The sequence below is a fragment of the Ochotona curzoniae genome, unplaced genomic scaffold (genome assembly GCF_017591425.1).
Source record: "Ochotona curzoniae isolate NIBS_2020 unplaced genomic scaffold, NIBS_Ocur_1.0 contig_3819, whole genome shotgun sequence".
NCBI classification, from domain to species: Eukaryota; Metazoa; Chordata; class Mammalia; order Lagomorpha; family Ochotonidae; genus Ochotona; species Ochotona curzoniae.
In genome coordinates this window covers 54,712,510-54,856,688 of record NW_024466004.1, presented here as the reverse complement: position 1 = coordinate 54,856,688, position 144,179 = coordinate 54,712,510, and the positions used below count along the sequence as shown (strand labels likewise).

At 42.9% G+C, this 144,179-nt stretch overlaps 2 protein-coding genes across 2 annotated transcripts; one reads left to right on the top strand and one right to left on the bottom strand.

Annotated features, from left to right (window-relative positions):
- Positions 1-69,271: 69,271 nt before the first annotated feature.
- On the bottom strand, positions 69,272-95,706 carry QRSL1 (glutaminyl-tRNA amidotransferase subunit QRSL1). Its single transcript, XM_040983843.1, has 11 exons — positions 95,575-95,706; positions 89,763-89,922; positions 89,314-89,412; positions 88,320-88,416; positions 84,722-84,898; positions 80,614-80,789; positions 80,418-80,530; positions 79,101-79,293; positions 77,941-78,058; positions 74,518-74,723; positions 69,272-70,667 (listed from the first exon to the last, which is right to left on the bottom strand). Exons 1-11 carry the CDS (start codon positions 95,596-95,598, stop codon positions 70,465-70,467), a joined length of 1,566 nt encoding a protein of 521 aa, XP_040839777.1. The 5' UTR covers positions 95,599-95,706; the 3' UTR covers positions 69,272-70,464.
- A 93-nt stretch (positions 95,707-95,799) lies between these two features.
- Positions 95,800-142,846, top strand: RTN4IP1 (reticulon 4 interacting protein 1). Its single transcript, XM_040983842.1, has 10 exons — positions 95,800-95,999; positions 96,031-96,518; positions 102,173-102,324; positions 103,696-103,764; positions 104,635-104,759; positions 116,369-116,417; positions 126,626-126,762; positions 130,078-130,261; positions 135,146-135,238; positions 142,715-142,846. Exons 2-10 carry the CDS (start codon positions 96,254-96,256, stop codon positions 142,820-142,822), a joined length of 1,182 nt encoding a protein of 393 aa, XP_040839776.1. The 5' UTR covers positions 95,800-95,999; positions 96,031-96,253; the 3' UTR covers positions 142,823-142,846.
- The last annotated feature ends 1,333 nt before the right edge of the window (positions 142,847-144,179 follow it).

Below are 144,179 nucleotides of genomic sequence, written 5' to 3'. Positions count from 1 at the left end.
TGTCCCGTGGGACTGAGTCCTTAGCCAGTGAGATCTGGGACAGTCACCAAGTAGACACCACCCAGCCAGTGCCTGCTTAAGAGCTAATCTGTGTGTTGGGGAGACAACCCCTACATCTGTGGTCCAAAAAATTCCACTGGGTTGCGCAGGTAAATACGTGGGAGAAAAAGAACTTGTTTTCCTGTCTCAGATCTGTAGGGGAAGGAACACAGACAATGGGTTCAGCATTGGACTGGGAGCTTTCAGGGTGCTTGTGCAAAGGAGTGGCTGCCCAACTTCAACTTCAGTTTTGTCAGCCCTTTGGGGATTTGTGTCTGTGCCTAGGGAAGTTTCCTGTAATTTGAGTGCATGGTGGAGAATTAGGCACTTATACTCTTGGGAGCAGATAATGGCTGATATTGCTGCAACCCTCCTTAAACTAATAAGACATCCACCTAAACTTATATTTATAATTATTTTTATTTTTGATGATTTTTATATAGTTATTAGGGTAATAAGAGTCAAGGGCTACAGGGAGGTGGATGAGACCATTATTTCCACATTCTTTTTTTTTTTTCTGTGGGGAAGAAGGCAGGTAAGGGGAGAAGGCACACCCAGCCTCCCAACCAGCCCAGGATCACTGACATGGGACATGCTCCAAGGGTCCTGCTCAAGTGATTTTGATAGTTCAAAGATTCTGCATTAACTGCTGATCTCTCCACTCCAAGCACAGTGAAATTTCTCCAGAATCCACTGGTTTCCTTAGAGTCTCCATTTGCCCAAATAGTCACTGCCAACACTTGGCTGGGTGGTTGATCATTTTATTCTGTCCTCCATACTCTGTTATGGTACCAGGTGTCTTCTGCAGACTCCAATGTACTGCCATATCCTCCATGTGCATCCGTATATGCTTTCCACTGCTCCATCTAAGCCATTGAAGAGGCCCAGCTCTGACACATGCACTCCATGGTCAGACCATAGAACCTACAATTTCTTCCATGGTTGGAGTTCTGAGTCCAGCAATTTAGTTGAGAGGATTCCCAAAGAAACTTCATCTGAGGTGATCCCAGACCTGATTCTTGTGTTTGCTTACCAATACAGGGTTCAGCGCAGTCTGTTACCCAAATTCACCTTCATGTACACTGCTCATTGCAATTGCTGGGTCAGTTCTGTCTTCAGCCCTGTCTTCTACACAAACCAATGGGTGTTGCAGTCCAGCCCAATCCTACCCACTGCACACTAGGCCCCCACACAAACCAGTGGGAATTGTAGCCTAGTCAGAGCAACCCACAATAACTCCCACCAGGCCTGTCTTTTGCCTTGTTTCCTGTGCTTGCCAGTATACAGCGGACTGGTCCTGTCTGTCTCACATCACATTCAGCTCTCATACATGTCAATGGGCATTGAAACCTAGTTCATCCCAACCAGCCCCACTATCCAGTCTACAGATGTGCCAGTGGGTGTCACTCTGTCTAGCCATGCCTGCCCCAGTCCTGGTTCTCATGCTTACCAGTCAGAGTGGCAGCCCAAGAGGGAGCATCCACCTAAACTTTTAAGACATGGGCTCCTGGACCCAGCACAATGGCTCACTGGTTAAATCCTCACCTTGCAAGTGTTGGGATGCCATAAGGGCATCAGTTTGTGTCTTGGCTGTTCTACTTCCCCTCCAGCTCCCTGCTTATGGCCTGGGAAAGCAGCAAAGGATGGCTCAAAGCCTTGGAACTCTGAACTTGAATGAGAGAGCCAAAGGAGGCTCCTGGTTCTTAGCTTTGAATCAGCTCAGCTCAGCTCAAGCTGTTGCAGCTACTTAGGGAATGAACCAGTGGATGGAAGATCTTTTTCTTTGTATCTTCTTCTCTCTGTAAGTCTTCCTTTTCCATTAAAAAAAATCTTAAATAAAAAAAAAAGACAAGCACTCCTCCTTCACAGGGATACATTAGCTCAAGTGATTTGCCATGGCTAGGGCCCAGGACTGCAGGTAGAACTATGCCCACACACCTTACAGAACCAGTCAGGAAGTCCCCTTGCCTCCGGCACAGTACGTGAGAGGGAATATTTTGCAATACCTGCCGGTTGTTTGTCTGTTTCTATGTCTGTAGCCCTGCCTGTCTGTTCTGGGGAGCAGGTGAAATTAAGAGGCTACATAAGATCTGTTGGGGGTGTGCTGGGACTTGCACCACAGTGGGCCAAAGGTCAGGATGTGCCCCAAATGCACCTGCCCCGGCTGGTTTTATGGAAGGGGGATCTCCAAACCATTGCCTATGCCAGGCCAGGAAAGTTGGCAACTTAGACTCCCTGTGAAGTAAGGTGCCAAGGGGGAAGGCAGAAGCTGGAGAGGCACCACTGTCCCTCCTAAGCATAGAGTTGCACAGGCGAGGCTGCCACAGGGGATCTGAACACACCACTTCAACGCATAGGCTGCTTTGAGCTGAAGATAATCAAAAGCAGCGAGATCACAAACAACTCTCTCTGCCTCCCCACTCCGGTTATTTGCCTGATTGCAGTGTGGAGCCTTCCAGGTACCATGCTTATCAGGGCAGGGACAACAGAAGAGTAATCTGCCATGCAGATTACTCACCAGAGCAGCCCTGCCATTGGTTCCTCCATGTGTTTGCCCTCCTACAGTTTACTGTCCATGGAAGCCTGAAGCCCTTTTTCTGTACCTGTTACTTTCCTGTGTCCTGATCCTACTCTTCAAATGCATTGTTCTTGGGAAGAAATTCTATCAACCTAGCTCCTAACCAACCCCTTCGTGCTACTCCTTGCCGAATTACACATATATGCATGTGTCCTACACATGCTAAAATGTGTTTGTTCTTTGGCTTCTTAGGCTGTCTCCTTCAGTTCAGCTGGAGAACCTGCACTATGTGTCCACTAATCCAGAGTATGGAAGAGGCAGAAGAGGTGTGTGACTGCCTCCAGCCACAGAACACAGTCAGCCGCAATGAGATGCCGCATCTCGGGAGCTACGGTTGGTGTGCACTTGGCTTCTTTCATACTCAGGTCCATTTTTATCAGCCTTCGTTATGTTACTAAATTATCTTCAATAATAATCATCGAATGAAATGGATAACAATCAGGTCTAGAAAAGAAACAAAATCTCTTCTTTTTCAGTTGAACCTCATATATATTGTGCCAGTAAAATAAATAAATAAATAAAATTAAATGGAATACATATTATAACGAAATAAAAAGGAAAAAAGCAGATAATACATATTTTTGTATGTATGTAGATATATATATTTAATTTTTATTTGAAAGGCAGAGAAAAGTAGGCGGGATCTGTCTAGATCCTCCATCTGCTGATTCACCCCCCTGGATGCCTGTGATAGCTGGTGTTGGAGCCCAGAATTCCACCCAGTTCCAAGTACTCAGCTATCATCTGTTGCCTCCCAACAGTGTGCATTAGCAGGAAACTAGGACCGGAAGGACATGTGGGACTTAAACCAGGCACTCCATTAGGGGTGGCAGGTTTTAATAATAACTAAAGAAAGGTACATTCCAGTTTTTAAAATATTATTTTAAAAATGATAATGTATTTCACATATAAGCTAAAATTTGTGGGGCTGTCATCGTGGTGTGTTAGGTTAAGCCTCCACTTGCAGTGCCAGCTTTCCCAATAGGTGCCAGTTCCAGTTTTGACAATTACAACTTCAATCCAGCTCCCTGCCAATGCACCTGGGAAAAGCAGCTGAAAATGGCCCAAATCCGTGGGCCTCAGCACCCATGTGGAAGACCCAAAAGAAGCTTCAGACTTCTGTCTTTGGTTTGGCTTAGCTCCAGCTGTTGTGGCCATTTGCAGAGCAGATCTATAATCTGCCTTCCAGATAAAAATAAAAATTCTAAAAATAAATAAATAAACTAACTAACATTTGTAATCATCAATCAAAAATAAGGGGGAATAAGGAATGACTGCTTGATGGCTGTGGAACCTCCTTTGGGGATGATGGATACATTTTGGAGCTGGATAGCGAGGAGGGTGCATAACACTGTGAATGTGCTAAATGCTGCTGAAGACACACCTTAAAATGGCTTATTCTACATTTTGTAGAGTTTACCTCAACTCTGAAAAGACCTTAAAAAGGCTAAACCTTGCAGTTCATGCTGTTTCATTGCTACATTTTTTTAATACAAATGGAAATTCCAAGTGATCACCTGGAATGAAAATGTTGATGTACCTGAAGTGGTTTTTATTTCTTTGTCCTTACAGATATTTCTGTTCTTGTGCATTTCAGTTCTATTGATAACCCCAGGTCTGTGTGGCATCCTGGGGCTGGACAAACAATGGCCTCCAAGGAAGCCTAGCCAGGTTCTGACTTTTCTGGATGTGTCCTGGAGCAGCTAGACTGTACAGGTGCTTTTTGAGTCAGTGGACAGTGCACCTGGGAGCGCTCCAGAACTGACTTTCAGTTGAGGACAATGTATATCCAATGAGAAGTAATATACTTTGCTAAATTTGAAGCTTATACATATATAGTTAAAAGCAGCCACAGGAATTGTTTAGAAATTAAACCCAAAAATCATTTCCTGAGGGTAGAGTATTTAATCACTGACATGATGTAGAACTGCCTATTCATGGTGATAATAAAAAGCAAATCACTTTTTTTTTTCTGGTTTTGCAATTGCTTTTAAGTTCTCAATGGACAATGTGTTCCTTTATTGCCTGCACCCTGTAATAGAATGCCCCCAGACTCTCCTTCTATCCATAACCCCAACTGGGGAGCACCACCACCTACAAACATCTACCTGATGCGAGGGACACCACTGACCGGGACAGGATACATTTTAAGGGCAGATCCCACACTGTCCTTCCAGCCTGTTCTTCCTTAAGCCTTGGAAAGGTGTACCTCCAGAAACTGTGCTGGAAGGAGAGGACTAAATTAACAGACCCCACTTATCCATGGCTTCATTTTCCTGGGTTTCTATTACCTGAGGACAGCATGATCTGAAAATATTAATGGAAAGTTCCAAAGTCCATCATTTATATGGTTTTAATTGCATGTGCTTCTGAGTGGCATGAGAAAAATCTCTCTTTGTTGCAGTTTCTGCCACCTGGAATGTTAATCACCCCTTTGTGCCATGTATTCATGCTGTATATGCTACTTGCCCATTGTTACTCTGCAATCATTTCCATTAGCAGATCAACTGGCATGGGACTGAAATGCTTATGTTCAAGTGACCCTTCTTTTTCTTAACAATGGCTCATAAACACAAGAATAGTGAGCTGGTAATTTATATATGCCAGAAAAAAAATGTTATTCAATGTGTTCTTTAAGAGAGATTTTCAATCTCAGGAAAGAAAAACAATTGTATTTTGAAGTTGGTAATATCTACATTATGAAGCTTATCTATCAGATTGTGAAAAAGACAAAAAGAAACTTGTGTTTGCTTTTCACCTCAAATTGACTGCGAAAATGACCATCACAATGTGTGATATATGCTTGGTTTAGATGGAAATATAATAAATCTGTGCATGTTTGTGTGGGAAAAAGACCAGTAGATCTGGGGTCTGGTACTTTCAGATCTGCACAGGGCTCCCTGAGAAAACAGTGACCCAGACATCATAAAGAGTTAGGGAGAAGACAGATGGCAGATTCTTAGAATTCATTATCATCCTCTTCAGAAAGAATTAAGTAGATCCCACTGTGGAAAGGAGCATGGAGGAAGCCTGCCTACAGCAGACCCAGTGGACATTCGCACCCTGGCTTTGCGATAGATAAGACTGTAAGAACACCAAGGAGGTGTTGTGCACCTAGCTGTATTGAATAGGACTTGGGACAAAGCCTAGTGATGATGACAAATGTGTTTCTGGCTGGGGAGGTCCGCCTTGTTAGAAGGCCATCATGGAGTGTTGTGAATCCATGTTGTGTGTGCATGTGTGTTAATAAGGAACGTATTTGAGGTGGTGAGCATTCCTACTTGGGCTCCCTGAGCTCACCTCAGACTTAGAGCACAAGATCAAAGGTAGTTTATGAAATTCCACCTGTGTGGGAGAAACCTGGATTGAATTTCTTGCTCTTAATCCTTTGCAGACATTGGAGCAACAACCAATAGCTGACTCCAACCTCTTCTAGCCTCTTTCTGTCCCAAATGGATGAACTAATTAATTTAAAATTTAGGGGAAAAATGGTTGAGGCCAGTGTTTGACCTAGAGATTAGATACCTGTGTACTGGAGTCAGCATTGTGGCATAGCAAGCTAAGCCTCTGCCTGCAACATCAACATCCCATATGAGTGCTGGTTCAAGTCCCAACTGCTTCACTTCCATAGCTGTAGGAGCTATTTGGGGAGTGAAGCATTAGATGGAAGATTTTCTCATTCTCTCTAACTCTGTGCCTTTCAAGTAAGTTCTAAAAATATGTACCTGTTTACCATATTAGGGAGTGGGGTTTAATATTCAGCTCTGGCTTCTGACTCCAACATCTTGAGAATGCAAACCCTGATAGCTCTCGGCTCTCTACTTTGGCTCAGGCCAGCCTCAGCAGCTTTGGCATTTGGTGAGGAAACAAGGGGATGAAAGTTTGGATGGTGTCTATCTTTCTCTCATAATAACATGTATATAAAAATTCTGCCATCACCTTTCGGAATGGGTGAGTCTTTTCCCCACGAACTTAGCATACAGCAGAGAGCAAGGAACAGCTGAGCTGAACTGGGCTGGGTTACTCAGGCCATAAAGAAGTAAAGTTGTCCCTCAAAGTCCAAGGGGAGGAATTGAATTTCTAGGACTTGCTTGGTTCCAGGACTTGCTTTGGATATCATAATCTGTCAATACTTAGATTTGTTCTATAAAATGGGATAGTATTTGCATACCTCTAGATTACTAATAATGCCTTATGGAATGTTAATGTGACATAAATAGTCATTGTGTTGCTAAGGGAATAGAAATAAGAATGAGAAAAGTCTGTCCATATTTGGTTCAGACACATTCTTCTGAATATCTTCTATCTGTGGTTGGTTGAATCCAGGGATGCGCGGCTTGAGATGCAGAGGGCCAACTGCAATGAATTCACTTAGGGGTTGAGTTCATTCACTTCTTGGAATTGGAATTTGGACATTGTCCTGAAGAAGAAGGAACTCCATGAGCTGAAGTGGGGGGGAGAGATTTTGTGGCCTCCTTGAAGAACTCTTGACTGCAGGAATGTGGCTTGAGATAAGGGATGAAGATGAAGGGAGAAACTTGGGGTCAGATTGGCAAAGGGGCTAAATGCTTGGGGCCACAGAGGCAGGCTAATGGGGAAGAGTGGAAGATTATTTTTTAAGGAGAAGAAACGAAGAATGAAATGTTTTCCAGGTCTAATTATGGAGGCACTAAAGAGGGAACATTAGAGAAGGGAAGTTTGGGAACAACAAGACCTATTTTGAAAAGTTCTGCAGAAGTTTCTGGAAGAGACTCTGAGGGTTTGAGCTGGAGAGCAAGGGTGAGAGACCCAGATCCTAATCATCTGGGTGTGGAGAAGAGGAGGGTAAAATCAGCCAGGTGGAGCCATTGGCACTGTGGCGAAGCCCAGCCAAGCACCTCTCCAGGCACAACGATCAGGTAAATCATAAAATAGTGATAAGCTGAGCCGCTTTTTGAAGAATGAACCAGCAGTTAGAGGACTAGAAGGTACCAGGCAGAGGAAACTTCATATGCGGAGGAACAAAGGGTCCCAAGATAGCACAGGGCCTTCAGGGAACTTGCTCTGTGTGGTTGCTGCAGGGGGTGGGGCTGCTTCACAGAGGGTTGTGTCACCATGTTGACAGGCTTACTGAGGCAAGAAGCATGCTGACTGCAGGGTGCATGTAGAACCAGCAAATTCAAGTGGGGCAGAAGATCTAGATGGGAGGGCTGTTGTGAGCAGACATTGGTGTAAAGTGGCTGGTGGAAATTTTCCAGGTTTCTTCTCTTTGTGCTTTATTCTTTGAGTTAAACTTTATGCAACATTTGGCTTGCTAGAGCTCCCCCTCCCCCACCTTCCAGTCTGGATAATGATAAAATGTATGGATCTTGCCACATGAAATGAATCTGCTCTGTGGAACAAACAACTTGAGGAGACAAACCTTCACAAACTTGCCTTCTGCCTTGGAGCTCTTCCTTGCCCCAAGGGTTGCAGGATATGCCAAAATTATCCCTAGGCTCAGTCTTCCTGGGCAAAGGAGACCCAAGCGAAGATTGAGACAGGAGGTGGCTCCCATCCTGCAGTTCTGAGAAAAGGCACTGGAAAACCAGTTGAAAGGTGAGAGCAATGAAAATGGGTGAGGCATATGTCCTGCTGCTTCAACAGAGAGATGGCTTGGAAACTTAAATTAATTGCTTTAGCAAAAATTCAGATAGACTCTACATTCCACTGGAGCAATCTAGAATGAATGTGTTAGTTTCTTCTATTTTGTGTGTTTCATTCTCCAGCAGGCCAGTCTCCCTTGGCAATAACACATTCAAAGAGAAACTGCTTCATCTTCATGTTCTGTGCCCTCGGCTTGCTGAAAAGAGGAATATACTTAAAACAGGATTTCAAGAAGTGGGGAAGGAGAAGGGGAAGAATAGGGGAGGAGGGGGAAGCTGACCAGTGCCTGTACTTTGCCACTCCCTCCAGGGCTTGGCAGAGACTGGGTGCACGTGCTCAAGGAACTCTGCCTGGTGATTGCCTGTCCTGGTCCAGGAAAGGTTCAATAAAGAGGAAAAGAGGCCAGGCACATTATTGTCTATCATGTCAGCACGGGACCAGGAGAGTAGATGACTGACTGCTGCTTTTCAGATCAATGCCATGAGAGAACACAAAGAATCAATCTAGCGCCAGTTGTTTCTGCTTTGATTTTGCCTCTCGGCGTTCTGGAACTTTTGACAACATGCCCAAGGAGCTGTGGTAAGAGCTTCAAGTCCCCAGTTCTGAAATCTCAGAGTGATCCTCAGACTCCTGGGTTCAAAATTGCTCCGACTGGAGCTTCATTTCAGTTTCTTTGTTCATGCTCAAGTGTAATTGCCTAGAAATATTTTTGAGTGTCATTCCTAGGAAGATCGCTATATTGGTGTTTTGCCAGGTTTTACAGCTTCAAATTTCTTGCACCTGTCAGATGTGGAAAATATATGGGTCTGTGGATCTCCTGTATAAGTCATTTATTTATTTTACAATTTTTGAGGCCTGTTATACAAAAATCTCAGGGGAGTAAGTGACATACCTAAAAACAAACAGGAAAAAGTTCACACATATGGAGAAAGGGTGACGTACAGCATTGAATATCTTGCCTAAGATTACCAAATAAAGTTCTGGCAATGGGTTCTTAAATCACTGCGATGTTTGTTAGTTCAAGGTGTGCCCTTCGCTATAAGGAGAGCTGTGGAAATACTGGAGAGAGAGGAACTCAGGCTCTGAACTGAATTGACAGTCTAGTTTGGGTAGCAATGGCAATGGCATTGTGCATGAACAGAGGTGCTGCTGTATCTGTTTCTCACCCTTGTGTCAAAGGGAGCATGTGAGCTCTGTGGCAGCTGCCTGGGAGCCTCCAGGAATGACACAGGACTGAATCCTGTCTCCCTGGCATCTTGAACTTGGCCTTGCCAGCCTCAGAACTGTGAGTAACCAAAGTCTGTTGGTTAAGCCACCTTGTCTATGACATTCTGTTAAAGCAACCTGATTCGAGGGGCAAGAAAGAAAAATAATCACCGATAAACATTGAATTGGGTAGCATTAGATAGGGAATTTCATAGAAGGGAAAACTAGGCCTCAGACTGAGCATCAACAGACTACACGTTAGCTTGTTTCTGTTGCTGCAGGCAAGGTCAGAGTATTTTAGTATCGGCTAAAAGTAGATACGCTAATGTTACACATTGCTCATGTTACTAATTTTTCCATTGGTTTCCTAGGTAAGCTTCATAAAAAGAGAACAGTCTCCTAGATAAAGTTGTTGCTCTTGTGCTCCACTCTGCATCCCTGCCCCAAAGGGGCACCTTCCCCAGCATGGCACTACTGGGATTCTGCCATGTTACACAAGGCTGTGGCTTGTTCACCTTTGCTGCTGAATCACATTCCCGGTGTGTCTGTACCAACCTAGGTTATCTATTCTTTCCCTGATGGACAAGGAAGATGGATTCCATATTTACGCTCTTACAAATAATCCTGCCAAGACTTTTTTTTTTAGCAAGTCTTTTGGCTTTTGCCTCACAGATAGGTGTCATGGCAGGAAATTATGTATGACAATGTTTGTATATATTTAGCTTTAGTAGATATGGACACTTTTCTGAAGTCCTTGTACCGTTGGCGCTACAGCTTTGCCAATTCTCAGCATTAGACACCTTTTCAACTTTTGTCTTTAGATTATTTGTATGGGAAGATCTTATGGTTTTAATTTTCACTTGATGTTGACTAAAAATATTAAGACCTAATTGCACATTAGTAATCATTTAAATTTTCTTTTGTAAGGTGCCTGTTGGGTCTTTTGCCCAATTTTCTTTTGTGTCAGTTTTAACCTACTGATTGGTAGGTCTTTCCACAGCTTAGATGCAAGATTTTTGTTATACATATTTGTCATCAAGTATTTATTATTTTTTCCTATTAATGATGTCTTTGTAGTTTTCTAATTTTAGGTTTTGTTCAGTTTATCAACCTTTTCTTTAATAATGCTTTATAATACATGATGAGCAAATCTTTGATATACTGCCAAAGATATGAAATTATTCTCTTACATTATTGTCTAGAATCTTTTTTGTCTTTCCAATCTATGTATACAACCTCCCTAGAATTGAGTTTCGTGTATAGTATAAAGTAGAGGTTGAGTTGTATGTTTTCCCATTGGAGTATCTTATTGGCCTAATATCATTTACTGAAATGAGCTCTCTTTCTCTATAACTCTTTGGTGCCTCCTTGGTCAGAATCAAGTGTCTGCTCAAGTATGTGTCTGCTTCTGGATTCTCTCCCTTCTCTGTCCCTGTGTCCTTGGCTCTTGTTATGGTTTGAATATGATTTGGACCCCAAATTCCTGCAGATGTTTTGACCTTAAAATAGAACATTGATGATGCTAAGAGGGTGGAAACCTAATCAAATATGATGTGTAAGTTGGAGGTTGTTAGGCCATTGCGGATGTATCCTCAGAAGTTAACTGCTGTAAGAAGCTTGTCCTAAAAATCTGAATTGGGCTCTCTCGTTCTCTTTCTCTCTCTTTCTCTCCCTCCCTCCCTCTCTTCTTCCCTCTCCCTCTCTCTCCCCTCCTCCTTCCCTTTCTCTTCCCTCCTGATTTTGCACTCACATGATTGCTGGCAGCATCTAGTTTCTTATGGTTATAGGAACAAGAACATCAGTTTTTAGTTAGTCATTACCCAGAGAGTATCCTCAGCTCTTGGAGGATGCCTGGAGCTGTCTCTTGGAGCTGCCCATCATGACCACAGGAAGCATGACCCATCACGCTTCCTCACAGACAGCAAAGGGAAGAAACACGAACAAAATGGGTACTATGATTTAAAAAAAAAAGGTTTATTTAAAAAGTGAAATGACACAGAAGTTTTCCATCTACTGGTTCGCTCCCCACAGGGGCACAATGGCTGGGACTGGATTAGGTAGGTGGAAGCCAGAAGCCTGGAGCTGCTTCTGAGTCTCCCATGTGGGTGAAGGGGCCAAGTATTTGGTCTATCTTTCCCAGGCACATTAGCAAGGGAACTGGATTCTAAGTGGAGCATTGGGGACTTGAATCAGTACCCATATGGGATGACGGCACTGCAGACTGTGTCTTAATGTGCTTCGCCACAGCACCAGCACCCAAGGCCACTACAATTTGTGGAGCACAATCACATAACCAGAAACATGTACCCCACATGTCTTGCCACCTTCAGGCTTGGCATGTTATAGTTCCATGTTTATAAGCAAAGCATCCTACAAGAGTGAAAACACAAAGAGAATGAGTCTGTCTATCACTGTCTGCCTGCTGAAGTGGACTGCCGAGATGCGCCACATGGATATTGGCAAAACCACATCCAGACCTGCTCTATGTCTCCTTCCAAAATCTCTTAACATTCAGATTTATATATACAATGGTCTGCTAAACATCTCTTGGAATGCTAACATGTCATCTCACTTTTAATATGTCCCCAAAGCTAAACTCAAATAGAAAATCTCCATTATTCCACTTAAAAAAAAAAACAACTCCTGTACCTTCTCTCATAATTCTCTATGTTCTGTGCTCAAGATGTAGCCAGAAATCGACAATTTTTTAATCACTTCTGTGGCTACCAAGCTGGCCTGAGCCATCATCATTCAGGGCCTGTTTCTGTACTTGAAGCCTTTTCAGCAGCAGCCAGAGAGATTCTGTTTCAATATGACTCACAGCATAGCAGGACTCGGGTCAGAAATCCTCCAGGGGCCTCTCAAATTTCTCAGAGTTCAACTCCGAGAACGTTCTCTGCTATGAGCCCCCCGTGTGCCCAGCCGCAAGCCCCTGGGCCCCTTCCCCGGTACCTTCTCCCCCTTCTTCCCCAGTCACACCAGCTGCCTCCCTGTGCGCTGAGCTTCAGAGCACACTCCTATCTCAGAGTCTTGCTCTTGTTGCTTCAATGTCCCCTTATTGATGAGGCCCCTTCTTTTAAACATCCAAAGTGAGATAATACCCCAATCTGCTTGCTAAGCTTCATGTCACATGGTATGGTGTGACATACCGTGTGTCTTGCTTCTTACTTATTTTTCTTCCCCCTCAGAATGTAGGCTTGATAAGGTTAAGGACTTCAGCTCCTTTTTTTTTTTTTTCCTCTGACAGATAACTGCACATTTCTAAGGAAAGCCGTATGATGTTCAGGTGCATTTGTAGACTGTGTATCGATCAATTCAGGACACTTGGCTTATATCCCATCTCAAACAGCTCTCATCTCTGTGATCAGAACACATAAAATCCTTTCTTGTAAGCTATCTCCACCCTGTGTGTAATAGAACACCAAACACTTTTGCTCCTGTCTGGCTATTACCCGGTATCCATTAAGCAACATCAACCACCACTCCCACCTGCTGTCTTTGTTCTTTTCAACCCATAGTAATCACTGTTCTGCTTTCCAATCATATAGTCTCAGCCTTGTCAGTTGCCACGCAGGGATGAAATCAAGTAGTAGCTGTCTTTCTGTGTCTGACTTTTCCGCTTAACATCATCTCTGGGTCTAAAACGATAGCTTGGTGGCTAAATCCTCACCTCGTATGTACTAGGATCTCATATGGATGCCGGTTCATGTCCCAGCTGTTCCACTTCCCAGCTAGCTCCCTGCATGTGGCCAGGGAAAGCAGTAGAGAATGGCCCAAAGCCTTGGGACCCTGCATCTGCTTGGAAGGCCTGGAAGAAGCTGCTGGTTCTGAGCTTTCGATTGGCTTAACTTGGACCGTTGCAGCCACTAGTGGAGTGAACCGGCGGCTGGAAGGTCTTTCTCCCACCTCTCTTTCTCTCTGTACATCTGCTTTTCCAATTAAAAAAAAATCTGCAAGTCCATCCATGTTAGTTCAAGTGATAGGCTTTGTCTTTTTAATGACAGAGTCGTATTCCATTGGCTATACATACAACACATTTTGTCTACCCTCCTTGGATTCCATGCCTTAGATGTTGTAAAAAGTGATGAGTAAACATGGGATTATGCTATCTCTTGGCTGTACTTGCTTCACTTCATCTGGATAAATTCCAAGTAGTGGGCTGGTTGGATCACATGGTAGTTCTGTTTTTAAATGCTTTTGAGGAATATTCATATTATGCTTGATCTTAGTCAAAAGGCCGAGAGTGATGAGGAATATTCATATTAAATTCCAGAATTATTATACTAGTTTTCATTTCTGCCTAAAATACAAAATTCCTCTTCATATTCTTGCTAGCATTTTTTTTTTGTCCTTAAACCATTCTAACTGGGATAAGATGATATCTCATTGTGGATTTGATTTGTGTTTTTCTGATGTTTCGTGATGTTGAATGATTTTTTTTTAATATACTTGCTGACCATTTATGTACCTTTTTTTGAGTAACATCTATCAGATATTTTGCCCTTTCTAAACTGAATTGTTTTATCTACTGTTGGATGTTATATAGTTTGGGTTGTTAGATAGTTTGTAAATTTTTTCTGCCATTCTGTATATTGTTTCTTCACTCTGGATTATTTTCTTTGCTGTGCAAAAGCTTTTTAGTTTGATATAATCCTGTTTTTCCTTTGTTGTGGATTTTTCCATGTTCATGTTCAGTGAATCTTGACCCATATCAATGTCAAGAAATGTTTCTATTATGTATTTTTCCAGAGTTACCATAGCTCCATGCTTTACATTTAAATCTTTCATCCATTTTTCTGTTGAATTTTTGTATAAGCTGAGAAGTGGGCATGGATTTGGATGTAACCTCAATCTTCTACATGTAGATATTCAGTTTTCCCATCACCGTTTATTGAAGAGACTATTTTTGTCTCTCTCCTTTTTCAGATTAAATTTGTTTTAAAAGACATATATCTATTTTTCTAAAAGAGTTAAAGGAAGAGGAATAAAGACAAGAGGGAAATTCTCCATCTGCTGCTTTATTCCCCAGAAGCTGCAACAGCCAGGACTAAGCCATGAGCTGCATCTGGATTTCCCCTGTGAGAGATGCCACGGTGGGCCTTCTGCTGCCGCCTTTCCAGGCCGTAATTCAGGGAGATGGGTTTTAAGTGGAGAAGCTAGGATATGAGGTGGTATCCACACAAGATGTCAACATCTTAGGTATATCTGCTGTGCTGCAATACCAACCCCACAGTAAAAGGGTTTTGTTGTTGTGTGTTTTTTCTGAGAGAAGGAGAGCCAATACATCCAATTCATTGACTCACTCTTCAAATATCTACAATAGCTGGGGCCGGGCCAGTCCAAGCCCTCACAACTAAGAAACCAAAGGATGTGACTCTTAGCTGAAACCCAAAAGCCTTGGTGACAGCAGGGGAGCCAGTGGTATAAGTCCTGCAGTTCCACTGTTGATAACTGATGCTCAAGGCAGGAGTTGAAAGCAGCCCAAGTCTTGGCATGAGAGATCAGCTCTCCTTTTGCATGCAATCTGTCCAGACTGAATGCTGCCACCCACCTACCCTGAAGCCAGGTCTTTTCACCCAGTGCGCTCTGATGCATGTGTCAATCTCATTTGGAAGCACCCTTTCAGCCATACCCCCAAAGAACACTTTTCCAAGTTTCTTTAATCCAGTCAACACCTAAAATTAGCCATCAGAGGTGTCATTCTAGCCAGTGGTCCTCCAAGCAGTGCCCACCCTCAGTGAAGTGCTTTGGGAAGCCTCCAACAGCAATGGTTTGTACTGACCGTGGATCATGCTATGGATCAATCCAAATTCAGAAACCGCTGAAAAAAGGGGACTTTATGTATTCAGGGAGCATGGGAATCTCAATTCCAGAGCAATGGGCTCAAGAGGCAGTAAAAGTGGGACTGGCATGGGCTGCTGAATGTTCAGAAGGGAGCAGGGACTATGTGGAGGCAGGCCATTAGCACTGTTTGAACAGAATAGAAATGTCCATAAAGTGAGAATCCAGTAAGCTCGTGATAAGCATCTTGAGAGCCTTGGGGCACAGTGGGAATGTCCAATCATTCAGGTCCTCCCAGACGCCTTTGGTCAAGGGGCACAGTTGACTAAACGTCACATTCCAGGCAGCGGCTGAGATCCCATTTAGCTCCTACTTACATCGTGGGCTCCTGACTCCATTTTGAGAAAACTCTTCCATTGTTGCTCTCATCCTGACTTTTTCCCAGGTCCCAGAAAATAAGTGACAATTCAGCAGATGATGTCAGATTTGTAAGGGCCAGAAGTGGGAGCACACCCTCAGGGATGACACTGAGGGAGACGGTGCACATACAGATTGGTGCAAAGACTGTATCACGGAGTCAGACAGTTACACAGCACAGAAATGGGTTATCTGGGTCCTTAATGCCGGTGGTATGACAGTAGAAAGATAGGGATGCATACTCAGAGCACATTGGACAGTGAGTCCCTGCAATTCCATCCAGGGAGGAAACTAGAGGCAGCCATTATCGTTCTCTTTTCCAGTCTGAAACACTTGGAGGCACTTGAGTTGGCATGCAGCAAACATAATTACACCTTAACTGCAAATATGGAAACCACCGTGTTCCTTAAATTCCATAACCTCCCATAAAAGGTATCGCTTGTGTTGATCTAATTTTATTTCTGATCTGCCTGCCATTTAAAAATGGTTGGCTGGGTGTCAAGGAAGGGAGCAAGCCAATGTAAGCAAGACAAATTTGTGGGTCTCGTGGAGGCTGCTGTCTGAGGATATGAAGGACACAAAGTCCTTAAGGTGGGACACATACTCCCAGGTGTGACCGCAGCCTGCACTGGGAGGTTCTTGGTCATGGAGCAGGGAGTAGTAGTAGACCAGGAGGACCCTGCTGAGGAAGTTAGAGAAAAGAAACTAGACAAGAAGGGATTGGCCTTCCGTTGGAGAAGGACCCTGTGTGGACTGATGGGGGCCCTGGCATTGTCCTTCAGATGCCACATAGTTGGGTGATTGACCAATGTCAGGATTTCTCTGTTTTGGGTAGTTGACTATGTGAAAGTGTGTTGAGTAAAAATTATATTAGGTTATTACTTTGGAATAGGCTCCTGAACAGGCACAGTTCCTCCATTAACAGAGTCACTTATCCTCAAGTTCCACATCACCAAGATGAAATGAATGCTAATGAGAGATTAAGATTTGAAAGGCAACAGCCGAAATTACTCAGCAGATCAGCCTCCCCTGGTGTGGTAATGGTGCCACCTCAAGAACCCTGAAATACCAGAAGTTAGCCAATGAGTCATTCTCCAAGTCTCCTAACTCCCTATCCAGCCTTTACTAAGCAAGTCAACCGAACAGCTTCCAGCCTGCTTTTTGGTTTCTTTCTTTAGCCCTTTTTCCATCTGGAACACCAACCTCTTCCGCCCAGCCTCTCTGTCAGAACTCTCATTGTATCTGATGGAAATGAACTGCTGCTCAATTCTAGGTTGGAAAACAAAGCCAAGAGGGATTTTTACGTTGTTCTCATTGTGTTGCTGGACAGAAATGACATAGACAATGTGGGCATGTTATCAACTTTGCTATTTTTGCTCTTCTGTTTAGACCCTAGCCTATCCTACCTGCCCTGAGCATTCCCACTGTGGATGGACACCATCCCATGGGCATCTGTCTCAGTGGGGTGAAATGGGCAGAAAGCATTGCTGGAGTAGAATTGCCATTGCTGTGGCACTCCATCCCCTTTGCTCAGGCCAACTAACTTCTATACTCTGCCTTATATGATAAAGTGTTGACTTTGGTTTCATACAAATCCCAACTCTAATCATTACTATGTCCTAGATGAGAACAAAGTTTCCTTAACGCCCCTAAATTTCAATTTTCTGTTTCGAAAATGACAATTATAGGGGTTTGCATTGTAGCACATTAAGTTAAGCTGCCTATTGCAACATTGTCTTCCCATATTGGAGTGCCAGTGTGTATCCTGGCTACCCAATTTCCAATCCAGCTCCCTGCTGATGCATGTGGGGAGCCATGGATGATGACCTTAAGCCCTTAAGCCTCCTGCCACCTGTGTAGCAGAGCAGGATGGAGTTCTTGGCTTTGACCTGGTCTATAATTAGCTATTATAGCCATTTGTGAAGTGAACCGGTACATGGGGGTTTCTCTCTCTTCCTGCTTTTCCCTCTTGCGCTGTCACTCTGCCTTATAAATAAACAAATCTATCAACAATCAAATGACAGCAATAAAACTGTGCTTTTTAGGATTGCTGTAAAAGTTAAGTACCATAAGTAACACCCTGGGATAGTTCTTAGTACACATTGTCAGTGTGACCATTATTTTCCGGCAACTGCAAAGCTGAAGAGAGAAGGGAGGAAAATGCATGTCTGGAGGAACTTAGTTTCTTTGCCTTTGAATGTAGAAGGGTTGGGGGTGGGTAGCAATGTCTGGGAAGAATTATAAGTTGGCCAAGATGAGGGGGATGGAGAGAAGGAGAGAAGGAGAGAAGGAGAGAAGGATAAAGAACAGAAATCAGGTCAGGTAGCTCAGAGAGAAGGATTGGCCTGGGCAGAGGTATGTGTTAGTTCTACTGCCTGTACTCCACCTCCTCTGCCATCCCCTTGAACGCATGCTCCCCAGTCCAGCAACATGGACATCACCCAAGAACATATTACAGAGGCAGTAACTTTGGTCCTTCCCTGGCACTTCTGATCAAAATTTACGTTTGGAGCAAGATTCCTGGGTTATTCCTCATCAGTGACCTCTGCAGACTAGCTGGTGTTTTTATCTGTTGTTGTTGAGTTAGTGGAGTTACAACAGCAGAATGCTCCCCCACTACACTACACTACACACACAACTTGGTGTTCTCTAAATTTATCAGTAATATTCCTCAACTAAGTGGGTGGGATCTAACTAAGGATCCAGGATGTGTCAGCTGCCTTGGTGTTGTGACACGGACAGAGGTTTTCCAAGCCATAGACACCCTGTTGGGCATCTTAGAATTTCTCAACTGGATTCAAAGTGACAGGTGTGAAGGACCCAAGAAGTAAAGCAGTTGGTATTGTCTACTGAGGAAACAGGAAGAGAAATCAGATTGTCCTAGTAGATATATCCGGTTGGTGAGCCAGGAACCCTGGTCCCTGACCCTTCAGCTTGTGGTGCCTGGCCTTGCCTCAGAAATGCAGAGGTGTTTGGCATCTGTGCCCTGCCCACAGGCTCTCAATAAGAGCTATGTTGGAAAGAACACCAGGTGAAGATTTTGGATAAGCCACTGGCATCTGCAATCTGATACCTAACAAAGACTGAAAATGGTGATGTTGAGTGCCCAGCGTCTCCCAGCACCATGGGGACAGGACTGGACCCTTCTACTGACTTCCTCTAGCAGATTGCACTCCTAACTCAGCAGCCAGACAGATATTTGAAAATGAGATAAGTCCAGATGCTTTTGTGCCAAATTCCTTTACATGTAAGGACAAAGGAGGAATTTATTAAAACACAACAGTCAAAAATCATCTATTGGTCACAAAAAACAGAGCTGAGACCCAAGGTGGTGTGTGACTTCGTTTCTCAAGCCTTTTCATGGAGGAGAGCTGAAGTTTTCAGCAGACTGGATTGAGGCCTGCTGCTTACCCAGTGTGACAGGCCCCAATGATGCCGCCACCCCAAGGGAGATAACACTGAGGTATACACTCTGAGTGGAGGGAGAACTCAACAGGCTCATGGAGGAAGAAATTTTTAAAAACTGAGTTTCTGTTGGCATCCAAAACTCCTTTCCATGCCTAGGTTTTTTTATAATACACATTATCCAGGAACTTTTGAAGACTCTTTTATGCTGTGGTCACATTCTTCCCACTGCCTATTGGAATTCAAAAAGCACTCAACCCATCCCATAGGAAGGCCTGTCCTAATCAGTTGATTAATCATTGTCAGCTCTTGGCTGTGTGTGCTGACAAGTGATGAGGTGTGTTGAAGAGTTTGGATGGATTCCCTGCTAGGATTCCTTGGGGGCCTGAAGGACACCTGACGACAGAGGTCTACCTCAAGTTACTGCTGTTTGCAAAGTGAGAACAGGGTACTCTGCCGGGTGTAACTCAAGTATATCTTCCTACAGGCCGTGGGCGGTTACTGCTGCACAGACTGGGACAGGATTGTTTTCAGCCTTAATGGGAATCTTTATTGAAACAGAAACCCAATTCCATCTAGGTTCATAATAGGCCCACTCAATCTTCCTTTCCTGAACCGCCTGATCTTTGCACTTTTACAGGGTTGGTCTGTTGTGACTCCTCACTGCAAGTGGATGTCTTCAGATAAAGGAAATCTGGTAGACTTAGATATGTTTCCCCTGTAAGCCATGTGGGTGGTGTTTTTTTTTTTTTTCCCCCTCCACAGTGTAAATGCAAGAACTCTGTCTTATCTCTGTTTGCAGTGGTGCTGAAAATGTGGTTGGCATTTATCTGCCAGTTGGACTAATCTGATTTTTGGGAGTGGAGAGAGCTGATATGCAGGTGTTGAGTCGGGCCTATAGCTGTGTATTCTAACTCTACTCTTGCCACCCAGGTTTCCCTGCAGGATTATTGGAAATCATGGATGGGAACCCAAAGCAGGTTCTGGGATATATGACTGCCTGGACATAAGTTCCAGCTTTCCCCCTCACCCTCCTCTCTGGAATCGTAACAGCTACTGGGTGTGAGTGAGGCCTTGGATGTCAGTGGGTTCCAAGCAGAGAGAATTGTGAAGCTCTTTTCTCCCAGAGGCCAAGCAAGTGACAACAAAGCTATGTTAAGGGAGAAAGTACGGAAAGCAGCAAGACCAGCAGAAGGTTAGGCTGTTGGAGCTGAAGTCGACACAGGCCTGATGGGTTGTTCTCCCTGCAAAAGGCCAGGCCAGCAAGGAATTGGATCATGGAGCTGGACCCTATCCTGAAGTTGAAACAAGATGTGAGAAGTATGGTGGGCAGGGGTTTCCTGCAGGTGCCCAGCATGATGCTTATAGCTCCTGTCTCCTACAACTCAGCTGGTGAGGGCAGAGATAGGAACCTGCAGATACCATGCCCTGAGGCCTAATGAGCACTCAAAGAAAAAATAACATCCCATTTAAAAAGGGCCAGCGGCCAGAGGAGCCTAATCAGTTCTAACGTGCAAATCATATCTCCAGCAAAACAGGGCCTAGGGGGTTCCAGGAAAAAGTAGCAACTGTTGGTGGGTGGAGGGACTAGGAGAAGTAAACAAGATGCCAGGAGTAGAAGGGGAGGGGAGGGGCGAAGGCAAAATGAGAATGCAAAATGAGTCCCAAGCTCGCCTCCTGTTGGAGGGAACTAGCAGCAGCATCTCCTTGGGGACAGGGGAGCAGGGCACCTTGGCGAGGCTACTCCCTGCCAACTGTCCCTTCTCTGAAACTCCTGGGACGAGAAGTGCTTCAGATTTGGGACTTTTTCAGATATTGTAGTATCTCCACACAGAGAATAAGAGACCTTAGAAGCGGATCCCAAGTCCAAGTACAAATTCATTTGTTTCACTTATACCTCAGCCATACAGCCTGAAGGTGATTGTATACAGTGTTGTTACAGTGCCCCTGCATTTTGAGTGTGATTTGCCATATACCAACAGGTGTGGGATTTTCCACTTGTGATGTCATATTGGTGTGGGCATGGGTGTGTTCATTTTATTCCAGATTCTTGTCTCATGAAAAGATGAGATTTTCTAAGTATAGACATTTAGGAGGTAACACAAATAGGAATGGAATTTATTCAACAGAGGGAGAGAATGGCATGCATTCGTGCTCAAGTATGCGCTACTCCTCATAGAGAAATATTCGCTGTGAGTGGCCCAGAGGATTACCCAACAGGATAAGGGGTTGGGGAGGAAGAGAGAAGAGGGAGAGGGACAGAGAGGGTACCTGAATAGCTGTCTCCAACCATGACCAGTGATGTGTGTGCATGTGTGAGAGAGAGCCTACACGCATTCAAGTGAGAGCTCCTTCAGTTTCTGTCTTCTTTCATGAACTGGGAGTGATTCCTCTACATGAGTGAAGCCATCTGGGAATTTTATGGTACTTTCACAAGTTCCACATGGAGCTGAATATGCACATTTTCATGACTTGCTCCTTAGATCCCGGATGAAACAGGTGCATCCCAGAAAAGGGGATATCTTGATTGACAGGTAAGGACTTAGTATTCCCATGGGGCCTTGCAGCAACGTCTAGCCTCACTTAGACCTAAACTAGTCATTGAGTTAGTTATACCATGTCAACATCAGCTTTCAAAAAGTTTCTGATCTTGAAACCTTGGCGATTTCAGACTTATGAGTAGGGATGTCCAACCTGTAGTTAGTATCTTGGTTCCAAATGCTACTGCAGAAGTGCGTGCCTAAATGGAGCAAGAAAGGAACGATTGTTCAACCCAGGTAAAACAAGGGAAAGAAAAATTAACAAGAAAAATAAAAGTAGAAAGAAAAACGAAACTAAGTATATCACTCACATAAAAAAAGTGGTAACTGAATTTCTTTCTTTTAAAAATAAACTGCTGGGGGTGGGTATTATGGCTCAAAGGGCTAAGTCGCTACTTGGATGCCACATTTCCTATCAGAGGGTCTAGACTCACATCCTGCCTCTGCTTCTGGTCTGTTCCCAGCCTCAGCTTCCTCCTGATTCAACTGGGAGGCAGCAGAGGATGGGCCACAGTATTTTGGCTCCTGACTTAGTCTGGCCCAGCCCCAACCGATGCAGGTGCTTGTGGAGTGAACCAGCAGATAAATCTCTATATCTCTCTTTCCCCCACCTGCTTCCTTCCTTCCCTCACTCCCCCTGCCTTCCTCTCTCTTCCCACTCTCAGCTCGGTCCCTCTCAGTTACTTCCAAATAAATATTTTCTTTAACAAAAATCAGATTGAGTTTTAAAAATACAATGTATCATTGAAAATACAACTAAAATGTGGAGGGTGAACCAGTATATGAGATTTTTTCTTTCAAGTAAAATGAAAATGAACACTAACATAGTGACAAAACAGAAACAGTGTCCTTACGGAAAAAAAAAAAATGAGGAAATAACTAAAAAGGAAATTAACGAAGATAAAGATTCATGCAAAAAATGACAAAGATAAATCAAAATGTGAATTTTCAAAAAGACTAATAAAATAGAAGAACCCCTCAAGAGCCTATTAAGAAGAATAAGAGATAAAAAGTGTGTGATTGCTAGGATGAGAAATGAGATATAACACAAAAATAAAATAATTATAAGAGAATACTGTAAGAAACTTGAAAGTGGATGATTTTCTAGTCAAATATAAATTAATAAAAAAGGATCCAGGGAGAAGAAGAAAACATAAGCATTTATTACCACAGGAAAGATTAGATGTGCAATTTTGAAAAGCCACCATTGAAATTAGAATCAAACCTGAATGTCATGGTTGTGCTTTATCTAAGCTCTAACACAGATAAATTCTATGTTATTTAAACCACTAGGCCATAGAAGACAATGAAAAGGCAAACCATTTTGTGAACCATCAAAACTGTTAAGACCTGAAAAAAGCTATTATGAGAATAGAGAAAAGCAAAGCGATCTTATGAGTGAGCACAAATTTCTAAATAAAATATCAGCTCCTTCTGGTTAAATTTCACAAAATGAACACAAATGTTTACTACTGTTCTCAGCCAAAATGTTGGTAAAATGAGGGTAAGATTTATTAAAGTGGCATTGACTTGTAGAACAAAAGGAACAGAAGAGACGTAGGCAATACCATTTTAGAAGTTTCAAAGCAGATGTATGAGTGGAAGCTGACTTGGCAGGTCATGGGATGCAAAATCCTAAGCTGGGAGTGATGTGTTCAGAACCTGGAAGAGTCAAGGAACTCTGCTAATAGGGAAATCCATGGGGATGGAACAATATGATTATGAAAATGAATGCAAGGAGCAGTTGGCTCCCAGGTTCTGTTCCCCCATCTCATGGCAGAAAGTTTTCTGGGGAGGGTGAACCACAGGGATCCTGGATTTCAGGGGTATGACACACACCAAGACAAAGATACAACACTGAAAATGGGATTTAGAGGGAGACCAGTTGCCAATTAGCCATCCCCTAAGGCCTTGTTTGGTTTCTATGCCTCACTTCCCAAGAGATGAGCAGTCAAGCAGTCACATTTATCCCTGGAAATAGAAGGAAGTAGAAGAATTTCCATATGAACAGGAACAATGAGAAAAGCGAGATTTATTAGAAGTAAGAAGCTTCCTATTACAGCAAGCAGGAGTGGATTCCAAGGGAGGAGTTGCTAACGAAGCTTACCAGGATCTGCCCTTTATGTACAAAGAGGCTCTGTCTGATTGGCCCTTTTCTGAAAATCAAACAGGAAAGAAAACTTTTTAAAAGCCTCAGTCTCTCTCTCTAGAGAAACATGAAATTGTTGTGTTGAAAAAAAAAAAAACAAGATGCAATTAAAATGGAACATTTAGAGATCAACTAAAAGACATATTAGAGATGAAAAACACTTAGCATAGGGGTCAGATGTTGTGGCACAGTATATTAAGCCACCTTCTGGGATACTAGCATTCCATACAAGCACCAGTTTGAATCTCAGCTGCTCCACTTTAGATCCAGCTTCTTGCTGGTGTGCCTTGGAAGGCAGCAAAAGATGGCCCAAGGACTGGGTGCCTGCCACTCACATAGGCGACCCAGGTGGAATACCATGCTTGTGGTTTTGGCTTGGCCCAACCCTGGTCTTTGTAACTATTTAGGGATTGAATCAGAGTATGGAAAATTTCAATCCTTCCCTCCCTCCCTCTATTTCTTTTTCTCCCTGTAACTCTAACTTTCAAATAAATAAATAAGCCTTTAGAAAAAAAATGCTGAGGAAAGCATGAAGAAACATTTCAGTAGAAGAGTTGGAGGAAGTGTGGTTACAGTTAGTCAGTAAAAGCTTAAGACTGTCAGTTGATCTCAATTTCATATACAAAACAAATAGCTGTTTATAAGTAAATCCCATGCAAGCTTTAGCTTGTCTGAAACTCAGATTTGTGTGTGCACCCTGTATTTTATTTCATAACCCTAGTTGGAAAATGAAGCTCAGATTCATGAAATCTCAGGCAACCTAACCAGAGGATGAGGCAGAGACAAAGAAAAGATCAGTTAAGAATAGCTGAGGAATTACCTATAAAACTGTGTCACATGATACAATGTAATCAATTAAAAAACAAGAATAGCTGAGGAAGTTCAATATCTGAATGCTAAGGAATTCCTGGAAGGGAGAGCAGAGGGAGTTGTTAAGGAAATTTCAGAGAACAGAGAGCTAAGCCCAAAGCATAAAGAAAATCTCCAACATCAAAGCACATCATCGTGAAGTTGTAGAGTTCTCATGACAGAACAAGAAAGATCAAACTGCACACAGGATCAGGTATGAAAATGCCATCTTTCTCTAAACATCAATGGTGTGGTGCCATCTGAATTCTCAGAGAAAATCATTTCCACTCTAGAATTCTATATTCAACCCAAACTAAGCATCAAAGGGTCAGAATAAATATTTTTTCCATTCATCAAGATCTCTAAAACAAAAAACCTGAAATATTGACAGATGATTTTCTGTCATTTAGCAACAGCAGAGCTAAACCAGAAGAGATAGATGTAAAAATTATAAGCCCATGTCTCCTAGGGAGGGGAATTGAGGGAAAGGTCGAGCTAAGATAAGGACATCAATTTTTATAAGAAATGTTATGAAACTTAGATTTTAAAAATCTGCTTTAGGAAGGAAAAATACAGGGACCAGCATTGTGATGCAATGGGTTGAACCACTGCTTGTGATTCTGGCATCTCATGTGGGTGTGCCAGTCCAGTCCTGGATGTTCTGTTTCTGATCGATGTGCCCAGGGAAGGCAGTGAAGATGGCTGGGAGGTCTGAGTGGAGTTCCAGGCTCATGGCTCCTGCCTGGCTGGATGGAGATGTTGCAGTCACTTGGGGGAGTGAATCAGCAGATGGAAGATCTCTCTCTCAGTTTCTTCCTCTTTCTCTTTCACTCTACTTTCAAATAACATCTTTAGGTATATGTATACAACTCTAAAGCAGAGCAAACTGCAACACAGAATATAGCGGTCTATCCAAAGAAGAGTATCCTTGATCATAAAGGATTTTTCTCCCAAGAATTTCATGGCACAGATCTAACACAATAATTCAATTGGTTAATCCTCCCTCTCAAATGCTGGGATCCCATATGGGTGCTGGTTCATATCTTGGGTGCTCAAATTCCCATCCAGCTCACTTCCTGAGAAAGCAGTAGAGAATGGTCAAAAGCCTTGGGATCCTGCACCTGCATGGGATATCCAAAGGAAGCTTCCGACCTTGGATTGGCTTAGCTTTAGCTGTTGTGGTCACTTGGGGAGTGAACCAGTGGATGGAAGATCCTACTCTCAGTCCTCCTCTCCTTAAATCTGTCTTTCCCATAAAAATAAATACACATTTTAAAGAAAGAATTTCAGGGCAAGCCAGTGCCAGGGAAGCTATTTATTTACTTTATCAATAAGGTAATGTTTTAAAAGATATGTTTATTTGACAGAAAAAGTGTCAGGGAAAAAGGAAGAGAGAGAGAGAGATTGAGAGAGATCTTCCCAGATGGCTGTGACAGCTGAGGCTGGGTCATGCCAAAGCCAGGAGCCAGGAGCTTTTTCCAGGTTTCCAATGTGGGTGGCAGGGCTACAACACTTGGCCCATCCCTTGCTGCTTTTCTTTAGTTCATTAGAAAGGAGCTGGACCAAAGAGGAGCCGCCAGGATACCAACTGGCATCCATAGGTGATGCCAGTGTTGTACATTGGTGGCTTACCCTCTACACAACAATTCCAGTCCCCAGAAACGAAATTTTAAAAATATTATCAGTACCAAAAACATGTTTTGTAGATTTCAACTGATCTTGCTGATGCATTTTCAGTGTAAATTAGGAATAGAGGAAAACTTGGTAAGGCCATTTTAAACAGTTTCTAGGAAAGAGGGATAAAAGCATGAGTTTAGGAGTAGGCATTTGGTCTAATGTGTAAGGCACTGGTGAGGACACTCACGTTCCACACTGGAGTGAGCCACGGTTCATTCTCTAGCTCTGGCTCCTGACTCCAGCTTCCTTCTAATGCAGACTCTTGGGGGTGGAGGCAGTGGCTCATCCAGTGATTGGTCTCTCCCACTGGGAGACCTGGACTGAGCTCCAGCTCCAGGCTAGCTTCCCAGCCCTGTGGGCAGTTGGAGGAGTGAAACAATAGATGTAAGTGCTTCTCTTGCTCGCGCTCTCTCTCCTTCTCTCTGTTTCTCTCCCTCCCCCCATTCTCTCTCTCTCCCTCCCCATCTCAACACCCCAACGCCCTGCCTAGCTTTCTTGTCTCTGATGGTTTTTATTTTATTCTATTTTATTTTTTAAATTTTACTTCTTTTTATTATTATCAATTTATGATACAGTTCCATAGACCCTGGGATTTCCCTTATCCCCTCCTCAATTCCTTCCCCCTCACTGAGTTCCCCTATATAATTACTAGTATAGTTCTTCTTGAACAATTATATGTCCATCATTGTGAGCATGGACAATGGTAGAGTCTAGCATCCTATTGTTAAGATATAGTAAACAGTTTCATTGTAAGTCCATCTTTGTCTGGAAGTAGAGATGCATGCTGCATAGTATCCTCTGATAGTTTTGAAAGTATAAGTTTATTGTGGCACAAAAAAACTTTTGAAATCCATGCTTTTTTTAAAAAAAATACACATTTCCTATGACTTTTTAAAAAGATTTATTTTTAAATTGGAAAATCAGTTCTAAAGGGAGAAGGAGACACAGAAAGAAAGGTCTTCCATCTACTGTTTTACTCCCTCAAGTAGCCACAACGGCCAGAGCTAAGCCGATCCAAAGCCAAGAGTCAGGGGCTTCTTCTGGGTCTCCCATGCAGGTATAGTGTCCCAGGATTTTGGGTCATCCTCTATGCTTTCTCAGGCCACAAGCAGTAAGATGGACAGGAAGTGGGGCAGCTGGAATATAAACTGGTGCCCTTATGGGATCCTGGTGAATGCAAGGTAAGGACTTTGCACACTAGGCTACCACACGGGGCCCTCCTATGACTTAAAACATATATATATATATTTTTTTTCTTTTGAAAGGCGGGTTTTACAGAGAGGAGAGACAGAGAAAATCTTCAACTTGCTGGTTCACTCCCCTCCAAATGCTATAATGGCTGGAGCTAAGTTCATCTAAACCCAGAACCCAAGAGCCAGGAGATTCTTCCAGGTTGCCCAGATGGGTACAGGGACCCAAGGACTTGAGCCATGCTCTATTGTTTTCCTAGTCCATAGATAGGGAGCTAGATCGGAAATGGAACAGCTGAGACTAGAACCTGTGACCATATGGGATGCTGGTGCTGCAGGCCGATGATTAGGCTGTTAAGCCACCACGGTCCCTTCCGATACTTTTTTTTTAAAAGACCCTTGTGGGTCAATGACCCTTAAAAATAAGAACAAATATTCCAGGAGATAAAAGGAGAACATGAGAGATTGTTTCTGAGAAGTAGCCCCTCCAGCGTCAAAAGAAATTTGTGTATGCATGTGTGATGAGCAGTAAATTTTGGCTGCATCGTTGCTGCAATTCTAAAACCATGAAGGAACACCTGTATTAAAAGTCATGGTTCTAAGCCCGGCGGTGTGGCCCTGCGGCTAAAGTCCTTGTCTTGAACACACAGGGATCCCATATGAGCGCCAGTTCTAATCCCGGCAGCTCCACTTCCCATCCTGCTCCCTGCTTGTGGCCCGGGAAAGCAGTCGATAATGACCCAAGGCCTTGGGACCCTGCACCTGCGTGGGATACCCGGAAGAGGTTTCTGATTCCCGGTTTCGGATCCGCACAGCACCAACCGTTGCGCTCACTTGGGGAGTGAATCATCGGACGCAAGATCTTCCTCTCTGTCTCTCCTCCTCTCTGTATATCTGACTTTCCAATAAATAAATAAATCTTAAAAAAAAAAAAAAGTCATGGTTCTAGAATGCCAGCAATCCAGAAGTGAGGCAGGAGCAGGTAGTACTGTTTCAGCTTGACTCTGAGAAAGGCTACCAAGCCAATGGAAATTATCAGAATTGGAACTGATTACGAACAAAAATCAGAGTTCCAAAGCCCTCCTACCTCTCCTCCCCTGAGCCCAGCTGGCCGTGGGTGGTCATGGGGCGGACTGACAGAGTTGCTTCTATAAGGCAACCACAGCATCTCCTATGGAAACAGGTCACCAAGCCACTCCGTGTTAGCCACGTGACTGGAACGGGCCCTGGCTCCCCGAACTTCACATTCTATCTGATTTCCCAGTAAACAGTGAGATAACATCTTCAGAGGCAGCTCAAGGAAGAAATGCCTTGTGCTGTCTGAAAATCTGAAGCAGCTCTTGTCTCGGTTGGGAAAGTTAGCTATTTTCTTTCTCAATTTTGTAATAACAAAATTTAAAATAGCCCTCACAGGCCGTTAGTGTCATTTGCTTTTCCAAATTCTGGAGGAAGTGACCAGGGTAAAGGAAGTTGACCGGGTGGGTCCCAGAGCCTGGCTGGAGCCGTTTTCGTTGAGAAGTGGGTGACATCAGTGCAGGGAGACCAGATGGACAGGCTCCAGAAAGCCTGGGGGACAGCAGCCCAGGGAAGCTGCAGCACAAGGCAGGAAACTTCCAACAACAAACATCCCACAGTGTCCTGCTGGGAGCTGCTGCTGTAGAGAACAGTGACCTAGTGCAGTCTCCCCCGACCCTGGAGACAGAGAACACAAGCCCTGGGCAGGGGTTCTTCAAGTTTAACCCACAGCAGCATCACCTGGTGGGCTTATTAAAGCCCAGGAACAGGAGTAGGCCTTTGGTATAGCAGTTAGAGGGCCTGGGTTCAAGTCCTGGTTCTTCTTCCCCAGGGTTGCTTCCTATTAAGGTGCACCAACAATTCACATCTCACCTTCATTGCTTTATTTGCTCTCCTGAGATCCTGTGTTTTACTTGTTTTGTTTGCTAGAATTCCCTGATTATTACCATAAGAACACGAAGGCAAGGATCATATCATTATTAAGACTCAGCCCCAGTATATAGTGTCTAGAACTTTTTGGTACATTCTTAGAGTCAGTGCTTATTGACAAAATGAGCAAATGATATCTTTAGATTGAATCTGACATTATGGCGGTGTGCAGAATGTGGTAACATAATGCTTAGGGAAAAAATGCACAAAAAGCATTATTGGACATTATTATTTCATTGACTAGAGCTGTTCAAAGAGCAAGGGAAAACTAGGAAAAATTAAAACATGAAGTGGACATTTAGCTTAGCAATGAAAATTTTGGTTAAGATGCCTATGGCCCTTATTGGTGCCTGCTCCAGTCTCCTGCTCATGTAGACCTTTGGAGCCAGCAGTGATGGCTTAAGCAATTGAGTTCCCCAGTGTTGGAACACTGGATTGGCTTCCTGGCTTCAGGCTTTGGCCTGGCCTAGTCCCAACCACTGTGGGCCTTTGGAGGAAAGAACCACTGGATGGGAACTCTCCCTGTCATCTCTCAAATAAATAAAAATAAATTTTTAAAAAGCACAGTTTTTGGTGCAGAAATTCAGACCCCACTCTGCATGTCCACATCTCAGCACCAAGAGCATAGGTTCAAGTCCTGGCTTGGCCCCCTATTCCAGCTAATGTGCGCCATGGGAGGCAGCAGGTGATGGCCCAATGTGTTGGGTCCTTGCCACCCAAATGAAAGACCTAGATTGAGTTTCAGGTTCCTGGGTTTGACCTGACCCAGCCCATGTCCTCTCGGATATTAACGGAAAATCAATGGATGAAAGATCTTTGTCTTTATGTCTCTCTCCCCTCAAATGAATAGAAGCTAAGATATTAAAGCAGAATATAAGAACTGGGACAGTGGTGGTGAGGACACACGCTGAGCTGAGAAGAAACATGAACCGTAGAAAGACTTACTCTGTTCCTGGGAGAGTTTTTGCCTTGCATTTCTATCAAAGATGACTGAGTGAGTGAACCGCCTTTGAGTCCTCTTGGCGTCAAATGGGGAAGGAGGAGAAATCAGCTTCCATGAGAGCCCTATGCAGCCCGGTTGCTGGAAGAGGGATTTGCTTCTGAAATGACAAAAAAAAAAAACAGCGTTCATAGAAAAAAGCAGTTTTCAAATTGCCAGATCGGCAGACTCTGGAGAGAATTAGGACTAGGTTGTGTTTCCCAGTCTTAAGAAGCAACAGCTGGCACAACCGCTTGGTGACACAGAGAATGCAGAGTCAAAGACAGGAGGCTGTGCAGGAACCAGCCACTAAACAGACTGCTCAGATCATGGAAGAAATGTAGACTTATGATTTCACTTTGTCAACACATGCAGTGTGGTTGGAAAGACCGTCCATCCAGCCGAGGCTATGCCACGTGAAGATAGTAAATATTTCCTGTTTGCACCTGTTTCCAACAGACAGACTAGAGTGTTGACTCTTTTACAATGCTATATAAAGTTTAGTTCGTTAATGAACTCTAGAGAGACTCCACGTGTACTGGCCAGCATGGCTGATCTCTTATGTGAACATTAAAAAAAAAAGTGTGAAAATGGTTGAGTTCACAGTATAGAGCAGAGGCAGGTGCTGTGGTCACGCTCAGTAGCCCAGCCACCACATGAACAAACAGGAAAAGGAATATAAAACCATTTATAAAACTGATACGCACACTTGACCCGTAGGGACCAGCTGAGGAATCACCCAATGAAACTCAACTCCTTTCTACAAGTAGCTGCTGTAGAAATCAACTTAGATAAGAAGTCCTTCCTACGTAAAAGCCGGAACACCGGAATACATGATAAACTCTTCAGTGTCAAAAAAAAAATCCTCAAACTGTGGGAGTCGGGAGCTTGGCCAACCCTACTTCCTGTTTCCATCAGGTAACCACCAGGAGTTGCAGAGTAGAGACTTTGGGTGTTGTGACAGCAGTTGCCATGCTTGAGGTGCAGCCGAGCAAGTCCAGCCAAAGAGAGGAGGTGTCGGGCTCAGAGTTGAGGGCTGTGGAACTGTTAGTAGCAGTTGTTTAATAAAGGGCTTCATGATCAAATAGGTTTGGCATGTACTGGGTTAAACATAGGTAATATCTTGACTGTGTTCTTTTTATAAGCTAATGTGCACTAGGAATTCACAAGAGCCTTGCTCAAATATTTGTTTCTCAAACAAAACAGCCTTTTATTGGAGAACCTGCATTAAAAAGAAAACTGCTTTAAACTCATTTATCCCTCTGCCATCCATGTAGGGGAGGAATACTGTGGTCAAAGTGGGATTATTTAGAAGCATTTTCCATTAGACTGGTCAGGGAAAGCTTCGGTCACAGCTGAACCAGTGAGTACTTGAAGTGAAAATTTAATTTCCTTGAGCCCCTCCCCATGACTGTGACTCACCGTGACCTGCAGGCAGTGCACCTACAGAGAGAAATTCAAGGTGGATGCTGACTGCATGCCTCATGCTACAAAACTCCCAGCCAAACCTGACGGCAGTGTTTTATCTATCGTCAAAATGCTGCTGGCAACCCACTGAATTGATTTGACTAACCTTTAAAGGGTTGCAATCTGCAGTTTGCAAAATACTATACCTCAACTGAAGCATATTAAAACTGTTATCCTCCCCTTTTTTAAGATTTATTTTTTTTTATTGGAAAGTCGGATATACAGAAAGGTGGAGAGACAGAGAGAAACATCTTCATACAATGATTCACTCCTTAAGTGGCTGCAATGGCCAGAACTGAGCCAATCAAAGCCAGGAGCCTGACGCTTCTTTCAGGTCTCCCACGTAGGTGCAGGGTCCCAAGGCTTTGGGCCATCCTCGACTGCTTTCCCAGGCCACAAGCAGGAAGCTGGATGGGAAGCGGAGCTGCCAGGATTAGAATTGGCGCCCATATAGCAAGGCAAGGACTTTGGCCAGTAGGTTACTGTCAGGCTCTCTTATGCCCTTTTACTCCAAGAATGCTATGCTTCTTATTTTACAGGGTCAGAGACAAGCAAAGGAGGGCTGAGAGATCCTCAGGGCACATTTCCTTTCTAGAAAAGGTCGTCCCTAGTCCTGTACCTTCTTTCATACATACAGAATCTTAACTAGACTCCTTGGCTTTGGAAAAAGAACAGGGAGAATTGTTAACAGTTTGTTAACATGCTGCTCTCCAACTGTAATTGTGACCTCAAGTTCTGACCTTATTCTATAAATAATTCACATCTGGGTCTCATACTCTAGCTGAGATCTCAGGTGAACTTCCAGATAGTATGACTTGCTAGAGTTTTGTTCTGCAGTGTGTCGTGAGGTCCCCAAGTGTACGAGAGAGCAAGTTCCTTCCTTCCTTATCTTGGGTTCACAACTGAGTCCTCTGTAAGAGAGAAACATAGGATCCAGCACAATGGCTCAATGACTAAATCTTCACCTTGCAAATGCTGGAATCCCACATGGGTGCTGGTTCATGTCCTGGTTACTCCACTGCCGATCCAGCTTCCTGCTTGAGGCCTGGGAAAGCAGCTGAGGATGGTCCAAGGCCTTGGGACCCTGCACTCAAGTGGGAGACCCCAAAGGAAGCTCCTGGCTTTGAATCAGCTCAGCTCTGGAGGTTGTGGTCTTTTGGGGAGTGAATCAGCTGATGAAGGATCTTATTCTCTGCCTCTCCTTCTCTCCATAAATCTTTTTTTTAAAATTGATTACATTGTATTATATGACACAGTTTTATAGGCACTGGGATTCCCTCCACCCCTCCCAACCACCCCACCCCCATGGTGGATTTCTCCACCTTGTTGCATTACCACAGTTCAAATTCAGTTGAGATTTTTTCATTGCAAGCATCTACCAAGTATAAAGTCCAGCATCTTATTATCCAGATAAATTCAACGGTTTCTTGGGGAGACCATCTCTGGTCTGAAGATAGAACTGGCACAGTATTATTCCGATCAATTAAAAGCCCAACATTACATCAGTAACAATTTATAACGTAATAGAATTAGTTGACATGGTATTGAGTAACCAATGTGTTAAAAGAGAGAAAAAAAAAAAGAATGCAAGTTCTGAACCACATCCTGTGACTTCTACATTAACATTTCAATTATTAGTTTATATACAACCAGTTCTATACACCTTAAAATGGCTACAGATTACTATTCAGCTGTCTCATGTCTATTTTAATTTTAGCATTTAGCAGTTTATAGCATTGAAGCATGATTTTGCTGAACCTGGCTGTTTTTCAGGTAGTCTAACTCTATGACTCTAACAAGACATATGTCAACAGTTTAGGTGAACAGTTTTAGGAGGGGTGTGCAGAGAAAACTTCAATACCCTAGTGAGGAGTAACTAATCTGTATGTCCCACCCAGTGAGTTATAAGTGCATCACCGCTGACTGTTTCCTGTCTGTTTCTACCCTTTCCTTGTTGTTCTCTGTCTATCTATTCTAGTTTTTTTGTTTATTTGTTTGTTTTGAGGGGTTTCTGGAGCTATCCTGATGGTCATTACGAGAGGGGCCGGGGACCCAAAGTCGGAACCAGGCAAGCACCAGAGAAAGCTCCTCTCCCTAGATCCAAAGGAAGTTTACTGTTCTGTTCTGCGGACTGCTCAGGGCTCCTGGTTGTCGTTCTGAGGACCTTGGATCCTGCAAGGCAGGGTTTGGGCTTCTTGCATCCAATGTGGTAGATCCAAATGGGGGTGGGTGACCTCAGAGTTCTTGGCCTCCGAAGGCACTGCATTTCCCTGTGGATTCCTTGGCGGTTGGGATGTAGTTCTCGATGCTCATGCTGATAGTCCTTGGTGAGGATCCGGGAGTCTTCAGGGTTGGGATACAAGCCTCCTCCTGTCCGCCTGCTGCACTCTGGGGTCCCCCCCTGCTCTGTGCATATGACCTCCTGTTAAGAGGTTGTTAGGATTGCTCCTGATTCCCCCTGCCCATATGCCTTTGTAGTTTTGCTATTGTCTAATGCAAATTCGAGTCTGTTGTCTATGACTTACCGGTTATGATCCTGATTAAGTTATACTTCCTGTCTTCCTCACACCTTCTCGGGTGATGTAAGATTTCTCTGCTCTCCATAAATCTAATCAGCCTTGCCAATAAAAATAGATAAATTTTTTTTAAAAAAAAGAGAAACATACATAATGTGTCTGTTTTCGTGCTTTGGTATAGTCAAGTGAGTGTCTGTGGGCAAGCATGATTGGTTAAAGTGCGCAAGCTCTACCAGTGGCAAACTGGCCTGTTGTCAGATTTTTTATGTCCTTGTGTCTTCTGGGAGAAGGATGTCTCTTTCTTCTGGGCATTGGAAGGACGCCTCTCGATGGAAGGTTTCCTGGCCTGTTTCAGGGAGATGGTAAGAGTGACCACCTGCTGCTTCTGCTTTTGCAAATGCCAGGGTATCCTAGAGGAAAGAGGCTCACCCACACATGCTGTCCCTTCACCTGACAGGTAACATTTCAGTGTCAGTTCCTTGACATTGCCCCCAGGCTCAGGTTCTGCAGTAGGAAAAGATGTCCAGGTCAGTAGCTGCTGTGGTCTCCTGCAACATGGGAAAAGATGAGAAAGGTGAATAGGAGCCACAGAACATTGCAATCCTTGTTTTATTTTTCTACCCTATCAGAAGGGTCTGAGCTTGAGGTCCCTTCCCTCAAACCCCCTGCTAACCCCAACAACCTTTGTGGTTTTCAAGTCCAGCCACAGCAGTTTCTTCACCCTCACATTCATCAAGGGCACTTCCAAAGCTCACTATGACGTTTTTATATTATCAGCATTTCTAAGCCAGCGGGTGAATGTGGTCTGTGGCAAAGCGGTGTGGTTTTTCAAACCTTCATCTCAAGGGGTCCAGAAAAGATTTGTATTTTCAGTTCTCCTTTTCCATTCCCTTCTCAATTCTCTTGGTTTCTTCGTGAGCGTTTTAGCTGTGGAATTCCTTGTTATTGTTCCTGGGAGTCATATCTAAAGTACAAAATGCAATCTTGTCAGGGACATTAAAAGGAAAACAGAAGTGTGGCTAAGCTGCTTGAGCAGCAGCAGTGAGGGGCACACAGGCGGGGTAGGGCTGCTGGGGGCTATCCCTTTAGGATGGCAGATGGGTTTGATGTAATTTGCAGACTGAAAAAAGGTCTAAATCTATCAGCCTAAATCAATTTAACTGTTCACATGCTATTGCTCCCTTGGTGTTTATAAAAACATATGAAAAGAAAGGAGACAAACTCCTTCAGACTTGAGAGTTTTTACAAAACCATGGAACACAGGGTTGGCTTGGGATGTTTCTCAGTGTCTTGAATCCTAATCTTCCTGTTTGTGCTCTTCTGAAAGGCCAGTCTGGATTCACACAAATATACCAAGTTGTGTGTGTGTGTGTGTGTGTGTGTGTTGTTCTCTAGAATCTGCACTAATAAGACCCAAAGGCTTTCTGTATTCCACTTGACAATAGCCCCCAAAAGGGAATTAGATCTTTAAGTCTTTTGTTTTCCAAGTACTTTTTTTTCAATCAACATGTAACACTTGCACGTTTTTATGGAGTATTGTGAACTATTTTATCACATGTATACAGCACAAACTGATCAAGATGAATAATTAGCCCATTTTCCATTTGGAAGTTCTTTGTAGAGTGTGTAATATTTTATTGTCACCCCACTGGGCTGAAGGATACTTAAATTCTATTCCTTCTGTCTGTGCTTTGTGTTGTACAACTTTGTCCCCTATCTTTCCCAAGCATCTCTTAATTCCTATTCTCAGTTTGAATACATTTTCTTAAACGTCACATATGAGACAAACTAGGCAGTATTTATCTTTTTGTGTTTGCCTTATTTCACATAATGACCTCCACCTCCACCCATTTTCCACAAATATTAAAATTGTGTTCTTCATTGTAACTAAAACATGCCATTGTGGGTATATATGAATGCATTATGTGTGTATCTCCATCCATCAATGGGCACCTAGCTTGAACCTGCATCTCGGCTGTTGTGAATAATGCTGAAGGGAACATAGGAGCACAGGTATCTTCTTTTATATGCTTTATATACTTATGTATCGATTTCATTTCCTTCTGATAGGTGTCCCAAAGTGGAAAACTGAGTCCTGTGCTAGATCTGTTTCTAGTTTTTGAGAGCCCTTCATACTGTTCTCTGACTTTACTAACTTGAATTCCCACCAGTAGTATGCAAGAGTTCACGTTTCCCCACATCCTTGCTATTGTTGTTAACTCTTCATTAACCACATTCTCACTGGAGTAAAAGGTTAGATTTGTATGGAGTAACACACAGTGACAGAGAAAACTTTGGGCCAGGAACCTACAGAACAAGCTGACTTCTCCGAGGTTGCTGGTGTCATCCCATCGGTAAGATAAGGATACATCCTGGCACCTGTTCTTAGTCCCCACCAAGCTGTGAACACATGAGAAAGTTTCAAGAGCCGTTGACTCGACAACCCATGTCTTACTGTTCTTGTCAAAAAGTAATGAGTGTTAGAATCTAATTGTATCCTATTAAGGAAATATGTTTATAACCAAATGACTTCCTGAGAGTTTCATATTTCCTGGCATGGTCTTTCATTTCTCTCCTAATATAAAATCGGTCAGGAAACTTGTGTTTCTCTGAGCATAAAATTGCAAGGCCAGTAAATATATTTTAAAACCATTTTATTTTATGACCCTCTCCCTTGGTCATCTAGATATGATCTCTTGGAAAAGATTTCGGAGATTTGTTTTTCTAATTACAAGGGATAGAAATGCATGCAGGTTAATACAAATAAGAGACAGCTTGTTACAGAAACAAACAAGACAAAAAGCAGCAGATTGTGTCACAACAATCCCAGAATTCTGCTACCCTTCATGTAAACTTCATCCCAAGCCACAAAACTAGTCTGGTCCAATACCTTAAGTTTATAGGATCCCATGTGCCCAGGGCTCATCAGTGCTTCCCACCATTTTAGGATCCATTGAATGTCTTTCCTCCTTGCCCTGAATGCAGGTGCAATGCTGTTTTTTTCCACGTAGCTTCCTTTCTAGCATTGGCTGCTCAGGGTACTTGTCACTGAAGCAATAGAGAAACAAGCCATGTGGAAGTGTACTTACACAGAATCACCTTGACACTGTTTGTTTAACCTCATTGAACCCCAGTGGCCTTCTTTGTAAAATATTTGGGGAAAATATCATTTCCAATGTTAGTGCCTGCTGTCTGATACTCAATGTCAGTCATTGTCATGATTCAATTTAGGGAGAAGTTACTTAATGAGCCTGAACTAAAGCAGGTATAAGCCTGCTTAATCCACATTCTGTATCAAGTTCTAAAAACATGTGGACTGTGCTGAATTTGTCATGTACGTTTCTGAAAGTGATACCCCACAGGTTTGGAAGGAAAGGATTAAAGTGACAAACCATCCCCAAACTTAATGAGCTTAAAATAACATACTTATAGGTCTGCAGTTGGAGTGGGGCTTCACAGGGATGGCTCATCTCTGCTTCACATGACCTCTGCTGGCCGAATCACCCCAGATGGCCTCTTGGCTTAGAGCGATGACATCACTCTTTGCATAAGGTTAGCTTGGGTGTCCCGTCCTCATCATGGTCTTTTGAGGGTCAGGTTTCTAACAGTACGGCCATCCTACTCCAAATACAAAAGCAAAAGTTCCTTGTGGAACTTAATATCTGGACTCAAAAATCCCAAGATGTCATTCCCATCATGTTGTATTACTCAAAGTGGTCAAAGGGTCAGTTTGGCTTCAAAAGAAGGGGACTGCACAAGAGCCTGAATGTTCACAGGTGTGGGTTCACCAGGGCCCATCCATGAGAGAGGCAGGAACTTAACATAGAAGCTTAACTGCTGGGGATAGTAAAGGCAGTTTACTAAGTAGAAAACAAAGCAATTCAAACAAACCAAGAAGAATGGAGATGAGAATAAAGATAATGAAAGCAGAGTGGCATGTTTGTTGTTTTAGACAAGTCAAAGAAAACCCTCTAGGGGCTGGCATTGGAGCAAAGTAGTTTAGCCACTGTTTTCTGGTTTGGGTTCCTACTGCTCTACTTCCAATCTAGTTCCCTGCTAATGTTTCATGAGGAAGCAGCAGAAGATGGCCCAAGTATTTGGTCCCCTGACACCTACATAGGAGATCCTGATCCACCTCTGGCTATTCTGGACATTTGGCGAGCAAACCAGCAGATGGAAGATATCTTTCTCTCTGATTTTACCTGTCTCTGCAACCCTGTCTTTCAAATATATAAAAATTTAAAGAGGAAGAAAGAACTTTGTCCTAAGTTCCCTTGGAAACTGTTGTCTTCTCAGAATTGGAACAATCTTGTCTTTCACCTTCAGGTCAAACCCCTTAATTGAGCTCTGGTTAACCCTGCATGCTGACAGATGGCAGCAGTGACAAATGTTCCAGATGGCACCTCAAGAGGAAATGTATCCCCATGGTCGCCCTTTTCTTCTTAAGCTTCTTCCTCTTCATGTTCCCTCTAATTGTTTCGTGGAACAGTAAAACCCTTACTTTTCCATGAGTGGCTTAGTTTTCCATGTGAATAGATCTGGAAGATTTCCCAAAGAAACCATTTTGGATTTGGTTGATGTTGGATATTTAGCTGAGTCCTATTTTCTGTGACTATAATAAAATACCCGAGACTACATCATTCAGAGTAGAGGTTTATTTGACTTACACTTCTGGGGTCTTGGGAGTGCAGTAGTGTGGCCTCTTCTTGGCATCTGGTTAGCCTTTTTGCTGTGACATGAGAGGGCAGAGGGTGCCACTTGGCTCAATAGCTACCATGTAAATGCAGGTCTCTTCCTCCTCTTAAAGCCACAGATGCCACCATGAGGACCCCACCCTCCCGACCTCATGTCATTTCCACTTCCAAGTCCATTAACTTATGAATGGGGATTATGTTCCTAACACAGGAGCTTTTGGGAGCACATTTAAATCATGCAGAACTCTCTGGAAAGATGCTTTCTGATCCACAGCTGAGGGGGATAGGTAGAAGATGATGTAGACAGACATCTGAGGTTGGCATGGGACGGGTGGAGTGGTACTCAATGTGGTTGCCTAGCTGACATTTACAGTTCTTGCATCAGTGCTTCTCTCCCCTGGCCCAGGAGCCCAGGCCTCCTTCCTGTAGGACTTGGAAGAGCCCCCAGAAGGGTACCCCATGCCCATCCCCACCTCCAGTGTCACAGTTATGTTCATTAACCACAGGGACAAAGACCTGCTTCACATTTCATTGTCAGAAACTGCTCCACTGGAGGAAGAAAACAGCAGGTGCCCACAGCATGTGTGCTGGGGCCTGCTCTGAGAATAGAGAGAGAAATCCAAGGCCTCTTCCATTCAGCCAGGCAGCCTCTTCCTTCACTCCCATTACCATGTCTGCCGTTGTCTGTGCCCCAGGGCAGTAACTATCTCCAAATCCCCTTGCCTTCTTCCCTTTTCTGTTCTCATTGCCAACATTCACAAGGGGTGATTTTTGGGAAAAACAATGTGATTGTGTCTTACAGCAGCATTAGACTCAGGGTTTGTTAATTGAGACATTTGCACTTAACTATAATGTTAACTCATTTGTGTCTAAGTCCTCAGTGGCTGGTATAGAGAAGGCCATCCATGGCTGTGGGATGAGGAATGAAACCAGCCCATGAGAAATCACACCCTGTTTGCTATTTTTTATTTTGTTCCCTAAGTTTGTGCCTTAGGACTCACCCCACCTCATTCCTACCCACACCCCATCACAGACCGTATGTATCAAGGGAAAACAAGAAACAAGTTTCTTAGAAACAGCTTCTGCCCTCTCTCTCTGCCTTCCTTCCTCTGCCAAACAGCAGTGAGGCTGTAAACAGCTTTTATCAGAAAAGTGGCACTTGGAAAATGCAAAGCCAATTAGGGAGCTGTAAAATGACTCCTGAGAGCATTATCTGAGAGCTGCCAGGGAAAACACATGAGGACAGGACAAGAGCCTTTAAAGCTGTAACCTTTCGGAAGACAGCATTGGTTGTTAATGGGCAGGTTCTGAGTGTAAACATTGTGCAACCACCAAGCTTCCATAGAGCGCCTTTTTTGTGTTTTGCTAGCATGGTGGACCAAGGAGATTCAGCCAAGCGGCAAGCCCAGCATCTTCTCCAAGGCAGCATTCTGTATGAAATGCAATTGCCAGGTGGATACGTCAGCTCAGGCTGCCATACTACGCAGTGGTCGCAACAGTGTAAAGGCATTTGTAACAGAGCTGGAGACTGGCAGCCAAGATCAAAGTGTCAGCAGGGTTGGGCGCCTCTGAGGCCTCTTTCCTTGGTTTGTGCCAACTGCCCTTCTGTGGCCTCTTCACCTGAGTTTCAACCCTGTGCTCTCATCCTCTCCTTATACTAAGATCTTGGCTGCATCAGATGAAGTCCCACCTGCACGACCTCATGTAACCCTGATTACCTCCTTAGAGGCCCCTCAATGTGTGACTTTTGGGGGTGGTACCATTCAGTTGCCTAACCTCTTGCTTGTGTTAGATGAAGAATGGGATGCTCACTGCCACGTGCCCACCCTTTCTGCCCATTGTAGGGTCACAGGAATACAGGTGGGCAGCCCGGAAGCAGGTGTGGGTACTGCAGGGAGGGCTGCGAGAGGGAGCACCTGGATGTGGATGGATCCAAGGGCCTTGGCTCAATCTGCTTCACATCTGCTTCTCTCCCCCTTCATTCTCTCCCCTTACTGTTTCTCAGAAGGCAAAGAAATTAGATTTCCAAGCCATGTGACAGGGGCGGGCAGAGCAATTACTTAATTATTAGCTCTCTTTTCAGAAACCTTGTAGGTTTAGCACTGCAGGAAGGCTGGAGGAGGTCACACGGCAGGAGGAACTGGCTTGCCAGCTGCTCTTTCTTCCCTGGGTCCAGGGCTGTGTACCATCTTTAGTCTTTTTGTATTTTTTTTAAATTTTACTTATTTATTTGAAAGGTAGAGTTACACAGGAGAGGGAGACACATAGAGATCTTCTGTTCTCTGATTCACTCTGCAGATGTGCACAGTGGCCAGTGCTAGGCTAGGGCAAAGTCTGGAGAATGGAATTCTACCAGATCTACATGGTTGGCAGGGTCCCAAGTACTTGGGCCCATTCTCCGCTGTTGTCCCAGTTGCATGAACTGGGAAAGAAGTAGAACAGAACTGGATTAGAAGTAGAACAAATAGGATGAGAATTGGTACTCCCTCTAGGATACGGGTGCCCAGATAGCAGTTTAACCCACGGTGCCACAAGTCGGCCCTAAGTCTTTTGTCTTGAGAAGTGTCTCCTGTGGTGTGTGAGTTCAAAGCCATGGACACAGGAGATGCTGGAGCAAACTGTCCAGTAACGTTGCCTCCCTGCTAGGTGAGAATGACTTGCTGTCATGGCCCAGGGGTTCCCTCCCTCCCTCCCAGGATGCCTGCAGCAGGAAGATTAGCCATTGCTGACCCACATAAACCAGATGGCACACTTAGCTTTTCAAAGAAAAGAGACCATAGCAGATGGTAAGGGGCCCGGTTGGCATGAGTGCAGCCATCTTGCTGAAAAGCCTCAGTCTCCTAGTGACTAAGCTTCATTCCTCTGAAATTGTTGATAATGTTGCTGCCCCCTTCGCCTTGCATGCCAAAGTTTGTGTGGTTTCTCTACTCATCATATTGCCTGCACACTAAAGATAAGTTTGTAGCTTCCCACCTCAAGTTTGTAATTTCCCGCCAAGGCTGTATGGCCAATGAGAGCATGACAAAGCATGTTCATTAAATACTTGCCAATTATTCCAGGGCTTGTGGAAACAAACAAACTAACTAACTAACTGAGCTGAGATATTCTATAAAAGCTAATGGAAAATGTGGATCAAGACTTCCATCTGCTCGTGCTGTGAAAGTGATGGATGGTAAGACCTGGCTTGAGCTTTTGCATCAGGTGCAGGCCTAAGCGTGATCTCTGGGGAAGAAATGACTTGGCCATAACATGGCTGGAATGAAACCTCAGTTATTTAAAAAGACTATAATATTCTTTTTGTAACACATGTTTCCCCCAAACTGTTTTCATTCCTTCCCTACCCCACCCCAGGGTACATGGCTATAGAGAGCCTAGAGGAACGTATGCTGCAGAACCAAATTGCCGGGGTTTTCTCTGATGGTGGGATTACAGATTTCTTGTTTCAGTTCACCGGTATCTTCTGATACAGTTTTATGAGGAGATGAAATTATTAAAAAGAACAGTTATTGGGCCCGGCGCGATGGCACAGTGGTTAAGGTCCTCGCCTTGCACACCCGGGATCCCATATGGGCGCCGGTTCTAATCCCGGCAGCCACGCTTCCCACCCAGCTCCCTGCCTGTGGCCTGGGAAAGCAGTCGAGGACGGTCCAAAGCTTTGGGACCCTGCACCCTCATGGGAGACCTGGAGGAAGTTCCTGGATCTTGCCTTCAGATCGGCATAGCATCGGCCGTTGCGCTCACTTGGGGAGTGAATCATCAGACGGAAGATCTTCCTCTCTGTCTCTCCTCTCTGTATATCCGCCTTTCCAATAAAAATAAAATAAGTCTTAAAAAAAATTTAAAAAAAAACAGTTCTTTTTTATTCAAGGTTGGGAACTTTTTGAAGTTATTAGTTTTATTTACACTACTAGTGCTTGATGACAGAAAAAAATTTAAAATATTTACATATCTATTTTAAAGAGTTAAAAGAAAAAAGAGGGTGGGGTGGAGAGAGAGTTTGTGAGAGAGAGAGAGAGATCTTACATCTGCTGGCTAACTTCCAAGATGGCTACCATGGCCAGGGCTGGACTAGGCCAAGGTCAGGAGCCAGAAGCTTCATTATGCTATGTGGCCATCTTCAGCTGCTTTTTCCAGCCATTTGCATGGAGCAGGATCAGAAGTAGAACATTTGGGACAGGAATCAGCACCCATTAGAGATATTGTCATTATGGGTGATTGCTTTACCTGCTCTGCCACAATGCTGAACTGTAGGATAGAAATAATTGCTCCTATTCAATTTGTTCAACAATGTTATAGAGTAAAATTAGAAGAACTCTCTATGGGGAATGACTTTAGCTTAGCTCTAGATGACAGTTTCTATGTCACTACAGATATGGGAGCTGTAGATGTTGCTCTCACATCACAGTAGACTGTCCATTAAATATGTATATAAATAATTTTTATTATATTTTATACAATTTATATTAATATATTGTTATATGGATGTATTATTCATTAAATAATATATAAAAATGTATTTATTTAAGAGCTAGAGAGAGCTCATATCCAGTGGTTCCCACCCCAAATGCCTGCAATGGTCAGGGCTGGCCCAGACTAAAGCCAGGAACTTGCTTTTTAATCCTGGTCTCCCATGTAGGAGAAGCAGCGACCCAAGTACTTCAGCCATTACTTGTTTCATCCCAGGGTCTACACTAGCAGGAAACAGGAATTAACAGCCAGGACTAGGAATCAGATGCAACTACCTTGGTATGGGTTGTGGATATTTCAGCTGAAATCTTAATCAGATGCCCAGCCCAGCCTCCTTGTGGCAGTGTTGTAGTACAGTGTGCCTTTGCCATTGCCAATCCACTTCCATCCCAGCTCCCTGCTAATGCACCTCAGAAAGCAGCAGAAGATGGCCCTAGTGCTTGGTCTCTGACACCCATGTGGGAGAACTGGATGGAGTTCCAGGCTCGTGGCTTCTATCCCGACTCTTCCAGTCATCTGGGGAGTAAACCAGCAAACAGAAGATCTCTCCCTCTCTCTGCCTTTCAAATAACTATCTTTTAAGATTTATTTATTTTTATTGGAAAGGCAGAGATACAGAAAGATCTGTCATCCACTGGTTCACTCTCCAAGTGGCTGCAATGGCTGGAGCTGAGCTAGTCCAAAGCCAGGAACTTCTTCTGGGTGTCCCCTACAGCTGCAGGGTCCTTGGACCATCCTCTGCTGCTTTCCTAGGCCATAAGCAGGGAGCTGGATAAGAACTAGAACAGCTGGGATGCAAACTGGCTCATATCAGATCATGATTCATGCAAGGTGAGGATTTAGCCCTTGACCCATTGTGCTGGGTCCTCAAGTAAATAAATCTTAAAAAAAAAAAATCCATTAGCACAGCCAGGCTATTATATTTCAGAAGAAATAAATTTCCTGGTAACTTAAAAATTCATTGAATCTTAGCCAACCAATATAACTGCATTTGAAATACAATTGGTTTTACTTTCTTTCCTTCTGAGAAAGGGAAATGACATTAGATATGATGTGGTATGTTTCTGTATTTAGTTTTTGTACAAGAACTACTTAAATAATTTAGTTACAGCATCACTGTATCTATAGTCATTACTACACTGAAGCTTACATTTCCTTTTCATGCCACTTACACACTTTTCAAATATTCCATAAATGAAACTGTTTACACTTCTGAAGCAATTATTCCATGTTGAGTATACAAATTTATAAAATTCTATTTACTGAGGCATTTCTCATGTATTTTTGAGAACTGTAGATATTTTCATGAAAGAGTGGCTCTATAAATGTCAAGGGAGTTTTAAAGGGGCTATTTCGATTAAATATTTTAAAAATCTTATTGACTAAAGACAAGAAAAGTCTTGAGTTAAAGGTAGAATAAGTATCTTAAAGAATAACCTTGCGAACTGCTTCTTAGAACTCATTTAAACCTATATTATGGTTCTTCAAAAAGTTGGTTAAAAATAGAATTACAAGGGGCTAGTGGGCTAAGCCGCCAATTACAACACAAGCATCCATTATGGGTCCCAGTTCTCATTCCAGCTGGTCCAGTTGTGATCTAGTTCCCTGCTAATGTGCCTGAGGAGGCAGTGGAGGATGGCACAAGTGTTTGGGCTACTGCAGTCACATGGGAGACCTGGCAGATGCTTATGGCTCCTAGCATCAGCCACACTCATCTCCAGCTGTTGTGGACATATGCAGAATGAACCAGTGCATGGAAGATCTTGCTCTCTCTGTCTCTCTCCCTTTTTCCACAGTAATTCTGTTTTTCAAATAAATAAAATATTTAAATTAAAAAATAAAATTGGAAGCTAAGTTTATTTTGGTGTCAGAAATGTTGAACTCTAACTTAACATGGATTCTTCAAATAGTTGACGGAAAATACATAGTATTTAAAAAAAACACTTTTGGGGCCCGGCGCAGTGGCGCAAGTGGTTAAAGGTCCTCGCCTTGCACACCCGAGATCCCATATGGGCGCCGGTTCTAATCCCGGCAGCCCCGCTTCCCTTCCAGCTCCCTGCCTGTGGCCTGGGAAAGCAGTCGAGGACGACCCAAGGCTTTGGGACCCTGCACCCGCGTGGGAGACCCAGAAGAGGCTCCTGGCTTCGGATCGGCATAGTATTGGCCCGTTGCACTCACTTGGGGAGTGAATCATCGGACAGAAGATCTTCCTCTCTGTCTCTCCTCTCTGTATATCCGCCTTTCCAATGAAAAAATTAATAAAAATAAATCTTTAAAAAAAAACACTTTGCATGGCTTTCAAAGCATTTTTTGCACCAAAATAACATCTTTTAATTTCATTTTCTGTAATCATTTTGAAGTACACTTATATTTCAAGCATTTTATTCCCTGAAAACTCACAAGCTTACCTTGCAAACGGATGCAAAAGTCTATTCCACTAGTATAATAATCAGTATCACCATAGTGATTGACTGTTTAGTTAATTTGATTCTTTTCCTTCATAGAGAATGCATTAATTTACCAAAGTCCATTGGAAAAACAACAAGGATAAAACTACATGTGTTAAAAATTCTTTTCTAGGGCCCAGCATGGTAGCCTAGTGGCTAAATCCTCACTTTGCAACCACCAGGATCCCATATGAATGCTGGTTCATGTCCCGGCTGTTCCACTTCCCATTCAGCTCCCTGCTTGTGGCTTAGGAAGGCAGTAGAGGATGGCCCAAAGCCTTGGGACATTGCATTCATATCTGAGACCCAGAGGAAGCTCTTGGCTGCTGGTTCCTGTCTTCGGATTAACTCAGTCTGACAGTTGCAGCCACTGGGGGAGTAAACAAGCAGACAGAAGATCTTCCTCTGTCTCCTCCTCTCAGAATTCTGCCTTTCTGGGCCAAGTGAGGCAGCCCAGTGACTAATGTCCTCACCTTGTATGCTCTGGGATCCCTTATGGGTGCTGGTTCTAATCCATCTGCAAAAACAGTCAAGGTCGGCCTAAAACCTTGGGACCCTGCACCAGCGTGAAAGACCCAGAAGAAGAAGCACTTGGCTCCTGGCCCTTGGCTTCAGATAGCCTCAAGCCATTGAAGCCACTTGGTAGTGATCCATTGATTTAATAAATAAGAAAGATCAACAGGTGTCCCTAGGGAAAGTCCAGAAGCAGCCTTGTTTTGGTCAGAGAGCCTCAGGAAAGTTCATGGGTGTAGGGACCAAATGGAAGCAGGGCTGGCTGGGAGGTCTGTGCAGGAGGGAGGTCTGGCTTCCCTCCACAGGCCTCCTACACTCATCCCTATCCCGGTGTTGGATAGTCCTTGGGAGAGGCTGAGGCTGGGCCACTGTGGACTCAGGGATGTAAGACATACTAAGGGTAGACGTCATGCTGATGGTGAGTGTGATGGGAAGATCTAATAAGCAAGTGAGCTCTTTAGTTCCCCAATTAACTCCAGCAATGGGGTACAGCTATGCAATGTGAGGGAGAAGACTGGAGGATTCTTTAAAAAAAAAAAAAGAGAAAAAGGAAAGGAAAACTGGCCAAGAGATAGGCATATGGCCTAGTTGTTGGATGTCTGCCTTCCAGTACCTGGGTTCGAGTCCTGGCTCTGCTTCTATTCTAGTTGCCTGCTTATATGCACCCTGGGAGGCAGTGAATGAAACCTCAAGTACTTGGGTCCCTAACCCCCACATGTTGGAGATCTGTGTTACATTCCTAGCTCTTTGCTTCAGCCTTGACCTTGTCTTGTCACTTGTAGGCATTTTTGAGAACAAGTCAATGGCTGTGTGTGCTCTCTGTATCTGTCTCTCAAATAAATGGATAAATAAACATTTATTTTGAAAACCTGACCTTTCAGTGGAAAGTAAAATGATCTCGTGTTACTCAAATGTCATGAATTGACCCAGCCAGATCCCCGTGAAACCCTGAACTTAAGTCCATCAGCCAATGATCTCTCTCCCACTTCTCTATTTTTTCAACAGATGTTTGCACAGCCTCACTCACATACAAATAACCAAGGAAGACCAAGCATTGAAGAAGTTTCTAGTGTAAGAAAGTAAAAACAAAATAAGTGACTTTGAGGGCACAAAAATATTGTAGGGATCAGCTGAAAACTTCAAAGATATTTTAAAGGAAGCTTTTCTTCCCCGTACCATTCTCCAAGGGGCTGAGGTCAGAGAAACATCCACTGGTGCTAGAGAATACAATGAAATGGTCCAAGACGAATGGAGCCATGGAAAAGAACAAAGGGTGAATGGGTGTCCATGACCAAACTGAGCATTAAAATAAACAGCCAAATTATAGTATTGTAACTCTTGGTTAAAATAGAAGGCCACGATTCCATCATGGCATAAATAAAGCAAAAGGAAAGCTCTCCCTTCTAGTAGGACATCATCTAATAATCTAAAAAGAAGAGCAACAATGGACAAAGATAATTGTCATTTGGCAATCCGCTTCCTCAGCAGTTGTACTGATGAGGTGGTAGATGGATGTTAAGGCTAGTGAGTGGAGCCCTCATGGGGAGCAAGTATTGGCGGAGTTTTTTTTTGGCAATAATTCTGCACAAAATGTTGATCAGTTGAAGCAAGTAGAGTTGGTGGCTTTACAGGACACAAAAGAGGCATATCCCAGCAGGCAAGTGATCCGTGGCAGCAGGATCCATCAGTGGCATGGGTGTGCACTGTCTATCTGCTGGGATGCATCCGGAAAGAGCATTGGATTATTGTAGTACTCCTGCCAAGATCTTAGGGCTCTGGTCTGCTGATGAGGATTCACTGGACACATCCAAGTGGCTGATCCTCCTGTAAAATGAAAGATTTATACTTTTCAGACGTCAGGAAATGCTTAAGAATGGTTCCAGACTGAGATACACATGTAAGATGTGTTTCCACCTGGAATTCCTTAAATTGAAAAGAGGTCATCTTTAGACAGTTGGTAAAATTTATCTGAGGTCTAATAAAGACAACACTTCTTGCATAGCAGCTGTTGAGCAAGGCTGTTTCTTGATTGACTATCATTTCCATTCTCCTTAAACATTAAACATCTTTGTCATTAGCAGTTAATGATTTTACATGTATAAGCAGTTCAGTGCAATGTATTAAATGTACATGTTGTCTACTGATCAAATGAAGCATTACTTTTATGTTTGGATATCTACAGCTCCAGTTTCTGTACCTTCATAAGCTATATGATGAGCTGTAGGGACCTTGCTGTGCTTGGAACCCTAAAGCTTATTCCTCTGTCTAACTGGTTTTTGGTACTGGGTATGCAGCATCCCTCTATCTCCTCTTCTTCTACCTTTCCTACCTTCTAATTACCACTATTTCATGTTCACTGCAACTTCTTATTTTTTAAAAAAAAATACTTATTTTTATTGGAAAGGCAGATTTACAGAGAGAAGGTGAAATATTCCCTAGGTGACTACGATGACCAGAATGGAGCTAATCCAAAGCCAGGAGCCAGGAGCTTGCTCTAGGTCTCCTAGGTGAGTGCAGAGGCCCAAGAATCTGGACTATTCTCTACTGCTTTCCCAGGCCACTAGTAGTGAGCTGGATGGGAAGTGGAGCAACCAGAATTAGAACTGGTGACCATATGGGTTGCTGGCACCTGTAGGTGAAGGATTTACTGTTAAGCCATGGCACCAATCCCCAACTTTCTGGGTTTTAACTTTTGCAATTGAAAAGAACATGCAGTGTTTGTCTTTCTGAGTCTAATTTACTTCACTTAACAAAATGTCCTCCAGTGCTATTTTGTTGCAGATAAAGAATATCAGTTTGTTTATGGCTGGAAAATATCTCATCATGGATTTTATGTCTGCATTTTCTTTAACCCTTCGTCCGCTGATGGACGTTTAGATCGACTCCATGTCTTAGCTCTCATGAGTGGTCCAGCAGTTTACATGGAACTTCAGGTATCCCTTTGAGATGCTGATGGTGTTGCCTTCAGCCATGCATCTAGAAGTAGAATAGCTGAATCATATTAAAGACCTGTTTATGTGGGTTTTTTGGTTTGGTTTGTTTTTTAGGAAATCCCACAGTGTTCTGATGGCTGTCCTCAGTTAGTCTCCTGCCAACAGGGAATGAGTTCCTCTCACGCCATGGCCTTCCAGCATTGTGATTTATTTATTTTTTGTCATGTTCATGACAGCCATTCAGCCTGGGGGCTGCTGACACTTGTTTTTGGTTTGCACGTCCCTGACAGCTATTGTTGTTCACTTTTTTTTTCATAAATTTATTGATTCATTACTTCTTTTGAGAAGTGTGTTTTCGTGTAGTTTACCATTTTTAAATTAGATTTTGTTTTTATTGAATTAGAGTTCCTTATGAACAAATATTCTGGATTTTACTTATTATAAGGAGTTTACAGTCAGTTTTCCCATGCTATGGATTGTCTCTGCATTCTGTTGTTTCCTTGGCTGTATAGAGATGTCTTAGTTTAATATAATTCTATCTGTGCTGATTTGGGTATATTATTATTTTAATTTTATTCATTTGAAAGGCAAAGTTACAGAGAGAGGGGGAGGGAGGAGTGAGACAGAAACAGAGACATATAGAGAAAAAGATCATCCATCTGGCTCACTTTTCCAAATGGCCACAGTGGCTGGAGTTGAGCCAATCTGAAGCAAGAAGTCAGGAACTTTGTCAAGGTTTCCCACATGGGTGCAGGGGCCCAAGAACTTAGGCCATCCTCTGTTGCTTTCCCAGGCATAAGCAGAGAGCAGCATCAGAAGTGGAGCAGCTGGGATACAAACCAGTGCCCACGTGGAAGGCTGGCACCACAGGCAGAGGCTTAACCTACTATGCTTTGGTGCAGGTCCCTTGATTGAAATAGAGGCTAACATTGAGGCACAGTGAGTTAAGCCTCTGTCTGAAATACTAACATTGCATATGGGCACCAGTTCTTGTCCTGGCTGCTTCACTTCCAGTCTAGCTCCCTACAAAAACACCTGGGAAAGCAGCAGAAAATGACCCAGTTACTTGGGCCTCTTCACCCATGTGGGAGAACTGGAAGAAGCTCCTGGCTGCTTGTATTGGGCTGCCTCAACTCTGGCCATTGCACCCATTTAGGGAGTGAACCAATAGATATATACCTCTATCTCTCAAATAAATAAATGAAACTTTAAAAAAAAATCTATAAAATAGATTACAGGTGTGGTGTAATTTACTCAAATACCCTTTCTCCCCCTTATTAAAGGATCCACTACCCATCAGAAAAGTATTACATTTTCATCATTTTTTCCCCAAAAAGTTTTCTTTAACAATAAAGGCATTTTCTATCTAGTTTTTCATGTTTTATTTTCCTGTACAGGAAGTGAAACTACTTGGTTTAGTGTTGGTCACCTGGCCACCATAATATCAGAGGAAGCAGCAAGAAAAATATCAATCTGACGTTTAGAAAGAACTGCTTGCTCCTTTTTTTTTTTTTAAGGAATAATGATCAAATTGAGGTTGTGTAAAATCTTTCTCTTTTGTTCACACACATTCTTCAGTGTCAGCAGAGATGTGATCATTTGATGGAATACTGTGTGTGTGTGTGTGTGTGTGTGAATGCAGTCTTAAAGGTGCTGTTTTAACAATGAAATCTAGAGGTAAACACTGGACATCACATTTAATTCTCAGTAGATTTCCTTTAGTTTTCATTAGAATTTCTGGAATTTTAAAACAGCTACTGTTAAAAGAAATCGTTCAAACATTTAATGTGATAGATATTTCTACTACACAAGTGTGTTCCCGGGTAGTCTTTCATAATAAGCTTGCTTCGGTTTCAAGAACATTCTGTCTCTGTCCAGGAAAAAAAAAATCATTTTGTATTTTAAAGATCTAGTCTGACCTGTCAAGGGTCAATTGTGAGATGAGACATATTGCATTTCCATTGGCAAGTGAGATATAATTTATGTTGGAAATTGTTGGGTGAAGTTTAGAAACTTTAAAGCGAGACAGGGGAAGGTAGAAGAGGTTGCCAAGGACTAGCAGAATCTTTACAGACTTAGTTGCATGTATTGCCATCTGTAGTTGTCGTTCCATGTCCATGGGGGATTGGTTCAGGACCATTCTGATAACAGAACCCGTGAACGGGGCCAGCCTTTCGATTCAGGAGATTAAGTCGCTGCTTGGGTTGCCACGTCCCGTACAGGAGCACCAGTTTGAGTTCAACTCCTGGCTGCTCCACTTCCAATCTGGCTTCCTACTTATGTATCCGGGAAAGCAATGGAAAATGGCTCCAGTGCTTGGCCCCTTGCACCTGTGTGGAAGACTTGGAAGAAGCCCCTGGCTCCTGGCTTAGGCCTGTCACAGCCTCAGCCAGTTCTGCCACTTGGAGAGTAAACCATCAGATGGAGGATCTGTCTGTCCATCTTTGTCTCTGTAACTGTGCCTTTCAAGTAAATAAAATCGTAAAACCAAGAGAAAAACAAAAAGGAATTACTATCTTCTGGCCTTGTTTTCTTGTTTTCTTGGGTTTTTTGTTTTGTTTTGTTTTAATTTTTTAAGGTTTATTTTTATTTACTTGAAAGGCACACAGAGACAGACACACAAAAACAAATGGCAGCCTCCCCACATACACATACACAATTTTTCACCCACTGGTTCACTCACCCAAAAGCTACAGTAGCCAAGGCTGGGCCAATGCAAGGCAGAATCCAGGAACATTTTCTGGGTCTCCCACATGGCTGCAGGGGTCCAAGCACATGGGCCATCTTCCTCTGCTTTCCCAGGCACATTTGCAAGGATCAGGGACAGAAGTAGAACATTTCTTTCATTGACTAAATCATATTAAATGAGATGGGTATATCATAATGTATTTGATTATTCATGTGGTTCCTGATCTTTAGCTATTACAAGTAGGGCCATAATCGTTTTTTTCATGTTTAGATCTCTTTCATTCCTGAAATTTATTTTGTAGTGAGGAAGCAAAGCAGTTTTTTTTTTTTCTGGATGACTATTCAGCCATCCTAACATGACTTAAGGAACAGCCATCCTAATATGATTTAAGGAACAATTCATCAAATATTGACTAAAAAGACCTCCTAATAATAAAGATCTATGGGTATTAGAGTAAATTTTTATTGTTTTGTTTATTTATGTGTATAAATACTTTTACTATTGTAGTCACATAATGTGTTTCAATATCTAATGGAACCAGTTCCCTTTACCATTTTTACTCTTTTAAAAAATTTTATTAGCTTGGATTGCATGTGTATTTTCATGTAGTCTATGAAAAATATTTCCAGCTTATCTTTTGCTCTCAGTTTTTAAACATGAAAAGAACTATTTATTTGAAAGGGGGAAGAGAGAGAGAGAGAGACATCTACCTGGTAATTCACTCCTCAAGTGCTTGCCATGTGTGGAACTGGTCCAAGTTGAAGCTAGGAGCTAGGAATTCAATCCGTGTGTCTCATGTGAGTGGCAGGATCTAGATACTGGATGCTTCCAGGGTGTATATCAGCAAGGAACTGGTGTCAAGAACAAAGCTCATGCCTGAATTCAGGCACCTCGCTATCAGCTGTGCTGCCAACTCCCTTACCCCTGGCCAGAGTGTGTAATGACTGCAGCATCCAGTGTCCACTCTTCTGAATGTAAAAGACTGTTGAGGACTTAAAATGCATCTCTTTTTACTAATCAAGCAATATTTAATTTTACTTCATTTTAATTAATAAAAAAATTTTAGATCTACCTGTGGCCAGAGGTTCCCTAGTTGGATAATGCAGGTCTAATAAAATCTTAGTTGTAGGTGAAAAAGTTACTGGGGATACATGCTTAGCTCAGGGGTCAGGATGCCACTTGAGATGCTCCTGTCTCGGGATGGAGCACCTGATCTGAATCCCGTTTCTACTCTAGTCCAGCTTGCTGCTAATGTACACCCTAAGAGGCAGTGGATGATGGCTCAAGTACCTGTGTCCCTGACGTGCATGCGGGAGACTCGGATGGAATCCTAGGCTCCTGGTTTCAACCTGGTCCACCCTGGCCATTGCAGACATTCAGAAAGTAAACCAGCAGATGGTAGATCTCTCCCCATCTCTGTCTCTGTCTTCCTGCCTTTCAAATAAAAACAACAACAACAACAAAAAAAACAAATAAGTGAGAAACATGCAAAAAATAGATACTGACTTCTGAACATTAATTTCGCATTTGATTATATTGGGTTGGCCCGGTGTGTGGTATATACTTAGAAAGTGATTATTTTACCCTTCTTCTTTCAGGTAGTGTCACTTTGGTTTATTCTTGTCTTTTAGTTTTATGGAAACAGTGGTGCATTGATAGCTTTGCAGTAATCATTCAGCAGATGTTAACTAGCTTCTAAATGTTCTCAGAAGATAAACTGAAACCTGTTTATTGCCTTCAAGAATTTGTATTATGGAGGATAGGACTATCTTGTAGAGAAATATAACACAATATGGTAAGACCTGGGCTAGGGATGTGCAAGGATTTGCAGAAGGAAAGAGTGAATGATCCAAGAAAGCCGTAAGTGGGGAGTCTGTGTGTGTCATACAGGTACATGTCAAGAGAGATGGGCTTCACACAGGATAGCAATTGATGTGTATGTAAATATTTTAATACCTTCAATTTAAAATGTTTACTCTTTAGATAGAGTGCCAGCATTTGATCAGATTTTTAAAAAAAGATTTATTTATTTTTATTGCAAAGTCAGATATACAGAGAGGAGGAGAGACAGAGAGGAAGATCTTCTGCCCGATGACTCACTCCCCAAGTGAGTGCAACGGCCAGTGCTATACCTATCCGAAGCCAGGAGCCAGGAACTTCTTCCAGGTCTCCCACACGGGTGCAGAGTCCCAAGGCTGTGGGCTGTCCTCTACTGCTTTCCCAGGCCACAAACTGGGAGCTAGATGGGAAGTGGAGCTGCTGGAATTAGAACCGGTGCCCATATGGGATCCTGGCACGTTCAAGACGAGGACCTGAGCCACTAGGCCATTGCACCAGGCCCCATTTGATCAGATATTTACGGAACATATTAATCAGTCAATTTGAAACTGAGACCAGCATTGTGGCACTGCAGGTGAAGCCACAGTGCACGAAGTGGATGCTAGTTTGATTTCTTGTTGCTCCACTTCTGATCCAGCTCCCTGTTAATATGCCTTGGAAAACCAATGGAAAGTGGCGAAAGTGCTTGGGTCCTTGTACCCAAATGGGAGATCTGGAAGAAGTTCCTGCATTCAACCTCTTTTAGCCCTGGCTGTTGCAGTCATCTGGAGAGTTAGCCAGTAAACAGAAGACTCTCTGTGTGTCTGTTTCAAATAAATAAAATCTTTTTTAAAAATTAAAATGCTGTTTTGAACTGTTTAGTTTGCCTTCCTATTAACGTTGATGGTTAAATTTAGCTGGTAGACCAGTTCAAGGTTAATTTTCTAGTACTATTTTTTTATTATTAATAATTATTTCACATTGGCAATTTATTATGCCTAAAAAAATGACCTTTTTCTACGGAAAATACTCTCACAACAGGAGATTTTATATTCCATACAGTGCCAGAGGAAGAAACTTCCATTTCCTTTGAAATGCTTAGCTAAATTGTTTTTTGCAGAAATGTTGAAATTCTAATTAATCATCATGCACAAGAAAAAACCCAGCATGCAAGGAAACTCTTTGATGATGCTGATCCTGTCTCCTTAGTATCATCTGGTTCATGATTACAAAGACATCAGGATTACAAACAGGCTCTGGCTCAAGGCAGCAACTGCCAGATGACCAATTTATCAAATTACATTTACATCTACTTTAAGATATTAATTGTTATAAAGTTTACAATAATTACTGAGGCATATACGTTTTTGAAGACTTGATGTTCAGTATAGTTTTTAGAAATGAGAATACCGTGAATGCACAAATGTCAAGAGTTTTGTACGTCCATTAAATGGAAGCAAAAATAGCCATGAATTAGATTAAAAATGATATCTTTTAAGTTTGGTGAATTCATTTTGTATAACTTATTTTGGTTTTTTAGAGATTTATTTTATTTATCTGAAAGGCAGTTACACAGAGAGATTTTTTTCCATGCAGTAGTTCACTTCCCAAGTGGCTCTGATAGCAAGGGCCAGGGCAGCCAGTGCCAGGAGCCAGGAGTCAGGAGCTTTTTCTCAGGTCTCCTGTGTGAATGCCAGGATCCAAGCACTTGGACTACCCTCTGCTTTTTCCCCCATATTAACAGGGCACTAGATCAGAAATAGAAGAGCTGGGACTTGAGCTGGTGTCCATACGGGATGTTGGCACACCTCATCTTTTATATATTTATACTGATTTTCCTGAACTCTGTTGAGGGTTTGGCCTCCTGATAAAAATTGAAGTTTTTTTTTCTCTGTAAGTTGTAACCTATTAAATGTAACTAAATAGATGTTTCTCTTACTTACCAACGAAATATCCATTTTTTTGATTTTTTGTTTGTTTTTGTTGTTGTTGTTTTGTTTGTGCATCTTATTTTTTAGAGGCTAGAATGCTTCTGGAACACTTACAAATGGCAGGCTTACCTTAAAATGTAGTTCAAGTTGCTATGCATTTTGGGAAGCGTGAGGATGCCGGTCTGAACTCAACTTCCTTACTCCATTTCTTCATGCTCTCCCTGAAATCCTTCCTTTACTTCCCATCCAGGAAAGCACATCATGACGAAAGGGGTTCAGTGTATCTTGAGCTACTCAATTCCCTTATCAGGGTAACTTGCTTAAATCTTGGCTCCTTCACTTTAACATTAGCATCCTACTAATGCACACCCTGGAATACAGCAGGTGTGAGTTCAAGTGCTTGAGTCCTGGTCATCCATATGGGAGACCTAGATGATGGATCCTGGCTATTGCAGGCATTTGGGGGAGGGAGCCAGTAGATGGATGATCTCTCTCTCTCTCTCTGTTTCTGTCTTTCTGCCTTTCAAACAAAGTGAAAATAAAATAGCAAATTTAGAAAGCAGGCTAGTGAACTCGTGAAGTAGAAAAACAGACATTTTTGTATGGGTCAGCATAGGTCATATTGTGCTTCATTAACACTCTCCCCCAGATTCAGTCGTTTAAGAGAGCAGGAGTTAACAGTGGTTTTGTGCCTTGTTCACACTGTTCACCCACTGGGTTGACAAAGGAAGATCTGTGAGTCTGTCAAGTCAGGGTCTTGGACTCATGGAGCAGACACTACTGTGCACATTTCTGAAAGCTCGAGGACATCAACCCAGTAAATTCTGAGCCAGACTCATGACAATTCCCTCCCAGTGCCTTAGCTAGATCTAGGCACAGGATCCCACCCAGCCACAAGAGGGTCTGCAAGTGGGAGAACTAGAAGTATTTGACAAACAAAGCCTGTGATGACCACAGTTGTATTGACAGTGTGTGCAGAGATGTTTTGGCAGGAGCAGAGATGAGCTCAGCAAAAGTGGAAACAAAGTGAGCAGGGCTGGATCACAGAGTTGGCTGTGTTATGGTTGTTCTCACTGAAGCTGTCAATCCAATCCACTCCAATCCACTCCAGTCCAAGCAACAGTCATCAAATACTTTGGAGAGCAAGCCACCTGGTTATACAAAGCTGGGAGAAAAACAAAGCTAGGTATCACTGTTTCTTTTAAATGTTATGCTCAGCTGAAGGTCACCTTTAGAAAAACCAGCACAATGGCCCAGCATGATGGCTCAGTGGCCAAAATCCTTACCTTGAATGTGCCAGGATCTTGTACAGGCACCAGTTTATATCCCAGTTGCTCTACTTCTCATCCTATTTGTGGCCTGGGAAAGCAGTAGAGGATAGTCCAAAGCACTGTGACCCTGCACCCATGTGCGTGACCTCGAAGAAGCTCCTGGCTCCTCACTTCAGATCAGCTCAGCTTGGGCCATTGTGGCCACTTGGGGAACGAACCAGTGGATGGAAGATTTTTCTCTGTCTCTTCTTGTCTTTGCAAATCTGCCTTTCCAATAAAAACAAATAAAAATTAAGAAAAAAATAAGATGAGATTCAACAGTGATCTTCAATCAGATTTAGAGCCATGTACATTATTATTGTCAATTATATTAAATTAGCTATTATAGCTGTAGCTATGGAGTTATAGTGAGTGTATGGTAAACTTTAAAAAATTAGATTCCTTTGGGCCCGGCAGCGTGGCCTAGTGGCTAAAGTCCTAGCCTTGAATGTGCCAGGATCCCATATGGGCACCGGTTCTAATCCCTTTGGCTCCACTTCCCATCCTGTTCCCAGTTTGTGGCCTGGGAAAGCAGTAGAGGACAGCCCACAGCCTTGGGACTCTGCACCCATGTGGGAGACCTGGAAGAAGTTCCTGGCTCCTGGCTTCAGATCGGCATAGCATCGGCCGTTGTGGTCACTTGGGGAGTGAATCATCGGGACGGAAGGTCTTTCTCTCTGTCTCTCCTCCTCTCTGTACCTCTGACTTTGTAATAAAAATAAAATAAAATCTAAAAAAAAATTAGATTCCTTCTTACCTCCTATCACTTACTAACATATGTTATATTTGACATATGACATCAAAAGCAAATGCCTCAGAAGCAAAAATAGCTAAGTTAAACTTCATAGAAATGATTATGTCCAATGAAACCTCTATGAAAGCAAAAAGGCAACTCCCAGAATGGGAGGGAATAATTACAAACAGAACTGGTATTATGATATGCTCATGCCTATTGATCTGATGAGGACTTAATCTAAAATGTTATACATACATATTTCAAACTTCACTCAACAATAAAAAAGAAATAATACAATTTAAAAATAAACAAAGTGGGCCCAGCACAGTAGCTTAGCAGCTGAAGTCCCAGCCTTGCGCATGCTGGGATCATATATGGGTGCCGATTATAATCCCAGCAGCTCCACTTTCCATCCAGTTCCCTGCTTGTGGTCTAGGAAAAGCAGTCAAGGACAGCCCAAAACCTTGGGACCCTGTACCAGTGTGGGAGATAAGGAAGAAGCTGCTTGCCCCTGGCTTCGGATTGGCTCAACTCAAACTGTTGTGGTCACTTGGGGAGTGAATCATCAGATGGAGGATCTTCCTCCCTGTCTCTCCTCCTCTCTGTATATCTGACTTTGCAAAAAAAAACAACAAATAAATCTTTAAAGAAAGTAAATCTTTAAATAAGCAAAGTGAGTGGTAATGTAACCTAGTGATAAAGAGATCATTTAGGATGTAGTTCACAGCGGAATGCTTGTGTTGGATCCCTGGCTCTGGTTCCTGACAGCAGATTTCTGCATTTTTGTAGAGTCAGGAAGCAGTGATGAGTCAACAGCAGGTTCTTGCTGCCCATCTGGGAGCTCTGGATTGACCCCAGGGAGACATGGGAGCTCCCAGCCTCTGATGTTAGCCCCAGCTTCGACCTGTTGCGTTCATTTGGAAAATGAAGTGGCCTACCAAGTTCTATTTTTCTCTTTCTCCATATTTCTGCCATACCAAAGACATTTTTTAAAAGCAAAGGTTTTGAATAAATATTTCCCCTTTCCCCCCCAAAATTTAAGGAGCCTTCAAGTTCATGGAAAATTCACATTACAAATAACTACGGATTTTAAACAAATTTTGCTCCAGAATCAACTCAGACTAACTTGTTTTCATGCATCTGAACAGCATCTCACATTAGGCTGTAAAAAGGAAAATATACCATGATGAAAACACCCTCTTTGAGAACAACCTGAATTCTGATAAAATTGAAGCAAGAACAAATCTCACATTGGTAGTGAAGCTTGGGTGGAAGACTGATGTTATCATTAATGCTTTGCAAACACGTTTCTGGAAACAGTGCCCCCTGGAGAAGTCAGTTCACAGATGGAGAACTTGCCTCAGGAAGGGGGAAGGGTTTTAGGAGATGAAGCCCACAGCGACAGACACTACACTCACCGTCAACTTGTGATAATACCCCAATAAAAGGGGACCAATGAGTAACAGAGACAATAACCAAAAATCATGGACATTTCCACTGGTCCAGTTTATGCAATTCTGACTAAAAAAGTGGAGCAAATGTCTCACTTAAAGGATGTCCCAAAACATGGCTCCCAGCTCAGCTGCAAGCAAAATCAGTTTGCGATGGAAACTTTTGAACAAGTGGGATCAAGTTGCAGAAGGATTTCTTCCAAAGTAAAACATGATTTTACCAATATGATCCAGAAGCAAAACAATCAAAGGAGTGGGTACCCATAGGTGGTCTGGGCAGAGCAAAAGCAGACTGGTCAAGGGCAAAAGTCAAGGCCGATGTTTAGGGGAATGGAGGATTAAAGAAGGCCAACATGTGTTTTTAACGAGAATGTTTGGAGAAAGTGAGGCAACACTATAGCAGAAAACTCCCTTGGAAAACCTCACCAGAGAGTTCTTTGTTGTGACAATGTTCCTTCTCATTCTGCCCACTAAGCCAGGGCAACTCTGCGAGTTTCAATGGGGAAATGGAAAGCATCCACCTGCTATACCTGATATTCTTTTCCTGGATCATCATTTTGTTTCCCGGATGCTCATTCCTGTTGATCAGCCATGAAAAACTACACACATTGACTTGGTTACATTCCCATGACCCCCCAGTTTTTTCCAGAGATAGAGGAAGTCATTAATATCCTCACCAAAGTGTCTTGACCTTGATGGAACTTAAATTGGGAAATACGTTTATACTTTTACCTTTTCATTCTGTTTTGCCACACATGCTGTGAAGTCTCATTCTGTATGAATGTCTGGTGAGCACATAAAAGGATAATCACATCATTAGACGTTAGAGGAATGCAAAGCAAAACCAAAATGAGATACTACTTCACACCGACTGGATAACTATCATTATGAAGAACAGAAATCTTGGCAAGAATGTGTAAGAAAAAACTGCAATGCTCAGACATTGTTTGGGGGGGGGGCTGTAAAATGGTACAGCTGCTTTGGAAAATATTTTGGCAATTTCTTTATTTTGAATTTTATGGTACAATTCCATAGGATCTAGAATTCCTCCCACCCCCAAATTCCCTCCCCCAACTAATTTCCCCCATAGTATTACATTAGTATAGTCCCTCATAAGGAGTCATAATTCCATCAATCTGGTATCTCAGTGTGCCCTAACATTGCCGGTGCAGACAATGTCAGACAGTCCAGCCTCCCATTGTCTAGACATGTCTAACATTTTCATTAGTAGTTTAGCTTTGATTTGGAAGTAGAAATGCATGTTACATTGTATCTTCACATCTGGATATGGTTATCTCCATTGCATCATCATGATGTATATGTTCCCTTAAATGAGAAGCCACAAAACAAAATCAACAACAGGTATGAAGTTTAAAAAAAAATTACAGCACAATGGAGTTGAAAAACTGTGCCCCTGAATAACCAACACATGGGTGGCGAAAAGAAAACACAAAAATTTCTTGGGTAAAATGATGTCGCTGTGTGATCCATGAGCCAGTGATGAATTTGACAAGAGAAAAGATACCATTTGGAAGAAATGAAAATGAAACCAAAACATCAAAACACATGACATGCAGCAAGAACTGTATGTAAAGGGTTATTCAACTTAAAATTTGCATGATTACTTCCTTATATCAGAACATATGCAATTTGTCCCTTTGGGATTGATTTATTTTAGTGAGCATAATGGTCTCTAGCTGGGACCATCTAGTTGCAAATGACAAAATTTCATTCTTTTTAATGGCAGAGTAATATTCCATGGAGTAGCTGTACCACAATTTCTTTAACCACTCCTCTTTGGATGGGCATCTGGATTGTTTCCATGTCTTTACTATTGAGTGCTGCTGTAAACATGGGATTATAGATCCTAGGCCTGGCATGATAGCCTAGCAGCTAGAGTCCACGCCTCATGCACCGGGATCCTTGCTTCCCTTTCAGCTCCCTGTTTGTGGCCTGGGAAGGCAGTTAAGGATGATTCAAAGCTTTAGGACCCTACACCCACGTGGGAGATCTAGAAGAGACTCCAGGTTCCTGGCTTTGGATTGGCTCACCTCCAGCCATTGTGGCCACTTCATTTCTCTCTGTCCTCTTCATTGCATATCTGACTGTCCAATAAAAATAAATATTTTTTAAAATTACAGATCCCCTTCTCATATGCAGTTTTTATTTCCTTTGGGTATATTCCTAGGAGTGGGATGACTGGGTCATATCGCAGGTTTATTTGTAATTCTCTAAGCACTCTCCATACTGATTTCCATAGTGGTTGTACTAGCCTATACTCCCACCATCAGTGAAGGAGGGTACCTTTCTCCCCACATCCACACAAGCAGGTGTTGATCCCTGAGTTCTGAATGTAGGTCAGTCTCACTGGAGTTAGGTGGTACCTCAGTGTGGTTTTCATTTGTATCTCTCTGATGGCTAGGGAGCCTGAGCATCTTTTCATATATCTGTTAGCCATTTGAATCTGTTCTTTTGAAAACATCTGTTCCTTTGCCCATCTCTTCACAGTTTTTTTTAACTGTCCCTGGGTTTCTAAAGCTCTTTGTAAATACTGGCTATTAGTCCCCTATCACTTGTGTAGTGTGCAAAGATTTTCTCCCATTATGTTGGTTGCTTCTTCATTTTGTTAATTGTTGCCTCTGCTGTACAGAAGCTTTTTAGTTTGATGTAGTACCACTTGTTTATTTTGTCTTTGACTATCTGTGCTTTTGGCATCTTTTCTAAGAAGGTTCTCACCATTCCAAATCTTGGAGAGTGCTTCCTATGTTTTCCTTTAATAGTTTGATGGTTTTGGGTGTAGATTTAGGTCCTTGATCCATTTAGAACTGATTTTTGTATAATGTGACAGGTGTGGGTCTTGCGTCTTTATTCTGCAAGCTGCTGTCCAGTTGTCCCAACATCATTTGTTGAATAGACAATGCTTATGCTGATGGAGAAAAAAAGTGTATTCTCTGTCTGTAGGATCAACGATTTAGTAGACATCAACTAAGTCCATTTGCTCCAGTGTTTGGGTGAGTTCTGATGTTTCTTTGCTGAGTTTCAGTCTCATTGATCTGTCTGTTGATATTAAAGGGTATTAAAGTCCCCCACTATTATTGTATTGGTGTCTATTTCTCCTTTTGAATTCATTAATATTTGTTTCACATAGCTAGATGCCTTGGCATTTGGTGCATATACATTTATTATGGTGATCTCTTCTTGCTGAATGGGTCCTTTGATCATTATGTGGTGTCCTTCTTTATCTCTTTTAATGTTTTTCACATTAAAGGCTTTGGGCCATCCTCGACTGCTTTCCCAGGCCACAAGCAGGGAGCTGGATGGGAAGCAGGGCCACTAGGACTAGAACCGGCGCCCATATGGGATTCCAGCACATGCAAGGCGAGGACTTTAACCACTATGCTATTGCGCCAGGCCCCATTGGATATATCTTTAATCACAGTTTCTCTTTCTGCGCCTCTGGAACTTCCATAATTCTTATGTTGGACCTTTTAATCTTAGATACTTTTTTTTAGCTTAACCCAGTTCTGCTTCCAGCTTTCAGTTTTTTATTTGTTACCTACTGGTGACAGGAACTATCTTCTAATTCTGATATTCTTTCTTCTGCTTCATTCATTCTATTTTGGAGGCTCTTCACTATACTTTTAATTTGTTCTGCTGTGTTCTTAATTTCTGATGTATCAGCTTTCAATTGTTTCATTTCCTGTGTGACACATTCCTTAAATTCCTTGAATGCCTGCTTTATGTGCTTCTCATAGTTGGTTAGAAGCTTTATAATGGTTTTTCTGAATTCTATGTCCCTTGTTTTCTCAATGTCTTCCTCAGTTAACTCTGAGGGTGGTAGAGGCTTTTGCTCCTTTGCTGGAGAATCATCAGTAGCACTCATTGTACCTTTGTCTCTTCTTTTAGCTTTTGTCATTGCAATCATGGTTGACAGATTCTTATCCTTAGTGCAGGTTTCTAAGGTGTATTACCTACAGATCTATAAGTAGATTTTTATGTTCAATCAGTGTCCTGAATTAGGAAGACGCCAGCTGTCCTAAATAACTGGATTGCTGGTGCCGCTGATCTTGCCGACACGTGCTAGCCATTAAATCTGAGACCATCTTGGCAATTTTTCAAGAAGCTAAATTCAGAGTTTCTGTATAACACGCAATGTTTACTAGATACATTGAAGCAAAAAGAAAATGAATGATAGGAGCATATGTTTATAAAGAAGCATATGGACAACACATCAGTGTTCGAATACTGGTTGTAGGTATGTGGGTTCAATGCCTCATAGCTACATCTTTTCAAAATAAAACAGCAGAAAAAAAGGATCTTAACCTGAGTCTTTCTATCCTGACTCCCTACACTCTGTCTTACTGAACTGCCCTTTTCCCCACTGAGTTTGTGCCTCATTTCCTACTTATTGGTAAAATTCATCTTTAACCTTTAAAAATTATTCTTCTTTTCCCTTTTGGTTCATGATTACACCATTCTTCTAGTCACGAATATTTTTGAGGACAAAAACATTTTCCCCCTTTCTTTCTCCCATATTCTCTAATCAAATTAAACTCTAAATTCTTCTAATTTTCACTTTATAGTGTCTCATTTTTTAAATTCTTGGTAACATCTTGATTCTATACCAATTACCTTCATCCTGAGAGCCATTTCTATAAAAATAAATTTTATTTACAGATGTTAAAAAATAATTCATATGTGTTAAAAAGTAGACATTTTCCCCCATGTTTGTTTATCTGAGTAGTTCCGAACTAGTATTGTATTAAAATTAGAACATCTTGGTTATTGTAAGACTTTAAGCTCTGAATTCCAGGCTTACTTCCTGTTAGTCTGTAGGCTAAACAAGTTTTGACTCATTTTGATACAGATGTTGTTGTCATAGGAATAGAAAGATAAGTATACCATACTGTGAGAGATCTCTATGAACAACTAGTCCTGCTAAGTGGATTTTGCTAAAATTGTCAATGATCATTTTGGCGGGTATCTGTTACAAATACTGTCATATCATTGATTGATCTGCAAGTCCATTTTGCAACTAATCTTGGAAGGCTCACCACCACCAAAATCACAAAGAAACTTCTTAAGTATTCTGGGGACATTCCCTTCAGGAGAAATTCAGAGTAAGATCAGTCACTTAGGACTTGGGTTACAAAAGTACAATGCTTGCTACTGCTGCTGGGTGGCCAGGGGAAATTTGATTATCTCTGAATGCCTCAGTTTCCTTGTCTGTAGAATGGGGCAGGTAATAGCAACCATCTCACAATTATAAGAATTCAATATATTAATGCAAGGGTCTAGGGAAATCTTGGCCCTCAAACCATGGCATAGGGCGGAGGTGCCAAAACTGTGTCTTCTTTTTTTCTGTACTGAGAAACTCCATGTGACCAGGAGGCTGCTTGCTGGGGCTCAGGACATTTTCATCCATTGGACCCACCATATGACCTTGGGTTCTAGATGTTTTTCTTTGCTCAGGGTGCCATGACTCCTCATCTTTTTCTTTTTCTTTTTCTATTTTTCCTGTAAAGTATATTTATTTTTATCAGAAATATTTAGGGAGAGAAGGAGATACAGAGAAAAAGATCTTTTATCCACTGGTTCACTCCCCAAATGGCTGTAACAGGCAGAGCTGAGTTGATCAAAAGCCAGGAGCCAGGAGCTTCTTCTGAGTCTCCCACATGGGTACAGGTTCCCAAGGCTTTGGACCTTCCTCACCTGCCTTCCACGGCCACAAGCAGGGAACTGGATGGGAAGTGGAGCAGCCAGGACATGAACCAGTGTCCATATGAAATTCTGGCACATCAAAGGCAAGAGCCATCACAATGGGTGTTACTCTTCATCTTTTTGTAAGTGGCACCTTGGGGAGGTGGCCTTCTGACAAGAAACAGCCACAAGATAAGTGTCACCATCTAGAACTGAATATTGAATCTCTGCTTCTTTGACCAACTTCATCTTCTTTGGGAACCCAACACCCAGGGCTGCTATGGGACTTACGTGAATCATTCTGTCAGCTGTAGGTTTCAACCTGAAAGGTCTTACAATTGTCTCATTGGTGTTTTGTTAACTTCCTTTCCTTGGTGGATATACTAGCGAGTAGACTGGTGCTAACATAGACCTTAAAATCTTCCCATGATAGGCATAGCATTGTGGTGTACCACGCAAAGCTGCCATCTGCAATGCCAGAATTCAGTATGGGCATAAGTTGGCAGACTCCATATGGGAGTCCTAGATGAAGCTTCTGGATCCTAGTTTCAGGCTGTCCCTGTGCTGGCCTAGGGCGTGACCAAGCTGATAGATGATCTTTTTCTTCCCCATTCCCATCTCTGCAACAGTTTCAAATAAATAAATCTTTAAAAAATTTTCCCTAGGTTACAGTAATTACAGCTAAGAAACAGTGTTTTGGAGTCTTAATTGTATGTTGAAACCCAACTGATGGTTATGAGGAAGGATTTGGCTCCATGAAGTTTTTCCCCTGAGGGATATGGGGTGGCCATTTCTCGGGGAGCCTTCGTTAGGTCAGTGCGGAATTAAGAGCTCCTGAAGACCTCCAGGCTTTTGGACCCTGTGACGGCTAATTCTTTACCGAAGTTCATAGAAATTCTTTTAAAGATATGTATCCCAGGGGATGCCTTTGCAGTGTAACAGCAGCATTCCCTAAGGGAATGCCTGTTGAAATCCCAGATATTCGATCTGCTCCCTGCTAATGTGTCTGGCAAAGACAGCAGAATTGCCACCCACATAGGAGACTAGGTTGGGATTCCTTGTTCCTAGGTTTGGCCTGGCACAGCCCTGCCTGTTGTGACCATTTCAGGGAGTGAGCCAGTGAATAGGGTATCTCTGCTCCATCTCTCCCCCTCACAGTGTCACTCTTTCAAATAAATAAATCTTAAAAACAATAACAGAAAGCAAAGCCCAACAGATTCTTGGGGTTCTCACCAGTCCTAGAGAATTGGAAACTTACAGTAGGGGATGTCCCCAAATTTATTTTTATTAAAATATTCATCCATTTTTAGTTGAAAGGCAAATTCACAGAGACAAGGAGACAGAGGTAGAGCTTCTGCATCTGCTCGTTCACTCCCCAAGTGGCCACAATGGCTGGAGTAGAGCCAATCTGAAGTCAGGAGCTAGAACTTCTGGTCTCTCATACAAGTGCAGGGTCCCAAGGCTTTGGCTCATCCTCTACTACTGTCTCGGGCCACAATCACAGAGCCAGAGGGGAAATGGAACAGCCAGGATTAGAACCGGCGAGCATATGGGATGCCAGTGCCTGAGACAGAGAATTCGCCAATTGAGTCACAACATGGTCCCCAGAATCCCTCATTTTTTTTTTTAATTCAGATCTCTCATTCTTCCACATCTTTTAAAGTTTATCTTGAGAGGAAGCCAGATCCTATAGGAGGTGTATAACTGGTTACTAGCAGAAACCATTCAGACGGTTACATCTGGCTAAATGCCATTAGTCTACCATGAAGTCTGTGTGGGACAGAATGACTTAACTTCCTGATTGCTTGCATCTGCTTAGACCTACCAGGTGAGTAGGTCAGGCATCATGCTGCTTGGGTGCCTTCTATGCATGGTTCAGGGTTAATCCCACCCCGAGAAGGACAGTACCCTTACGTCAGATCAGGATGTAGAAGCCCAGATGAGTTTCCCAGCTTGTGAATGACAGACATAGATTCACGGCCAGGTTTGTGTGATTAGTTTAAAGCTGATTGCTCTACTCCCCTGGGAAGACAAGTGGGGTTTCCCACTGTGTCACACACTCTCCTTACAGCCCCAGCACCTGTTTTAATCTGAGTGGTGGTTTTAGCTTGCCTCCCCACTTTTTCACTTGATTTGTGCCATGAGCATTTACTCTTCCAACCTTTGCAGTCATCTACTTTTAAATAAACTGCCTAAAACTCCTTTCAGAATTTATATGCCATGGAGGTATAAAGAAAGGAAAATTAAAACAAAACAAAACTCTTCTGAAATCCTGTCCTAATTGCTGGATTTTTCCTTGTGTTGTTGGCCTTTCTTAAACTTTCAGGTTAATGTTCTTGTGTACATATTGCTTGAATTATGAAATAGCTTGTGGAAGCCTGCTGTTTTCAGCTGTGTCTGGAGTGTTTAAACATAACAGGTATGTGTTACTCTAGGCTTGCTGCAAAGACACTACACATTTAATCTCAGTGTAATAACAGGGTTGAGGAAAGGGAGGGAGGCTTCAAGTAGGTAAAGATTGTTTGTAATAAAATGCTGTGCCCTGATGGCTTGGATTGGCTAATCCTCTACCTGCAAGCACCAGGACCCCATAAGAGCATTAATTTATGTCCCAGCTGTTCTACTTTCCATCCAGCTCCCTGCTCGTGGCCTGGGAAAGCAGTAAAGGATTGTCCAAAGCCTTGGGCCTCTGTACCCACATGGGAGACCCAGAAGAAACTCCTGACTTCTAGTTTGCATTGGTTCAATTCTGTTGCAGCCATTTGGGGAATGAACCAGTGGATGGAAGATCTTTCTGTCTTTCAGTCTCTCTGGAAATCTGCCTCTCAATAAAAAAATCTTTACAAAGAAAATAAAAGTCTGTCAGTTTGCTCCCTTGCTTTCAAGGGTACATGTAGCACATGACTTGCCAAATCCTGGGTTCTCACTGGCATCATGTAATTGCCTTTCTTTTCACTGCCCTTCAGATTCTGTGTGACAATCTGGAATGTTCTTTTTACAGGCAATAAGGCAAGAATCACCATTTTGGGTGGGTTTTAGAGCTCTTTGTATAATATGACATCTTTTTCCAGATGGCTGATGTTTGTTGTCTTAACAGAGGAGCTGGTGGCACTCAGCCATTCAGAGGGAACACTGCACCTCCCATGTCAGGTGATTGTCATGGTGGCAGTCAGCGTGCTTAGTGTGGGCCAACAGGGTCACCAGCTTTCCCAGTTGGCTCCTTTGGGTCTGTGTGGGGTCAGGGTGCCAAGTTTTGTGATCTCATCACTTTTATTTATTTAGTACTCTGGCATGCTTTTGTTGTTGATTCTAGCTTTTGCTTTGGTCTTGCTGGATCTTGCCCAAAGAAGTCATCATAATGCCTGTGGCCTTGCAGAAGCCTTTGCCTGCTAGCTGAGACACAGCAACCATTTGTCACAAATGCTCCTAGATTTAGGGTAAAGATGCAGAAAACAGGTGAGGTACCCTTTCCTGTGGATTGGGAATTGCTATCTAGGGGGAAAGTTTCACATCTCTGTTTGCAGATTCAAGCCATTAGTGCAGCTCAGGTAGATACAGGAACAAGTGGCCAAAGATTCTTTGATAGTTTTTCATTTCTAATTATACATAGATCAAAAGACTGGGGCAAAGGCTTGTTTATTTGCTTGCTTTGTACATCACACTAGTGCCTTCAATGAAGATAGTTTCCTTGTAGTAGAAATAATGCAATTCTCTAGTATGTTTCTTCTTTTCAGACTCAGTCTGAACTGATACAAATACAAACATGAGCCTGGCACATAAACCTTTTTGTAAAAGGACTTTTTTATTTACCTGAAAGGCAATGCTAGAGACAGACTGAAAGAGACATATATTCCATTTGTAAATGGCAATTCCAGGGTTCGCCCAGGTAAAAGCCAGGAGCCTAGATCTCAATCTGGATCCTGCAATGTCAGTGCAAGGGCCCAAGCATTTGGGCCATCTTCTTCTGCTTTGCCTGGCACATCAGCACAGAGCTGGATCAAATGTGGAGTTGCCATGACTCATATGGGATGGTGGGGTTCCAGGTGATGGCTTAAGTCCCTCTGCCATAACACCAGCACTCACATAAAGCTTTTGTATAGTTTTATCAGATTGAATAGTTGAGAGTAGAGGCAACCCAGGGAAGAAAAAAAAATTACAAATTCAAAATAATATGCAGGTTACAATGGCACAAGCCAGTGGTCTTTGCCTCATTTTTTTCCTTCAAGGACTTCATATTTAGAAAATGTTTTGCTTACTAAACAATGTGAATTTATTAAATGTCAGCTTTCTACTTTGATGTGCCAACAGTTTTTAAGTGCCAGTTGAAACACTGGATCGACATGAGTGACAAAGTAGTTCTAGCAAGGACAAAGAAATGGCTCCCAATGGAGTGGAACTGCATGACTTCCATTATGTTTAGCCAGATATTAGATACAGACTACCATTAATATCTCAGGAATGTAAGAAAAGCTCAAGGAACAGAGAATGTGGGGAAGAAGGTCCTGCCATAGGCTACCTCTCGTTGGCTTCCTCACCCCCACTGTCTTCAAGCTTGTCGCACACTGGTGTGTTATGTGTATACTTTTAATTTTTCTCACCAGAAGCACGTTTGGATGTCTACCAAGTTTCCAGTCTGCAAGGTTGCATTAAATATTTCTGTGAAATCTCTGATATCTCAGTGGGCTCATTTGTGACTGATAAATAGGAAAATAAATGGCTTCTAGACATGTCTAACACTTTAACCCTAAGGAGAAAAGGAAAAAAGTTTTCAGTCACTTCTGCTATGTGTTTAGATTAACAAAAGAGGGTTTGCAGCTGGGGCTCCTCCCTAGAGGACGCCCCCAGACTCTAGCACGTTCCAGGGCCCTAGCAGGTGTCACTTCCTCCTTCATATAGGTCTCCCCTTTCACCTGCTTTGCTTAGCACTCAGAAGGCAGGACTATTTCCACTTGGTTGTTTTTGTGCCTTTGGAGAGTCCCTTGAGGCTTTCTCAACCACACAGAATGGCAGGCCTAGGCTATTTCTAGAGATACAATTATTGTTTATATTAGTGCTCGAGTTACAAGGGGGTACAAGTTTAGAAAAGTTTACCCCTAATCTTATTTTTACTGTAAGTGTTCTTTAAAATCAACATTTTGTAGAATGCTTTGTTGTTCAGGAACTTGCTGTCTCATGTTACAACAGAAATCCTGCATTCTGTACTTAGTGGATGCTTAAAAAACACTGACAGATTATTTATAGTTAATTCACTACATCCCAGAAATTTAAAGTAGTGATTCTAAGGAATGGCTGTGTTGGTAATGAGCCTGATCACAAGAACTGAGCAAGATTACTCGACCCTCTAGAGTATACACTCTCTAGAAATTTTAGTTTGCATCATTTATTGATCACTACTATTGTCGAGAAACAGAAGCTAACTTGTCATTTGCAAGGACCGATGAAAGGAACAGTCATCTGTGAGTTCTTCAAGTTGGATAGCAGGAAACTGGACTTGTTCTTCAAACCATTTGGCAACTGTGAGAAGCTGCTGGTCACAAAATGCGCGTCCAATAAACTGCAATCCTATAGGCAGTCCTTGGTTTGAGAGGGCCACAGGAACATTCACTGCTGGCAGTCCTGAAGGGAGGAAAGAAGCCCGTCAGTGGATGAATTCCAAAAAGCAGAGACAAATTCTACTACTCTATGCTGAACCATACAAGGTTTAAAAAAGCCACCTAAAAAAAATACCAGCCCACGGACACATACTTGTACTATGCTTTATTCACTTCACAATATATCTTGGAAATTATCTTGTATCAGTTCAGACTTTTATGCCTTCTTATAGTTGTATGGTACTCCATTATAAGGTTTTTTTTTTTTAAAGATTTATGTATTGATTTTTATTACAAAGTCAGATATACAGAGAGCAAGAGAGACAGAGAGGAAGATCTTCTGTCCAATGATTCACTCCCAAAGTGACTGCAACAGCCGGTGCTGAACCAATCCGAAGCCAGGAACCAGGAACCTCTTCCAGTCTCCCATGCGGGTGCAGGGTCCCAAAGCTCTGGGACGTCCTTGACCGCCTTCCCAGGCCACAAGCAGGAAGCTGGATGGGAAGTGGGGCTGCCGGGATAGAATCAACACTGATATGGGATCCTGGCATGTTCAAGGCGAGGACTTTAGCCATTAGGCCACGCTGCCAGGCCCCCATTGTAAGGTTTTACAATAATTTATTCCCTTACTTTCCAATTGTTGGGCATTTAGGTTGTTTTCAGTATTTGACCATGTCACATAATGCCCCCACTGACTTCACGTTTTTTACTATGCTTCAAAATTTCTTAAATGAAGAGTTTGCTCCATCAAAGGTTAAACATGTATGTAATTAGATATTGCCAAATTCCCCTATTAAGAGTTACACTGATTTGAATTCTCACTGGCAAAATGGATGCTGTTTTTTTGACAGACTTACCCACAGAGTGTGTTGCTGAAATTTTGAATTTTGGCTAATCTATTAAATGACAAGTTAGTTCATGGTAGTTTAATGCCAGGTTTTAAATCCACTTACTTAGAGTAATTTTAATTCTAAGATTAGGACAGAAAAGTGCAAGATCCTGACATATCTTGTTACGTACGCCATAAAACAAGGAAGTTTTCAAAATAAATGGGGACGTATATAAAGGATGCATACAACTTGATATAATTTGCCGTCCTCTCCTCCCCCCCCCCCAGGCCAAATTGGGAGCAATTTGGGCATCAAAACAATAATTATAGTAATCCCTAGAGAAGTTAGTGTTTAGTAATTCTGTAGACAATATTTCATCAAGTAAAAATCATCAATGACTGATAAAATTGGCTTCAACATTATTGGGTAATGGTATGTTCACCTGGTATCAAAGTGTCACCTTAAAAAGGAAATGCCTAGTGTTACCGCCTTAACAAAATGATGAATTGGGTTTCCCAAATGGGACAAGTTCCCACAGTATTAACTGTTTCCTAATGTGAACAGTCTGTAGTATTTTGGCTAAAAACATTAGCTAAACCCAATCATAGGTTACCAATTTAACAAGCCCAGATCATGAATGGAAATGTGACAGGACAAACAGATTAAACTCATCTGAAGCAGTCACTGTCATCTAAAAGACATTTTTTTATCAGAAACTGCAGGACAGAAGGAAGTAGCGCAGTATTTTTAAGGGCTAACAACAAACCCTGTTGAACAAGACCCCGTGTCCAGCAAAAAACTGAAATCAAAAGCATTTCTAAAAATGAAGGAGAAATCGGACCCGGCAGTGTGGCCTAATGGCTAAAGTCCTCGCCTTGAACATGCCAGGATCCCGTATGGGCGCCGGTTCTAATTCCGGCAGCTCCACTTCCCATCCAGCTCCCTGCTTGTGGCCTGGGAAGGCAGTCGAGGACGGCCCAAAGCCTTGGGAACCTGCACCTGTGTGGGAGACCTGAAGGAGGTTCCTGGTTCCTGGCTTCGGATTGGCGCAGCACGGGCCGTTGCGGTCACTTGGGGAGTGAGTCATCGGGCAGAAGATCTTGCTCTCTGTCTCTCCTCCTCTCTGTACATCTGACTTTGTAATAAAAATAAATAAATCTTAAAAAAAATGAGGGAGAAATCAAGATACTTGATTTGTAGGAAAGTGAATTTGTCACTAGCAGAACTACTCTAAAAAGATTCCTCCAGACAGTGATGAAAGCAGAGATGACTAACCCTCCAAGCAGGAAGACTGGGCCTAGTCAATCAAAGTGCGGGCAAATGCAACAGGCCTTCTTTTGTCTCTCGGGTATTCTACATTATTGTTCATTGAAGTAAAACTTATAGCTCAGTCTGATGTGATAATTAAAGGGAAAAAAATAACACCAAAAATAAGAGCCAGGGGGACTGTTCCAGATTACCAAAAAAAAAAAAAAAAATTGTAAACAAATGCTCTACATAGAGGGCAAAGGTTTTTTTGTAAAAATATTTTTAAAAAATTGAAAATCAGAGTTACAGTGTATATGTGAGAAAGACCAAGTGACAGTGTAAGCAAGCAAGTAAGCAAGCAAGCAAGCAAGCTTCCATTGCTGGTTCACTATCCAGATGGCCACAACAGCCAGGGCTGGGCTAAGCCAAAGGCAGGAGTCGAAATTCCTTCTGGGTGTCCCATGGGGCTGGCAGGGGCCTAAGCACATGGACCATTTTGTCCTGCATTCTCAAGCCATTAGAACAGAACTGGATCAGAAGTGGAACACTAGGATCTGAACTGGTGTCAAGATGGGATGCCAGCATTTCAAGCAAAGGCTTAACACGATTACCACAACACATTTTTGGCACAACTGATAGAATTTGAAGATGTACTATATTTGGATTATTTTTGAATGATTGTTACCTTATGTATATGAATGGAATTAGAGTTATGCAGAAGAACGTGTTTATTTTTAGAAAATTCAAGTTTTTGGAGTGAGGTGCAGTGGTACCTGAAACATTCTTTCAAATGATTCAGCAAGAAATGCAATGTGTATGTGTGTGAAGAGAAAAAGAAAAGGAAGTCAATGAGGCAATAAGTTAGCAAGGAAAAATCCACGGGAAAAAATATGTGGATATTTATATATTAATGCTTCATCTTTTATCTAGGTTTGAAAGGTTTCAAACTAAAAATTTTAAAATACTCTTGCTTTTAATAAAAATAATATTAATAATTTTTAAAAAGAAATTTTATTTACTTGAAAGATATATAGAGAGGGAAAAGTAAAGATATCTTCTCTCTGCTGCCTCACTTCCCAAATGGTAATAACAGCCAGGGCGAGGCCAGGCCAAAGCCAGTAGCCAGGAGCTTCTTTTAGGTCTCCCATTAGGGTGCAGGGTCCTGGACCTGGGCCATCCCCTGCTGCTTTCCCAGGTACAATAGCAGGGAGCTGGATTGCAAGCAGAACAGCCAGCACTAGAACTGGTGCCCATATGGGATGCGGTGTTGCAGGTAACAGTTTAATGCAATACACCACAAAACTAACCTCGCAACTCTTCAGGAGTGGACGTTTGGCATAGCAGCTAGAATGCAACTTGGGACACCTGCATCCCATACTAGAATACCTGGGTTCAAGTGCAGATTCTGCTCCAATTCCGATTCCTGCTTCCTGCCAGTGAATTGCTGCAAGCAGCAGGGGGTGTTGGCTTAAGTCCTGGAGTTCCTGCCACCCATGTGGGAGATGCAGACTGAGTTCCAGAACCCTGGCTTTGACCGGCCTTGGCCTCAGCTGTAGCAAGCATTTTGGATGAATCAGCAGATGGAACACCTCTGTCTTTTAAATAAAATGACAATTTTTTAAAGATGGAAAAAAAAATGCACGTGTGAGTATGTGTGGTCAATGTGCACACAGCCCCCAGAGTGTCGTCATCAGGTATGGCTCATGGGGAACACCCTCTCTGGAACCTCTAAGTTGTAGATCAGGGAATCTGCCCAAGAACTGGAAGACAGCCAGAATGTTTCTGAGGGATCTTCACCTGCCATATTGACAGCCTGTGTGAAAACATCATCCTGAGCACTTCGTGTTCTGTTGTCTTCTTTGATGAACTCCAAGTACGGCACAGCCTCACTTAAGGTGGTGGGCGTTAGCAGGACATCCACTCCCGAGTTGAAAACATTCACAAAATCGTTAGCAATGAGGCGTCTCACTTTCTGTGCTTTGATGAAATAGTCCTCATAGTTTCTGCAGAAAAAGGGAGAGAGAGTGAGAGAGAGCGGCTATTGTAAGGGATTTTCTCCTGGAATCAGTTCTCTTACATTAGGCTTGCTAATCTAATGACTTGGATTTTATGAGCAGGCTTCATTAAAACTAACCACATATACAAATGACTTATGTTTAACTAGCCTCAAAGTTTGTATATTTGGAAATTGATCAAAATTCATTACTAAATATAATTGTACAAATAAAAGAAGACATCAAAAAAGTCATGGCAACATTTAATTTAAAGATAAGTTTACCCTGGTGATGATTTGAAATTCCTGTGTAGTTTTTTCATAATATGTATGAAGTTTTAGAAGAATCACATGCCCAGATTTTATTTATTTATTTTTTTGCACCAAAATAAACTTATCTTTTAATTCCATCTCTCATGAATTCCTTGAAGTCGTCCTGTGTAATCATGAAATATTAGAAATATTAACACTTCCAGAAACACCGTTAAAGCAGAACATTCATTTTCAGGTGAGGAAAATCAAGTTCATAGCAATTAAATGACCTTTTGAAACTTACAAAGCTAGGAGTAGGACATTCGATGAGAATTTAGGTCTCTAGAGGCCCATCCCATCGCCTTTCTGCCATGTCTTATTCCATCTATAGGGCAATGATAATTAGCTTGGATAGTTGGAGGTTCTGCAAAATTCTAACGCACCATCTGAATTAGACACTAGGAAACACTCCCAGGAGTAGCTCCTGGCAGTTTCTGGAAATAGAAACTGAAGAAAGTATGCAGTCTTTGCAATTTTGTATTTTATGGAGAGGCACAGCCCAGCAGTGAAAATAAAGAATTCAAGAAAAGATGCTCACTTTATTGAAAAAGGAAAGAGGCCAGGGCTGGGCCAAGTGGAAGACAGGAGCTTCAAACGCCATCTGATCTCCCACATGGGTGACAAGGACCCAAGTGCTCGACCATCTGCTGCTATATCCTAGGGTGTGTATTCCAGCAAGCTGGAATTGCAAGAGGAGCAGGGACACACACACCCAGGCATTCTGATAGGCAACACAGAAGTCCCAGATGCCTCCCAGCTGCCTGTCCCAAAGAAAATTTTTTTAGATCCTTCTAAAACTGTTAGCAAAAAGGCTTGCAAAGGAACGAAGTGTTCCAATTTTCAGTTTCCTGAATTGCAAAGATGGATAGAATAATTCCAGTCCTGCTGAGGAGCAAATAAAATGATGCAATTTACCCTAAGAGTTGCTGTAGAAATTTTTCATGTCCTTACTATCATTTGACGACAAGAGTGTGTGCATGTGTGTGTGTGTATATATATATATATATATATATATATATATAGGCATCACATAAAACTTACACAGCAATAGCTGATTGTTTAAAAACTGTATTAATGGATATTTTAAAACCTGAATTTGATAAAACAAATGTTTCATATTAAAATTTGATAAAACAAATGTTTCATATTAAAATTCTTTCTACTTAAAATATCCTTTGAAATTAGAATTTCTATTTCCATATGTGGTTGAGTAATAAGGATGGGATTTATCTTGTCCTCTTAAGCAACTAAAAAACTGGGTAAAATATAGAAAAGTATTTTCAGATAGTAGACAAATGGTGCATAGGAGAGAACGGGGAGCAGAGCAGTGAGTGAGGGAGCACCTTGATATTCCAGTTGAATCCCCAAAGGCCCCTTTTGGACCTCACTCTAGGGAAGAGGAACCTCAGAGCCGTAAGCAGAATTTGGATGATAAAAGTAAGTTAAAAAGACAAACAGCTGAAGTTCAGGGAGAAAAAGATGGTGAGGATCTGGAAAGTGCCATTAAGCGAAAGCAACACAGTGTGGGAGCTCACTGGGCACAGGACCCATGGGGTGTGTGGCTGAGGACAGATCTGTGCAAGTTGGAGAAGGAACCCCTCAGGCCTGGGCAAATAATCACAAGTAGCTGCCAAACAAATCCAAGAGCCCATGCTGGGCTAGAAATAGCAGTGGAGGTGGAAAGAGCAGGTGTTACATGTGGCACCTGGTGGAACCTTGAGGGTATCTCCTTGGATTCTTTTGTGAGCTAGGTGTTAGTGCTCAGGGTAAGCCGCTGCTTGAGATGTCCATATTCCATAATGGAGCCACAGTAAGAATCCTGGCTGTGTCGTTTCTACTCCAGCCGCCTGCCAACATGCCTGGGCAGGCAGATGATGGCCCAAGGACTTGGGTCTAAGCAACCTATATGGGAGAGCCAGGTTCCTGGCCTTGGCCTGGCTTAGCCTAACCTGTTGTAATGGGGAATGATCGGAGGATGGACGATCTCTCTCTCTTCCTTTTAAATGAATGAATAAATAAATGAGTGACTATTTTAAAACAGGCTTGTTTGGACTTTGTGCTATCAAAGCATAAAAAGAATACTGAAAGGATCTGATAGCATACAGGTAACTTAACTGCATCCTATAACAAAGCCCAACACTATATACATGAATATTGCAAAACCTCAGCACACAACAATGGAAAATTCACAATGTCTAGACAGCTTAAGAATCAGAAAACGTGACCTATAATGCCAGGGGTGAGGGGAAAGCAATCACATCTAAATAGATCCAGAGAAGACATAAATGTTGGAATCAGCAGATACGATCACTAGAACGGCTGCTATGAATATGTTCTATATTTCTAGAAGGCAAAAGAAAACATCAAATAACACACCAAAGAATAAGATGCTGTCTGCCCTTAAAGGCATGGAGAAAAGTCCAAGCAAGTCCTACAACAAGACTTGCTTTGCTTGCCCTTCTTACATCCTCATGCAGAGTTATTGGTATTCTCTGACCAGATTGACGCTGATGGTGATTGCAGCAAGGCTCACAGTAACTTAGAATTCTTTCTTGGAGAAACAGACACAGCGCAAGGGAAAACTAAGTTGATTCACCGAAGTTTTCAAGGGCCAGTCTGACTCCCTGCTTCAGTCTCTGCCAGCGGTAAGCCAGTGTGACAGTCATGGACGGGGGACACTTAACGAGTAAAATCCTCAGGTCTTACTCTCAGGGTATACTAATCATTTCGTTACAGTGTCAATGCTTTTTATTTTCTGTTTTTGAATCACCAAAAATCCAAAGTGCCAAACGCAAGTCCTTTTTCAAATTTGCATCACAGAGATTTTGTTTCATTAGTAAAAACCTGATAGGCACGTTACTACTTTGTTTCTGTCGTTTCACGAACAGAGAATATTCCTCGACTGTTGTCCTTACTCTTTTAATAAGAAAAAGTTTCCCGAGAGAATTCTTCCTCTCACCACATCATTGAACCCTTCTCGTCTGGTTGTGGCATACATGGCTTCAGTGGACACATTAACGTTACATCTGTGACCTGGAAACAGGAAAGATAAACACTGCTAGGAAATGAAGTTAGATTTTGCCTGAAAAGTAAGCCTAAATGTTCGTATTTTTTGCAACCCACATTACATGGCTTTTTTTTTTTTTTTTTGCTCATAATATAACCTTATTGAAAAGCTGATAGCAAAACAGGAGGTCATTGTCCTACTCCTTGTAAAATCAAATGTAGTGGCATTGTCTTAGAAGATTAACCGGAATTATTGAACTTGTGATAAGGCTTTCTGTGAGAACACAGGCCCAGGAAGTTGTCTTCTCCTCCTGTGAACTTGGCTTTTTCCCCTAACAGCTGGCACCACACAGCGGAACACCCACACAAAGGACCTCTGTCTGCACACCATGGCCGTCTTGCAGGAACCTGGACACTTCACATTCACAAAGTGTGAATTTGGACTTTGAACTAGCCATTTCCTTTTATGTATTTTTTTTTCTCCTCCCAGGACAGATGTAGTAAATCTGTGGGCAAATGCATGTTGGCTGGCACCTGGCTGGTTTTGGACACTCCCTATTGAGAGCATACGAGCAAGCGCTTGGCATCTTCAAGGTTAAAAATTAGGGAGCTTGTACTTAATGGTTCCTTCTCCCTATGTGCCTTATGCCAGACCGACCAGACAAAAGGACTGCTCGCAGCAGAGGAGGAGAAAGAAGAAAACAACTAAAAAAGATATTTCATTTGTTCCCTCCCCCTATCCAGCCTTCCATTCATCCACCCAGCCATACATATATTTACTGAGCTTCTGCCATGTTCCAGGCACCACATTAGATGGGGTGAATATACAAAAGTAAAATACCATATCTTCAAGATATTCACAGTCCAAAGAAGTGAAATAAGCTTAAAAAGATATTTATTATAAATATCACTAGGTACAATGCTGGAATGACAGAGGTACAGCGATTCACTGTTTTGCTTTTCTGGATCACTAACACTATCTCAGGCAGTGGTTTTCATCACTAATGAGTGAACCTTTCAAATATCTGAGGTACGGTGCCTTTAGAAATTCCCTGAGCAGCCATCTCACCATACTCCAGCCCATCGAATCTTGCCATATTCGATGCCACTTCTGACGTGCACAACACATGGTAGCAGACGATTGAGTAGCAGGTGTGGGGCAGGGACACTTCAATGACTTTGGCCCCCTCAGAATCAAAAAGGTCAGCTGCTTTGGACCAAAGAGAATGTACTTCAGGTGACAGTTCTGGCACAAGATATTCCTTGTATGAAAAGAAAAAAAATCATGATAAGGGACACTGAAACACCCGTGTACATGGCTTTATAAATAAATGTGTACACTAGGATCTTTGACAGTAAGTGAAAAAAAAAAAACACATGAAATTGCTGGTATGTAGCTAGAAAGCTAGAACCACTAGGGCTGATGGCATAACACAGTACTAGGGATAATAAGCTGCACCTAACAATTTCACGATTGGAAATGTGGCTGGGGAATTCATATCTGTCAAATAGCCATTAAGGATCAATTCTCCTGCTAGACACTTCTCAGAGGTTTTCTTGTTTACTGCTTTCAATACTCCCATTATTTGCAGGTATTATCAATCTCATTTTACAAATGAAAAAAGTTCAGTAACTTTCCTGATGTTACTTAGCAGTTCCACACAGGATCTAGGATTTTAAACTAGGTCTCTTTCTGCAACCTGTACTCTCACTCCTTAAAGAAGGCCCTGACTGCACCTCAATGGAAGAATTTAAACAAAGCAGTGTTTCTCTGGGTCAGTCATCTCCCTTGGTGATGACTTCTCTTTTCTTCAATCAGGGCATGTTCGGCAACGCCTGCAGACAGCTTGGGTTGTGAGACTGAGGTGGTGTTTCTGGAATCTGGGGCACAGGCCAAGCCTGCTGCTAAGCATCTTTCAGTGCACAGGGCAACTGACCACAATAAAAAGCAGCCAGCCCCAAACACGCCCTGTGCCGAGGCTGAGAAACATAATTCTGCACAGCAACATTCTTCTACAAGCTTTCTAAAGGTTTAAAACACTAGCATATTGCTAGGCTGAAAATTAGTAATTTAACATTATTTATTTTAAAGGCAGAGAGAGAGAGAGAGAAAAGGCAGATTTTTCCACTCACTGGTTCACTCCCCAAATGGCTGCCAGTAGCCAAGTCTGAAACAGATCAAATCTGGGAGGCAGAATTCTATCCTTGTCTTCCATTTGGGTGACAGGGGCCCAAGCCCTTGGGCCATCATCTACTGCCTTCCTGTTACCACTAGCAGGAAACTGGATGGGGCAAAGTAGCTGGACTTACACCAGAACTCTGATGTGGGCTGTGGACATCCCACACAGCAGCCTAAGTTCCTGTAAGGTAAAGAAATGAAGTTTACCTTAGGAATTCCTATGCATAGTTTGCTCACATCTGTCAGACTGGGAAGTGTGAATGGCTCTACAGGATCTTGTACTGTAGTGGAATCTTTGGGGTCATGTCCAGCCAGTACACCTGTAAGGAAAATATTGCTGAGTAACAGATATAATTGCTTGATGGTGAAATTATTTCAAAACTATATGGGATTGTATAAATACCCAACACAATTGCTGTATCGTCCACACATCTGGTTAAGATTCCTGGCACATCCATTGAATTCACCAGGGGAATGAGGCCATGACGAGAAACTAAGCCATAGCTTGGTTTGAAGCCAACAAGCCCACAGTGGGCAGCAGGATTTCTCGTGGATCCTCCAGTATCCGATCCTAAAGCTCTGGAATGTAAATGGAATTTTGTTTAGAATAATGACATTTCTCTTATCACATTTAGAATCCCCGCCCTTTAAAAGGCTAATTCTCATCTACTTAAAAGGTAGGATGAGAGAGAGGCAGGAACAGAGAAGGGGACAATCTGCCATCTGCTGGTTCACTCTCCAACTGCCTACAGCAGCCAGGACCGAGCTAGGCCAGTCACGGACCTGATACTCCTCCAAGTCTCCTACAAGAATGGCAGGGGCCCAAGCACCTGCACTATCACATGTCGACTCCCAGACACACCAGGATGAAGTTGGATTAGAAGTTTTTAAATGTGACATCTTAAACTTTTGCATCACAAAACCCACCACTACAATCTGCTTTGTAAAATGTATATTTTAGGGTCTGCTGCTGTGGCTAATCCTCTGCCTTCAAGCACTGACATCTCATGTGGGTGCCGGTTCAAGTCCTGGATATTCCACTTCCCATCCAGCTCCCTGTTTATGGATTGGGAAAGCAGCACAGGATGGTCCAAATTTTTGGGACCCAGCACCCACACGTGAGACCTGGAGGAGTTTCCTGGCTCCTAGCTTCAGTTCAGCTCAGCTCTAGCTGTTGCAGCATTTGGGAAGTAAACCAGCAGATGGAAGACCTTTCCCTCTCAGCCTCTCCTCTCTGTAAATCTGCCTTTCAAATAAAAATAAATAAAATGTAAAGATTTAAATGACAATTAACCCAAACTACACAAAAGTAGTAAAAAGTGCTCATCTCAGAGAACTCACCTAATGTAGAATAATGTAAAGATATAATTAAACATTTTATAATGTTAATATTTTGGCATATTCAAGTTTTTGAAAATCACTTTTTTCTTAAATGAGATCATTGTACAATCATGTGTTTTCATCCTTTTTCTGAAACTTTTCACTATGTTGCTAAAATTTACAGATTTACAATATAATTTCCATTACAGAAATCTGGTCTCTCTTAGATACTGCCATTTATATAAAAAATATGACAAACTTCAAACTAAACAGAACTGGATAGAGATGCACTACAATTAAAACACTTTTGCTGTTTCTAACTACCTTAAAAACTGTATATTAATGTATTTTTAACAAACACCTTTACACATCAATCTCTTATTTTTTAGACTAACTTCCAAAGATTAGGATTGAGATATATATTGTCAAATTACATATCACAAAGATCATATATTCCCAATTTATACTGCTACTTGCAATAAATCAGATTGTGGGGGTTTTTTTTGTTATTGTTATTTTTCAGACTTATTATTTGAAAGGCAATGAAATCTTCCATCAGGTGGTTATTCCCCAAATATCCAGTGATGACCAGCATTGCCCCGTGGCTGGAGCCAGGAACTCGATCCAGCTCTCCCACACAGGTAGGTCGGAGGAATCCAATGACCTGAGCCATGACCACTGACTAGTCTGAAGGTCTCCACTGACACACAGCTGGAGTCAGGAGGCAGAGCAGGAATTAAACTCAGGGACTCTGATGTGGGATATTTTATTAATATGCATTTTGAATACATTTTTATATTTTTATGAAGTTACATTACCCAACTATGAGGAATATGCTTGTTCTTTATCCAGCTACCGACAGAGGTTGGCTTTTATTTGAACAAAGAAAATAAGCTTAGAGCATTATGCGAAGTATGCAAATTGCAGAAGACAAATACGGTATAACTGACTTAATGACATACATAGAGTGAGTGGAAGGGGAACTACCACAGGCTGGTGGGGAGGGGGTAAGGGAGCTAATGTTAAAAGGGGGATTAGGTTTCAGTTCTGCAAAATGAAAAGAGTCCAGGAAATTGGTGATATAATAACATACTTAACATTACTGAACTGTAAAGTTAAAAATGACAAAGAGGGCAAATTTTTATGCTATGTGTATTTTAAATGAATAATTAGCAATAAAATGCAGGAGGAAGTATTTAGGCTAGCAGTTGGGATGCCCACATCCCATCAGTGCAGTTCCTGGGCCAGATCCTGGGCTCTGCTCCTGATTCTAGCTTCTCACCAATGCAGGGTCTGGGAGGCAGAGGGGAGAGGTCATCTAAGTAGATTACTGCCACCCGGACAGGAGACCAGCACTGAGTTCCCAACTCCGGACTCTGTTACTTCCTCCCTCCCCTCAACACACATACTTGGGCACTTGGGGAATAAAATGATAAAGCTTTTAATTAAAAAATTTAAAAGCATTTAAAAGAAGAAGAGATTTTTTTCTGATTAGAACTGTAGCACATGCCTACTGTAAAAAGGAAAATACATCATTCATTGTATGATGCAACTGCATAACAGTTTATCATAGCCCTAGACTCCTGTTACCAATTTTGATATGCACTTACCTAACACTGTTATGCTATAGCAGGCATATATACATAAGTAATTACTACTTTCAACAGAAATAGGGTCATATTAAATGTATTTGGACTGCAACTCTTTTTCACATCACAGTGTGCCCTGGATAATCTGTTTATGTCACTACATAGTACTCAATCTCATTTTGTTTAGTGGTTGCGTAGTATTCCAAGGATCTTCCTAATCTAAAAGAAACAAATTCAAAGTGAGAAAACAAAAGCAGGATGTTTTATACTGCGAGAAAGGTTCGGTCTGAGGTTATTCTCGATCTGTGCTTCTGTTGATTGTATTTAAAAGCAGAGCTTTGGACTGAATAGCACTCCTAACAATCACATATGGCATTTGGGCTCCACAGAAAATGCAAATTATCTTGCCTTTCTTACCCAGTGCATTGAAGCTGCAAAATCAGACTGTTGCTTTCACAATTTTAAAAGATACATCTTCTTATTAGCATTCACTGATGGCTATGTAAAAGTAAAACCTACATTTCCATAGGAATTATGTGTCAAAATGCCACCTTCTCAAAGCACATTCAGAGCGATGAACACTAAGCGGGATGAGGGTAAGGGGGGGAAAAGCACCTAATCCTGCAGTCCCAGCTTGTCAGGCCCTCATTAATATTAATGCAATGCTATAAAATTCCACAGAGATAAAATGAAGTGGTTTTAGTTGTTAACAAGATTTCAGGAAAACTTAAAAAAAAAATCTGACAAACCTAAATCTACAAAGCCTGAAAAACTATAAATAATTTATTGGTTGCAATGCTTGTGAAAGAGCCTGCTTTTAGTGGATAATTAAGAACATAAAATACATATAGCATTACTGAAGGAACACATTCAGTTTGGCTAAATTGAAGCTGGTAAAATAAGCAACATCCATATTTACTTATTCTTTTGGCATTCAAGAAATGGTTGGTAATTGGGACTTCAGTGGATTCAGAGAATGACAGCTGATCAATTCCTAACAAGCTGAAAAAAAGCATTACCTACTGATACACATTTTTAATTGCAGATTTATACAAACACTATTTCTGAATATCTTATTGATTTACATTACCAACACTTCTTTTCCTTTTCCTTCTCCACTCCTACCCCTAGCATTTGTCTTTTTGACAAAAGTCAGGTTGAGCTGAATGATAAACTACTACTAGTAGTTTAGTATTCAGCTACAGCCATGTAATGTTGGTGTCTTTATAGGTAAGAGTAAAATCAGCAAACATGCAAATAATTATTTTAAAAATGCGATTCAATAAGACCATTTCTATCAATGCTCTACTCTTCAAGATCCATAAGAAATCAGTGTTTAAAAGAGAATCAGATCATATAAAGGAAAAGTTTAAATATTTCAAGTAAAAGGTGCAAAATACACTTAATGTTGCTATATAATTGAGTGTAATTGGCAGACAGAATTTTGATGTACATTGGAAGACAAGCAGCTCATGAAATAGAAAAAAGAAAAGAAAAACAAAAAGCCAAGGGATACATTAGTCTATTGCTAGATATTGCATGCAGTTTCCGAGTACTTGTTGTTGATGGCTTTTAAAGCATAAATAGAAAAAAGCCTATTACGCGAAGCATGTGAGCGCTGCCACAGCAGCCGCGCTGCCCCCGGAGCTTCCTCCAGCGATGAGCCAGTCCGCATCCTCCCTCTCGCTGTGCGGCTTCTGCTTCCTCTGTTCTCTATATTGCTTTGAATAACTCCAGGGGTTTTTCACTGGTCCAAACACACCATCTGTGCTTCCAGATCTGAGATGAAGAAGATAAGCCAGATATCTGAGTAAAACTCTTGTGCGAATGTGCCCATGTTTTTCTTCTGACACCAGTTGAGCTTTTAATACTCTGAATTGTAGCTCGAACTGGAAAATGCAGGAGACTTGCTCAGAGGTAGCTTTCTTATTTAGACAATAGGGGAGCAGGGATGGGAAGAGCATCTGTGACAGCAAGTAGAGAAATCTAAGCTGGGAAGAAGATTTCTATCTCATCTGATTATGAATAATCAGATATAGTTCAGCTGACTAAATATAATTTCCCTTCTAAGTTCAATTTATAGGATGGCTCTGAAAGCAATCTCTCTTACTCAGAACTTCCAAGCAAAACATTTTAGCGGAATACTTAAAAACTTCTTGTTAAAACTTGGAAATAGCTTTTTTCTTAGATTGCAAATTCAAAATCAGTATGTATTTTATATCCTTTAACTAGCCGCACTTATTGTTAAAATTGTATCCCATCTGCTTCATTGTTTGTTCTATGTGTGTCAGTGGCTATACAGATATTTACAGATTATTATCTTTTCTGAACCATTTATGGGTAGATTATATATACCATGGTGCTTCACTTCCAAACTGGTCTGTATTTCCTAAGAATAAGATCATATTGTTTACAATCATAGCATGGTTACCAATCTCCTTAATCAATCTAACATCAGTCTATGTAGTGTATTGATTCCAGTTTTGCCAGTTGGTTCATTAATCTATTTTATAGCATTTTTTCCTCTTACAGAATCAAATCTAGAGTCAGGTACTGTATTTAGCAATCATTGGTTCTTCAGCTGATTAAAAAAATCTTAACCAGCCAACCTATAGTGTACTGTTTGCAGTATGTGAACAGGCTCACTGTGGATCCGGTACTGAAAGGCCGTAGCCAATGTTTTTGTGCAGACAGAAGCCTTTAGGTCTTATGTAAGTGCCTAGGATTGAGGCTGTTGGGTCATATGCTGTTAGCCTGAAGTTTATAACAAACTGCCAAACTATCCTCCATTTTGTGTTCCATACCAGCATTATATGAGAAAATCAATAACTCCATGTCCTAGCTAGTATTTGATACTGTCATTTTTGTAAAGCTATTGTATAGCTTTACATATATATATATATGCTATTCTATAGCTTTACTCTGCTTTTAATTTGCATTCCCTAAAGATTAATACTATTAATCTTTTTTTCATGTGTTTGAATTCTTTCATCTTTTTGTATACACACACATAAAGGTTTATTTATTTATCTGATAGGCAGAGTTATAGGCAAAGGGAGAGACTGAGAGAGAGAGAGAAAAAGAGAGAGAGACATCTTCCAACCACTGGTTTACTCCCTAAATGTCATTGCTGGTCTGGATCAGGCTGAACCCTGGCATTCCATTTGGGTCTTCCACATGGGTTGTTGGGAAGTTTTAATTCTTTTCAGGATTTTAAAAACAGCTTTATTGAAATGTAGTTGACATACAATAAATTGTACATATTTGAAGTGTAGAATTCGGTAAGTTTTGAAATATATGTGTATGCCATAGTCAATATATCCCATCCCTAAAATTTACTCTCACTCCTTTAAAATCCTGCCTTCAGCCTTTGGCACAATGGGTTAAGGTACTATTAGGATCTGAATGCCTAGTTCAACTTTTGGCTGCAAGTCTTCCAATCTGACTGCTTGTTGATATAAGCTCTGGTAGACAGGAAATAATAGCTTGCACTCTGGAGATCCAAATGAAGTTCTACGCTCCTGGCTTTGATCTGGCCCAGTAAGAGGTCAATGGTCTACAGATGGAACATCACCTTCCTTCTTTCTGCCTTTCAAATAAAGTGGGAAGAAAAAAAATACTTTTTTCATACCCAGCCCTCCTGGGCATTAGCTCTGAGTCTTTGGACAACACCTGACTTACTTTCCCATTGATGGTGGACTTTCTGTCATTATAAATAACTTTGAATTGTTTGGAACTTTATGAATTTACCTTTTAAAACTAGGTGGTTTGCTTCCTTATTATTGAGTTGGGAAAGGTTCTATATATGTTGGATACTAGTTCTTTCCCAGAAAAATTAAAAAATTTTCGTAGCTTATGACTTGCTTTTTCAGTTTTTAGTATCACAATTTGAAATACAGAAATCTGTTATTTCAATCAAGTCTAATCTATGCGTTTTTTAAAAAAATGGATTTGTGCTTTTTGTTTTCTAAGAAATCTGTGCCTAACTCAGGGTTGCAAAGATTTTCTCCTAGGTTTCTTTTTTTTTTTAATAATTTTTTAAAAAGATTTATTTTATTTTTGGGCCTGGCATGATGGTGTAGTAGTTAAAGTCCTCACTTTGAACACACCAGGATCCCATGTGGCTGCCAGTTCTAATCCCAGCAGTTCCACTTCCCTGCTTGTGGACTGGAAAAGCAGTCGAGGACAGCCCGATGTTTTGGGACCCTGTACCAGTTTGGGAGATCAAGAAGACACTCTGGCTCCTGGCTTTGGATCAGCTCAGCTCTGGCCATTATGGTCACTTGGGGAGTAAACCAGTGGATGGAAGGCCTTTCTCTCTGTCTCTCCTTCTCTATATAAATCTGCCTTTCCTATATGCATGTATGTATGTATGTATGTATAAATAAATCAATCTTTACCAAAAGAAATCTAAAATTTACATGGAAACACAAAGAACTTACAATATGTAAAGTCATTTTGAAAAAGGACAAATTTGCAGGCTCCTCATTGCCTAACTTCAAGGCTTATAATAAATCTATAATAATCAATAAGGTGAGATGTCCAGAAACAGGTGTATATATATATATATAAATGCATGTGCTTAAGATCTGACACACAAAAAATAAGGTAAAATGTAATGAGGAGAGGATAATCTTTCTTACAACTAATGTTGGAACTATTCAATATCCAAGTGCTTCAAAATGAACTTTGTTCATATCACAATTAGGTCTAAATGTAAGAGCTAAAATTCTAAGTTTCTAGGAGAAAAAACAGTTTTGGTTGTGAGTTATGTAAAAATTCTTAGGACTCATAAAGCAAGATTCATAGGAGAAAAAAAAATCCATGAGCTGGACTTCATTTAAAAAAATTAAAAACTTCTAATCTTTGAAAGGCTTGTTCAGAAAGAGAGGTTAGTCAGAGAATTGGAAAACATCTACACATGCCTATCTGACAATGGACTTGAGAGAATTCTTAGAACTCAGAAACAAGAAAAAAAGCAGCAACCAGATTCGAAAAAATGAGCAGAAGAACTGTTTCCCTATTCCATGTGTGGTGGCAAGGGACAGTCCACTGGTCCGAATACAGTCTCCTAGAAAGATTAAGAAACTGGCATCAGAATCATCAAAAATCACCTCGCTACTTTCAGGTATTTCTTTCTAATGAAATTAATGGCACAGATAGAAGAAACAAAAGGGAAGGAAATCTCCATTTCACTTACCCCATAGCAAACTCATCTAAGTTTGTTTTTCCCATTAGTAGAGCTCCCTGATCCAACAACTTCTGAACCACTGTGGCATTATAAGGTGGTATATAACCTGGAAGAATAGAACAGAGTTATTCTTATTGTAGTCAACAGTGGCTACATAAATCACATGCAATACACAGGATTTTCCAATGCAGTTAAGCAGTTCGTTCATATTGACATGTTCATTATTCCTAATCTGAGCAACAGCTTATGCTTTCTTCCAAAAGTTGATGTTTCATTATTGTGTACTGGTTCCAAAAATAGTCTGTGCACTCACTGTTTTTCAAAATAAATCTTTAATTAAAAAAAAAGTTCCTTAAGATTAAACACACACACACACACACACACACGAGGAGGAGGAATAACATCCAGGTCACACTTATTTCCATGTCATCAGGGAAGTGGAGGCAGAAGTCACTTAATGGGTTTTGTTGACCTGTTACTTAGTCTTCCTAAGCAGTTTTACAGTTTCTGAAACTGCACTTATTCATCTGCCAACTTCTTTGATTTTTAAGAAAAACTTACTTATTTGAAAGAATTACAGAGAGAGAAGAGGGAGGGAAAAAACTTCTGTCTACCAGGTCACTCCCCAAATGGTTGCAGAGGCCAGGGCTGAGTCAGGCTGAAGCCAGGAGCCTGGGTTTCCATCTGGGACTTCCATGTGGGTGACAGGGTCCTAGGCACTTGTGCTGTCTTCTGCATTTAAAGGCACATTAGCAGCGAGCTGAATCATGAGTAGAGTAGCAGGGAGTTGAACCAGTGCTCATATGGGATGCCAGCATAGCAGGCAGCAGCTTAATCTATTATGCCACCATGCTGACCCCAATAATGCTAATTTTTTTAAAGATCAAACAGTAAAAAGGTAATATTCTTCAAGATAAAACTAGTCTGAGATGATCTGTGTGCTTTAGCATTTTTTAACAAATTGAGAATTCCTATTTTAGAAAATCATTAATGCTCTGATCACCTTTCAGCATGTTCGACGCACATGTTGTCTCAATGCCAGATGTACTAAAGTTGTCTTTCACTGCAATAGGAATTCCATCCAAGTCCCCCAGTGACTGGCCTGTATTAAAAAGCCAAAACAATGACTTTGAAGAGCATAGTTTGAAATATATACACATGTTATGATCAGTTATTACAATAGCTACTAGTTTTTGGCAAAGGTACTTCTTCAGAAATCAAATTTGTGCTACAAATCATTAGAGTTGCATATTCTAAAGCATCATATGTCCATTAGCCTCATCTGTATCATGTTTCATGGCAACATCTTTAAGGGTGTGTTTCATGTGTTGAAAGTTTTACTTGCCAAATGGAACTGTTCCATCCAACCAAACTTTTAAATGTAACTGTTCCATCCAACCAAACTTTAGAGATGCAAGTGAAACAGTGGAGAATAATTAAAAAGCAACATACCTTTCCTGTGTCTGTTCTCTGATTCTTCTGCTTGCTTTAAGGCCACCTCTTCTGATACAGTGATGTAAGCATTTAGAAACTTGGTCTTCTTGATAAGGGAGAGGCATTTTTGACAGAGTTCTTTTGGTGTAATCTGGCCTTGTTTCAAAGCTGCAGAAACCTATAGCAGATCCAGTTCAAAACCTTTTACTGAGTTTTATACATTTCACTTATTATACTGAAGGCAGGCTATACAGGGCCAACTGTAAAATTCTCAAGTTAGGCCTAGGGTGCAAATCAAGAGGACCTATTAGCTCTACTCTCAGATAGCAGACTGAATAAAGGGTAAAGCTTGAGGATAGAATGGAAAACAGACTCTTCTTCTTCCCAGCTGACTTTCTGTCTCAACTAGGCTTGAATAAATAATAGCAACAGTTTAGGTCCGCTAGTTTGTCTAGGGGGAGTCATGACCCTGATTGGGGCAAGAATGGATTAAGGTAGATGAAGTATAGAGGATAGCTTAGCTAAAACACAGGTAGTTCAGGGTGAAGCAAAACAAAACAAAACAAAACAACACAAACCCCAGAAATCGACTGGGCAAAGCACTATGAAATTTTATACTCTAAATATGTTTAGTACGTATTATGGGATGAATTGAAAGAGATGCTTACAAAACATAGGTCCAAAACCAACTAAAACAAACTGCTCTGAAATTCGGCTTCTTATTAGGAAGGTTAAAGATCAACTGCATGAAAAGTAGCAAAAGATGAAATGGTGACTGCTTATTATTTCCTGTAGAAAATAATAATATTGTGTACTTACTATCAGACAAAAGGGATGAGTAACAAGAAATCAAAGATGACACCAAAGCTTTGTAGAGTATATGAGGGCAACCCAGATAGTACATGGGAAAATAGAATTAAAGGGTATTTACTTCGGTGTAAATTTTTCTTTTTTGAAATCTACAAATGATTTTCTTAAAATACACATTTTTCGAGAACTTATAAAACCTTTTTTTTCCCTCCTTTCTATTTGTTTGAAAGTCAGACAGATGCAAAGAGAACATGACAGGAACATAGAGTGTTCTTCCATACACTGGTTCAATCCCTAAATGCCTGCAATGGCTAGCACTGGGCCAAGGTGAAGCCAGGCACCAGGAACTCAAGTGAGGCCTTCCATGAGGGTGACAGGACTCAGGTGCTTGAGCCATCCCTGCTGTGTGGCACAGTGCACACCTTCAGGCAGCAGGAATCGGAAAAAGACCTGGGACTTGAACCCGGCAGTGTGTGATGCAGGCTGCCAAGAGGCATCTTATCAACTGCACCAAATGCTCACCCTTATTTTCCTTGCACTTTTTGAAGACTCTTTGTAAAAAACAAAGTTGGATTAGCCAATAAGATGCGAGCTCAGAGACAAGGTGGGTAGGAGAAGGAATAATATTTATTTCCCATGAACCAGGGATTGCCTTACACACATTGCTATTTAACTCTTAAAGAAGCCACTATATTTTAGGTAATCTTAACCTCCTTCGAGAGTAAAGAAAATGATGCTCAGAGAGGCTAAATGATTTGCTCAAACAAATGGTAAGGGGGGTGACTGTATAATACAAGTCCCTCGCCATCTCTAGCCTGACTCTGCTAGGCACTTGGTTTGTTCTCTAACTGAAGGGCATTGTATTTTATTTATTTATTTTTAAAGACTTTTTTTTATTGGAAAGTCAGATTTTATAGAGAGAAGGGGGTACAGAGAGAAAGATTTTCTATCCGCTGGTTTACTCCCCAACTGGCTGCAGCTGTAGGAGCTAAGCCAATCCAAAGTCAGGAGCCAGGAACCTTCTCTGGGTCTCTCATGCAGGTGAAGGACCATGCTCTACTGCTTTCCCAGGCCACAAGCAGAGAGCTGGATGGGAAGTGGAGCAGCCAGGACTCAAACTGGCATCCATATTGGATCCTGGCGCATGCAAGGCAAGAAGTCTAGCCACTAGGCTACTGAGCTGCGTCCTTGTTGGCATTTTAGTATGTCCTACAGGCATCAAGCAACAGGAGTTTGTACTTGAGGGGGAAATATGTAAATGATCTGCTCTCCATTAAATTGTGAAAGCTATGGTGTTCTCAAGGGTGGGAGTTTCCAATGAGAAAAGCAGTGGGCAGAAGCCAATAGAGAACCCTTAATGTTCTTGAACGAAAGGAGGAATAGCACATCCATGGGCGAAGGGTTGGAGGAGTGATTCTGGGATGCAGTGGGGTGGTAGGGCTTGCCTTCAAAGGAAATGACTGAGTAACAAGAAGAGATTTCTGCTGAAAGGTCTGTATGAAATACAAATTCTTTGACAGAAAGGTGTTAGAAATAAAAGCAATATAATATAATATTGTTAATACAGAGTGCGAAGGATGTGGAAAACATACAGATTAGTAAAAATTCAGCACAAGAGGCAATTCCAAATCACTCATGGAAAAATGAAAATAAAAATGCTTTTATGGGTGCAAAAATTTTTTTAAAAAGATTTATTTATTCTTGTTGGAAAGGCAGATTTACAGGGAGAAGGAGAGACAGAAAGATCTTCCCTCTACTAGTTCACTCCCCAAGAGGCTGTAATGACTGGAGCTGAGCCAATCCAAAGCCAGGAGCCAGGAAGTTCCTCTGGGTCCCCCACCTATGTGCAGGGTCCCAAGGTTTTAGGTCATCCTCTATTGTTTTCCAAAGCTACAAGCAGGGAGCTGAATGGGAAGTGGAGAAGCCAGGACATGAACTGGTGTTCATATGGGATCCTGGAGCATGCAAGGTAAGGATTTAGCTAGTAGGCTATTGTGCTGGGGCCCCCAAAATTTCTTGAAATCCATGCATATGAGATGTCTTCAAAGTTGATAGTAAGTGTAAATTTTGAAAAATCTATGCATGTATTTTAAAAACGCACCCAAAATAGCTTTTAATTCCATTTTTCCATGGACACTCGGAAGTATTCTCATACCTGGGCAAGGCTATCCCATGGTAAAGTTACAATAGTGAGCAAAATTGTGCCTGCCTCTTTTCTTCCCCTCGTTTTTTGACCCCTTTAAGTCCTGTAGCACCTGCAATCTGCAGGATTCTTTCTGTCAAGTGGTGTGGCGCATGGTAAGAAGAGCAAGAACTAAGCTTGCCTAGGAGCACTCGGTTCTTATGGTGCTGCTGTTCAACGGGACAGTTTCCAGGAAGCACAGATTTGAGCAAGTCAAGGAGGGAACTGGAAAACAGAAGTGAGAATGAACATGCTAATCAGCCCTAAAGGACTGAGCAGAGGAGCAGGAAATGTAAACTGTACCTCTCTCCTGGGAGAAGGCTGCAGGTGTCCTGCCTGAAATCCAAAATGAAATGGAACTGCAAAAAACTGAACCTGGCACTTCCACTCAATTATGCCAACCAGATTTTCCCCACTGCCTCTCCTGTGTTGGCTTCCTGTACAATGGAGACACGAGTGTGAAAGGAAACGTGTGCGAGTCACGAGTCCTCCTTGCTCCTCAATGCCTTTGACTTTTCTCAAAAATCCCAACTCATTCAAACCTATGCCCTGGAGAGGATGTAATCACTCTTCCTGATGTTCCCTTCCCTCCTGGATGATTTTACCATCTAACTTATTGCATCTTCCTTAGCATTGCTCCTGCTGTCATTCTTGTTCCTTCCCAACTCCAAGGCAAAGTACACCACCACAACGCATCTGAGTTCCCCCTTTTCTTGACCTTATGTAAGGTCACAATTTACCAGGGCGTAGCAAAGACTTCATCATTACCAATATGTATAAAAACTCCTAAGTCTCAGTTTTGTCGTCTCACATTTTCTTGCCTCTGGGCTCATTTACTTAACTACCCACATACTTCACAACAAAATGGGGCCTAGGTTCCATAATCGATGAGAGTGAAGGATGATAGAGTTGAGACCTTGAGGAACTAGCAGTCCTGAATGGCCAAGATGTACCCTCAGATCTGGCCTCTTTTCCTGAGCTCCAATTTGCTTAGATGATTTCTTCACTTGGATATCTAGGAGACATTACAGAATTAACATGTCCAGATTGTGAGCACTGTGGCAGAGCACGTTAAACCCCTGCTTGGGATACCTGCTCCCATATCAGAGTGCCGGATTCATGACAAATCTGAGTGTCTAATCCAGCATCCTGCTAATGCACTGCAGAGGCAGATAATGGCTAAAGTACTTGAGTCCTTGTCACCCATGTGGAAGACCTGGATGGGGTTCCCAGAGTCCTAGCTTTGGTCTGGCTTAGCCCTGATGAAGTGAACCAGCAGATGAAAAAGCTTTTCTTTCTATCCTTCCCTATCACTCCACCTTTCAAATAAATCCATATATATACATGACTTCCCATTTCTGCAAATGACTATCCCAATCTGTAATTTGCAACAGTGAGAGAACAAACCTTTTAACCCTCTTAGGTATCTGTATGGATTTTAAAAAGAAATTTGCACTGAATTAATTAACCTCTAATTGATAAAATTTGGGACACACCAGTACAGCGATGTGAGAAAAATAGCATAGATTTGAGCTGGGAAATTAATAACCATACACTGTTTTCAGCATCGCAGGCATGGATTAATCTTAATTAAGGGAGTGATTAAGTGAAAGCCCTGCCAAAGCAATGTCTTGGTGGTCTTCCCTCAGATCTCTTAAGTGTTTTCCTTCCTGGGGCAAAGGTCCTTTCTCACCAGGGTTTACCCAAATAACAGAAAAAGCACAAGAAATGGTCCAGCAGAAGGGGGATAAGGCAAAAAAAGGAAATAATATCATGTTTTTATCAGTTGTTATTTCACTTCACATCAAGTCTTGGGTGCTTTAAAAAAAAAGAGCTGATTTTCCACTAAGCATATATGCAGCATGCAATTTAAGATGGAAAATAATGCATAATAAGTTTGTATTATAACAAAAGCTTGATAGCTGGGAAGGTGCTGGGGGAAGACTTCGCAGGTGTAGATGCAAAAGATGGAATGCAGGCTAGGTCCTAAACCCCTACTGGTCCCCAGAAATCACCTGGGGCCTCCAGCCCCGTGTCTGATGAAGTTCAGATGGAAGGGAGTCGAAGTTAACAAGGATCTCAGGTGCTTCCCATAGCAGTGGGCCGGCTTAAGTACTAAAGGTTGAGCAACCCGGGTAAGAAATCCAGCAGAGCTGAACTAAAGCAGTAAGAGCAGGAGCGGTGTAAGAGAACAAATCCCAGTTATGTTCGCAAAATACAGTAGGACTTAATGATGTATTAGAAAGATTGGGCACAATAACTGGGATAATAGCTGTGCCATTAAGAAGAGTATAGAATTCAGAAATATCAGGGGTTGGTTTGATTTAGGATGAAAGTTGGGAAGTAGGCCTGTTACAATGATGGTTGAAGTTGCGTTTGAGGTGCTTATGGGGCATATGGAAGGGAGAAATGCAGGTTGAAGTTCAAATACAATGTCTAGGAATAGAGGCATGGACTAAGGAAAAGGCGGTATTTTACAGAGCACAGGTTTTCTTCAGAAAACCTGGCGTTGTTTGGGTCTGGCACGCTGTGGCTGCACCTGGAAGTAAGCGCATCAGCTGAGACATAAGAGAGGACGTGAGCCGGCAAAGCGGCCCTTCCGAGCTAACGTTTAACGGCGAGAAGCCGAAGGATGCGATGCACCTTCCAGCCCACGGCTCCGCGGCGCAGAGCAAACTCCTCAGTTCCCGAAAGGCAACGAAGAGCCCAGTCTAAAGATCGAAGGGAAGGCTATAAACCAGGTAGACCAAGGTGGGAACGTCAGGCGGGACTCCTGACCCACCGAGTCCGCGAATCTTTCCGCCCTCCCGAAGGACTCAGCTGGTCCATCCCACTCACTTCTCGGAGGGTCCGGCCCAGCATGATCTTCGTACTCAGCTAACCAACCCCTGGGGCCAGGTGACAGGAGGAAAGAATCAGAGGTCAGCTGCCGCCGGGATTACACGGGCGCAGCCATCTTGGATCGTCATTGACCCTTCAATACCGAGCCCTTGGATTGGTCGAGTCACAGTCCCCAGCAATGATCTTTGCGCGTGATTGGTTGGTGTGGCAAAGTCCCTCCTTTCCTCCGGTGGAAAAGGAGAGCGGGCAGACAAGGAGATTCCCGGTCGGGTCGCAGTTCGAGGCGCTTAAGCGTGCCGTTTTCAGTGGGTTTTGGAGGGTAGCTAGTGGTGTTTGCTTGTTCCGCTGAGAGCTGTCCGGACTGGGCCTGGGTCTTGGGGCGGGAGTGGGAGTAGTGGCTGCGCACCTGCGTGTGTGTGTGTGTGTGTGTGTGTGTGTGTGTGTGTGTGAGAGTGAAAGGGGAGAGGCGTGTAAGGAAGAGGGGGAATGGCCAGAATTATGACTGGAAGGCTCCTTGGAGTAACTGAGAAACGAAGAGAATAGTAAACTCCTTCAGTTGCTCGGTCCGGTTAACCACACTTCCGGATGCTCCATTCGAAGGTCATTTAGTGTGTTGTCAAAGAATTTGACCGAACTCGGGTGAGAGTTCGATCCACGCAATCCTATTCTGTTGACGATGGAGTTTCTGAAGTACTGTGTGCTTAGAAGAAATGCGGCGTGCCTGTGGAGACGCAGAACTGTACAAAAGCCTTCAGTTAGGAAGATCAGTACTACCTCGCCGAGGAGCACCGTCATGCCCGCTTGGGTGATAGACAAGTATGGGAAGAATGATGTGCTGCGGTTCACTCAGAACATGATGATACCCATCATCCATTATCCTAATGAAGTCATCATCAAAGTCCATGCCGCGAGTGTAAACCCCATAGATGTTAATATGAGAAGTAAGTTTTCAAAGGATGTTCTTATCTTCTTTATCGTTAAGCATGCCGTTTTACAAAGTCAGCTGATGGTTAATTTGCTGACACTTTGGTTAGCACGCAGGAATCGGGTTGTTAACATACCGCTGCAAGTAGTTCCAAAAAAAAAAAAAATGGAAGTTGCAGTGACTTGGTTGTCTTTTACAAAACAGACGTTTTATTGTTGCATGCATCCTTAATATGAACATTGGGATGTGAGCGTTGTGTCTGCAGCTGTCTTAGTGCTTGCTCCTGGCAAGTTTGTGAGACCCCAAGAACTATCAGTTCTGAGGTGCTAGTTTTGGAAGGTACGTTTGCACGAGAGTTCAGGATATCTTCGTGGTATGAGTGTACTTGCACAATGTGGGGAAATGGCAGTAAAAGATAAGTTGAGTTATTTTTGCAAAATAATTTTTTGAAATGTATACTTTTCATAATACATATTTTCCATGAAGGTTTGAAGACTTCTTTTACTTTCCTCAATTGTGCTGTTGAATTCTGCCCCCAGCAATTACTCTATGTAAATTGGTACTTAAGGATTTTGTCTGCTGCTGCCTTTCTGGTGGGCCCTATTTCTGAGTTGTGCAGCTAGGATTGTGTTTGCACATCAGTTATATTGTTTCCTTAATGAGAGAAATGTTAACATCTTTCTTAATGTTGCTGGGTATTGGCAAAAGTTAAAAGCACCACATATGCACAAATACAATGATATTGTAATGCTAAGCTGATTAGCATTTGTGAATAACTTTGGAAAAATTGGACAAAAATACTATCAGTCTTGCTTGTAGGAACTCAGCATCTTTTGAAGAAATGGAAAGGCATATTTTGGGTCGATTAACTTATATGGTAACCACAGATTGGTTAACCTGTGTTGCAGATAAACTGCCCTGTGGAGCTTAGCTTAATCATAGATCTGGGCTGTGAAGCATTTATGAGTAGCCTACCGTTACATTCGACAGGTTGTCTCCGTAGCAATTCTCATGTAGACTTTTGTGTGCTACATTTAATTGCCTTGCAGGTATATCTAATTACAAAATTCCTATTGATAACAATTTTATAGAATTTATGAGAAGTATGAAAATGTCCATACTTTGGATTCTTTTTCCTTTTTTTTGTTTTTGCATAAGTGATATGATACATTAGGGTAGTTATTCTCAAATATTTTAGATTGATGATCTCTCTCTTTTTTTTTAAGATTTACTTATTTTTGCTGGAAAGTCAGATCAGGTTTATGGAAAGAAGGAGAGACAGACAGAAAGATCTTCCATCCGCTGATTCACTCCCCATGTGGCAGCAGTGGCCAGAGCTAAGCCAATCCGAAGCCAGGAACCAAGAGCTTCTTCAGGTCTCCCACGTGGGTGGGTACATGTCCCAAGGCTTTGGGCCATCTTCTTTTGCTTTCCCAGGCCACAAATAGGGAGCTAGATGGGAAGTGGAGCAGCCAGACTCAAACTGACACCCCTATGGGATCCAGATGCTTGCAGTGTGAGGATTTAGCCAATCCAAGCCATCTTGCTGAGCCTTCAAGACCTCTTTATACTCTAAAGGTTATTGAACTTTTATATAAACTGTAGGTGTTGATCTTTACCTTAGTAGAGTTAGAACAAAAATTTAAGACATAAAAATAAGCAGAGTTATAGGGGGAGAGACAGAAAGATCTTCTTTCTACTGTTCACTTCCCAAGTGGCCACTGTGGCCAGGACTCTGCCAGACTGAAGCCAGGAGCCTGGAGCTTCTTTGAGGTCTCCTGTGTGGGTGCAGGGGCCCAAGCACTTGGACCATCCTCTGCTGTTTTCCCAGGAGCTGGATTGGAAAAGCCAGGACTCAAACCGGTGTCCTGTGGCATGTGGTGCTAGAGATAGCGGCTTTACCTGCTATGCCACAGCTGCAGCTTGATAATTTTGATTATCCTGAAGCAGTAGATTGTACTCAGTGATTGGTATTTGTCTTGATTCTAAGTTCTTTGAATATGATTCCCTGGGATCAGCCTGTTTCAGTGCTTCACCTCTGTAGTTGTCAGCCATTTGTTTGCTGCTTTTCGTTCTTACAGCATTTGGATGAGTAGGATGAATATCTTTGAGCAATTTCTATAGTTTGTCCTGTAGATCTGTTAACTTTTAGTTTCCTTGAATATACTGTACAATTTGTGCTATGTTTTCTTTTTTTTTTTTGAAATTTTATTTATTTATATGTTTGAAGGTAACAGAAACCTTCCATCTATGAGTTGATGCCTCCAAATGATCACAACAGGTGGGGCAGGGCAGGAGTTAAGCCAGGAGCCAGGAATCCCTCATTGGGCCAGCATCCACTGCTCCCCAGGTGTATTTGCAGGAAGCTGGATTGGAAACAAAGCAGCCAGCACTTGAACAGAGAGGTCTGAAATAGGGATGCAGGCCTCCCAAGCAGCTTAACACACTGGGCCACACCACCCATCCACTGTGTACATTTTTATGTTGGTAGAATGGCTGCATCTAGTCTAGTGTCTGGAAATAGAACCCTGTAGCACATTTTATGTAGTGTTCTTCAAACATCATAACGTTTTTGGTTTTTTTTTTTTCCTTAGTGATTTGGCTAAGATTTGCAAGTCATCCTCACTTTTCCCTCCTGCTCATAGCTTCTTTTTGAGAATGTCTCTTGTTGCAGAAGACATGTATAGTTGTAGCTTGGGAAATAATAAGTAACAGTGTAAATTTTGACAAGCAGATATTTCTCTTGGCAAGAAAGTAACACATCTACTTTATTTTGAAAGATGAAGGCTTGGCTGTTTTTCTGATGGCCACTATCATTGGACATAAAGTAACAAATTGTACAAGTGGCCAAAGCAGTTAATACTTTTAAAAGTAGGAAGAAAAGTGCAGCTAACAGCATTATACCATGGAAGTTTGGTGTTCTTAGATGGGCTTTAAACTGATGACAAATTTAGGATTTCCCTGATTGGATCCACTCTGAGCGCATTGAAGTGGCAACCTCTTCTCGATGGGATGAAACCTCTCCAGGGCCCTGTCCTTTGCACACAAAGCAGGTTCTCTGACTGGATTTGGAACCAGTTTGGATAACATCTGTGATGGGTTAGCATTTCAGGGAGATCCAGAGAGCTGTTCTAAGACAACCTGGAGCAAGTATTCACTTTGTTTCTAAGGGAACAAACCTTTTTGCAAGTGCTGAAACAGTAGCTAACATTTGCTGCAGCTCTGTGCCTGCTTCTGTTGCCCAGACCTCATTGCAGTTTCAGTGAGTGGTGGAGAAGGAATGGGAGGCAGACAGAGGGAAGCATGTGACTGTGCTGAATGTTGCAAGGGAAGTTGTTTTCTTCCCTGAAAGAGTGCAGTCCTCACTAGCCAGATGCTACATATGTCATGCTGGCATCATGGCCATCAGCCTGCATTCCCTGGGACTGGCCCACTTGCACTTTCTCCCATATGTCTTGATCCTTCCTTCCTTCCTCTCCCTCTTTCCCTTTCTCTCCCACCCTCTCTCCCTCCCTTGCTTCCTTTCTTTCCTAGAAAAACGTCTCCCCCAAGCTCCTGGCCTGTGAGCATCTGTCCCTGTGCCCCTGTCTTTGTATGAGCTGAAGCTTGCCTTGCTCCGGTGTTCTCATCCCCATTGTCCCCTCGTACACCCTGGGCTGCTATTGCTGAACTCCCCTCCTGCATCATCGTTTTTAGTTTTGTTTTTCCTCTTCCTGTAGCATACATGTGTGCTGTTATTTCTCTTGCTTAAAGCCACCGATTTCTCTATCTTGGTTGTTTTGTCCAGCTAGTATTCCCTTTCTCTGCTCCCCTTTATAACCAAAGTATTTGAAAGACTTGAATCATGGTCACCAATTCCTTATTTTTCCTTATTTTCTATTCTCTAGAATATCAGCCACAGCAGCTACCATTGTCAGTCATCAAAAGTGCCCCCGATCCAATCTTTGTTTTTTAGTCTCTCAGTAGTTTTTTTTTCTTAAAAAACAAAACAAAACAACAACAAAAAAAATGGGGCCCAGCACGGTAGGCCAGCAGCTAAAGTCCTTGCCTTGCATGTACCAGGATCCCCTGGTTCTAATCCTGGCAGCCCCGCTTCCCATTCAGCTCTCTGTTTGTGGCCTGGGAAAGCAATAGAGGACGGCCCAAAGCCTTGGGACCCTGCACGTGCGTGGAAGACCTGGAAGAAGCTCTTGGCTCTTAGGTTCGGATCAGCTCAGTTCAAGCTGTTGTAGTCTCTTGGGGAGTGAATCATCAGACGGAAAATCTTCCTCTCTGTCTCTCCTCCTCTCTATATATCTGACTTTCCAATAAAAATAACTAAATCTTTTTAAAACAATGATTTTTTAATTGAAAAAAACAGAGTTACTAAGAGAGAAAGAGACACGAGACCATCCGCTGGTTCACTGCTCAGATGGCAACAATGGCCAGAACTGAGCTGATCTGAAGCCAGGAGCTTCTTTCAGGTCTCCCAGATTGGTACAAGTTCCCAAGGACTTGAACCACTTTCCATTGCTGTCCTGGGTCATAGACAAGGAGCTGAATTGAAAGCAGAGGAGCCAGAACTTGAACTAATGCCCATAAGGGATGCAGGCACTGCAGGTGGAAGATTAACATGATGAACATGTTAAACCAGTGTGCCAGCCCCAGTAGCTTTTTAATTGAAAAACATGTCTTCTCTGTCAGCATCATCTGATATTCTTCCTCTCCCCACCCCATTCCCCACCCCATGCCACATCCCCTGTGTTTTGTAATTATTTAAAAGGCAGACTCTTTCACACATGTGCATACATAGCAAGTGAGTGAGTATGGGACCTTTCATCACTGGTTCCCTTCCCAAGTGTCTGTTACAGCCAGGTCTGGGTTGGGCATGACCAGGAATGAACCAAAATTCCCTCCTGGTCCCCCACCTGGCTGGCAGGGACCTAAGTACTTGAGCCACCTTCCACTATTTCCTCAGGTCATTGACAAGGAGATGGATCAGAAGCAGAGCAGCAGGGCCTCAGACCAGCACTCTGACATGGCTTGTCAGTGTTGCAAGCAGTGGACTCAACCTGCACCACAACGCAGGCCGTTTAAATAAAAGATTATGTGTAATGAAACATTTCAACTGATATTAAAGCAGCTGCAACCAAGTGACTCTTTCCAATTAATGAGGTCTTGTATTTCAAAAATCATTTTTAGAAACTTTATTATTTAAATTAAGTGGAGATTATAATGCCTATACCAGTGTCAATATCAACTACTCTATCCATCTGTTGTTGATGCATTCATTAACTGCAAACAGCTCTGAACATTTATCCCTTTGCTAGACTTGGCACAAGCCATCTTTGCCATTTAAAAAGTTCATGTATGAATAAATTAATAAAGAAGCCGTCTCCTAGAAAATAAGACTAGAAAAGACAGTGCTTAAAATAAACTCAGTTTCAGAATCTGAGTTTCAAAATTACTGTGTACAAGTGGGGGCTTCAGGTAGAGAAGTGGTTGAGACTTCAGGGGTGATTTTCTGTGAAAGAAACAACACTTGGGTCTTTTGTGCTTTTCTCCATGACGGGAAAAGATGCTAAGGTTGGCTCTTCTGTAATCTACGTGCTGAACCTGACCCATGATCACACAGGGATTTTAAAATGATTCTGTTCTTTGCTGGAGGAGTCTGATCATTGTATTTTCTAGGTGGTTACGGAGCCACGGCGCTGAACATGAAGCGGGATCCTTTACACATCAAAACCAAAGGAGAGGAGTTTCCACTGACCTTGGGGAGGGATGTCTCTGGAGTGGTGATGGAATGTGGCCTGGACGTGAAATACTTCAAGCCTGGAGATGAAGTGAGTTAGGAGAAGCTCTTGTTCTGGCTGCATGTGGAAGTTTGCCCGTGCCTTTGGCCTTTATCCTTTTCAGCAGGTGCGCTTTGGCTGGAAGCCTCTCGGATTCTTGCTTCCTTTGCGCTTTTCTTCAACCGTTCCACACCACCTTGATAGACACTTGCGTGTTCTGAACTCAGGGATTCAGCATTGCAAGATGTAAAGATAGGCAGAACTGAGACTGTTTTGTTTCTTGAGCCTTTAAATGATAATTTCTGCCATAGGGGTTGTGTGGTTTTAAAATAGGTTAAGTTTGTTATACTCACCTGTCACTTGCCCTGTATGAACTTCTATTCCAAAGAGATTATCACAAGCTTATAAACATAGCAGACATGTTCTGGGTGCTTTTCATAAGATAACCCACTTAATCCATATGAAGTAGGTGCAGCTAGCCCAGTGTACAGATGTGAAAACCAAGCTGTAAAGAAGTAACCAGCTAGAAAGTACAAGTGCCAGAAGATGAACCCAGAGACTAGTCTGCTGGGTATTGCAAGTGCATCTGATGCATCCAGAACCACCCTAAGCAATACATTTATGTCACTTGAAATAATTTTAAGAAAAGATTTATTTATTTTGAAAGAACAACGGAGAGAGAGAGAAAGATAGATCCTTTCCTTCTGCTGGTTTAATCCCCAGATGCATCTTCAAACAACCAGGGCTGGGCAAGGCTGAAGCCAGGGGCCAGGAACTCAAATTGGGTCTGCTCTGTGGGAGGCAGGTTCCAAGTTCTTGGACCATCCTCAGCTCCCTTCCTAGGAGCGTTAGCAGAAAGCTGGATTAGAACTGGAATTCCTGGGCCCAGCCCAATGACTCAGTGGCTAAATCTGCCTTGTACAAACTGGACACCAGTTCATGTCCTGGCTGCTCCACTTCCCATCCATAAGCTCCCTACTTGTGTCCTGGGAAAGTAGAGGAGGATTGCCCAAAACCTTGGGATCCTGTACTCACGTGGGAGATCTGGGAAAAGCTCCTGACTCCTAGCTTCAGATTGGCTCAGTTCTAGCTGTTGTGGCCACTTGGAGAGTAAACCAGCAGATGAAAGATCTTTCTGTGTCTACTTCTCTCTGTAAATCTGCCTTTATGATAAAAATAAATAAATCTTTTTTAAAACACAAACTGGAATTCCTCCCAATATGTCAATATGGGGTGCTGGTGTTGCAAGCAGCAGCTTACTTGCTTTCACCACAACTCCAGACCCTTGAAATAACCCTCTGGTGTTTTGTGGGCTTGTCCTGTTTTCACAGGTTTGGGTGTGTGTGAGGGAACAGTTGGGTGTTCTGCTTTGGTCAGAAAAGATCTGTATGTGTAATGAAAGTGTGCGCACATGTGTTTCAGGTCTGGGCTGCGGTCCCTCCTTGGAAACAAGGCACTTTCTCAGAGTTTGTTGTCGTCAGTGGGAATGAGGTAACACCAATTTTACTGACCTACTCTTAGAACAGATAAACAAAGACTGACAAAAATAGTTGCAATGATTGGTGCTTTTTCATAGCGGATTCTTGCTTTATGGGCAGTTTTGCAGAAGCCAGGTAGAGAACAGACATGTTGAAAGATCGGAGAGGCATTTCGTGTCCTCTGCTAAGACGTGAAGGAAAGGCATCTTAATGAAAAGGAACAGAGTTTAGGCATGAGCTCTAGAACCTTGCTCTGGCCTTTGGTTTGGCCAAGTGTGGGGTTGAACACAAGCCTCCCCAGGGCAGAGGGTGGATCCTTCCCAAGCAAGGGCACAGGTGACTGAGCTGTTGGAGCTGTAAGGACAAGAACCTATCCTATTTATCAGGGCTCTTGACCATCTCCAGGAAGAGAGAAGTTAGTATTAAGGAAATTGGCTGCACAAGAGGGAGGAAGCAAGAAAAAAGCGGTGGTACTGAGACTCAAAAGGCTAGCCATTTTACTTTCCAGAAAATGGGAGTAAAGGAAGGAATTGAACTCAAAGACAAATACAGTTATGTTTATGAGGATTCAAGGTTTATTTAGCCTTATTTCTGGGTGTAGTCAGGACTAAAGAGATGTGTCTGTGTGGTCTATTTATAAACAGCAAAGTAACCATTATCTGATAATCCAGCTTATTAAACATTGCTGGACCTCTTGGAGTCAGGCAGAGCTATTTGGCAAACATTCCTTAGGGATAATCTTGGACTAGGATGTGCAATGAATAACTGAATCTGGAAGAATTTCATAGATTTATCTATGAGAATGGTTGGATTCCTTTGAAGATAAGTGAACTCACTTGTGTTTGCAAGTAATTTATTAGTGATTGGTTGTCTTCAAATCTAGGTCTCTCACAAGCCCAAGTCACTCACTCATACTCAAGCTGCCTCTTTGCCGTATGTGTCACTCACAGCCTGGTCTGCCATCAACAAGGTTGGTGGGCTGAGTGACAAGAACTGCGCAGGAAAACGGTGAGTTGACAGTGGGGGCATCGAAACCTCCCTTCTGTAATGTTGCTTGGTTTGTTTGTTAAAAGTATTTGAAAGAGGTACAGAAGAAGAGCAAGAGGCAGAGAGACATCTTCTATCCACTGGTTCGATCCCCAGATAGCCACAAAAGCCAGGACTGAGCCAGGTTGAACTGGAGAGCCAAGAGCTTCATCCAGGTCTCCCATGTGGGTAACAAGGATGCTTGGGGTTGTCTCCCATTGCTTTTCCCAGGCTGTTACCAAGGAACTGGATTGGGTGTGGAACAGCTAAGGCACAAACTGGTGCCCATATGGGATGTCGTGCTGCAGGCAGTGGTTTTACCCACTTTTTCCCCTTCCCCTCTTTTCTTCTGTAAGTTCTTTAGGTGAGCAGGGCTGTGCTAGCATTTGGGACAGTTTCCTATGAAATTTATTGGTGTTGTGTACTTTTTTAATTTCCTTCTGTTGATTCCCATCCAAGTCAATAGGAATTTAGTTATTTATGATTTTAAAAAAATTCTTGTATTTTTATTTCATTGTAAAGATCAGAGAGACAAACAAGTGAGTTATCTACTTGTTTGCTCCCCTCATGGCCAGAACAGCCAGGGCCAGGGCTGGACCTGTCCAAAGCTAGAAGCTTGGAACTCAGTCCAGGTGGCAAGTACCCAACTCCTTAAGCCATCATCTGCTGCTTCCCAGAGTGTATGTTAGCAGGAAGCTGGATCAGAAGCAGTGCAGTCAGATTGAACCAGGCACTCTAATATGGGATGTGGGCATTTCCAATGGTGACTTAACCATCCCTCAAATGGCAGTTATTAAAGTGAGATGTGTTTGTTTCTAGGAATCTGTGCCTTCTAAAATGATGCAGAATTTTTGTAGAAATCTCTGGGATGAAGCCTGTGCCTGTTTCCCTATTGCCCCACAATATTCCTAACAAGGTGAAGATCATCTCCTGCAGTTTCTACAGAATGATGTCTGGGAGGAGATAGCTGCTCTCTCAACTCTGTCAGGAGTTGCTGCTGCACTTGATGCTTGCGTGGATGGAAAACACTACTCAGTACTCTTGGGTTTTCTTAGATTCTGTGCTTGATGTCCTCTTGTTCTCCGGTGGCTGGAATGTATGCTCACATGTTGGATTAGCAACGGACAGTGATCAGAAACTGTCTCAGCCGGACTGGAGTTCAAAGCCAAATTCTTTCATGGTCGAGCCACTCAGCCTCTTAGAGTTTTCTGTCAGGATTGAGAACACATGAAATTGGTACCATATGGGAGGCACTCTGTTACTTAATGGTCACTTCTATTGTAACGAAGAGAAAACTACATACTAAGTAAGAATCGCGTAATTGTTGTGAGGAAGGAGAGAGCTGAAGGTCAAATTGTAATAACTTGGGATTTTTTTGTTATTACTAGGATTATACAGGTCAAATAACTAAGGGCTGTGTCATGTTAGATTTGTGTTGTGAAAGACTCACTTTGCATTTAAAGCATGGAGTGATAAGCATGGAATTTACAGAGTTTAGTCACTGTCTTTCTGAAAGCACTTAGTGAGGAGCAAACCTTTGGCTTGGAATTCAAGGCGGATATTTATTCTAAAGGTCAGCCCTGTTTATTTTGTAAGCTCTCTTGGCTTATCTTTCTTGACACTGCCATTTTGGTCAAACAGTTTCTTTAAATTAAGTTCACCACAGAGGTTTTTCTGTCTTTAGAAAAATATTATTGAAGGCTTTGAGATCTTGATTATTTCTATAGGCTCAGTGATGTTTAGCGTTTTATTGTTTGACTCCCCACGTGCCACCTTAAATAGTTAGACAGTCTGCCTACGTGACTGTGCAGGGTTACTTCAGAATGGTCTTGGAAAACATAATTAAATGATAACTTTGTTTACCAAAAAAATTGAAATCCACACAGTTTTTTCATCATGCTGGTTTTCCCCATTAAGTTTTTAGAAACCCTTGTATGTGCACTGTGGTTCCTTTGGCTGGTTGTAGGGCTCTCTCTATACTGTGAGATCTAGCTGTCTCTTCTCAGACACATAGAACAGAGCTCCCTTTTTTTCCTTTTTTTGGCTGTTGAGCTACCTCTTTTTTTTTTTTTTTTTTAATAAAGATGTATTTATTTATTGGAAAGTCAGAGAGGAGGAGAGAGAGAGAGAGGAAGATCTTCCGTCCAATGATTCACTCCCAAAGGGGCCGGGCCGATCCTAAGCCAGGATCCAGGAAACTTCTTCCGGGTATCCCATGGTCCCAAGGCTTTGGGCTGTCCTCCACTGCTTTCCCAGGACATAAGCAGGGAGCTGGATGGGCAGTGGAGCTGCCGGGAGGAGAACCGGCGCCCATATGGGATCGCGGTGCGTTCAAGGCGAGGACTTTAGCCACTAGGCCATGCCGCTGGGCCCTGTTGAGCTACTTCTTTGGTACATTGTTAGCTTGTGCTTAAGCAATTATGGCCAAAGCTTGGAAACTGGAACTTGGCATTCTGGTCTCCACATTAACTAACCTGTTGACCACTAGCTATTTATGGTCTCTTTGCAGTTTCTGAGTTGCTGAGTGGAGGGCCATGTTGACTGTGAGAACTTCGACTAGCAGATAAGTTTCTTAGGAAGACAAGCAATTATTGAGTTGGACCTCAACATTGGTTTAGAGCCATGTTAACTAGCAGAGCAAGGTCCACTGTAGAACCTCAGTAATTCACATGAGACCTGCTGCATTGCTGTGTCTGTGATGACCTGGAGATGCCTGTGTCCTGACCCACTGCGAGAGCTTGATGTCTTAGTTCATTCAGGCTGCTATGACAGAATACCATAAACTGGTGGCTTATAGACACCAGAATTTTGTTTCTCATATTTGTGGAGGCTAGGAAATCAACAGATTCACCGTCTGATGATGACCACCTTTCTGGCTCACATATAGCACCTTCTGGCTTGTCCTCATGAGCTGAAAGGACACACGGTTTTCTCTGGGGTCTCTTAAAAGGGTACTACTCCATTCACATCCCCAAACCCATCTCCTAATACCATCACCTGAGGGCTTAGGATTTCAACATATGATTTTGGTGGGAGGGACAGAAACATTAGACTTCCAGATCATAACATCTGTTGATTGTTGCTCTCAGAAGTCACATGGGTTATAGTAATGAAAAGCTCTCCCAAGTTCTTATTGGTGAAAATCTGATGAGAGAGATGAGCATCTTAAAATACTTTAAAGCCATTTTACGGAAGAAAATATGTGATGAGATTTCATTACACTTATGTCCAGCATCTAGATTCTGATTTCCAAAGTGTATATTTCACTTTGTTAATTGTGATTAATGCAGCATTTTTCGGCTTCTCTAAGCAACAAGGTCAGGTATTTCAGAAGGTAAAATTAAAGTAAGAGTTGCAAAGTATCACTGAGATTCTTGGCAGTTTAGCTCTGCAGGTGCACCTGAATGGCAAGGTTACAAGCAAGATGACAGCACTCTGCAAAGTAGCTTCTAACTCTCACAGACAGCCCTGTCACTTAGAAAGTTAACCTGCGGAACAGGAATTGCCAAGAGTGAGGTCTCCTCTGTGCCCTTTCCAGTCCTCTCCTGCCCTGGAGTGGAGGATGATTCATTTGCATCACAGTGCCAAGCCACAGGTTCCAGCTTTTCTATCCTCTCCCTGATGCCACAATTTCTTCCAGCAAGCACACAGCAGGGGTTTCTTCTTCCTGCTTCCCCTTTAACCAGATCCCCATGTTCCCCTCCATCACACTCCTGGATTTCGGAGTTAGCTCATCTACTCCCAGCTTCTCTTTCTATTTTGGTAATCTGCAGATCTGTTTCTTTGTTTTTCTTTTTTATTTTCTTTTCTTTTTTTTTTTTTTAAAGTGACTCTCAGCGCTCAGGTCCAACGCTCTAGAGGGTTTCTCTGATTTTTTTTTTTTTAAGATTTATTCATTTTTATTACAAAGATATACAGAGAGGAGGAGAGACAGAGAGGAAGATCTTCCGTCCGCTGATTCCCCAAGTGAGCCGCAACGGCCAGATGCAGAGTCCCAAAGCTTTCCCATGCCACAAGCAGGGAGCTGGATGGGAAGCGGGGCTGCCGGGATTAGAACCGGCACCCATATGGTGTGTTCAAGGCGAGGACTTTAGCTGCTAGGCCACGCCGCCGGGCACTGTTTTTATGTTTTTCATTGGCACGCTGTGATCGTACATATTTATGGAATGCAGTGTGGCACTTCAAAGCTGTAGGTGATATATAATGATCAGATCAGGGGGTAATGGGCATCACCCCAGGCATATATGATTTTTTGTGTGTATTGAGAATATTCAAAATCCTGTCTGTTAGCTATTATTAAATATTTAATGGTCGTTAATTATAGTTACAGGCCAGGTATGGCTTTAGGAGTTGCTGCTCCTGCCCCAGCGCACCCCTCTGCCCGTGAATCACCCTCACAGATGTAGCAGCTTTCCTACCTGAATTTTTCTACGGAATTCCAGGTGGGCATTCTGTTTGTGAATCATCCTCATTTCAAACAAAACCAGATCTGCCTACTGCTACTCAGACTCCTTTTCTGCATTTCTAATTTCCAGTTGATTGTGATTTGCCTTAAGCCCAAACCAGTCATTACTCCTAAGCTCTGCCCCTTTCAACTCATCCTTCTTGTGTAAAATTTAGGATTTTCATTAAGTTTGGAACAGTACCTTCCAATTATCTTCTTCAACATTAGCTATAAGACTTAAAGGTGTTTCATTCTTTCCTGTGCAGTGATGGAGCCTGAAAGACAATTTTATTTTAGTGACAAACCCTTGTTGACTGACCTGTCCTTCATATCCTGCCCATAGTAGTACATTGTACAGTCTCAAATGTTGTGATTGAAAATGTCCCGTAGACTGGCCTGTGGCATTGTACTTCTCAAACCTTGGCCAGCTTTGTCTCCTCAATGCTGGATAGCAAGTTTCTCAGTCTTTACTTACTAAGATGTCACAGTGCCTGGATGAGAGGATGCAGTGAGAGGTGCAAGCATTCCTAGAAGATATTCTTAAACTAGGACAGCTAGCAGTCACTTTGTTCTATGTCAGGGGAGGGACATCCAGCCCACAGGCCACGGAAGACCTGCAAATCAGTTGGTCTGATTCTGCCCAGGCAACCACAGGGGGACTTGAAATTCATTGAATGTGTAAGAGGCTAATTTAAAAAAAAAAAAAAAAGATATATTTATTTTTATTGGAAAGGCAGATATACAGAGAGAAGGAAAGACAGAGGGGAAGATTTTCCATTTGCTGATTGACTGTCCAAGTGGCTGCAGCAGCTGAGGCTGAGCCAATCCGAATCCAGGAGCCAAGAGCTTCTTCACAGGGTCCCAAGGCTTTGGACCATCCATTACTGCTTTCCCAGGCCATAAGCAGGGAGCTGGATGTGAAATGGGGCTGCTGGGATATGAACTGGCATCCATAAAGGATCCCAGCATGTGCAAGGTGAGGATTTTAGCCACTAGGCTACCGTGCCAGGCCCAGGAGACTAATTTTTAAGTTGATAAGTTTGTATTTCTCACAAATGATGATGCTATTATTTTAAAAGCTTTATCCACTTATTTATATTTTGAAAGACAGAGTTATAGAGAGGGATGAGGAGAAAGATCTTTCATTTACTGGTTTATTCCCAAATTGGCCACAATGACCCAGGCTGGGCCAGGCTAAACCTGTGAGCTTCACCCAAGTCTTTCATGTGGCTGCAGGATCCCAAGTGCTTGAGCCATCTCCTGCTTTCCCAGGCACAACAATAGGGAACTAATCAGAAGTGGAGCAGCTGGAACTTCAGTTGATGCCCATATGGGAAGCTGGGATCATAGGCAGTGAATTACTTGCGATGCCATAGCACCAGTACGGAATGTTGTAGTAAATATTGACACCCCCCATGTATTCTTCACGATGAACTATATCAGTATTTCCTACTAAACCCAAACAAATGTCCTCCAAATCAACTCGCCTTTAGCCAAATGTGGTAGGAAGAGAGAGAGGCTTGAATAGGATGGAGAAAGGCAACAATCTTAACTGATTGTGGATAGCTTAAATTTTCCAAATTTTCCGAGGGCATATGTTCATAAAAATACCATGCTAGGTTTTCCTCAGAGAGTGTGTGTGCCCAGTTGCCTCTGACTGTGCTACATCTTCCTGTCTGCCCTTTGTCACGTGTGCTAAGCATTCGTTCCCTCTGACTGCATCTGCACAGCAGGGAAGGGACTGATTAGGGCCAGTTCCCACTGCCTGTGCCAGTGGGGAGATACGGCCCTGGTACGGCTGGTTGGAATTCTGAACGCATTTCCCTTGATAGGACCATTACTCTACCTTTCTCTATGTGAAGTGCTTGGTTCATTATGGGCTAACTAAGCCCTTAGAAACAGCTACCCTGGGCATCTTGCCAAAATGCATGAATAGCTTTGTTTTCACAGGAAAATGTGTCTCAATTTCCAAGCATCTAATTTACACACAAACTCTTGTCAGTACTGGGAAAGACCACATGAATTACAGAGGCTTAGAGGAAAAAAACCATACAAATGCAGGCTACCTGGTCGCTTTTGGGTGATCCATTTCATACCTCTATTATTCTACTTGCTCAAATAAAGTTTTTCATCCAAGGAAATAAACTTTTTTTTTCTTTTTTTTTTTTTTTTAAAGTTTTATTTGAGAGGCAGTGTTGCAGAGAGGAAAGAGATTGAGAGAGAGAGAGAGAGAGAGAGAGAGAGATCTTTCATGCCATCTGCTGGTTCACTTCCCTAATGGCTGCAGTGGCCAAAACTGGGCCAGTCCAAAGCCATGAGCCAAGAACTTTTCAAGGAAATAAACTTTGCTAGATTGTGTTGATATACTTTCCCCCAAATTCAGAATTTCTTCCCAAATTTTAGAAGTGGTGTCAGGCCAAAAGATGCACTGTGTTCGCAGCATTATCCTTGTTTCCAAACTGCACATGCTCCTTCACTGGTGGAGGATTTAGTTGTGTTTAAAACATCGTTGTCTGTGAGATGGTAGGGCTTCACAGATGGAGCTCTTCATCTTGCAAGGCACCTGCCTCCCACTGTGATTGTGGAATCTGAAGCCTAAACCCAAGGGTCTTCAGAAATTCATGGGAGGAACCATGTATAGATTGCAAAATTGTTTTCACACCCAAATATAAACTTTTAATTCCATTTTGTCATGAAGTTTTTGAAACCGTCCACACTCTCACAAGATGGGGACACCAAAAATTGTGATTGTAGAAGACTTAGGTATACAAAGGCTTAAAACAAATAAATAACATAACACAGCCTTGGGAATGAAGCCATCAATGGGCAATGTTGAACGGCAGCACTTTCTCTAAGGAGAACATGTTTCAGGTACTTTCTCTGCATGAATCAACAAACAGCATAGTGTACCTGTCTGCACTCTTCACAAGCCCATAATAAATAGGGTGGCCATTACAGCAAGTTAGGTAACGGGATCCCACCGGAGAGCAGCTCAGGGCCTGTTTTGAGGTCATCCACACTAGTACATCCTCTTTTCACTGAACGTGCTTTGAAGAGTGCAAGAACATTGAGTGTAGCCACAGGACTTACAGCCTCAGAGGACCAGCCAGCTCACTGCTGGCTTGAAAAGTCATCCTGCCTGCTCTTTGGGGACTTCATTTGAAGAAGGGAACCTGCTCTTGTTGAGTCTGTGCAGGGCTGGGTCCCCTAATTTCTGTGCCTGCTGACAGCCGTGCCAGGCCTGCTGCTTGCCTCTTTTGTACTTTTGGGGTGCCATCAGGTGGCAGCATCAGAAACTGAAGATACTACTGCAGCTTCCCGTCTGCTGCTTTCACCCTGCTGCTTTTCTTTGGAGACTGTTTTGGATCAAAGGTTACAGAGGAAAGGTGAACTGACAGTAACGTGGTGGGAGTTGTGTCTGGCAGTTGGATCTAAGCAGCCATTCAGTTTGCTGCCCTTCTACTCCGGTGTTCACAGTGAGTGAATCGAATGTTCATTTTGTGTTCTGGAGGAATATCTTAATGCAGTCTTGAAGGTCACCTGGTGATGCCTTCACTTGAGGTAGCACCAGTCACCACTTTGATTTTTAGGATGTGATACTAATTGGAAACCTGGTCAGTTAACTGCTCCCTTCAGGTTGGTGTGGTCAGTGCAGGGCATTCTTTGAGGTCTGCATCCTAGAGGACTTGCAGAAGAGTTGGGGAAACAGAACGTGTGTCAAGAGTTGGCAGTGTGACCAGTGTTAAAGGTGTGGCACAGATAGGTGAATGCAGTGGAAGAAACAATCTTGGCCGTGAAGGGAGGGGAGCCCCTGGCAGATAGTGAAGGCAGCTCCCAGCCCAGAGGGATGCACCAGCGTGCCAGGGAATGAGCAAAGGGGAAATGCACAGAGGCCCATATTGTGGTACAGGGGGGCGGGCTACCTTTTGTGACTTTGATATCCCATTATTGGAGGAAGCTTCAGTTTGGTTCCCAGATGCTATCTTCCAGTGTGGGACACCCAGAGTCCTGGCTCCTGGTTTAAACCAGGATGTTGCAGCCGTTTGAGTAATGAACCAGTGGATAAAAGATCTCTCTTTTTCTCCCTCCCTCCCTCCCTCCCTGTCTCCATCACTTCCTTTCTCTCTGGCTTTCAGATAAATCTTCTTATAAAAGTAAGAAGGGGAGAGAGAGAGAGAGAGACCAGGTCTCTGAGCAGGAGTTCTGTGTTCAGGAGACAGTGGGGACGAGGGGAGATAATTGGGTTGTGAAAAAGTGCAATGGACTTGTCAGAGTAGGTACCAAAAGTCTCTGCATTCACTGGCGGTCTAGGCAAAGGGGGCCCACAGCTCGCAGTTAGCAAACACTGTAGTGACAGATAAATAACAGATATTTCTCCAGTTGGTCTTCAGAGACACATTCTTTTCTTTTTTAAAGGTTTATTTTTATTGGAAAGGCAGATTTACAGAGAGAAAGATCCTCCATCTGCTGGCCCACTCCCCAAGTGGCTGCAATGGCCAGAGCTGAGCCAATCTGAAGCCAGGATCCTGAAGTTTCCTTTTGGTCTCCCACGTGGGTGCAGGAGCCCAAGGCTGATCTGAAGCCAGGAGCTTAGGAGCCCATGGAGTTGAACCATTTTCTGCTGCTTTTCCTAGGACATAAGCAGGGAACCATACCAGAAGTAGAACAGCTGGGACTCAAACTGGCACCGTGATGGGTTGCCAGTGGCACAGGCAGAAGGTTAGCCTGGTATGCTACAGTTCCAGCCTCTTACTTTCTTTTTTAAAGATTTATTTATTTTTATTGCAAAGTCAGATATACAGAGAGGAGGAGAGACAGAGAGGAAGATCTTCATCTGTCTACTCACTCCCCAACTGGCTGCAATGGCTGGAGCCAAGCCAATCTGAAGCCAGGAGCCTTGAGCCTCTTTCAGGTCTCCCATGCGGGTACAGGGTCTCAAGGCTTTGGGGCATCCTCTATTGCTTTCCCAGGCCACAAGCATGGAGCTGGATGGGAAGTGGGACTGCTGGGATTAGAACTAGTGCCCATATGGGATCCCGGTGCGTTCAAGGCGAGGACTCTAGCTGCTATGCTATTGCAGTGGGCCCACTTTTTTTTTTTTTAAGATTTATTTATTTTTATTGAAAGGCAGATTTTACAGAAAGGAGGAGAGACAAAGAGAAAGATCTTCTCTCCTAGTTCAGTCTCTAAGTGGTCTCAATGGCCAAAGCCAAGCCAATCTGAAGCCAGCATCATGGAGCTTTCTTTTGTATCTCCCATGTGGGTGCAGGGTCTTGAGGTTTGGGCTGTCCTCTCCTGCTTTTCCAGGCCACAAGCAGAAAGGTGAATGTGAATTGGATCAGCTGGGTCTCTAACTGGCACCCGTATGGGATCCTCACAGATGCAATGGGAGAACTTTAACCACTAGGCTACCACGCAGGGGCCCCAGAGACACATTCTTACACAGACACTCATAAAGGGAACTCTCGTGAAGAATTCTCTCAATAGTATCTCTTTGCTTAATACAATGTCAGGTGTCAGCTGCTTTTCATAATGTCCCTGTCAACCTAACCAGTGGCATAGCACCAAAATGCAGTTCAGGACAAATGCCCTTCTGAGGTTTCAAACTAGGCAGTTTTCCCAAGCACTACGCTCAACTTGAAAGTAAAATCTAACCATACAAAGCAGCAGTAAGTCCAGAATCCTTCCCCTAGCAGTACGCATACACTGCCGTGTCCACACTGTGGAATCACACCAAGTTTGCCATGGCACTTGAGGAAATCCACAATTTCAAAGAGTTTGTAATCTCTTACCTTCCCATTCTTGTCTATCCCTTGACATAAATCTCTGCAGGGCACCCATGGTGGCCTCAGTGTCCAAAGGGTGCGGTGCGTAAGCATGATAAGAAGCTGAGGCACGAGGGGGATTGGGCCGGTAAGACACATGGCAGATGCTGTAGCAGGAAATCAAATCAGGAATGAGGAATGGAGCTGGCGTGCAGCCACGTCCACTAAGATGCCCACAGCTCGTGTCAGAGTGGCTGCAATCACTGCTCGGCTCCGGCCTCCTTTAATGTGAATCTTGGAAAACTTAAGTAACTGAAAGTCTGCCACCACGTGGGAGGCCTGGATTGAGTACTGGCTCCTGGCTTCAGGCCAAGCAAACCCTGGCTGTTGCAGACCTCTGGGGACTGAGCCAGCAGATGGGGGCTCCTTTCTTCCCCTTTTCCCTCCCTCCCTCCTTCCCCTTTGTCGCCTTCTTTCTTCCTTCTTCTTTATTTTTTATTTTTTTAAAGGATGAGCTTGGTTTCCAGTTAGACAGTTAATAGGCTTGCCAGGACAGACCTGAATGAAACAGTCTTATTTTACTTTGGCAGGAATGTGGTCAGGAATGTAATTTTTCTTTCTCCTACTGTGTTAGCCAAGGCTAATATGAAAAAAAGGGGGGGGGGGTATCAAATCTCATACTGATCAAGGAAACTAGTAATTTTAACCTAGAAAAATTATAATCCGGATATATTACAATGCACACTCTGAGCTACCTACAAGACAGTTACTAATTGTTATTAGTATTCTTGGTAAAGAGTTCCTAAAGAGGCTGGCAGTGAGACATAGCAAGTTGAACTGCTGCGTAAACTCTAGTATCCCGTAGTGGAGTGCTGCTTTAAGCCCAGACTAGCTACTTTGCTTCTGATCCAGCACCTTGCTGATGGACCTTGGAAGGCAGCAGAAGATGGTACAAGTGCTTGAGCCCCTGTAGTCTTGTAGGAGATCAGAGTGGAGTTCTGGCATTGGCCTGGCCCCGCTCTGGCTGCTGTCACCATTTGAAGAGTGAACCAGCAATGGAGGACTTTGCTCTTTGTGCCCTCTCCCACTCTTCTCTCTTTCCTTCTTCCCCTCTCTCTCGCTCTCTGTAATCTTTGCCTTTCAAATAAATACATCTTTAAAAAAAAACACTTGCTTTAAGCACTTAACAGTCTTTGGGTAAACCTAAAAAAAACTCCTTGTATAGTTTAATTGGGGAGGCTGAATAATTTTGTTTGCTCTGGGGAATATTTATGTTAGCCAGTTGCATGTTGAAAACATTATCCAGTTTATAGCTGCTTAACATTTCTACCAGTTATGAATTTTTATTTTTGGATTTTTTTGTTTTTGTTTTTACATTGCAGTGTCTTAATCTTGGGTGCTTCAGGTGGAGTTGGTACTTTTGCTATACAGGTAAAACCATTTTTTAATCTTGTAACTAGGAAGATTGTGGGTTTTTTTTAAGGGTTTTTTTTTTTATGATACAGTTTTAATTTTATGATACAGTTCCATAGACTCTGGGATTTTGTTCAACCCCTTCCCAAATCCTTTTCCGCCCAACACTGATTTCCCCTAAATTATTGCAATAATATAGTTCTTCATAAACAGTCATAAGTCCATCATTGTGAGCATGCATAATGGCAGATCTTTGATCTGGAAATACAGATGCATACTGCATTATATCTTCACATCTGGAAATGATAGTTTCCATTACACAATTACTATACATCCCTTTAAATGAAAAGTCACAAAACAAAATCAACAAATTTACAATGCCATGAAGTTACATAACATGCTACTGAATGACTAATGTTTCAATGAAAAAATGCAGAAGAAGATCATGAACCTTCTTGAAGAAAATGATGCTGGAGTATGACCTAGGAGTCAGTGAAGAAATTGAGGAAAAAACTTTTGAAGAAATGAAAATAAAAACAAAAACATCAAAGTCCATGACATATAGTTTCCACTGATATATGTTGGTGAGATGTGTCTCCTGTAGGCAACAGATAGATGGGTTTGGTTTTTTTAGTCTAGTCTACTAATCTATGAAGTTTGATCTGTGGGCTTAAGCCTTTTACATTTAAGGTTAATATGAATAGGTGATAACTTGGTTCTGTCATTTTAGCAATGGGTTCATTGTTTGATTTAGTGTCCTGTTGGTATTTTACTGGGATATTTTCACATTTGCCTTTAGTTTTTGTGGGTACTATTACTTTTCTCTGTCAAGAGAACTTCTTTAAGTATCATTTGTAGGGTAGGTCTGGAAGAGGTGTATTCTTTGAGCTTTTCTTCACTGTGGAAAAATTTTATTCCATTTCCAAAGGAAAACTTTGCTGAGTACATTATCCTGGGCCGACAATTTTTTCTTTTAGAATCTGAAATATGTCATTCCATTCTCTTCTGACCTTGCATTTTCTGTGAGAGATCAGCTGTGAGTCTGAGTGCCATTCCTTTACATGTCAATTAATTTTTTTTATTTGCATGTTTAAGGATTTTTTTTAATGTTTGATTGGAGAGAGCTTGATTATCATGTGTCATGGTAAAAATTGCTTTTGATCAAACCAATTGGAAGTTCTGTGCCCCTCCTGGATAATGCTTCCCAATTCTTTCTCTAGATTAGGGAAATTTTCCCTTATTATTTCATTAAATACATTTTTAAACCCAGCTTCTCTTTCTGTACCTTCTGGGACTCCCATAACTCTTACATTTGGCTTTTTAGTAGTGTCTCTTAATTCTCAAATACTTTTCTTAGTTTGACTCAGTTCATCTTCCAGCTTTTTGATTGTTTCACCATTGTGACAAGAAATATTTTCCGATTCTGAGAATCTTTCTTCTGCCTCATTCATTCTATTTTGGAGACTCTCCAGTGAATTTTTAACTTGCTCCATTATGTCCTTCATTTCTAATAATTCTACTTGATTTTTTTTCAGTGTTGGTATTTTCCTGTGACATATTCCTTAAATCCCTGTTTGTGCTTCTTGTTGTTGATAAGAAGCTTTATAACAAGTTTTTTAAGTTCTTTATCCCCATTTCCTCAATCACCATTTTGTGAAGTGTGGCAAAGGCAGTGAAACTGGAGGAACAACAGTGAGCTGCACAGGTGCTGAGCTGGGAGCAACCTCACTTCCAGCTCAGTACATTGCACTGGTTCTACGGAAAATAATGCTGACAGGTCAAAATAGGTGAGGGTGGCCCTCAGACCTAATGGGCGGCAGGTTCCAGCAAGATCAGCACCAACAACAATCTAGTTATATAGGACACCTGGTGTCTCCCTAATCCTGGGACCTGCTTCAACCGGAAGTGGTAGAGGGGTTGTACAGACAACAGTGCAGCCACAGCATGGAATCACAGGTGGAGAATGATTACCCAGGAGCCGGGGCTATGGAGACGTTGGCAGAAGCCTAACGGAAGAGTCCAGACCTGAAACTCACTGGTGGGAGTGGTACTAGTGACTGCAATAAAGAACTGGGTAACAACCGCAATAAGTAAAATTGAATTGTAGACCTGTGGGTGACACAGCTTAGAAATCTGCCCTAAGGAGAAGACTGCCAACCAGAAGTTCAGTGACCAAGAACAAAAGAAGAGACAGAAGCACAATGGATATTACTGAAGACTCCACTGCAAAGGAGCAGAAGCCTTTGTTTTTATGATTTTTTTTCCAAAGATTTATTTATTTTTATTGGAAAGGCAGATATACAGAGAGGAGGAAAGACAGAGAGAAAGATCTTCCATCCGATGGTTCACTCCCCAAGCTGCCGCAATGGCTGGAGCTGAGCCAATCTGAAGCCAGGAGCCCCTCCGGGTCTCCCATGCAGGTGCAGGGTCCCAAGGCTTTGGGCCATCCTCAACTGCTTTCCCAGGCCACAAGCAGGGAGCTGGATGGGAAGCAGGGCCGCCAGGATTAGAACTGGTGATCATATGGGATCCTGGTGCTTGCAAGGCAAGGACTTTAACCACTACGCTATTGCTCCGGGCCCTGTTTTTATGAATTTTTAAGTTCACGTATTATAAACTATTTTTTCTTAAAACACAAGAAAAAAATTGGTCTGGTGAATATACTGTGATTGGAGCTTACTCTTTTAAGAGGAAAATGTTCTAATATGGACAAGTGTTCATCTTTCCCGTGGTTTAAGATGCAGGCTGTCTGGACATCTTGTCCAGTAGCTGCAGGATGAACATCGGCAGTGCAGAGAAATCAAAGTTTATGCTATGGTTGGAAGCAACCAATGCCAGTCAAATTGTCCTCAGACTTTTAAAACTGAAAATTGTTAAGCTGCTTCCGAAATACACAGAAACTCAGTAGAAAAAGGAACACTGGATGGTAGTAGTTCCCTAAGGTGAATACAGATTCACTGTAATCCCTACAAAAATGCCAACCGCCTGTTTTTGTCTTTACATAAATACCCAGGTTTGTCCTAATGTGTATGTGGTATTGCAACTGAGCAAACAATCTTGAGAAAGAGTAAAGTTAGAGGACACCTGCTTCCCACTTTCAAGCTTACTATAAAGCTGCATCAATGAAGTTAATGTACTGGCATAGGAGTACACAGATCAGTGGGGGAATGCCAGAGCAAGCCTATACATCTGTGGTCAGTTGGTTTCTGATAAGGATGGCAAGACCAGCAAATTCATCAAGAATGGCTTTCTAATGAATTCTCTTGGGATAACCAGATATCTGCATGTAAGAGAATGAAGCCACACTGCCTACCTCACATGGTATAGGAAACAAAATCTCAGAATGGGTAAAGACCTTCTAACAATAATAATATAATTGTTAGAAATGTAAATGTCCTTAGTTTTAGCAGTGGCTTTCTGATGTGCAACACCAAAAACTCAAGCAACGAAATAAAAAAAAAAAATGGAGAAATTGACTTCGTTTAAATTAAACAAATGTTATGTGGCAAAGGACATTACCAAGAAAGTGAAGGGGGAGCCAACAGACCTGGAGAAAGTATTTGTCAGTCATTATTCTGATAAAGGTGTAGTATCCAGAATATATAAAGAGTTCTTATAACTCAACAGCAAAAAAGATAAGAAATCCAATGAAAAATCATCAAGGAACTCAAATAGGTTTTTTTTTTTAGAGTATGTATTAGGCAATAACTCCAGGAAGGGATTTTCGATATCTTTAATTATTAGGGAAATGCAAATTAAAACCACAATGAGATACTATCTCATACCTGCTAAGTTTATAGCCAGGAGAAATGAAAATATGTGTTGAAACAGAGAACTTACAAGTGAATATTCTATAGCTGCATCATTCAAAATACTGAAAAAATGGGCGTAACTCTAAAGTCTGTCAACTGGTGAATGAATAAACAATGTCATAAGCATACAATGGAATATTATTCATCCATAAACAATGACATTCTGACGCCTGATGTAACAGGAATAAGCCTTTGGACCATTACACTAAGTGAAGCCGTCTCGATGCAAAAGGCGATAGTGTAGGATCACTTCTGTCTATTTTGTCCGGAATAGGCAGATCCATAGAGAGGAAGCGGGTGGGAAGCAAAAAGGGGAAATAGGAAATTATTGCATGCTAGATGTGAAATTAATTTGGGAGCTGATGAAAATATCCTGGATTTCAGGATTATTCCTGCACAGTATCGTGAATGTACTAAAAGTCATTTACTAGAGTGGTAAATCTTAGTTTGTGTGATTTTTACCTCTGTAGTGGTCTGCTTTATTCTTCACTGTAATAAAATACTAGAGGCAGGCTACTTGGGAAGAAAAAAGAGGCTTCTTTAGCACACAGTTTTGAAATTTCAAGGGCATGGGCCTGCATTGCCTCTGCTCTGATGAGGGTCCCCCTGTGAAGGTAGATGGATTTATGAGAGTGCAGAGGCCAAGGCAAATGGCCACCTCTTGAAGCAGGAACAGAGAATGGGAGGCCTGGGTTTGCTCCTTTTCTATCAAGCCTCTCCAAAAACCCAAGGGTCATAGGACTCTTTTGCCCCTTACCTAAGACCCTCCACCTGGGCCCCACCTCTCAAAGGTTCACCCTACCACCTCCCAGTACCACCACACAGGGTGATCAAGTTCCCAACAGATGAATCTTTGTGTAAGGACATAAACCACATTCAACCAGAGCAACCTGTAATTCAAGCAAGAAGAAAGCAGTGCAGGCGTGGGGCCCAGAGGTTGCCCTGATGTGATCAGATGTTTGACCAGCTCCTAAGAGGAGGCTAATTAAGCCTCTCAATATGGGAAAGTGGGGCCTTTCCCCAGAACAGGAGTGAGTGCAGGGGAGGACTTCGGCACTGTGTACTCCCCAGGCCTTCTGAGGACCCCTGTGGAACTGCAGTCTCAACGCTCAGCCGACTGCATTGAGAGGGACAGCGGGGCCCCTGGGTGATGCACACCTCACTGTGTTTATATTCAGCAGTGGACACCCAGGACCCAGACTTGAGAGTCTGACAGCAAATGTTGTCTGAATGAAAATATCAATGGAAGAAAGGAAAAGAAGGAAGAAGCAAACCGATCAATATGAATAGCTTCAAGTCCCCAGGACGACCATTCCACGTCTGCTAAATCGGACCGTGAATTTAACTATTGGCAGCCCAGCAATTCTAGTATTAGGAATAAACGCCAAGATACATAGCTACACAAGCGTGTATACCAGACTCTTATAATAATATTTTTCCTGTTAATGTTTTCCAACTGCAAATGACCTGAATGTCTATCAAATGAAGATAACAAACTGAGGTCTTGACTTACAATGGAGTATTTATGAACTCTAAATGCACACAATAAAGTAGATGAATCTCACAAACAGTACTAAGCGAAGACAGATACGAAAGAACGCACCCTGGTGATCTCATGTCATGGCTGTCAAGAGCAGGTGAAACTGACAATTTAGTGAGACTAGGCAAACAGGGCAGGGAGAGTTACTGTGAAGTTTGTGTGAGGAGTGACTCAGTTTTGTCAGCAAGTACAGAGGCGTGGGCAGTATTCTAGCTCTAAGCTAGACTGCAGTTACCAGGTAGACATAGCACACACTGCTGCCTGCTGGAATTAGAACACAGGGTATTTTCAAAAAATAGAAATAAAGTTAAAAACGGACTTAAGAGAAAATGTCAGCTATTAAAAGCAAGCAAAACAGATTGATATATGGAAAGATGAAAACCAAAATAAAGAATTAGAGCAGATAATAAAATCTATACAGAAAGTTTTTTTTTTAATTTTCCTGAAGTTAAATGATTTGACACTATAAATTGAATAATTATATCACTTCTCTAACAACATTGACCCAGAATAAGAAATGCCAAGGAAAATCACTGCAGAAATGCTAAGGAAAATGCTAATAAAATTACCACAGAACAGGGGGAAAAATGTTTTTCAGACCTTTAGAGGAAAAAAAGAGCATATAACTTGTAAGAAAAATGAATTAGCAAAAGATTTTTATTTTCTTCTAAGCAGTAACACTTTAATGTCAGGGAAAAAAAAAAAAGGAAAAAGGGTCTACAGAGTAATGTATTTGAGATACTCAAGAAAGAGTGCACCAAGTATTTCTGATACAATGAAACTGGTCTGCCTTTGAAAAGGGCAGGAACTTGGAGAGTATACACTTCACTGAGGAATTCACTACAGAATGAGCTTCTGACAGCTAAAATGCCCAAGGAGACATTTCACAGGCTGATGTTAACTGTAAAGTCATCTGGAATAAAACCAAGTGACGGCTTAGAAGGAGTGTGTGGTGTGTAATAGCTGTGTGTTCTGACAGGGTAAATACAGTACAATTACTTTATTTTCTTAAGTGAAGAAAAGCATGCATTAAAATCATTGTACTGTTTTTATTCAATACATTAGTGGGTAATATTAGTTTATATTCAGACCAGTATGTATATAAGATGTAACAGAACGAAGGAATGTTTATGGCATATTTTAATTGTATCATCCCACTGTCTTTGAGAGCATGGATTGTAGGTGTGGAAGAAAGAAGGCAGCAGTGTAAGAAAAACCAAGATGTTAAGTGAAAGCTTTGTAGTTGCTGCTTTCATTTCTCATTGAAGAGTTAAAAGCTGGAAACATTGTGTTTCAGCTTTAGGACAAAAAATGGATAGGAGTAAACCTGGAATATATTCACTGTCAAAGAGTAACCAAGCTATATCAGCAGGCTCAAGAGGAGAGAGTGTGTGGCAGTAACAGTTAACCTAGGCTATAAGCTCAGCTCCACTTTTGATTCTAGCTCCTGTTAATGCGTACTCTAGGATGCAACAGATGACGACTCGACCTCGGAGTCCCTGCTACCCATGTGGGGACCCAGATTGACTTCCAGGCTTTTGGCTTCCTCCTGATCTAGCCACAGCTGTTGTAGGCATTTGAGGAGTAAACCAGTGAGTGGAAGATCTCTTTTGTGTCTCTGCCTCTCTCTCTCTCTCTCTCTCTCTCTCTCTCTCTCTCTCTCTCTCTCTCCCATTCTTCCTCTCCCTCCCTCCCTTTCAAATAGGAATATGAAAATTAAGAAAAAATGTTTAAAGCTTGGAGTTAATTTGAAGTCCCAAAGATGTGATGATTTGAGCTTCAGTCATGATAGTGAATATTAGAGTGGATTGAAGGGCTTTAAATATATTTTAATCTATGAGTTTGTGATGATTTGTTTTTAAATGGTAATTATTTTCAATTTTTAATTAGTTTTAAGAGACTCAGTGTGATTTATAGATAGTATTTCTAAGAAGATAGTATTTCCATCGTCCCTCTCACCCTCCTTTCTCCCTTTCTTTATATATATGTAATTATATTTAGTTTTAGTTTTTAAGATAATATATTTTAAATTTTAGTAATCAAGGTTTAATACTTCACCAGAAAAGAACCTTACAGATAAGAACTTTAACAAGTAAAAGGCAGAAAGACCCTAGTTCATGGCATATAGGCAACAGCTGTAACTAAGAATGAAATAGAAAAATGACCATTTTGCTCAAATATAGCAAATTTTAAAGTAACCACAAGCCAATAAATCTCTAGAAATACAACATTCTTAATCATTGCAGTTTTACAGAACTAGATTAGCAGCAATACTGATATACACAGACATTTCTCTCTGTCTCTTTTACATAAATTGTAGCTCCCGCATGTAAGAGAACATGTACAATTTGTCTTTCTGGGTCTGACTTATTTTAGTCAACATGATGTCCTCAGTTGTATCCATTTTGTTGCAAGTGATAGAATCTCATTCTTTTTTAATAGCTGAATATTATATGCCACATTTCCTTCATCCATTTGTCTGATGATGGATGCCTTGATTGATTATAAATTTAGGCAGTTGTGAGCAGTGGTGCTATAACACTGTGGTATAGGTATCTTATCTCTGTGACATGATGTGTTCAAGTCGTTTGGGTATATACCCAATCCTGGCATTGCCAGATTATATGGCAATTCTGTTTCTAGTGTTTTTTTTTAATATCCAGTTTTCCACAACGGCTGCATTAATTGGCTTGCTCTTCAACAGTGTGTAAGTATTTCTCCACATCCTTCCTGCCCATCTTCACCAGTGTTTGTTTCTGTGTTTTAGGTTTTAACCATCCTGATAGGGGTGAGGTGATATATCATTGTGGTTTTGATTTGCATCATCCTGATGACTAGTGATGTTCAGCATTTTAAAAAATATATTTGTTGGCCATTTGTATTTCTTCTTTTGAAGACTGCTTATTAAAGTGTTTTGCCCATTTCTTAGATTGTGTTTTGTTATTGTTGAGTTTTTTAAGTTGCTGATATATTGATGATACTAATTCTTTGTCAGATGGGTGGTTTGCAAATATTTTTTCCCATTCTGTTGGGTGTCTCTTCACTCCATTGATCATTTCCTTTGGAGTGCAAAAGCTTCTGAGTTTGATGTAGTCTCTTTTGATTTGCGTTTCTTATTGTGCTTTGGGGTTTTGTCCAAGAAGTTGTCCTCTACACCACTGTTTTAAAGTGTTTTCTCTATCTATGTTTTATTCAGTAACTTCATAGTTTCAATTATTAAATTTAGGTTTTAATCCACTTTGGCTTTTTTATATGGGGTATGAATCTAATTTCATTCTTCTACATAGATATATCCAGTTTTGCCTGCATCGTTGGCTGTTTGAGGATTAATTTCTGGCTCTTTATTTTGTCCTATTGATTTATGTATTGGTTTTTATGCCAGTACCATTCTGTTTTAATTTTATTAGCTTTGCAGTATTCTTTTAAGTCAGTATTATGCCTCCAGCTTAATTTTTCTTATTTGGGATTATCTTATCTACTTTGAGTCTTTTGAGTTCATTTGAGTTTTAGAATTGCTTTTTCTAATCCCAAGTACTTGGGCCATCTGCTGCTTTCCCAGGCAAAGCATTAGTGGGGAAATGGATTGAAAGTGGAGCAGCCAGGGCTAAAACTGCCACTCATTTGGGATGCCAGCTTTCCTCGCTGTGCCACAGTACCAGCCCCTAAGCATCTGTATTTTGAAGTTGGTGGACATTTATTTGGCTCTTCTTATTACAAGGAAACAGATCTCATCTGCATGATTTTAAATGTATTTGATTCACTCCCAAAGTGCCTAAAACAGCTGGGACTACACCTGGCCTGGCTGCAGCTCAGGGCATACCCCCTAGTCCATGGTTTAACACTAAAATGTAGGGCTGGTAATTGGCTCTACAGGTTAAACTGCTCATATCCTGTGTTGGAATTTCTGGGTTCAAGTTCCACCTCAACTTCTCTAGCATGGCTCAAGTACTCGGATCCTTGCTGCCCACAGAGGAGACCCCGGGCCTTGGATCCTGGTTGTTTGGGCATTTGGAGTGAACCAGAAGATGGAAGATTGGCCTTGTTCCTTCCCTTCTCCTCTGTTTCTTAGATAAAATATAGAAACTAAACAGCCATAGATTCTTCTATTTTTTAAGGGTACTTTTCATATTTCACCAATATGAAATACATTAGGTATATTAAGTACAAATTTTGGTGCATAATAGCTGTTTTTTAATTACTTAATTATTTGAAAGGCATATTTTTGTAGAGGAAGAGATCTTCCATTCACTGACCCTTTCTCCAATGGCCACGATAGCTGAGTCTGGCAGGGCCAAACCCAAGACCCCTTGAACTCCATCCAGGTCTCCTACATAGGTAAGAAGGGCTCAGGTACTTGGGTCATTGTCTGCAGTTGTCCCAGGAGCATCAGCAGGAAGCTGGATTAGAAGTGGAGCAGCTGGGACTCAAACCTGTGCTTTTATTAGATGCTGACATCATGGGCAGCAGCTTAACTTGCTGTGCCGCAAGGCTGTCTTCTGGCTGCGCTGACACTCTTTGAAGATGTGAATGAGATATTGCAGTCTATATTCTGGGACACATGTAAAGTAGTTATATTCTGAGGACCAAGGACTGTTTTTTTCTGATTGTCATTTACCTCTGTCATCAATAAAAATGCTGAATTTGAGGCTGTTAAGTCATCTTTCCTAATTCGGGCGAGCACTGCAACTCTGTGAGTAGATAGGTGACTGGCTGCCTCCTTCAGGGTCAATGCCTCAGTAAGCCCAAGTCATCTTTGCCAGCTGCTGATTAGTCTGATGGTTGCATATGAGATGCTACCTTTTTTTTTTTTTTATGCAGCCAACTTTTCTACTTTTTCCCTCCTTTTATTTTATTTTATTTTTATTTTTGGGCAGGTAATGAAAGCATGGGGTGCTCATGTAACAGCAGTTTGCTCTCAAGATGCCAGTGAACTTGTGACGAAGCTTGGGGCTGATGATATCATCGATTACAAATCTGGAAATGTGGCAGAGCAGTTGAAGTCCTTAAAACCGTATGTATCCAGTGGGCCTTGTTCATGTTGGCGAGGTGGGAACGAGGACTGTGGGTAATGGAAGTGTGAGGTGGCTTGGTGACCCCACAGCTACGCTGCAATCTAAGGACAACTCCATGAAAGCCTTCCATGTCATTAGAAGTCTTTTAGGTTGCTTCTGTTGTTAATTCTACAAGTTAACATAGCACAGTAACCTAAGGTGATAAATAGTAAGAAAGCTATTTTGCTTACATGGTCTTTTGCTAATATTTACGTTAATTTTTATTTTTTTTTTTTGTTATTGTTAACTTTAACTTTTATTATAAGAGATTTGAAGCCAAAATTGGGAAAGTGTTCCCTGCAGGAAGAATGTGTAATACAGGAATATGAAAATAACAGTTAGCACTAAACATAATGTTTTAAAAATTATTTATGTGAAAGACATCTTCCATGCACTTGTTAACTCTTTACCTGCCTGCAATAGTCGGGCCTGGGCCATGCCAAAGCCAGGAGGTCTGCCATGTAAATGGCAGGGACCCAATTCTGTAAGCCATCAGCTGCTGTCCCCATAGTAGCTGGAATCATCTATGGAATTGGCTATGGGATGTGAGTATCCTGGCCAGTACTTAATCAATAGCCCGAATGTCCACTGGAGCACTTTCAGTGTTGTGGCTGAGTAAGGGTTTAAGAGAAACAAGTATAAATGGTGGCAGTGGGAGTGCTGTGGATGTTCTCAGCGTGTCTGAAGTCCAGGCCATGGTTTGGCCTGATGTAGGAGCAGGAGTACGTCCAGGAACTCTGTGCAGTCCTGCTGCTCCTCACTAGGGACCTGCTTAGTCCTCTGTTCATGTAGCCAAGACATAACGGAAGCTGGGAGTCCAGCTGAGGGAAACTGCTATTTCAGAGAGTCTTCCTTTGTTTTGCTGGTTTTACAGAAGCCAGTTATTTTAACTCAGATTAAGTAGAAGCAAATTTTCATGGGTTGAAAGAGGAAAGAAACAAAGAAAGCCCCTGTCTGACACTGCTTACTGGCCTTTCACAGTCAACACTTGCAATGCCAACAGTGGCATAGCAACCTGCCACCACGGAGCCTTATTCCTACAAATGGAGCATCAGCTCTTTAGTGTGCTGACTTAACACACACACACACACACACACACACACACACACACATATATATATATATATATATACACACACACCCTTCCCCCTGCCATGCAGAGGTTACACTACACTATACTACACACACACTCTCTCCCTCTCTCTCTTTCCCCCTCTCTCCCTCTCTCCCTCTCTCCCCCTGCCCCCCCTCTTCCTCCCTCTCTCTTTCCAACCCCCCCCCCCACATCCCCACCATGCAGAACTTGTACTCCAGCTGGGGAGGATCTAGTAGGATGTGCTCTGGAGAAGGATGCCACAAGGCCAAGGGAGGATGATGCTTGAGTAGCAGGCTGTCATGGGTCTGGCAGTCGCAGAATGCCTCAGAGGAGGTGACAGTGAGCAGACAACCCATCCATCCTGTTCTCTGCTGAGTCCCTCCACCAGGGGTGATACTATATAGCACATAACAAGTGCTTGATGATCTTTGAGGGAATCTGGGCTGATAATCGTCCCAACTAGAGACTGTTACCAAGGTCTCATCAGCTACCTTCCTACATGGGTGGCAAGGCCAACATCCCTCTGGGCCTCTAGCAAGTGGGGCCATGACTAGCTTTTTCGAAAGCAGTAGCTGTCAGGAATAGCAACACGGCACCAAGGCCAGTCCCTTCTATTACTTTCAGGTTTATGCATGCTTAAAGTTGGGTGCCAGAGAGCAGGAGCACCTGACAGTGGGAGCCTATAGGATGCTCAGGCTGGCTTTTCCACCCAGACCTTGCCCTGTCCCTGATGCCTCTGGAGTGCTCTTACTGCTTGCTTACAGCCTCCCGGTAGAGGGTGGGGAAGGACGTGCTTTGTTCAGATTGATCTTGGCAAATTCTGACTACAGTTTGACTCCTAAATCCAGCTAGATTTAGTTTGTTTATTCCTCTGAGCAGCAGTTTTTTAAGGATTAGAATCAGAATTTGGCCATAAGAAGAGACTTGGAAATCCTTTAACCCAAACTTGTTCATGTTGTTGTTGGAAAAAATGAAAGGAAGAGGATTTCAGAGGTTGTGTGGTGTGCTCAAGGTTGTGCCACTACTCATTAGTAGGAGAGCTGGATCTGCAGCACGGTGTTCAGACTTGTTTTTCAGACAGTGCCTGTTCTGTCGTGCCAGCCTGCCCTGGAATTTTCTAGTAGCTTCATGTTTGTTTGCCTCAGAATTTGGGAGTGATAGAGAACTTGTCTTCAGAGAAAGTCTTTGAGTAGCACCATCCTCCTGCATTCCCCACCCTTTAGCTCTTATTTGCTCTATATTTTAGTCTCATGAAAAACTTAGGACCTGCAAAGTTGACGACATTTGCTTTTTAGAGGCTTTCATGCTTGTCTCCATCCAAATGAATTGGGAAGAGAAAAAACTTACTGGAAAGGAATTCATCAGTTGATGGGCTTGATTTGCATGTGTGTAGTCTTTAAATAGATCTTGTTTCCAAAAGTACTTAAAGCAGCACTGGATTTTTAATTCCTCTTAAGTAGAACATTAGTGATTATTGCAGTTGTAGGTGAGGTTCAGGAGCTGAATATCTGTCAGTCCTTCTAGATTTCCCTATGACTAGAAGGGGGTGGGGGAGGGAGTGATTAGAACAGAATTGAAGAGCTGAAGACCAAGGAAGCTGTTGATTTCTCCTAGGCATTGTTCTGAGGCTGTATATTAGGATAAACCCAAAGGTAGAAAATTCCAGAAGATAAAGAGGGCGCTTCTACATTTGTGACAGGAGGGAATATAAGCAAATCATTCTTGTGAAAATTGAAGTGTTCATGTGCACTATGTATTACAGTGGATGGTCTGCAATGTTCTACAAAACCAACCCCGACATCCCTGGGTTCCTGAAGGCTGGACAGTTTTTGTTGTTTAAAGGAGGCTCTTTGATACATTGTGGGGAGTTCAGATCACCCTTGGTTCATAACTACTTGTTGAAGTCATGGATATATTAGAAATTATTTTCATGCTTTTCCCCCTGCACCCTCAAAATCAGGCTTACTTGGTTTACCTGAGGGAAACCAGAGGTCCAGGGAGTGAGTATGTCTTTCCTCCAGTGACAGCAGCCGGCCCTCTGCTGCTGGTGCAGAACAGTGTGGTTTGTGAGCCATCACTGTGGTCAGCCCTAGTGAAGGGCTGGTGGCACTAGTGAAGGTACATCAGATCCCTGTGCTGACGCACCAGGAGGTGTTGATAATGGTTCTTCTCTCAACAGGTTTGATTTTATCCTTGATAACGTTGGTGGATCCACTGAGACATGGGCTCTGAATTTTCTCAAGAAGTGGTCCGGAGCAACCTATGTGACTTTGGTGACCCCCTTCCTCCTCAACATGGACCGACTGGGCATAGCAGATGGCATGTTGCAGACAGGGGTCACTGTAGGTTCCAAGGCCTTGAAGGTAAGCAGAAGATTTATGGTCCACAAGAGGAAACAGGTGCCTCCTGCTGCTGGAAATTGGCTCTGCCTCATGGCCATCTTCTGTGCAGCAGCAGCAGAGTTGTAGCAACTAGGTTCACATTCTGTCCTCTACTTAGTGTGACCTCTGCTAGTTAACATTTCACAGTTCTCAGTGCTGTCCTTTGTACAATGAGGATGATCATGTGTCTACCCTTCTGCATTGTTGTAAGGATGAAGTGAGAGAATCCATGTGAAGAATTTGGCACAATGCCTAGTGCATGAAAAGTCTGCTGAAATGTTAGCCTCTCGTCTTAGCTATGATTACCCCCTCCATGCCTTCTGAAACCCTCTCTGCCTCCTGGCCAGTGCCAGACAACTTTCTGTTCTCAGTTTCACCCGTTTTAACTCCAAGTGGAGTTTCATTAAGATAACATGTAGCTAGTCTTTTCATGGTGGCAGCTTTGGGATATATTAGTGAATCCTAGACCAAGGCTTTCAGACTTCTGAGATGTGTGGGCCTTTCTTTGAAATTCCAAACCTAATGAAAGTTACATCCTTACTTCAGTGAGGCTACAAAGACCTGCAGAACCAGCATGACTTTGCTGGCTTGTAACACCTTGTCCTGCTACTTCATATTCTATGTGAATTAGACACTCTGGCTACTGTTGGCTTGCAGGGAGTTTATGGGTCAGCCTGACTCAATTAGTGGGGCCAATATGGAAAAATACCATGCAAAGATAATTGGTAAACCACGGACCCATCCCTTCAGCCTTAGATCAGGTAGTGATAGCAGAGGCCTGAGTGTCCACTCTCTGCTAAACATGATAGCCTCTTGCCGTTGTACTGGCGATGAAAGTGTATACAATTTTGTTTTGTAAACTGTTGATCTTCATAGCCACTGACTTAAAATCTAAATTAGTAATTGAAATGGAGTACATGACAGAAACAAATAAAAGTAGGGCTTTTGTTTTTGTTTGTTTTGGTAAGAGAAAGTAGGAAGTTCTTCATTGGTAAAAAGATTTTGAATAACCAGGTCCATCCAGTCAACACTATGGCAGGCTTGATAATTGACTTTAGTTGATTTTTTTTTTTAAGATTTACTTATTTTCATTGGACAGTCAGATATACTGAGAGGAGGAGAGATAGAGAGGAAGATCTTCCCTCCGATGGTTCACTCCCCAAGAGGCCACAACAGCCAGAGCTGAGCCGATCCAAAGCCAGGAGTCAGAAGCTTCCTCCAGGTCTCCCATGTAGGTGAAGAGTCCCAAGGCTTTAGGCTGTCCTCAATTGCTTTCCCAGGCCACAAGCAGGGAGCTGGTTGAGAAGCAGGGCTGCCGGGATTAGAACTGGGATCCCAGTGTGTGCAAGGCAAGGACTTTAGCCACTAGGCTACTTGTGCTGGGCCCTTAGTTGATTCTTTATTCTAGAAAGTAATTGGGACCTCTCGGAGAATGACATTGAGGATTTTAGTGCCTTAAATTCTGTATCCCAACCAAATCCTTAGAGGCAATAAGGAAGAGCTGTAATAGAAGGGATGATGGGAGGGATGGGCAGTAGAGGTGAACAAACCAAGCTCTGCAGTCTGCTGTCTGTGTTTCTGCTGGGTTCAGAGGATGGCAAGAAATCACTCACACACCTCTGTATGGGAAGGACAGCGGTCTTAGCTGTGCCTTGAGTCGTCTTTCTCCTTTTTGCGAAACTCATTTTCCAGTGTTTTAAAATTTAACTCTTCCAGCAGATTTCACAGTTTATACTCCAGGGAGACCTCTTACAAGGTAATCCTCAGAGTTCTCCTTGGAAAGTGAAACAGACACAGTTCTCTTCATTTTCTCTTCCCCCTCCCCCCGTCCACTTGAAAGATGATAGTGGCAATCTCGTGTGAAAACCTTTCAAGCAGTTTCCAGTGTCTTTCTAGAATGTGTGTAAGTGAAAGCCTCATTGTCATGCCTCCCATTTTCCTGCAGACTTTGGTTTATTTTTTTTCTCTCTTATAATAGCCTGGGGAAAAAAATACACAACCCCTTCGCCCCTCCCCTCCCCACCCTGCCTTCCTACAGCATACACAGATTGCTCTATAGCAGCCCCATGGTTCCACCTTATGAGCAACATGCTGCCAAGATTGATAGTTGTGGCAAATGTGATTGTTTCTGTTCCTTTCTTAATATCCTGAGCAATTATTAGAATGTTTGCACTGTGGTCTCTGAGGGCAGACCTTGGAAAGCAGAACCTGAGCAGATCTTCCATGATTATTACCTGGGGCCGCTGTAAGCCTGGGACATTCTCAGTGCCTCTGGTATCTACTGTGTAAGTCTTCAAGCAGTGATTGGTTTTCTTTTAAAGTCCGTGCCTAAACCACTGCTTGGCAGCCCTTTTCATGCCATGGTAGGCCCAAGACAGGATAATGATTGACTGGCTTACTGAGGCTGCTCTGATTCAAGACCAATCCCTCTGGAGACTTCTGCCAGCTCAGGCTCTGCCTTCCCATGCCTGGGGCTGAGAGAAGTGTGCAGCTCATTAGAATATCTACCGTGATTCTAGAGGGAGCTTGACTCTGTCTGCAACAGTTGTCCTGGGGATCAATGGTGACTCCTTTAGCATTCACAGTTTTTCTGGGTCAGGTGATAAATACCCACATTCAGGTGGTAAGCCACTCCAGTTTTTTCCTTGTACATTCTTTCTTTTTAAAGATTGATTTATTCTTATGTGAAAGGTAGATTTACAGAGAAAAGTAGAGATAGAGAGAAGGTCTTCATCCACTGTTTCACTCCACAAATGGCTACAATGGCCTGAGCTGAGTTGATCCAAAGCTGGGGGCAGGAGCCTCTTCTGGTTCTCCCATGTGGGTGCAGGGTCCCAGGGACCTGGGCCATTCTCTACTGCTTTCCCAGGCCATAAGCAGGGAGCTGGATGGGAAGTGGAGCAGCTGGGATACGAACTGGTACCCATATGGGATGCTGTCCTCCTGCCACTGGTTAAGGATTAACCTATTAAGCTATGGTGCCAGCCCCTTTGTACATTTTAACCCCTGATTTGCTGTTGCCCCATTCTTTGCTCAGTAAGTTTTTCTTTCAGCACTGGAAAAATACTTAATTCTTTAAAAATGGCTTATTCACTTACATATTTGAAAGGCAGAGTCATGGGGGCTAGGCACGGGAGATAGCTCTTCAGTCTGCTGGCTCATTCCCCTGATGCCCACAACAGCCAGGCCTGGGCTAGGCCAAACTCGGGAGCCAGTAACTATTCAGGTCTCCCAGATGGGTGGCAGGAGCCTAAAATTTTGTACCATTTCTTGCTGCCTTCCCAGGATGCACATTAACAGAAAGTTGGATCAGAAGCAGAGCAACTGGGCCTGATATGAGATGCTGCTGTCATAGACAGTGGCTTAACCTAGTGTGCCACAGTGCCAGCCCTGAGGACAAAGACTTACTGAATACCTTTTGAGTCAGGCATTGTATATGTTTTCTCATTTAAACCTTGCAACAACCCTGTGAGCTGAGAGGAGGGACCACTCTTTTATGGGCCAGGGAATGGGCTGAAAGACACAACTGTCCAAAATAATGCTACTGGTAAGCACCTGAGCTGGTGAGTGGGAAGTTCCATTGGGCTTGAGAGCCTTGGGCTGTGCTAGTGGTTTCTGTCATAAGGAGGGGTTGTGAGGTTGGGTGAGCTCGGTGGAAAACAAGCCTGAGCACACTGGTGGTTGTGCATCAGTGCTGCTGCCCTCCCTGCATTGTTATTGTTGTTATTATTACCTTTGAATACTCCCATCTGGTGTTGTTTGGTTGGGAAGTTCATTGAAGAGTCCTGAAAAGGCACAGCTCACTTCCACCTTAAGAGCCCAGCTTATCTCCAGGAATATGATATGAAGAAACAGAAAGAAGTGTGATAGAGTGGCTATGAGCCCTCTGGGTGTAAGGTTTTGCTCCTCTTGCAGCCAGTGCAGTGCCCTAACAAACTAATCCTCTGCCTGCAAGTGCTGGCATCCCGTTTGATGCTGGTTCATGTCCCAGCTCTTTGGCTTACAACCCAGATTCCTACTTATGGCCTGGGAAAGCAGCGAAGGATGACTCAGGTCCTTGAGCTCTTGCACCCATGTGGGAGACCTCAAGGAAGCTACTGTCCTCCTGGCTTCAGATCAGCTTAGCTGCAACCTTTGTAGCCATTTGGGGGAGTGAACCAGAGGATGGAAGATCAATCGATATCTTTTGTTCTCTCTTTCTCTCTCCTATGTAAAATCTGCCTTTCTAATAAATAAATAAATTTTTTAAAAATCCTTAGGTGCAGAGGTTTCCTCCCATCTTAGATTGGATAGTCTGGCATTTTCCATAAATATGGGGAAGACCGAGTCTTGGTGTTTAAGGAACTTTATGCTACATTTAGCCTTTAAATGTGCTTTGTATCTATCAGAGTCAGAAAAAAAAAAAAAGATTTGGTTTCTTTTCTTCTATTTAAGTATATATATTGTGCCATACTGTCCCTTAACATTTTAAGTTTTGGTAAACAGCCCTTATCTGGAGGTTCTAGGCTTTTGGTCTCAGTGGGAAAGCCTCAGCGATTTCCATCCCGGACTCCCCCCAGGGAAGCAATCCAGGATATTGAGGTCATGATTTGAAGGAGAGACCTCTGTGCATGACTGATGGTCAGCTTGGAGAAGCAGCCTGGGGCGCCATGGCGGTGTCTTTGTCAACTCACGTGTAGCGCATCCGGCACCAAGCACCGTGTCATGACATGGGAGGGAAGTCAGTGTGTCTAAGCCATCTGATCCGAGCATGCTTTTCCCTAAATTTGTATTCAGTCAGATTTTTGTCTATTTTTGTCTATTTTTGTCTATTTTTGTCTATTTCTCTATTTGACACATTTTGTCCATCTTTTTTTTTTTTGTCAGCATTTCTGGCAAGGTGTGCATTATCGCTGGGCCTTTTTCATGGCCAGTGGTCCATGTCTGGATGAGATCGCAGAGCTGGTGGACGCAGGAAAGGTATGTGTGCATGCAAACCCATATTGGAATCCTTTGGTTTGAAAGCACCACCTGTGGACATGCCCATGGAGCCAAGGGGAGCTGTCCAGAGGTGGGCTCCGCCGGCCTGCCTCGCTGTGTGGAAGTGTGCAGTTTTAGTTCGAGTTCCATGGCAGTCACAGACTGCTGCATCTGAAAAATACCAGGCCGGCCCTCCTGGTTTACAGATGAAGTGGCAAGGCCTCAGGCAAGGTGTGTGATTTTGCCAAAGGCTCTGGGTCAGGTGGCATCAGGGCTGAGATCAGCACTGGGATGCTAATGTTTTGGTAACAGATGACACTGGGAAGACAGTCTGACACAAAGGTGAGAAAATTTTGCGTCAGTTGCTTCTGGAGCTTCTTAGGTCTGAGATGAAGCAAGCTTCCAGATGAGTCAGGGGAACCAACTGTCTGCAGTCTGAACCCCCACATGGCTAGTCGGGAAATCAGGCCTCTTGTCACCTCATTCCTGCACTCCTTGAGGGCAGAGAAGTGTTGTGTCTGAGGTCAAGGTCTAGGGCGTGGATGGGCGTGGGGGCAGCCATTGGTATGCTCTGACTGCCAGTGTCTAACCTGCAGTGGGTCTGCCTGTCAAAAGACCTTCCATGACTCCTGGGGGGCTGACAGGTTCCCCAGATTTCCCTCCTTTCCCCCAACCCCCACTGCTCATTTGGATTCTTACTTGGTATTCTGTGACGTGCCGATTCTGGAGGAGTAATTCAGAATACAGTGCATGTTCTGGTGCTGGCACTTGTGGTTTTATTGAGCACTAACATGGAATTTGAGGTTGGGAAACCTTGTATATTTTGGAGGATCGCAAAAGATGATAATTTCGGTCCCATTTTTCACAGCTATTTCATCTTAGGGCCCAAGGCTGATCTTGGCTGGGACTCAGCTCACATCATCTCTTGTCCTTGTCGTTTTGTAGTGGGCAGGAGAAGGGTTGGAGCAGGGGCCAGAGATCCGTGCTGAGACACAGGATGAGGCCCCTTGAGGTGGGCTTTCTTCTGCTGGCACCTGCCCCTCACTGGCCCCAGCAACTTTTCATTTCGATTTTGGAAAGGATGGTTTTGGGAATCACTGAATGAGTTTTGTGCTTTTAAGATTTTAAGATCTGTGACAGCCAAGGAATTGTGTGATAAAAGATGTCTTGTTTCCAAAACTTTCTGATAACAGGTTGGTGTGTCTTTTCAGGGACTGCTAAGTGTACTAGGATCTCTGGGTACTAGGATATCTGCTAAGTGTGCCTGTGTCAGGGCCTCTTTGTATGGGGTCCCCTCACCCTGTGGGAGGCTTATATTATGTGTAGGAAGAAGTAAGTGAATAATCACAAGAGAAGTCAGTGGAGTCCCAAGATCGAAGAGGATCCTGTCCTCAGGAAGTCCTCCACGTGCCCACCCCTGTCCTGTGACCTCCTGGCCATTCACATACCTATTGTCATCAAAATGACAAGAACATGACATCAACATGCTGTCTCTGTCTGGAAATTGCTGTTTACTCAACAAGGCCGAGAGGGACTTGTGTGCGTACCTACTAACTAAACCAGCAGGGAACCCATAGGACGGCTGTGAGAGGGCACGGTCGAAAACAGAAACTCCCTGATGGAAGGTGCCGATTCTTGGTGGGATTCTCTTCTCTGGCACCTGGCGATTTGGGCTTGGGAAGGGGTCAGGGACTGTGCGCACTGAGAACTGCCACCATGAGCTCTGGTCTTGTCCTATCCCTGCCCTGAGAAGTCCTTGCCTGTTTAAACTGGGAAGCTGGAAAGACTAACAGTACTGTACTTCGAGAATATATAGTTATTAGAGATTCGTTAAACTGGACCAAGGCATCCCGTTCCCCCAAGCTTTGGCTGGGTGTTTAATGACCAAGTTATCTGGGCTCAGATAGAGAAGGCTAGAGTTGTTTTTTGAGATTAGGTTCAAAATCCAGGAAGTAGGTATTTTGTTGTTGTGTTTTGTTGTTGTTGTTTGTTTTAAAAGAAATCTTCCTTTGGGTCAGACATTTGACCAACCAGTTAGGCTATGGTTTGAAACACCTATAAGGAGTGCCTGGCTTTGCTCCCAACTCCAGCTTCCTGCCAATGGATAATCCTGTGGTAAAGGCTCCTGGTTGGATCCCTGCCACCCATGTGGGAGACCCAGACTGAATTCCTGGCTCCTGGCTTTGCCCTGGCCCAGCCCCGGCTAGGCAGACATTTGGGCAATGAGCCAGCAGATGGGAGTTCATCCATTCTTTGTCCTTGCCTCTTGAATCCAAACAATAAATAAAGACTGAAGAAAAACCAAAGTCTTCGTCCCTCAGTCGCTGAGACTGTCAGACACACCTCAATTGTCAGTTTCTTAGGATTCTTGGGACATCGTAGCTATCAAAATAGGGGAAAAAATGAATATATGTGTGTGTGTGTGTGTGTGTGTGTGTGTGTGTGTGATTGTCTTCAAAAAGTTTACAGAAAATGCATATTAAAAACCTGTGACTACACTTCAAACTTTATGCATCAAAATGATCCTTTAATTGCATTTTTCATGAAGTTTGAAGTACCCTCAAGTGTATTTTTCTCTTTTCCTCCTTCCTAATGGATAATATACCATTGTACACCTTGATCCTTAATTTTTTTTTTAAAGATTTATTTTTATTATTTTTTTATTGCGAAGGCAGATATACAGAGAGGACAGAGAGGAAGATCTTCCATGAAATGATTCACTCCCCAAGTGAGCGCAACGGCAAATACTATGCCGATCCGAAGCCAGGAACCTCTTCCGGGTCTCCCATGCGGGTGCAGGTTCCCAAAGCTTTGGGCCATCCTCGACTGCTTTCCCAGGCCACAGACAGGGAGCTGGAAGGGAAGCGGGGCTGCCGGGATAGAACCGGCGCCCATATGGGATCCCGGGTGTGCAAGGTGAGGACCTTAACCACTGTGCCACCGCGCCGGGCCCCTTAATTTTTTTTTATTTGAAAGGCAGAGTTACAAAAAAATAAAATAAATAAAAGTAGTATTTTTAAAAAAGGCAGAGTTACAGAGAGAAGGGAGAAAAAGATCTTCCGTCTACTTCACAAATAGCCTCAGCAGCTAAGACTGGGTCAGGCGGGAGCCGGGAGCTTCTTGCACATCTCCCACGTGGGTGCAGGGACCCAAGCACTGGGCCATCCCCCTCTGCTCTCCCAGGTGTATTAGCAGGAAGCTGGATCAGAGATGGAGCAGCTGGGACGAAGACCAGCGCCCATATCAGATAACGGGAGCAGTGCAGGTGGCTTCCTATACCTTTTTTTTTCTTTAGTAGCATACATTTAGCTTTGTTTCCTATCAGGGCCTATTTCATTCAGAAAATTTCCTTCACCCGTATAGAGAAATGTGTTGACTGAACTCAACAGTGCTAACCACCAGAACCTTCCAGAGTGATGGCAAGTGCCCTGCCTGCATGGACACTTGAACCTTCCAGAGTGATGGCAAGTGCCCTGCCTGCATGGACACTTGAACCTTCCAGAGTGATGGGAGGTGCCCTGCCTGCATGGACACTTGAAGTGTGGCTAGTGCAGTGTGAGGCTGAAACATCACTTCATTTGCTCACTTTTTTTTTTTAAGATTTATTTATTTTTATTGCAAAGTCAAATATACAGAGAGAAGAGACAGAGAGGAAGATCTTCCATCCAATGATTCACTCCCCAAGCTACCACAGTGGCTGGAGCTGAGCCAATCTGAAGCCAGAAGTCTTGAGCTTCTTTCAGGTCTCCCATGCGGGTGCAGGGTCCCAAGGCTTTGGGCCATCCTTGACTGCTTTCCCAGGCCACAGGCAGCAAGCTGGATGGGAAGCGGGGCTGCTGGGATTAGAACCAGCGCCTATAGTGGGGTCCTGGTGCATTCAAGGCAAGGACTTTAGCTGCTAGGCTACCACGTGGGGCCCCATTTGCTCACTTTTAATGTAACAGTCACAGCATCTGGAGCCCACTTTGTGGAGCATCGCAGCCCAGAGGCTGGTCACTGAGTTCCGAGATAGACAATTTCCCAGGCTCCTCTGGGACTGCAGGGTGCTACACTCAGCTGTGAATTGTATTCTGTATCCAGTGTTCCCCATGGCAGCTGGATTTTGCTCCAGGGAAGGGAGAATGTGGTCCAGGATTGCATCCCCAGAGATATCAGATCTCAGGGCTCCCCAGCCCGAGGCTTCTGAAGTTTGTGTGGCTTTTGCTGCCCACTGTCTCCCTCCGGAAAAGTGTGCAGAGGAAGTGAGGGCCTTGGTCGTAAGGGAGGGGGACCCAGGGACAAGCAATGGATCTTCCAGATTGGGCGTGTTTCCTCCCATCCATCATGCCCTCCCAGCTCCCCATCCAGTCTCCTTCCGTCGAGGGCTCCATCTGGGGGACAGGAGGTGTCTAAGAAGCAACAAATCTAAGTAGAACTCAGCCTCTCCCTCTGTCCTCCTCTTGCCCTTTATCCTGACCCTGGAACCTTGCAATGTATCACAGAGAATAAGGACCGAACCTGTCCAGGAGGTGACACTGGAGCAGAGGGGTCCTGGGCCCTGCCACAGGCGTGTGGATTTCTACTCCCAGAGCCCTTTTGTGTTCCTCGCCTACCCCCACACTCCCCTCAGCAGCTTCTGTGCTGGAAGCAGGGTGTGGTTCTGGGCCCCTGGCGGGGGTGTGTGCCGACCTGGTCTCTGCAGTCTGCATCTGTCCCATAGAGGAAGTGCAGGCAGGATCTGTATTTGGCACTGTTCCTGACAGCTCCAGCCTGGCACTCAGCACACAAGTGTGCCACAGTATCCTCTGCTCGAAACTGGCTCACTTGGGCAGCTCCCCCGTTCCGGGCATTGCCCTGGGAAGATGGCACTTCAGGGGTGCCTGCGCCTGCCGCCACTGCTGCCTCGGCCATGGCTCTCTCCATGCAGTGCCCACAGGTCACCCTCTAGTCTTCCCCTCAAGGGGCAGCAGGAGTCTCTGCCCCATGCTGGGTGGAGGACTTGTCCATGGCTGGGCAGCAACAATGTGCAAGGCCACATTTGGGGCGGCCAAAGGCTTCCCTGGCCCTGTTCCTCACAGACAGAGGGGATGTCAGGCACCAGGTCCCAAGTTGTGGGGTGTGGAAGGGTATGGAGTCAGAGGAATGGTAGGGTGCGGCTAGGAGAGCCTGTGTGTGCAGGAGGGGTACAGCTGGTGGTGAGCACTGCATGTGCGCATGTGGCTGGCAGAGTGGTGTTGAGCCTGTCCGCTTTATAACAGGGCTCCCAGGGCCCGGCGGACTCCAGCAGTGTCATCACATAAATGCGGGGACTTCTCTGTGAGTAACCTTGCTTTCCCCTCTCTGGGTTTTTGACTCTGATCCCTCTGTCTAACAAACAAACGCCCTAGGTCTGCCATGAGGCTGTCCACAGACAGGGTCTCATTATCCAGTTAATCTCCCTTAGCTGTCCCACATTCATCCAACGGTGGCATTTGCCTGCCTGTCATGTGAAAACCCCCTTTTTTCATTGTCACTTACGGGAACTGCTGAGTGACTCATTATGCCACGGTGAGCCCTCTCAGCTCATTGGCCACAATAGGCCTGAAACAGCCAGATTAAGGCAGCAAGGGCAGGGCTGCCTGTGTCATCAGTTCAGGCCCCTGGGCTCCAGTCAGAGCTCTGGAAGGAGCGCAGTGATGCGAGCTCGGCCAGTTCACGCGGGCGTCCGGCGTGCCGTGGACCTGCCAGCTAGTGCCTGTCACTTTGAAGGAGGTCTTTGCGAAATGGATGGTTGTATGTGGATTTGGGTTTGGGACCCTAAGGATAAGGCAGAAGTCTGTGTCATTTTCAGCCATGTGCATACAGACCCCCTGGCATGCTGACTTCACCTGCCTGGTCTCTGCCCCAGCCCTTCAGTGGAGCTGTCCCAGCAAGGGGCCTGTTGTTAAAGCCTGGCTCCAAGTCCCAGCAGCCAGAGAACAGTGCTCCCAGCGGCTTTAGAGAGAACCGTGCATTTGGGTGGACTGTGGGACCTCTGGAAGCCACCTGAATGCAGTCCACCCATCCTCTTAGGGAGAGGGGCGAGGGGGCCACACACCAGCTCGGCTCGGCTGCAGTGCTGCACGGGATCCAGGGACAGGCTCAGCCTGCCACTCAGTGCCATCCATTAGTGATGTCACACAGCTGTCACGAGGTCCCTGGATGCAGAAAGGCTGCAGGCTGTGACCCGTCCTTACCGGTCTGCTCAACCTTTGGGGGCAGCTGTGCAAGGCATGTGTAACCCCAAGAGCAGATTCGATCCAGCTCTGCTGCTGAGCAGCGGTGTGATGCCGGGCAGTTCGTGGACCTTTGTGCTGCAGTTTTTCCATCTGTAAAATGTACCTACCCCAGAAAGGGGTTATGAGGATGAAGTGAGGTTTAACCTGCAGGGCTCCTGCGACATCTGTCAGCACGGAGGGCAGCAGGTGCCAGCTGTTACTGTTAGGAGCAGCTTGTGATGTGCGGGCTTTGGAGACAGGAGCGTTTGGAGTCTGAGGTGTTCCTCTGGTGACTGGGCTGCGCGCCAAGTCGCATGGAGGACGTTTCATTGGATGTTGTCCCAAGAAGGCTTCTCCATCTTGTGAGAGGACTACAGTAGAAGATGTGGGGTTGGCTCTCGGCTGTGGGAGGCGGGCATGCTGCTGAGGCACTGGGGAGGAGAGGGGGCAGCAGTCATGGCTGGGTTTTGGAGTTTGGAAAAGGAGCAGTTTGGATTGTTCTGCATGGGGAGAAAGGGGAGTCGGGAGGGACCTCATTTCCAAAGGCCCTTCCTGCCAGCAGACCCTGGCTGTCCTGACCAGCAGAGCCCTCAGGACAGGGCAGCTGGGACAGCTCTGCTGTTGCACCCACGACCTTGTTTCCTCGCTAGCATGCTGGCTTCCCCCCGCAAGTTCCTGCCGTATGCATTCTGGTTGTTGCGGCGGTCCAGGGAGTGTTGCTTCACGTTACAGTTGAGTAGACACACCAGACACTTAAAACAACCTACTTTCTGTATGTACAGCCTACATACAGAACAGGGGACAGGAGGAATGCATACGTGGCTCTGGGGTTTATTACCCATGGCAGGTAGGCAGTAGTTGAGGGGTACACTCGGCTGTAACAAGTGCAGCAGCTGAGTGCAAAGGGGATTGGGAAGGGTGTGTGGGCCCCAGGCTGGAAGGGCACCAGGATCCTCTGAGATGGATGTCTTGCACGAGCCACAGGTGCCAGCATTCCACACCCCAGGTACATACAAATGGCATCTATGGGAAGGCGAGGTGGGGATGGTGGTGGTCTCTATGGCTCAGGCCAGGGCATGGTAGGGGGTGGGAGACAAATGGCAGAGCACAGAAGAAAGATGGGGTCGTGGAAGAGCTGAGGTGACCGTCATGGACAGGTGTGATGTGGCCCACAAGGAGCCCGGGAGAGACCAGCCTTGAAGGACACATTGGGGAGATCCTGGCATTCCTACCCACTGGGCCACCACTCTGTGTCTTACAGATCCGACCCGTGATCGAGCAAACCTTTCCTTTCTCTCAAGTTCCAGAAGCCTTCCTGAAGGTGGAAAAAGGACACGCCAGGGGCAAGACTGTGATTAATGTTGTTTAAATTTAATTAAACATGTGCACTTGAGCTGTTGCTGGGTCTCTCACTGGGTGAGTGCCTGTGTTTCCATACCTTCCACATCTGATGCCTAATTCTGTGATGTAAGTCTAATTTTTTTTTTTTTTAGACTAGGAATTTGCCAAGTAACAGCCACCAAAATGGCAGCACCATCTCTTGGCCTTGGTTCAAGCTGTTCTTTTCCATCAGCTTTGTTTGCAGATGGTCACCTCTCCCGGGAGCGTAAATGCTATAGAAGGGTTCTTTAGACAGTTCATGGGAAAGGTGCATTAGGGGAAAACTGTGCAGTGAGTTCACATGGTTTTTTGGCACCAAAACAAAATCATCTTTGAATGCCATTTTCCCATGATTTTTTTGAGTATTCCAATTTTACTGTTTGTCCAATCCTAAAACTTGGGATGTGTGGGTGGATATTAGCATAAAAAGGTCACTTAGGTCAATGCCACTCTGAGGTGCTCACTGAGCACTGCGTCTAACCAGCCCTGGGCTTCCCTTCCCACTCCTGTGCTCTGGTGTGGGCTTCTCGGCCTGCAACGTGCTGACCCTCCTGGGGTCTTAGGTCAAGATCCCCCCGTGATTTGTTTACTCCTAGTCTCAAGATGAGTGGAGAGGGGCGTTTAGAAACCTTAATATAAGGCCCCCCTTCCCACGAGAGAATCGATGGAGCCCCAAGCTGACAGTTTTCTGACCTCGGAGGCCCGCCTTTAGCTGTCCCCAGGACCCGTGCTCTGGCTCCACTCTCCTAGGGTAAGTGACTACTCTGTCATGCTGTGTCTGCACTTGGGGCTTCCGAGGGAGAGCCGTTTGGTGACACTTTCTACTTGCTTTCTTGCTGCTCGAGACCCACTGGTGAGAGTGTTGGGCTTGGACAGTGCAAACTTACCTTGCAAGATAATGGTGCTGTTATAAACCCAGGGGCTCTGGACTTCATTTCCCCAAAGGGCTCTCCAGGGCTCGTGAGAGGCCAGACACTTGAGATGAGCCCACACCTCAGCCACTCTCGTGCTCACTGCCTTGGACACTGAGCCTGGACAGAGCATGCTCCTCTACTGTCCCAGGCTCCTACCCCGCTGACCCACTCGCTCTCTTGTGTCAGTCCAGTCAATACCCCTACCCCTCCCCCCATTGATCAATTTCAGATAATTATCCAGAAACAAGTTTATTCTTGGCATGGGCTCTTGTAGACCATTCTCGCCCTACCCTAGTCTAATGGCATAGTGAAGGCCTAAACTCAGTGCTGTCCATCTAGAGCGAGACAGACAGGTCTAAAGCTGGGTACCCATACAAACGTTGCTTGAAAGCTGGAGGATACGCTAGCCTAGTGACTACATACTGTAAACCT

Coding starts and splice junctions, on each gene's coding strand:
- QRSL1 (XM_040983843.1), bottom strand. CDS start 95,598: ATGCTGGGCCGGACCCTCCGAGAA. Junction 84,899..88,319: donor TTAGATGAGTTTGCTATGGG/GTAAGTGAAATG, acceptor TCTTCATCTCAG/ATCTGGAAGCACAGATGGTG. Junction 74,724..77,940: donor AACTTTTTCTTATTAAAAGA/GTAAGGACAACA, acceptor CTTTTTCTGCAG/AAACTATGAGGACTATTTCA.
- RTN4IP1 (XM_040983842.1), top strand. CDS start 96,254: ATGGAGTTTCTGAAGTACTGTGTGCTTAGAAGAAATGCGGCGTGCCTG. Junction 126,763..130,077: donor CAGTTGAAGTCCTTAAAACC/GTATGTATCCAG, acceptor TTCTCTCAACAG/GTTTGATTTTATCCTTGATA. Junction 130,262..135,145: donor TAGGTTCCAAGGCCTTGAAG/GTAAGCAGAAGA, acceptor TTTTTTTGTCAG/CATTTCTGGCAAGGTGTGCA.